The sequence below is a fragment of the Leucoraja erinacea genome, chromosome 24 (genome assembly GCF_028641065.1).
Source record: "Leucoraja erinacea ecotype New England chromosome 24, Leri_hhj_1, whole genome shotgun sequence".
NCBI lineage: Eukaryota > Metazoa > Chordata > Chondrichthyes > Rajiformes > Rajidae > Leucoraja > Leucoraja erinaceus.
Genome location: NC_073400.1, coordinates 3,180,322 through 3,324,500, shown reverse-complemented (window position 1 = coordinate 3,324,500; position 144,179 = coordinate 3,180,322). Strand labels below are relative to the sequence as shown.

General features: G+C 45.0%; 3 protein-coding genes across 5 annotated transcripts; 1 reads left to right on the top strand and 2 right to left on the bottom strand.

Moving 5' to 3' along the window:
* Nucleotides 1-14,190: 14,190 nt before the first annotated feature.
* amigo1 (adhesion molecule with Ig-like domain 1) lies at nt 14,191-17,175 on the top strand. The gene has a single exon (XM_055654387.1). The coding sequence runs from the start codon at nt 14,698-14,700 to the stop codon at nt 16,216-16,218; it is 1,521 nt and encodes a 506-aa protein (XP_055510362.1). The 5' UTR covers nt 14,191-14,697; the 3' UTR covers nt 16,219-17,175.
* Nucleotides 17,176-61,462: 44,287 nt separating this feature from the next.
* On the bottom strand, nt 61,463-71,350 carry LOC129708574 (probable transmembrane reductase CYB561D1). 3 transcript variants are annotated; one of them, XM_055654384.1, is made up of 3 exons: nt 71,101-71,350; nt 69,043-69,080; nt 61,463-63,134 (listed from the first exon to the last, which is right to left on the bottom strand). In XM_055654384.1, exons 1-3 carry the CDS (start codon nt 71,246-71,248, stop codon nt 62,631-62,633), a joined length of 690 nt encoding a protein of 229 aa, XP_055510359.1. In that variant the 5' UTR covers nt 71,249-71,350; the 3' UTR covers nt 61,463-62,630. The 3 variants fall into 3 exon arrangements, with proteins under 3 accessions (XP_055510359.1, XP_055510361.1, XP_055510360.1); XM_055654386.1 differs by having other exon boundaries at nt 71,084-71,222; XM_055654385.1 differs by having other exon boundaries at nt 71,097-71,207.
* A 1,073-nt stretch (nt 71,351-72,423) lies between these two features.
* Nucleotides 72,424-139,525, bottom strand: LOC129709032 (ataxin-7-like protein 1). The gene is made up of 11 exons (XM_055655146.1): nt 138,907-139,525; nt 126,297-126,365; nt 126,059-126,163; nt 113,062-113,275; nt 110,791-111,098; nt 103,016-103,101; nt 99,785-100,020; nt 94,996-95,191; nt 92,019-92,140; nt 89,887-90,727; nt 72,424-80,138 (listed from the first exon to the last, which is right to left on the bottom strand). Exons 1-11 carry the CDS (start codon nt 139,004-139,006, stop codon nt 80,121-80,123), a joined length of 2,295 nt encoding a protein of 764 aa, XP_055511121.1. The 5' UTR covers nt 139,007-139,525; the 3' UTR covers nt 72,424-80,120.
* Nucleotides 139,526-144,179: the final 4,654 nt, after the last annotated feature.

Genomic DNA, 144,179 nt, shown 5'->3' with positions numbered 1-144,179 from the left:
CCCGGAACGAGCCTTCATACGGCCTCTGGAGCGGCGTACGGTGGGCGTCACTGCGCAGGAAAACGTAGGGCAGTCCCAGAGGGACGATGGCACATGCGGGCGGAAGGTCCCATGGTGGGACGTTGGCAGGGGCGCGAGCCTGACAACTCGCTCGTGAAGGCGCTGTAGGGTGGATGTGGGCGGTTCCTGCTGCCCTGGCGCCGACGGCACAACTCCCCGGGCACCGTGAGTGGCGACCCGTAAACGAGCTCCGCAGAGGATGAGGCCAAGCCCTCCTTAGGAGCAGTCCGGATGCCCAGCAAGACCCACGGCAGTGCGTCCATCCAGTCTGGGCAGGAGAGTCGCGCCTTCAGCGCTGCCTTGCGCAGCCGGTGGAACCTCTCCACCAGGCCGTTTGCCTGCGGGTGATAGGCCGTGGTGTGGTGCAGCCACACACCCAACAAGGGAGTCATGGCCAACCACAGCTCGGAGGTGAACTGTGGCCCCCGGTCCGAGGAGATGTTCAACGGCTCCCTAAAGCGAGCAATCCAGTGCGCGGACAACGCACGACTGCATGTAGCCTTTGGAGTACCGGCCAGTGGTATGGCCTCTGGCCACCGCATGAAACGGTCCACCATCGTGAGGAGGTGGGTGATGCCCCGGGACACAGGAGAGGCCCCACAATGTCCATGTGGAGGTGGTCAAACCACCGGCATGGTAGACCGAACTCCTGGAGGGGCGCCCGGACATGGCGCTGGATTTTTGCCATCTGGCACGGAATGCAGATGCGGGCCCAGCGGCCAACCTGCTTGCGCAGACCGTGCCACATGAACCGAGCAACCACAAGTGCCGTTGTCACCTAGATAGATGGGTGAGCCAGCTCACATCGAAAAGCCTCCGGCGCCAAGCGGCGGGGACGATGGGGCGCGGCTGACCGGACGACTCATTGCACAGGATCGTTACTCCTCCAGGGCCGAGTGGGACATCCTCAAGGCGAAGGCCGGAGATAGCAGTCCAGTAGGCGGGCAACTCACCGTCCGTGAGCTGAGCCTCCGCCAGAGCTGAATAGTCAATTCCGGGCGCCATCTCGAAAACGACGGCGGGGCGGGTCTACGCGTCGGCCACCAGGTTCTCTTTCCCCTCGATGTAGCAGATGGAGATGGTGTATTCCGAGATGTACGCCAACTGCCGCTGCTGACGTGCGAGCCAGGGGTTGGAAACCTTTGCCAGGGCAAATGTGAGCGGCTTGTGGTCTGTGTAAGCAGTGAATGGGCGGCCCTACAGGAAATAACAGAAGGCTGCATGTTCAAATCACGTCGGGGTCACCAATGTAGTGCGACGATAATCCCGAAAAGAAGGCGAGGAGCCAGGTGTTTTGGGAGGTATTTTTAATCGCTGTCCTTCTCCTGACCAGACGAGTCTGCAAGAGAAAGATGGCACCTAACCCCCTGCCCTTTATCCCTCTAACTAAGGGCCGTCTCCAGACTCATCCATTCCCGTGCCAAGGGGTTTGATAGTGGTGATGGACCGACCCTTGGGAGCCTCCACAGTTCCCTTTTTCATGGGCCTTTGCCTTCACTTTAATATCCCCATAAAATACTCTCTCTATCGAGCCTAATTGTGTTTACTAATAGTCAGCACCTCAGCAGTGTGAGATGAAAGGTGATAGACTAAGATGTGCAGATGGTTGATTGTCCACACATTCACTTTGCAATTGGACTTAACATTGAATCCAGTTGTGTCTTGCTGAATAGAAGAGTTAAAATGCCCTTCACGTCCAATCTTCATCTTTACTACATTCGGCTTAGTTTAGTTTAGTTTAGTTTAGTTTAGAGGTACAGTGCGGGAACAGGCCCTTCGGCCCACCGAGTCCGCACCGACCAGCAATCCCCACACACCTACACTATCCTACACACACCAGGAAGAATATACAATTTCACCAAGCCAAATAACCTACAAACCTGTACATCTTTGGAGTGTGGGAGGAAACCGAAGATATTGGAGAAAACCCACGCAGGTGACGGGGAGAACAGACAAACTGCTTACAGGCAACACCCGTAGTCAGGGTTATACCTGGGTCTAAGGCAGTAGATCCACCACTACACCATGGTGCCACCCTCAGTTGAATGGATTAAATATATGTATGGAAAATAACACTGTGAGACTAGTTCATCTTTGTGATAATATAAGATACTGGCCTTTCTCCAAAATATATGGAGTCAGAACCAAATGCAAGCTTTGAGTACATAGGGTTAGAGCAGTGGTTCCCAACCTTTTTTTGGCCATGCATAATTCTTATCATTTAAAAAGTGAACTCCGTTTCAGCTGAAGAAGCTTAAAACGTCAGTTTCTTTGTTGAACAAAATTAAGGCGCATGTTGCAATTAAAAGCGCTTGAACAATTGGTTTAAACAAGCTTCAAAAGAACATGGCATCCATGAAAATGAAAAATGAAATCATTTGAATGGAAGCTTTTTCTGTAATACTTTGATCGTTTTAATTACTGTACAATACGCACTATGTTTCGCCTTCAAACGTGCCTCAAGACGACCTGGTTTCATTGATTCATTGGTCAAGCATTGTTGGCATAAGAGACAGAAAGGTGACCGTTCATCATGGACAGCGGGTATGAAACCAAGTTTTAAATATTCCTCTGAATACTAACGAACTTTCTTCTTGCTTGAACTACTCATTTTAGCACGAGCAGACAAAGAAATAATTCTCAGAAAATGGATTGCTTTCCCTTGAGAGAAAACGGAGGAAATAGATATTATAAGGGTAACTTAGCAAAAGCTCTTTGAATCGCATTTCTAAATCCAATTCAATAAATAAGGTTCTCCCATGACCTCCCGCGCTTTGTGCGACGTGCATGAAGAGCGATGGCGCGGTGATTATGTAATACGGGTGCACAACCTTTTATCCGGTGTTCCGGAAACCGAAAAACTCCGAAAAACCGGCCATTTTTTCCAGGATGTCGTCTACACACCAAAGCTCGCGTTTGGCGCCAAACTTGACCCGAAACGACCCACGGTCAACCCAGGTCTGTACTACTGTAGCGGCTGCCTCCTCCCCGGAGACCGGGGAGACACTTAAACATCTGTAAATCATTGCTTAAATGTTAGTCAGTTAGTTTGGAGGGCTTTTATGTGAAGGGGGGGGTTGAAGGGGTAAACTTTAATTCTTAGTCCCCTACCTGGTCGGAGAGACGGGGAGCGGTCAATGCCTTACCGGGTCGCCGTGCAGTAAGCTCCGCAGCGCTGTGGCCGGTGGGGCTGTGGGCGGCGCCGGTTGTAGCTCCGACCCCGGCAACTCTACACCTGGCTGCGAGGCGCTCCAAATCCAGCGCCGACCGCGGCCGGACGCCCCCCACCCCAGCTCCGCAAACGTTGGGAGTCGGCGGCGTCGCAGCGCTGGGATACCAGCGGGAAGCGGGCAATGCCTTACCGGGTCGCTGTGCTGTAAGCTCCAGGGCGCGGAGGCCGCCTTCTCCCAACATTCGCGGAGCTGGGGCTGCGGGCGTCCGACCGCGGGCGGCGCTGGATTTGGAGCGCCTTGCAGCCAGGGGTAGAGTTGCCGGGGTCGGAGCTCCAACCGGCGCCGCCCGCGGCCGGACGGAGCCCCCAGCTCCGCGATGTTGGGAGTCGCCGACCAGGTAGGGGACTAAGAATTAAAGTTTCCCCCTTCACCCCACCACCACCACCACCACATAAAATCCCTCCAAACTAACAGACTAACATTTATGCAATGATTTACAATGATTCCCCGGTCTCCGGGGAGGAGGCAGTCGCTCCAGACTTTTCAAGCCGCCCGCGCTACCTACCTAATCTACGCTAAAAATCTTCCATTCGAAAATCCGAAAATGTCCGAAATCCGACAAGTGTCTGGTCCCAAGGCTTTTGGATAAAAGGTTGTGCACCTGTAACTACACAATAAAGACCTTTTTTACCCCCAAAAAATTATTTACTCAAAATAACATCTGAAACATAAACTACATATATTTACCTGATGGAAAATCCCAAAAAATAAAAATAAAAAATTTGGACCCAGACCTCCTCAGTCGCGCTCAATTGCCCCCCTTAAAAATCAAATTGCCCCCCTGTGGGGCGTACGCCCCACGTTGGGAACCACTGGGTTAGAGAGTAGACATAATATAGGTACTTCTTTAAGCATCTTGTAGTTATAATGCATTCAGTATATATGAGTGCTGAAAATGCTGTCAACAATGCCATGCATCTAAATGTGGCCACATTCATCATTTATTGGGGCAAAGAGGTTCTGAATTTAAATGGTTGAGTGGAAGTTTACAATGTTTAATATGTTGTACGATATTACCTTGTGCATCAGCAGCACAACAGAATATTTTCTTGCAATTCAATTTTAAGTGGAAATAAGTGATGAACAGTTTTTTTATGCTAAAATAAGTGAAGAGATTTAAACATAGATACTGCGTGATAAATGGGTTCGGTAATTCCAGCAATTCGCCGGTTACAGGTAATCGTCCTGCGGGGATGTGAAGGGAGGAGGGTGGACAAGGGTACTGCTGATGCTCCATCCAGCACACTCTCCTGAATGAAGCACCTGCCAGAGCTACAGGGCAATTGAATTAACCCAGTCCTTTATCATGGGATGACTAAAATAGGCCTGGATATGTAGCTGTGACTACAGAGGATAGAGTCAGGAGGCGCTGTAGATGAATTCCGACTCTCTTTCAGAGTGACTGTGGTCTACTGTGGATTGCTAGTTCCCCCATGTTAATCTGTTCCTCCTGCTTTCACCATTAGCGCAGTGGGTGAGTTAGCATACAGCGAAGGCACAGCTGAGGCACCTATTAATACTCTTGACAACAGCGGCCAGCCAAGCCTGCACTGAAAACAAAATGAGCAGGTTCTCAAGCATGTGGCTGAGAAACCGAAAGGAATGGCAAAGCTGAGATATGATCGGGCAACCGCACGACTGTAGCTCATTACAGAGTAATTGTGGTGTTGGAGCAGGGGGAATCACTGAACACGTCAACGTCTGCAGCAGAGTGCATTTCCACAGGAACAAAAGGCTCAGTGAAACTCAACATAGATAATTGCTAAGTTCACTGACTATTTCACGGGGCTCGGGTACTTTACATAGTTAGGCGGCTATCATACATTATATGGATAATGTTTAGTTTGTGGTTCAGAGCATCAACAATTTACATATCCAAACACATGAATAAAGAGCAGGAGATGAATTCATTAAAACAGTGGACATCTCAAGGAACTTTGTAATACAGGAGCGTATTAGGATAGTTTCCCAACCTGGCTTTCCAGTTTGCCCTTTGCAAATTTTCGAAAATCTAGTAGAACTGTTAAAAGATCCGCAAACTGAATATTTTACTCTTTTCACAAATGCCATCTGATATGAGTTTTGCCACGTTTTCTGTTTTCATCCTAATATCATATTTTTGCTTCAGTGTCCAATGAGCCCACATTAAAAAAAAAATATTCCACACTTTATTTCCTTTTTTACATGCACTTTTATCCTTTCCGAGGGGTGGGAGATTGCAACCTTCACGTGGTCCACTTTGTTTCGACTAATGTAATCAACCCGACGTACACAAACAAGATCAAATAGAACAAGTTGACCTACAACTTTAGGCTGTGCACGCCATACGCAAGGAGAAGAAGATCCTTTCTGATCTATTAAATAATTGTACACTGCAGTGACAAAACTGACATTAACCCTGAACTGACCTGTCCTGCCCTCTATCTCAGAATGCCGACACAGATTCTGTGTGGGCAAACTAAATAAGTCAGAAAGATGGCTAACAAAAAGAAAAAATATCATTTTTTAAATATAGTCTTTGATCGAACATTATAGTTTTAATTTTGTAACAGGATAAGAAAAATTGCCTGAAAATTGCAGATGTTGAAAGCAGGGACCTGGTGGGTGGATATAGTTGTCTCGGGGTGTGAATCCTTACTCAACAAATCGGAGAGATCATCTGCCAATGTGCAGGCACTGGGCTGTGGAAATCCTTTGTAATGTTTCTGCTGTTGCAAGCTGCTCTCATTTACTTGAGTTATGGGATCCACTGAGGCAACAGCACGACTCATCAATAACCAGGAGATGCCTGAGAGAACAGAAGCAAATGCACAATGTGTTAGTGTACACAATGTGTGCGCATGAGAGTTCCTTGTAATATATGTGTGGCCTGTCAGTACACTGTGCACAGGGGCGTGCCATTTATAACCTCCCTCTTGCATGTTTACCCATGTATAACAGACTCCTACAATGTCATCCTGTGTGCATCTGATTCTATTTTGGAGGCACGAGAAACGGCTGGTGATTTTTGCTGCAGATTCCATTTGTTCTTTTGCTTCACAGTGGCGGCACGATGGTAGAATTGCTGCCTTCCAGCACCAGAGACCTGGGTTCAATCCTGACTACGGGCGCTGTCTCTATGGAGTTTGCGTGTTCGCCTTGTGACCACGTGGGTTTTCTCCGTGTGCTTCGGTTTCCTCCCACACTCCAAAGATGCTAAAGAATGATAGTGGGAGTGAGAAGGCTAGCTCCCTCTAGCTCCCTGCTTCTCTTCTGGATGGAGGTGGGGGTGAGGGGGAGAGGGAAATGGTACAACAGCTGGGAATTTGAGCAAGAGGAGGTCAGAGTGAAGACTCTTAGATCAGTCTGAAAAGCACCTCGAACCAAGGACCAACCATCACCACATGTTTCACGGGCTAACGCAAGCTAATGCTGAATCTATGGATGGCCACTGGCGGCACGGTGGCGCAGCGGTACAATTGCTGCCTCACAGCGCTTGAAGCCTCGGAGACCCAGGTTCGATCCCAAATACGGGTGCTGTTTGTATGGAGTTTGCACGTTCTCCCCGTGGCCTGCGTGGGTTTTCTCCAAGATCTTCGGTTTCCTCCCACACTCCAAGGATGGGCAGGTTTGCAGGTTAACTGGCTTGGTATAAATGTAAATTGTCCCTGGTATGTGTAGGATGGTGTTAACGTGCAGGGATCGCTGGTCGGCGCGGACCCGGTGGGCCGAAGGGCCTGTTTCCATGCTGTCTCTCTAAACTAAACTAAAACCTCACAAAACTGAAGAACGCTGCATCAAAATGTAAGTTCAGAGATAGACATGAGTGAATGACAGGGTGCTTGGACCAATTCATATGGGGCACAATCCATAAAGAGGTTCAGATGTCTCTCATAGGAAGGGATGAGAAATTGACCCTCCAAGATGCCATCGACATAGCACGAGGCCATGAAACTACAAGCAAGCTAATGTCTCTAATACCCGCTTGCCCTGTTCTCCGCCTGCATAACTGGCTGGTGAAGGAACTGTGTGTGTGTTTGCTCCACTCTGACTGTTGCCGTTCCAGTCGCTGGTTTTTCAGCGACTTGCTACAACTTGACAGTCACCGGCAGTCGCCTGAAAAACCGCCTAGGTGGGACAGTCCCATTGCTAGCAAACTCTTAAAGTAGGTGCCAGCTCTTGACCCTTTATCTCTACAGGTTATCAATTGACACGTTGACCAAAAGAGTCTAAACCAAGGTTTAGTACAACATAATTCTTTATGACACTCAAGTCACATAGATATGCATTCAAACCACCGACTTTGAGTAAGTTTACACTTAATTTCCAGTTTATGACTTGTTACATTAAATCACAAGACTCATGGCTTGGACTCAGATACTATCAGTAGGAATTAATTCACCACTTGCTCTGCCGGAAGTGGGGTAGTCGTCTCTGAGCTTCTAAATCAGGGCCTACTCTCATGCAGTGTTTGTTCCGATGTCCTGGACTGCCCTTCTTTAATATGATCCTGTGATCTTCTAAAGGAAGTCTTTGTTCTAACCCAAGGCTTTCATGACTCATCAATCATTTCAAATTGTTACTCATCCAAGAGATGTATAAACAAAACACATCATCTTATCTTAGCGAGTTAGAAGGTGAGAGAGTCGTAATGATGCTACCTATCCATTTATATTTTCTCACCATAGTCCCTTTGTGTAATGGCTGTTCCCACACAAATTATCTTTTCAAGGCCACACTTCATAACCATGAAGTTATGTTCAGCTCTGCTCGCACCAGATGTCAATCCCTTTTCCTTTTTTACTGTGCTTCTTTGTTTTCATTATCCCAGCATTTCTCTCTGTGTCTGTCTGTCTAGCTATCAGCATCCTCCCTGAAGATCGACACAAATTGCTGAAGTAATTCAGCAAGACAGGCAGCTCTGGAGAGAAGGAATGGGTGACATTTCAGATCGAGACCCTTCTTCAGACATCCAGAAATGCTGTCTGTCCCACTTGAGTTACTCCAGCTTTTTGTGTCTATCTTCAGTTTAAACCAGCATCTGCAGTTCCTTCCTACAAATCTTCAAATAATAGTAAAGGGCCTGTCCCACGAGCATGCGACTGCATGCGGCAAGCGCGACCTAACGTGGTCGCTTGAGCCTATGGCCTCGCAGGGCCGGTCCCACTTTGATCGCCGGAGCCGTATGGAGTTGTGCGGAGCTGGTCCCGACATCGCACGGGGCTCCGAAAAACTGACCGTGTTCAAAAATTCCGTGCAGCAACGGCCTGCCGGCCCGCAGCCGCATTGAGGCCGTACGCACCGCCTCGACGTGCATACACAGCGTCTTGACGGCGTACGCAGCGTCTTGACGCCTTACGTCACGCGCGAACTTCCCGCGGACTTCGCTCGAACTTCACGTCACTCACTCGACCTCCGCGTGGCCCCCGCTTCTGGTTTGGTCGTGCTCGCCGCATGCAGTCGCATGCTGGCGGGACCGGCCCTGTACGGGAATCACTCGACCTCCGCGCGACCCCCGCGCAGCCCCCGCTTCCGGTTTGGTCGCGCTTGCCGCATTCAGCCGCATGCTCATGGAACAGGCCCTTAAGGAATTGTTCGATTCACGTTTACCCCCCATTGAGGACATTCCACTACTATGCTGAAAAATATATTCTGCACTCTGTATCTTCTCCCTTGTATTTCAGTTTGAACTGATTGTTCCGTTTAGTTTATTGTTACATGTATTAAGGTACAGTGAAAAGCTCTTGTTGTGTGCTATTTAGTCAGCGGAAAGATAATACATGATTATAATCGATCCATTTACCGTGTATGATGAGGGAATAACGTCTATTGCAAGATAAAGCCAGTAAAGTCCGATCAATGATAGTCCAAAAGTACCAATGAGGTCGATAGTAGTTCAGGTCTGCTCTCTAGTTGTAGTAGGGTGATTCAGTTGTATCTTTGTACGGTATGATCTGTTTGGATAGCATACAAAACTAATTATTTCACTGTACCAAAGACAATAATAAACTTAAATCTAATTATCATATGCATTTACTTGTATTTGCACCATTAAATAATCAATATATAAGCTTTTCACAGATTGAAGAACAGTTACTTAATTACCTAGACTGGGTATGGACAGCTAAGAGTGAGGACCAGTTCCTTTCCAATTTGCAGTTTGGCTATTCACATTTCCTGAAATTATAATTTGAGAACATCTTACAGCGAAGTCTCAAAGAGTACGAAGTCTCAAACTGACATGGTAGGATTTTACCTCTCATATCCTGGATTATTCTTCCAGACTTCCGGAATATGTGATACATTACCACTTGAACACCCACATGAGTGAACAATATCAATTATTCAGAATTACAATTGAACCAATCTACTCTTTTAGACCACACAGGAACTGAGGAGTCTGTGTGCACATGTATCAGGGCTGAGATGAACAGGGGAGAAAATTAGATCTAGTTTAAACGTTGGAGTTCTCAGTAATAATAAGTTAGATGAAGAATGGAATGAGTCTTAATTTCAGAAGGATGGAGATGCAAGGAAGATGTGATGTGTGTGACTCCTACATTAGAGGTCCCTCTATAATGAGCCCAGGAAGATTAGATATAGAATAAGCTTCACTCTAATCTCCCCGATCACTCCACAGGCAGCAGGGGCAATACAAGCTAGGTACAGAATAGATCGCCTTCTTCCAGCAAACTCTCCCAGAGCAGGTATGGAATACATTCTATACTACAAAACCTCAGTTGATTTTCCCAATTTGCTTTAAACTCAGCTTTGACATCCTAACAAAGTGAAATACCTAAATTAAATTAAACCGTTTTCCTCAATTTTCACTGCAACGGTCAGATTTGGCAGTCGGAAGGAGAAACAGGGTTAACGTTTCAGGTCTAAACTTCAATGAGAGCATCTTGGTGTCACTGAGGTGGAAAGAAGTGGTGGTCAAGGTAGATAGATGTGGGATGAAGCTTCCTCTAGGGTCAAACATTTTGGTTCAGACTCAAACAGATGGCAAGGGTAGGGTTGTTGGTAGCTAAGCACTGCAGATTGGGCCGGGAGATATTCTACCCAAGTCAGGATGATGTTATCATATAATTTTGTGTGGCTGAGTTCTGCAATGGAGTCAGAATTGCCAGCACAGTAAAACACCAGACATCTGAGCAGTCCTTCTCTCCAGAGATGCTGTCTGACCCGTTGAGTAACTCCAGCTTTTTATGTCTATCTTCAGATCTGTCCAGCCTTTGCTGTGGAGTTTGCATGTTCTTCGATGACTGCAAAGGTTTTCTCTGGGCGGTCTGGTTTCCTATAGAATATTGTATTCACCATGTTATAGGAAAGATATTGTCAAGCTTGAAAGTGTTCAGAAAAGATTTACGATGGCGTTGCCAGGACTAGAAGGTGTGAGGTAAAGGGAGAGATTGAGTAGGTTGGGTCTTTATTCCATGGAGTGCAGGAGGATGAGGGGGAGATCTTATAGAGGTGTACAAAATCATGAGAGGAATAGATCAGGTCTTTTGCCCACGGTTGAGGGCCAGAGGACATAGGTTCAATGTGAAGGGGAAAAGATTCAATTGGAATCCAAGGGGTAACTTTTTCACACAAAGGGTAGTGGGGTGTGTGGAACGAGCTGCCAGAGAAGGTAGTTGAGGCAGGGACTATCCCATCATTTAAGAAACAGTTAGGCAGGTACATGGATACGACAGGTTTGGAGGGATATGGACCAAGCTCTGGCAAGTGGGACTAGTGTACCTGGGACATTGTTGGCCGGTGGGGGAAGTTTGGGCAAAGGGCCTGTTTCTACACTGTATCACTCTATGACTCTCACATCCAAAAGATATGCAGATTGTTAACTAATTGGCCACTGTCAGATCCCGTAGTGTAAGGACTTAGGGGGCCCGATGAGAATATGGGTAGAATAAAAAATGGGATGAAGGTATGATTAATATTATTTTATGAACGAATAAATACTTTATTCCCACATGTGACAAGTCACAGTGGAATTCTTTGCTTGCATACCCAAGGTATGTAAATAGTCACCACTTAAAGGGCACCAACAAAGTTACAAAGTATCCCACACCTGCTCCTCCTTTGTTCTCCCCCCACACATCCCCCCTCCCCCTCCCCCAGCGATCCGTCCATGCCGGGTCCTCCTTTGTTCCTTCCCCCGGCAGCGGCGTCCTCACTTCCACGTGTCCGTCCTCCTCCGTCAGTCGGCGCCATCATCGACCGCCGCACCACCCTCTCCACTATTGCCGCCGGGTCCTCTCCTGACACCTCCGTGGCGCCGACCCCGGCCCCAGCCTCAAGCTCGCTTTCTCGCTTTCGCTTAGTGCGTCAAAACTGGATATTTCTGCTATATCATCCATCTGTGATAATTGACTCTATTAGTACAGCCCAACTTCATGGGCATGATTGAAAGCCCTGTATTTCACCACATTTTACTCTCCTTTTCCTGTTATCAGTTGCCATTATTCTATCGATCGTTCCTTGTCCCCATAGAAATCCTGGCTAACCCTGGCTTCACCACAGACATCCCCTCTGTCCTTTCTATCCTTACACCATCTCTCATTGTAAGAATTATTTGTTTTTCTCTCTCAAATTCTAACTTTTCTCAAATACTAACTGTTTTTATTACCTTGAATTCAACCTGCTGAATGTTTCCAGAGATTCCTGTTTTAATTTCAGATTTCCATTATCTATGTCCAGTTATTGTATTTTATTGCAATAGCATCCATAATACCACTAAATAAGAAGAATCCCCTGGTGCAAATAAATCAGGCACAATTTTCATGTCTGTCGTCAAATGAATGAGTAGGAAGGAACTGCAGATGCTGGTTTACACCGAAGATAGACACCAAAAGCTGGAATAACTCAGCGGGTCAGGCAGCATCTCTGGAGAAAAGATACCGGTGATGTTTCGGGTCGAGACCCTTCTTCAGTGAGTGCCAGGGGAAAGGGAAATGAGAGATTATAGATATAGCGGCGGTGGAAAGCATCTTGTTCGGGAACATTACCATCTGGTTTGGGAATTGCTCTGCCAAGTACAAGAAGGCTCTGCAGAGAGTAGTGCGATCGGCCGAACGCACTATGGGAACTTCACTCACCCCCCCTGCAGGAACTATACAACAGGAGGTGCAACTCCAGAGCAAATGAAATCATGGGAGACCCCTTCCACCCCTGCAACGGACTGTTCCAGCTGCTACGGTCAGGCAAACGCCTCCGTTGCCATGCAGTGAGAACGGAGAGGTTGAGAAGGAGTTTCTTCCCAGAGGCAATTCGGACTGTAAACGCCTATCTCACCAGGGACTAACTCTACTGAACGTTTTTCCTTCCATTATTTATTATGTAAAAGAATATGTGTGTTATGATTGTGTTTATAATTTGTTTGGTTGTTTTGTTGTTTGTCTTTTGCACAAAAGTCCGCGAGCATTGCCACTTTCATTTCACTGCACATCTCGTATGTGTATGTGACAAATAAACTTGATTTGACTTGACTTGACTAGAACAACTGAATGAAAGATATGCAACAAGGTAACGATGATCAAGGGAACGGGCCATTGTTGGCTGTGGGCGAGGTGATAACGAGTTATACAGACTTCTTCTTCTTCTGTCGTATGTCTTTTAGACCTGCAGCTCCGTTGAGGCGAGCCAGGCCAACGTCTCATCGTCCAGGTCAATCAGACCTCAAGAGTTCTGACAATAAAACGTGACAGTGAAACTAGTACAACAACCAGGGTGGGTGAGGGATGGAGAGAGCGGAGATACAGGGGTGACTTGAAGTTAGAGAAATCAATATTCATACCGCTGGGTTGTAAGCTGCCCAAGTGAAATATAAGGTGGTGTTCCTCTTTGCGTTTGGCCCTCACTCTGACAATGGAGGAGGCCCAGGACAGAAAGGTCAGTGTGGGAATGGGAGGGAAATTAAAATGTTTGGCATCTCTCATTCATTTGTTCTATATCTCCCTATATCACTGTTTATATCTCTCGTTCCCTTTTCCCCTGACACTTAGTCTGAAAAAGGGTCTCGACCCGAAACGTCATCTATTTATTTTTTCCAGAGATGATGTCTGTCTGAGCCGCTGAGTTGCTCCAGCTTTTTGTGTCGAATGAATGTTGTTGGCTTTGATGTGCAGGAAGGAACTGCAGATGCAGGTTTACACCGAGATAAATGCTGGAGTAACTCAGCGGGACAGGCAGCATCTCTAGGAGAGAAGGAATGGGTGACGTTTCGGGTCGAGACCCTTCTTCAGATGTGCGCTTTGAATCCAGTTCGAAGTTTACAAATTAAAATCCCCTGTCAGATTTTGAAACTGCAATCTGCAAGGATTATTAAACACTGGTATTCATTAAATAGGCGGGGAAATCAAATAATTTAGGGGGAAAAAAATAATATTTGGGGAAGGGTTGGCCCAAGAAATAAGTTTTTGATTGAAATCTGCGACTGTTGGTTTGACGGACACGGCAAAGATGGTGAATGTTACTGCAGTCAGTTTGCAAACATTGCTATCGCTGAATGGGTTAAGTGTAGGCTGGATTCATTGGGTGGTTGGTGCCAATGGGATAACGGAGCTGCCACTTTGCCTGACCGGCGTTCCCCTCCTCCAATTGCAGCAGAACAAAGCGGGGAGAAATAAACAATCCTGTCACTTGTGGTGGAGCCGAGTGCGTAGACAGCTGAACCAGGCGGCCGTGAGAGGGGGAGCACCGCATTTGCAACACTATCTATCTATCTATCTATCTATCGGCCGGCTGTATAACCCCTGCCTGCCTGTCTGCAGCGCTGCGCCTCGGCTTGCGGGTAAGGGTTTGGCGGATCCCGCTAGCTCTCGCTCTCTCGCCGCTGCCAGCCATCCCCATCAAGTCTGCTCTTTGCTCGTTGCAAGCAAATCCGTCCTCGCACCCCCCCCCGCACAATTACCCCCCCCCCCCCCCCCTGCCGTCTTCGCTTGGTTTAAAACAAGACGGCGATCACACTGCGGGATGTTGCTGCTGCCGGAGCCGCAATGTTGAATGTTGGTTCGCGTTTGAAGAGGACATCCTCGATGGGAAGGTGATTTACCCGGCGCCGCGATACCATCACTGGTCTTCAGTTGCTTCGGGACAAGCTGTCGGAATATATATTTATATACATATATATTGTCGCCAGTAAGTAAAAACTTTCTGTGCATCTACCCGGAAACCGAGCAGTAATGAGTTAAACATCGGGGCATGGTTGCAATCCCGAGAGGGACTTTTATTGGTAAATGCAGATTCCTCTCTGTGGCACGATGCCAGTTCCCACTTGCTCTCTGCACTATGTTCAATTATTCACCGCTTCAGATGCGAGTTCCTTGTGTCAGAAATGCCTCTCTCCAGCCAACGACTCTCCCACTTCTGCTGTGAATCCTGAGCTCCTCTGGCACACTCGCTGACCAGTTTGCAGAGTCTAGCCATGTGGTTAAGCTGCCTCCTGGAGTTGCACCTGACCAGCGGATACAACCGCATATTTTCCTGCCTCAGTGTTTTGATTCTCCTGACTCTGTGTGGCCGCCATCCTGTCAACGTGTCTGCTCTCAATTGTCACTCCGAGTGCATCTGTGCCAGTAACATCGTCAGCTGCTCTAAAAGGGAACTGGTCAACGTCCCTCACTCTCTCCCCAAATACACAGCTGTCCTAGACCTCAGTTACAACAGCCTGACCCGCCTGAGAGCTGGATGGACCACAGTACACCTTGACAGGCTCCATACTCTGCTCCTCAGCCACAATGGCCTGACATTCACATCTGAGGAAGCTTTCACCGAGGTACCGTGTCTGAAATACCTTGACCTGTCCTCCAACAAGCTGAAGACTCTCGAAGAATTTCACTTCCAGGGACTGGTAAAGCTGAAGGTCCTCCTGCTCTACAATAATCAGATATCTCAGATCGACAGGACTGCCTTTGAAGGCCTGGACAGCCTTCAGAAGTTGTACCTGAGTCAGAATCTGATCACTCGATTTCCACAGGAGTTAGTGGAGGAGAATACCAGGCCACCAGGTCTTGTACTGTTAGATGTGTCCAGTAATAGGATAAAGTCTCTTCCTGTCCACGAGTTCAAAGTGCTACCTGCATCGGTCAAAAACGGACTGTACCTGCACAATAATCCCTTGATCTGTGATTGTAGTTTGTACGAGATGGTCATCCAGTGGCATTCCCGCAGTTTCAATTCTGCTGTGGATTTCAGAAATGAATATAAGTGCATCCTTCCACTGAACCACAAGGTGTCGATCAGGCTCTTCGACCTGCAAGAGGAGTACATGAACTGCAGCACTATTATTGACTCGGTGCTGCTTGCCTACTTGGAGGGGACGCTGACGATTCTTTGCGACACCAGACTGATGGACATGGTAAAAGTGTGGGTGACACCGGACAACGAGACCATACAGGTCGGCCACAACAACCAAAGCATCAAGATGTTTCCCAATGGCAATCTGCAGCTTAGCAATCTGCAGCCGGAAAACTCCGGGACTTACACTTGCCTGGCCAGCGGTACCCAGTTCAACGAGACCATACACGTGCAGCTGAAGGTACGCAACATCACGTCCAGTTTGGGGCAGGATTCGCTGAACACAGCGTACACCACGTTGGTTGGATGCATTGCCAGCGTAGTGTTGGTCCTCATCTACCTGTACCTCACCCCGTGTCGTTGCAGGTGCGGGAGAAACGCTGACAAGCAGCGGGACCAGCAGGAGGAAAGCATCCATTCATCCATGCTGAGCGCTAGTTCCATCCACGACATCTCTGTGGATAAAGCCACCATGGACCGACGCGTGGCGTTCAGCGAGCCGCCCAAGGATGGGCAGGGGCAGAATGGGAAACACAAGCCAAACGCCGTGGAAGAATTTGAGGACAGGAGACTCCTAGCGGTGCCCAGAAAGAAATCTGACTGCGGCTCTGTGGGCTCTGTGTCTTCCGACTCTCCCATTGTCGTCTGAGGCAATGGATGAGAGCCATGGTCCGCGCAGCATGCACGGGCTGCAGGGTGAGTGGTGCTGATGTGTAGCATCCTAACCCCAGACTTCATCAGCAATCAACGGGCCACCCATGCAACTCTCGATTCAGCGAAAACAATCTGCAGTAACAACGCCAAGCCTCAACAGGAGAAAGCAGACTGAAGGAACACAATGGTATCTTAAGTGTCCAAGATATTCTCTATTTCTTTTTAGACTCCTGGTGACTAACCATGTATAGGCTTTGCTGCTTCCTAAGCTGTGGTCGAGCCCAACCAACCTGCTCCAGCAGAGACTGGATTGTCTGAATCGAGCGGCTGACATGACTAACCCAGCTGAGCCAGGAGGGCACTTCCACAGGTGATGCATGGAATTCTAAAGAAATGTTGGTGAAAACGGTCAGAATAACAAAAAAAAAACCCATGTATTTGGCCCAATGTGTGGAGCATAAGGGAAAGAATGAAATGCAAACCTAGAAATCTCGTCTGGTATAGTGGTGGAGGAGTGTGCATCAGTAAATGCAAACTGACAACAAGGGTGGAGTGTCCCAAACCAATGGCCAGTTAATACACCAGAGAATCACCATTCACTCTTGCCAGAGGCAGTTCATAATGTGTAGGAAGGAACTGCAGAGGCTGGTTTACCCTGACGCAAGATTGATGAAGGTACACCTAGACGCAAAGTGCTGGAGTAACTCAGCAGGACTGGAGAGTCTCTGGAGAGAAGGAATGGGTGATGTGATGGGTTTGCAGCATGCACCTGGGAACAAGCTTATCCTGGGCTCATTGTACCAATGATTGCCCTAAAGCAATGGATGGCAGGCCTGACGTGTCACACTGTGCGTTCAACATTCTCCCCCATCTGGTTAATCCTAAACTGATGCAGCAATGAATATTGGACAGAATTGAATTCAAAATGATACACCTCAAAACGCTTTCAAAATGTACTGAGAAAGAAAGAGGAAAAAAAACCCACTCACGTTGATAAAGTTCAGCTCCGTGATCTATGGTATTATTAGTGTCTCAGCTCATCTGCGAATTTTGGATTGCCAGTATGAATCGTGATACTTGGTTTACCACCCTTTGGACTAGAGTGGAATAACAAGTCAGTCTTGTCTTGACATTTTCTTCTGAACTAGTCGGACTTGTGTTCTATCGTGACTAGCCTGATGAAACTATTTAAAATATTGTATGGCAACATTAACCAGCACCTACGGAACTGCTGCATAGTGAAAAATAGCAGAGCAGAGAAAATAATACAATGGACTAATTTAATGCATGCCTGACAGTCAACAAAACCCAGTGATTAAGAGATAGGGACTAGCTAATAATTAAAAAGAGAAAGAACTCTTGCATATATATTGTATAGGAAGGAACTGTGGATGCTGGTTGAAACTAAAGATATACACAAAAAGCTGGAGTAACTCAGAAGAAGGGTTTCAACCTGAAATATCACCCATTCCTTCGCTCCAGAGATGCTGCTGAGCCCGCTGAGTTACTCCAGCTTTTTGTGTCTATCTTCTGCATACATATTGCACCTTTCATGACCTCAGGATGCCCCCAAAGCACTTCGCAACCAATGAAGTACTTTTTTAGAAGTATTGTCACTGTGGTAAATCAGAAAGCAAATGGATTGGTGCAATAACAGGTTAATCGCAAATAATCCTTGTCTCAGTGTTATGTGGTACGTTTTACACTGTGTTACTCCAACTGTCCAACACAAACACTGCAGTACATGAATAATTACACACCTCTCTGCAGCATGCAGTGAAGCAGTGTCACCCTTAACATATCTCTAGTACACTTAACATCTCACTGGTTTGTCACCAATTCCCATACACTGGGTCGTAGAGTATAAGAATTACACAAACAAACGTCTATATAAGTAAAATCTAATTAGTCTGAGGTTAAAAACAAGCACTGCATGTAGGCTTGTGAAAGGGGTGGACTGCATGGATCTGCTTGAAGATGCCAATATTTATTTCAAAAATAATGATCTGTTTTGTGTTGTCTGTAATCACAGGTAGTCTGTTTCAGGGCAACAATACAAGCAAGGAACGTAAACAGTCACATGTTGCTTGTATCTTGTAATTTGTACCCAGTTTTCTGTTAAGTGCCTTGATACTTTTTCATGTCCTTGCTATTTCATAAAATGCAGTAAGATAAAGAATGTGATGGGTTTTTGATAAGAGATGGCAAAACAAGTAGAAAGAAGGAAAATAAGTGATAGTTTAAGATGATAACAGGTTAAGATAAGTAGGGTTAGTCTGTGTGAGTTTGGAGTGGTGGGAGGTTGCGACGCAATTTATCATCTTAATTTACTTGACACACCAAAGCTACAGGGTTGGAAATGTTGCTCTTCCTTTAAAACACATCTTGAAAGTTTTCTGTCCATTGAAATTCAGTGCAAGTCATCAACTTCATAACCAGATGATGTTGATTATAACTGTGGGTGCTTGAGTATCCTGGGAAGGGTTAAAAATATAAAATATAATATAATTGAGAAGATTAGTTTGCTCGTGTGTCAGATGACGTAGAGCTCGCTGTCGGCTTCCGTCGTCGTCCAACATGTTGACAGAATTGGTCGCTCGACACGTCACACAGAGTGCATCGTGTCGTCGCTTCCGGGGATCGCCACAAGGAGGATTCTGTCATGATCCCCATTAAGAAGATAAAAGTACATGTATAATGTTGAAGATATGATTATCGTAAAAGTGTAAAGAGAAGAAAACATTCTCAGGCTGCTGTTATCTCCCAAGATCTCCCTGTGATAGTTTAGATTAGAGACACAGCATGGAAACAGGCCCTTAGGCCCACTGGGGCCATGCTAACCATCGATCACACTAGTTCTAATCCCACTTTTGCATCTACTCACTATATACTATGGACAATTAATCTTCAACCTCACACGTCTTTAAGCTGTGGGTGGAAACTGGAGCTTGCTGAGGAAAGCTATGCAGTCACAGAGAGAACGTGCAAACTCCACACTGGCAGCACCTGAGGTTGGGGTCGATCCTGGGTATCTGGGGCTCAGTGAGGCAGCACCCACTGTCTTTGATCTTTGATGTTAAACCAGAAAATGCTGGAAATGCTCAGCAGATCAAGCAGATTTTGTGAAAAGAGAAACAAAGTGAATGTTCTGTTTCTATTTCAGATTTCTAGAATTGGCAGCGTTTTATTCCAATTCAGGGTCATCTTTGAATTGGATTCTGCATATACTCTCATGCAAAATTAACTCTTAGTTATATTTTTGTAAAGCATGCAGTGCTGGATATGCTGCTAGCTACATTATAAGAAAGGAAAAATACAGTTATAATGTAGCCCCAGATTGTAAAAATCATGATCCTAGATTTAGCAATGTGATAATGGCAAGGTGATTTTTGTTTGGGGGATGGTTGGCTGTGAGATTATTATTAGCCAGGCTGCAAGGGAGACCTCGCCTGCTATTCTTGGAATTTATGCCATGGGGACTTTACCGCCACCTGAAAGAACAGAGAGGGCCTTGGATTAATGTCTTCTGAAAGACAACACCAGCCCTAGTAAAGCACTGGGAAGATCAGACCGGATAATGTGCTTGAGTTGGAGGAGAAGTCTTTTCTGGCTGCAGTATAATTGCAGATTTCAAAGTACTTTTGTCCTTGCACGCTGTTGAAAGGTCTGCACTTACCCTGAACACAGAAATTAATGTAGGGCCGGCAATGTAGCTGCGATCCATCCGTTCCAATTTGCTCCAAACTGACTCCGCCGTGTGCCTGTTTGTGAACTCAATGATTGTTTTTAACGGTGAATGTTGTTATTCAATGTATCAGGCAAAGGAAATATTATTTGTCTTGCTGGCTTTTGTCAAGTGTCTTGTAAGCAGAGTGGAGGAGACTGTCCTCTGCAGCTGCGATCTATGTCCTCCTCATTGTCACATTCGAACAATGTATTGTGATTTTAGTAATAATAATTTATTATATTGTGTCTCTTCAAACTCATCTAACTGTGTGCACAGAGTCTAGAGGATAATTTCCACCAGCTCGCATCCTGCCCTCCAACATTAAACAGCGCTAGTGTTTTATTCTCAGTCTCTCTTGGTAATAGAAGCCTTTGGTTGACAATGGACATGACCCAGTATTTCCATGGCTGAAATACGTTTGACCAATTTCAGGGTTTAGTAGGATTCCTTGCTGATTATTTCTTGATCTTGCGTTCAGGAGGACTGATCTGGTCATAACGCACCAACTGCCCGCACTCCCACCTACCTAGTCGGGTCATTACCCTGGGCAGGAGATTACAATGATGTGCTCTCATTGTAATCCCCTGACCGCGGATATGATCCATCAGATAAAGGACATTGCCAAATCCAGCACAAATTATACTCTTCGAACCATTAATGTTGTTGTCAAGACTTTTGGTTTGCTACTTTCAGCAGTTTTAATTTGTACATTGATGTATTGTTAATTTGTGAATTTCCTATGAATAATTTCACCGACAGATTTGTGTGTAGAGCTGAATTAAAGACACATGGACCATAAAGAAAACTTAACTGAAGTGCTCTTGGTCTGTAAACACCATCTGACACTGCATGAGTAAGTTTAAAGCAGACCTGTCTTGGAAGCTAAGAGATCGACGCTCGTAGCTTTTGTTTTAGTTCTTAAGTGTTGCTGGAATCTCCTTCTGGCTAAAATAACTCAAGTCTTCAGCGACCAGCTGAGGCCACCAAGAGCTGAAAGTCAATGTCTGCCACAGGCTGAAGAAATCTACATGAAATTTACAGCAGAAAAATGGCCACGACCCTTTTGGCTCGTGACGTTATTGATGCACCACATGAGGCCAAAGGAAGAGATAAAGAGGGGTGAGAGGAGGCGATTGTGAAAAACAAACAAGCATAATGAAATTACACTATTTACCTCAACCACTCTCAGCAGTATTGAGTTCCTCATTCTAACCACTTTGAGAAAATAGATTTCTCCTGAATGCCCTACTGCTGCTGCTCGTGCATGTTTTAAGAGTCCCTTGGAGAAAATCTGCACTCCTCCACTTCCTTGTCTCATTATCACTCACATATCTATTTCCATTCAGCTTGTAATTAGAGGCACGGTAAAAGCACGGCCCATTATAAAGCTCACCAACTATGAATAAAACAATAAGTTTTCTTGTTCCCACTTTCTGCTGCTGTTGTTGTACATTATTAAATGAAAAAGCGGAACAATATCAAGGGAATACGCTGACTTGTTACACTATGCCCAGGGGGCTAAAATCAATATCAAGGCTGGAGTGCCTGACATTTGTCTGTTGCTTTCGGGACTTTACATGTTATTTAGCAGCCTAGTCTGAAATTAAATCTGGAAGGTGTTAGCTCTGATTGTGATATTTCATTTTGCAATTTACTTTTTATGAAAACCTTTCCTGAGGGCAATGAACCAGCAGTAAAACTGAGAACTGATTGCTGGAAATATTGATGTCTGAAAACATCTGTATTTTGGATGGCAAAGAAAGACAAAAGGGATTTCCATTTGATGGTGTTTACAATCAATGATGGAGAAACCCACGCTGAATTTACTTCCCGAAGCAGATTGTATGCGGAATGAGACTGTCCATACAAATAGCATGTAATCGTGGCCTTTTTACTTGCCTCTCAGTGGTACATCAGAAAGCTTTATATGAGCAAAGAATATGAAGGTGTTTATTCTCATTATAATCAGTGCATGTCATAGAGTCAGGATTGTACAAAGCAGCCACAGATCCTTTAGCTTGGGTAGTTTACACCCCAGGGGTATGAACATTGACCTCTCCAATTTCAGATAGTCCTTGCATTCTCCCTCCTTCCCCTCCCCCTTCCCAGCTCTCCCACAAGCCTACTATCTCCGCCTCTTCCTTTATTTTTCTCGCCCCCCCCGACATCAGTCTGAAGAAGGGTCTCGACCCAAAACGTCGCCTATTCTTTCTCTCCATAGATGCTGCTTCACCCTGTGAGTTTCTCCAGCATTTTTGTCTACCTTTAGCTCATCGATATTGTTTTGATAGGTACAAAGAGTGAAGCTTGGTAAACTAATGCAAATCTTCCGTCAGAAGCAATATTATTGATCTACGACAAAGCCCGTTACACAAGACCACGTCACACTCAAATCAAGGGTTGCCACTTTTCAATAACCTATTCTTCATGATTCATTGTGCGATGTTCTGCCTATAATTGATTTCCTTGCAGAATCTGCCATTTGTTCCTCAACATCGCCAGTCACTGCAGCACCTCACAAACCACTGAAAACTAAACATGCTCGTAATTACCCAATTGCATTTTATGATATCAGATGTTTTGTTATCTGACAAATGTTTAAAAAAATGAAAGAAAACCATCACGTTAAATTTTAATAACTCTATGATTTATTTCCCTGCCTTTAATCTTCAATTCCAGAAAGCTGCAAGGCAATGTTCCAAATTTGGCAACTCCAGTGTGCCCTATGTCAGGGAGATTCACACAAGACTTTGTTTTTCCAATCTGAAAACAAGACATTTCTCACAAAATACACCTATGATCCATTAATTTGCCCCTAGAAACCCAATAGTATCTAGTACTTCTGTGATGCCATTAGCTATTTAGGAAGTTACCTTATCCTTGCCAATCTAGTAGTAAATGCACCTATCCATGCCAGAATTGCTAAAGGTGATCACTGCACTGTCCTTGAGGCAAATTCCTGCCTTTTCAGCAAAGCTTTGCACATCAAATATGCTAAATGGGATTGTCATAAAGTCATGTGATAGGAGCAGAATTAGGCCATTCGGCCCATCAAGTTGCTCCTCCATTAATCTATCCCTCTTAACCCCATTCTCCTGCCCTCTCCCCCTCCCCCCCCCCCCCCCCCCCCCCCCCCCCCCCAACCACTATCACCCATACTAATCATTGTCTCAGAACGGATGTGAACATTCGAAATAGGGCCACCATGAGATATCGTGAACCTACAGCAGCAGAAATGTGCATCACAATCTGTAATCTCATGCACATCCTTCACTGTCTCGTTGTTATCAAGACAAGGGATCAACTTGGTTCAAAGTAGTGTATAGAAAGATTTGTTGGGATGAGCAACAGGGATAGCTAATGATGATGAGGTGCCATTTGAGTTGTTGGCATCAGTGGCCATTCATTCCAGGAAAGTCCAAGATGTTGCTGGAAACAACTTAACCCCACTCGGAGTAGTTTCTAATATACCTGATGTGCAAAACTCCTGAGTTTAAGTATTTGAAACTTCCTAGAGTAATCAAAACATGAACCATATCGTCAATCAATGCTCCCTCAATGTTTCCACAAGCTCAAAGTGACACCTGAATAAATGGCACATGTATAAATATGCCGAATAAACATCATCATTTAGATGAATATTAATGTGAAAGATCAGTTCAATTCCCCCTGGGAGTTTGCCTATTCAGAAATAATATATATATGAACAAATTGACAGGGTAGTCCGAAAGACTGCATATTTATGCCCAAGAAAACTGTTAAACACAATATCACCTTGCCTGCTGTTGTTGTTCCACTGTCATCACTGCTAGGGTATCTTTCCAGTCAACTTTGGCCAGCTCCTCTCTCATGGCTCCATGGTCCCCTTTGTTCAACTGTAACACTGACACCTCTGATTTACCCTTCTCCCTCTCAAATTGTAGATTAATACTTACCATATTATGGTCACTACCTCCTAATGGCTCCTTAACCTCAAGTTCCCTTATTGACAGACTATTGACCGACATCTACTACAAACTTACTGACTCCCAGAGCTATCTAGACTACACTTCTCCCAACCCTGCTTCCTGTAAAGACTCTATCCCCTACTCCCATTTTTGCATCTACACCCCATCTGCGCCCAGGATAGGATTTTCCATACTAGATCATCGGAGATGTCCTCATTCTTTAGGAAAACAGGGGTTCCCCTCTTCTATTATAGATAAGGCTCTCACTGGGGTCTCCTCGATATCCTGCAGCTCCGCTCTTGCTCCCCCTCCCCCCATTTTCAACAAGGGCAGAGTCCCCCTTGTCCTCATCTTCCACCCCATCAGCCGTCGCATACAGCATTTAATCCTCCAATTCTTTCGCCACCTCCAACGGGATCCCACTACTGGCCACATCTTCCCATCACCACCCCTTTTCTGTTTTCCGCAGAGACCATTCCTTCCTCAACTCCCTGGTCAACTCGTCCCATCCCACCCAACCCCCTCCCCGGGTACTTTCCCCTGCAAACGCAGGAGATGCAACTCCTTTTACGCTCGTTTTGAGAGGGGCAACACCACTCCAGGTCTGCCGACTATCGACAATACCGCCAGCTACCGAAGCTGAAGGGAGGATGTGCACACATTCTCGCTGTCCGAGCACGACGTGAGGAGGGCACTGACACAGCTGAACACGAGAAAAGCTGCAGGCCCCGATGGCATCTCGGGGCGAGTACTCAAGTCCTGTGCTACGCAGCTAGCTCCGGTGCTCACTACATTATTCAACCTCTCCCTGGACAAGTCCGTGGTCCCTGCCTGCTTCAAAAAATCCATCATTGTACCGGTACCAAAAAATGCCTCCCCAGCCTGCCTGAATGACTACCGTCCGGTGGCCCTTACCTCGGTAGTCATGAAATGCTTTGAGAGGCTGGTGAAGAATCATATCTGCGCCTTCCTCCCTCGGAACATGGACCCGTTGCAGTTCGCATACCGTCCGAACAGGTCCACGGACGATGCGGTCTCCCAGGTCTTGCACACCGCTCTCTCCCATCTGGACAGCCAGAAGGGGGGCTACGTGAGGATGCTGTTCATAGACTACAGTTCAGCCTTCAACACGATAGTCCCCACCAGACTGGCCGGGAAGCTACTGGAATTGGGGTTCAACACCTCCTTGTGTGCCTGGGTCCTGGACTTTCTCACCGCCAGGCCCCAGGTAGTCAAGATGGGAGGGAATACATCGAAGTCCCTCACCCTGAGCACAGGATCGCCCCAGGGTTGCGTCCTCAGCCCCCTATTGTACTCCCTGTACACACATGACTGTGTGGCTAGGTTCAGCTCCAACTCTATAATCAAGTTTGCTGATGACACTGTGGTGGTGGGCCTGATCTCAGGCAACGATGAGAAGGCCTACCGGGAGGAGGTGGCTGATCTAGCACTCTGGTGCCAGGATAACAGCCTCCTCTTGAACATCAAAAAAACGAAGGAGCTGATCATGGACTTTAGGAGGGCACATCATCCGAGGACTTACACTCCATTGAGGATAAATGGGGATCCTGTGGATAGGGTGAACTGTTTTAAATATCTGGGAGTCCACATCTCTGAGGATATGACATGGGCATCACACGCCTCAGCACTCCGTGAGTAAGGCAAGGCAGCGCCTTTACCACCTCAGGCAATTGAGGAAATTCAGAGTGTCACCGAGGATCCTCCAGTGCTTCTATGCAGCGGCGGTGGAAAGCATCTTGTCCGGGAACATTACCATCTGGTTTGGGAATTGCTCTGCCAAGGACAAGAAGGCTCTGCAGAGAGTAGTGCGTTCGGCCGAACGCACTATGGGAACTTCACTCACCCCCCTGCAGGAACTATACAACAGGAGGTGCAACTCCAGAGCAAACAAAATCATGAGAGACCCCTTCCACCCCTGCAACGGACTGTTCCAGCTGCTACGGTCAGGCAAACGCCTCCGTTGCCATGCGGTGAGAACGGAGAGGTTGAGAAGGAGTTTCTTCCCAGAGGCAATTCAGACTGTAAACGCCTATCTCACCAGGGACTAACTCTACAGAACGTTTTTCCTTCTATTATTTATTATGTAAAAGAATATGTGTGTTATGATTGTGTTTATAATTTGTTTGGTTGTTTTGTTTGTCTTTTGCACAAAAAATCCGCGAGCATTGCCACTTTCATTTCACTGCACATCTCGTATGTGTATGTGACAAATAAACTTGACTTGACTTGACTTGACCTGTCCCTTTACCTCCCCCCCCTTGACTCCATCCAAGGACCACGACAGTCTTTGCAGGTGAGGCAGAGGTTCACTTGCACCTCCTCCAACCTCATCTACTATAGCCGCTGTTCCAGGTGTCAACATCTGTACATTGGCGAGACCAAGCGCAGGCTCGGCAATCATTTCGCTGAACTCTCCTCCGCTCAGTCCGCCTTAACTTACCATATCTCCCGGTTGCTCAGCATTTTAACTCCCCCACCCGTTCCCAATCTGGCCTTTCTGTCCTGGGCCTCACTCTGACAATGGAGGAGGCCCAACGCAAATTGGAGGAACATTCATGACACACTCGTCAACCAGACTGGTTCCACCACGATGCAGCACAGAACGCCACAGGAGACCCTTCTTCCCTGGGGCTATCAAACTGTACAAATTGTCACCCTACTGTCGACTGATTCCCCTCCCCAATCTTTGAACATCCCCAATGCTTTCCACTCATCATTTTAATTTCATGTTTCATGTGTCTTGTGTTTTTATGACTGTTGGCAGATCAATTTCCCTCCTGGGATAAATTAAGTTCTATTGTATCATATCTTATCCATAGTCAAGATTGAACCCAGGTCTCTGGCGCTGTAAAGCAACAACTCCACCTCTACGCCACTGCGCCGCTCTTAAACATTTACGCAGTCCCCCACAAACACAAATGTTGCGGTTGAGTATCCTGCATTTGGGGACATTGCAGGCGTCAGCACACCCAAAGCACAATGGGATAGCGGAGTGCTGGGAGAACCTCCTTTTTGATCGGGATCTCTCCCACTGCCAGGTAAGGGTTGCACGCAGTGCTGGTTGCTTTATTGCAGGACAGATGTAGAGGGGCTTTGGAGGGGCGCGGAGGAGGGTTACCAAAATGTTGCCTGAATTAGAGGGTTTCAGCTACAGGGAGAGGTTGGATTAACTTGGATTATTTCCCCTGGAACGTCGGAGGTTGAGGAGAGACTCGATAGAAGTACGTAAAATTGTGAGAGGCATAGATAGGGTAAACAGTCAGAACCTTTTTCCCAGGATGGAAATGTTCAACTCTAGAGGGCAGAGCTATTAGGTGAGTAAGGGCAAGTTTAATGGAGATGTTCGGGGAAAGTATTTTACACAGAGTAGTGGGGGCATTGAATGCTTTAGCAGAAGTGGTGGTGAAGCAAATCCATGGTGTTTAAAATTTTCTATTTGTACATGGAAATGCAGGAATTGGAGGTATATACATAGATCATATACTGGTAGATGAGATCAGCTTTATGTTTATGTTCGGCATAAACATTGTGGGCCGAAGGGCCCGTTCCTATGCTGTACTGTTCCATTTGTTTCATTACAAAACCCTGGCTAAGAGAAGAATGGAACTGGCAATGTAATGTTCAATTGTACTAGTGCTACAGGCAAGATGGAGATGGGAATAAGAGAAGAGGGACTTACTTTACTGATTTAGGAGAACATCACGCCTGTGGTCCAGGTTGGCATTATTGAAGGATCATCCAGTGAGGTTCTAGGGGTGAGATGAGAAAGTAATGGTGTTGACCATCTTCTGATTGTACTATAACTTCCCCAAATACTTTTTGCGACCAGCAACCGCAGTTCTACTGGTTTTAAAATAATAAGGGATCAGTTCAGGGCTGGTCAACGAGTTACATTTAGAAATTGGGGAGCTTGCAAAAGTTGATTGGAGTAGGTTGTTTGCGGGCAATAGGACCCTGGATATTGGGACGCTTTGAATAGTCCTTGGAGGCATTCATCACATGCATGTTCCTGTTCAAGTGAAGGGCAAGGCAGGTAGAAGTAAAGACAACAAGACAGATGGAGGCTCTGGTGAGGAAAAAGAATGAGGCATGGGTCAGGTATAAGCAGCTGGGATCAAAAGTATTCCTGGAGATGTATTCAGATTGAGGAGCATACTTAAAGCCCTGTCCTACTGTACGAGTTCATTCCAAGAGCTCTCCCGAGTTTTAAAAAAAATCACTCATGGTAAGCACGGAGAATGAACGTAGCGGGTACATCGGAGCTCGGGGACGTCTCTTAGCGACTCGGAACGCTAACGGCAGGTACTCGGGAAGACTCGCTAACGGCAGGTAAGCACGGGAAGACTCGTGAAGATTTTTCAAAGTGATGAAAAATGTCCACAAGAGCCCCGAGTACCAGACGAGTGGCCATTACCGTAAATCTCCGAGTACGAGTCAGGGCAAACTCGGGAGAGCTCTTGGAATGAACTCATACCGTGGGACAGGGCTTTTAAGAAGGAAATCAGGTGTACATACAGGGAACATGAGATACTCTGGCAGATAAGCTTAAGGAGAACCTACAGAGGTTTTCTAAGTATCTTAATGGCAGCTAATGTTATGTCTCTATTTAAGAAGGGCAGCAAAGAACAAAACAGAAACCTTAGAACAGTAAACCCAATATATGTGGAAGGAAAGTTACTAGGGTGGATTTGGAGGCATAAGATATACATGCTTTTGGAAAGACATGGGTTGATTAGATCTTCAGCATGGTTTTGTGTGTGCGAGATTGTCTCATGAATTTGATTAAGTTCTTTGACGAAGCTAGCCAAGAAGGTAACCAAGAAAGTTAATGAGGTCAGGGCCATGGATGTAGTCTATATGGACTTCAGCAAAGCCCTTGAACGGCTCCACATGGTAGGTTGCTCTGGAATGTTCGGTTGTATGGGATCCAGGGAGAGCTAGCTACTTGAGTACAGATTTGGTTTCATGCCAGGAAGCTGAAGGTGATGCTGGAAGATCGTTTATTGAACTGGAGGCGTGTGAACATTGTGTGCTTCAGGGATCGGTGACCATTTGTTATTTGTACGAACAATTGGATCAGAATGTACACGGCATGATCAGTATGTTTGCAGATGACACTAAAACAGTTGGTTGTGCCAATAGTTGTTGTAAACAGTTAAGATGGTTATCAAGAGTTACAGCAGGAGCTTGATCAGCTGATCAGCTGAGCAAGTGGACTGAGGAATGGCCGATGGTGTTTCATTCGGATATGTGCTAGGTGTAGCATTTTGGAAGGTCATCCGTGACCAGGACCTTGGGGAGTGTAGATCAGTGAGATCAACAAGTACAAGTACCTGTACATAGTTCTCTGAAAGTGGCATGATAGTGGTGGATAGGTTGGTGATGAAGGCTTTTGGCAAGCTTACCTTCATCAGTCAGGGAAATGAGTACGGAAAGTGGATACAAGGAACTGACGATACTGGTTTACAAAAAAGTCACAAAGTGCTAGAGTAACTCAGGATGTCAGGCAGTATCTCGGGAGAAGATGGGCAGGTGACGATTCGGGTCTGGACCATTTTACAGACTGATTGAGCAACTCCAGCACTTTGCGTCTATCGTCGGTATATACCAGCATCTGCAGTTCCTTTCTACACATTAGGTGTAGAAGGATATGAGCCCAACACCGACAAGTGGGACTAGTGTAGATGGGACATGTCAGTCGGCATGGACAAGTTCCACGCTGTATAACTCTACAACTATGTGGTGGTAGGATCACGTTAGAGGTGACAGAAATGTCAGAGAAAGGTGTATTGGATGGGAAGGCTGGTGAAGTGAAAGATGAGGATCAGGGGACCTCTATCCTTGTTCCATCTGGGAGTGTGGAGAGAGAGAGCAGAACAACGGGACACAGAGGAGACATGGATGAGGGATTCATCTATGATATTCCCAGTCAATATTGGGAAAGTAAAAATCCCCCTATTACGACAACCTTATTTGACCTGCAGCTGTCTGCAATCTCCTGGCATATTTGTTCTTATTAATTCCCGTGGACTATTTGGGGATCTGTAGAACACCCCCAACAAGGTGATCATCCCTTTCTTGTTCCACAGCTCCACCCATATAACCTCACTAGACGGACCGTCCGTAATGTCACCTCTGACCACTGCCGTGACATCCTCCTTAACCAATAACGCAACCCTCCTCGTTTACCCTCACCCCTGTCTCTTCTGAAGCACCTGTACCCTGGAATATTGAGCTACCAATCCTGCGCTCTTAACCAGGTTTCTGTAATGACCATTTTAAACATTTGCCAGCCACTCTAACATCACTTCCCACTCCCATTCTGACCTTTCTGTTCTGGCCCTCCTCCATTGCGATTGTGAGGTCACGTGCAAACACCTCGTATTCCATTTGTGTAGATTACAACTCCACGGTATCAACATTGAATTCTCCAATTTTAGGTAACTACTAAACCTTCCCCCTCTACCATTTTTCCACTTAAGCCCTCCCTTCTCCCCCCTCCCCCCTCCCCCTTCCTCCTCTCTGCCCCCACCTGGACTCACTCCTGTTTCTCCGCTCCCATCTACATTCCTTCCTCTAGCTTCACAATTTGTAACTCTTCTACTATTTTGTCATACATTTTCTGTCTTTTCTACCCCAGCCCTTGTCCGACCATGTGCTTATCAAATAACCCTTCCATCTTTCTTCATCCCCCCATAATCAGTCTGAAGAAGGGCCCTGACCTGAAATATCATCTATCTATCTTCTCCAGAGATACTGCCTGATCTGTTGAGTGACACCAGCACTGTGTATTTTTGTTTTTTATTAACTGAATGTAAAAAGTGGGACATTGTGTTATAATTGTACAAGACGTTGGTGGGGCTGCACTTGAAATATTGTTGGTAGACAAAAATGCTGGAGAAACTCAGCGGGTGAGGCAGCATCAATGGAGCGAAGGAAGTAGGCAACGTTTCGGGTCGAAACCCTTCTTCAGACCATGAAATATTGTGTTCAGTTTTGCTCACCCTACTGTAGGAAAGGTGCCATTAGGCTAAAAATATATTTTTTTTTTAGAAACATTGCGCAGCGGTAGAGTTTCATTTGAGTGGATTTTAGGACGGCCCAGTGGTGCAGCGGTAGAGTTGCTGCCTTACAGCTCCAGAGACCCAGGTTCGATCCTGACTACAAATGCTGTCTGAAATTACAATTAAAACACAAAGTACTTGTGCTATAATTCCAGGATAAGCACTCAACTAAGAAAGCCATGCCCCAAGCCAAATTATTATCTACCTATATACTGTATACCAACTTACAATAAATAACTCCGTGTGCAAAAAACAGCTGCCTACATATTAATTAATTAGCTCTTAAAAAAGACGAATCCTGTAGATGCAAGTTTATTGTTGGCGATATCGTGGACATCTCCCTTCTATGGTGTTTCGTTGAGTTACGCCCACGACACCTCGGGAAGGCTCAAAAGTTGGTTCTGGCATCCCAGAACACCTGCATCCTGTCTTCCACTAATTCTAGCCCATCATTAAGCTTGTAACACTACAAATATCACCCTTGCATAAGACCAGGATACACTTACACAGACGACAATTACAAAGAAGTACACATACTACATGTCATGCGTTTCTTTTCTGCCCCCAACTGACTCTATTTCTTCTCCACCAAATCCATCGACTGCCTTGCTCTGCTGCCTCTGACATTCTGCTTTACAGCCTGACGCAAATTGTCCACAGATTCCCAGCTCTCTAAATAGTGACGTGGTCTATCTCGCTATGAAACCTCTACAACCCACCTCTGCTCTCCATCCTCTCTGCTCAACTCCTGCTGCCACCTCTACATAGCTAAATCTTTTCCTTTCATAAGCTTCATCCACTAAGTTCTCCCAAGACACCATCAGCTCCATAAAACACACTACCTGCTGACTAACTGACCATAACACTACATCAGGCCTCAAACTAGTTGTAATGATTTCCTGCGGAACAGCAAGCTTTTGCCTAAATCTACCCGCATCTCCTAATCATTGGCTCCCTATAACTGGCCTGACTCATACCTGTCTGACAATTCCCCTCCTCTACCTTTCTCTCCCTCACGGACAAAATGAATCACAACACTCCCAGTCCTGATCACTTGTACTCTCCTCTCTATTGCTGCACTTCAATACCTGGTTATGTCGCCAAGTGTACAGACCCTGACAAAGGCTAGTCCTACATGCTGACAAAATATGCCTCAACGTTGCCACCTCCGAACACAAGGGACACGCCGGGTCCCCTTCTACCCATTGTTTGAGGTCCTTAGCACACTTAAACTCCTCTGTTAGACTAGACAATGGTAAATGGAGAATACCTTTCCCATATAAAGCCACATTTCTAAGACACCGTGGAACTCCTAACCATTTCTAATATATTAAGATAATATATATAAGCATGCGGAAAACAGGGTCTGAAGGAACAGTTGCCATGGATTTGTGCCCGGAAGGTCATGTTTGACTAATCTTCTTGATTTTTTGAAGAGGTTACTAGGGAAATTGACGAGGGTAAAGCAGTGGATGTTGTCTATATGGACTTTAGTAAGGCCTTTGACAAGGTTCCTCATGGAAGGTTGGTTAAGAAGGTTCAACTGTTGGGTATAAATGCAGGAATAGCAAGATGGATTCAACAGTGGCTGAATGGGAGAAGCCAGAGGGTAATGGTGGATAGCTGTTTATCGGGTTGGAGGCAGGTGACTAGTGGGGTGCCTCAGGGATCTGTGTTGGGTCCTTTGTTGTTTGTCATGTACATCAATGATCTGGATGAAGGTATGGTAAATTGGATTAGTAAGTATGCAGATGATACCAAGATAGGGGGTGTTGTGGATAATGAAGAGGATTTCCAAAGTCTACAGAGTGATTTAGGCCATTTGGAAAAAATGGGCTGAAAGATGGCAGATGGAGTTTAATGCTGATAATTGTGAGTTGCTACACCTTGGCAGGACAAATCAAAATAGGACGTACATGGTAAATGGTAGGGAATTGAAGAATACAGTTGAACAGAGGGATCTGGGTATGACCGTACATAGTTCCTTGAAGGTGGAATCTCATATAGATAGGGTGGTAAAGAAAGCTTTTGGTATGCTAGCCTTTATAAATCAGAGCATTGAGTATAGAAGCTGGGATGTAATATTAAAATTGTACAAGGCATTGGTGAGACCAAATCTGGAGTATGGTGTACAATTTTGGTCGCCCAATTATAGGAAGGATGTCAACAAAATAGAGAGAGTACAGAGGAGATTTACTAGAATTTTGCCTGGGTTTCAACAACTAAGTTACAGAGAAAGGTTGAATAAGTTAGGTCTTTATTCTCTGGAGCGCAGAAGGTTAAGGGGGGACCTGATAGAGGTCTTTAAAATGATGAGAGGAATAGACAGAGTTGATGTGGACAAGCTTTTCCCTTTGAGAATAGGGAAGATTCAAACAAGAGGACATGACTTCAGAATTAAGGGACAGAAGTTTAGGGGTAATATGGGGGGGAACTTCTTTACGCAGAGAGTGGTGGCGGTGTGGAATTAGCTCCCAGTGGAAGTGGTGTCGGCAGGTTCATTGGTATCATTTAAAAATAAATTGGATAGGCATATGGATGAGAGGGAATGGAGGGTTATGGTATGAGTGCAGACAGGTGGGACTAAGGGGGAAAAAAAATTTGTTCGGCATGGACTTGTAGGGCCGAGATGGCCTGTTTCCGTGCTGTAATTGTTATATGGTTATATGGTTATATCAACCAACCAACCTCTCTACCCTTTCCACCTTAGAAATTGGCACCTCATATACTGTCGATGGCCTCATTAACCTAGGGAATATCCCAAACTGCAAACACCACAACTTCAACTTGCCTGGAAGTCCTGACTTCTCTATCCTTTCTATCCCATAGGAACATCCTTTCTAGTTGATGAACATGTCCAGTGTGATCCAACTTCCTGTTATACCACCTACCCAAACTTTTATTTGTTTTCTCCATTATAGATGGGATTTCTTCTTCATCGACTCAGAACCTTCTCCCTACTACCTTTCCTCTTATCAAATAAATACACTGTGACTTACCAGGCATAATCTTCAAACTTGCCCATTTAAGATGATCATTTATCCTCTCTAATAACCTTCTAATACAAGCTACCATTGTGGTTACCAAGATCATATCGTCCATATAGGCCCTGATTGGAGGGAGGCGCAGCCCATTCTGCCGTCTCTCCCCGCCAACGAACTGTATGGAGTTTGTACGTTCTCCCTGTGACAGCGAGGGTTTTCTCCGGGTGCTCCAGTTTCCTCCCACACTACAAAGATGTACAGGTTTGTTAGTTAATTGGCTTCTGTAAAGTGTAAATTGTCCTTTGTATGTAGGATCGAGACAGTGTACGGGGTGATCTCTGGTCGGCATGGACTTGGTGGGCCGAAGGGCCTGTTTCCATGCAGGATCTCTGAAGTAAAGACTGAAGAAGATTTACAAGGATTTGCCAGGACTCGAGGGCTTAAGTTATAGGGCGAGATTGGGCAGGTTATGTCTTTATTCCTTGGAGCGCAGGTGGCTGAGGGGTAATCTTACAGAGGTGTATAAAAACATGAGTGGAATAGATTGGATGAATGTACAGGCTCTTTCCCAGGATAGGATAATCAAGAACCAGAGGACATAAGGTTCTATCTTCTACTGCCTGCTTTGAGTTCCACTTCCTCCCTCTATTTACACTTGGAACCAGATTACTATGGAGGTATCCTTACTCCCTGATAATTGCAACTCTGACCTCACCTTAGTGCACTTAAACTTCTCTATTAGGCTAGACAATGGTAAATGGAGAATATCTTTCCCATATAAAGCCGCATTACTAAGACACCATGGAACTCCTAAGAGGAAAGAATTGATAGGAAAATGAAGCTTGACTTTTTCACGCTGAAGGTGATGGGTATGAGAAATGAACTACCAGAGAAAGTCGTTCAGACAGCTACAATGAGGCATTTATAAGATATTTGGACAGGTACATGGATAGGAAAGATTTAGACAGATATGGGCCAAACATGGGCAAATGGAACTAGTCTAGATGGGGCATCTTGATTGGCATGATGTGTGAAACGTCCCAGCGTACTCAACCTCTGCCTGTAGCTCAGACCTTCTCGTCCTGGCAACTTCCTCGTAAACCTTCTCTTTACACTTTCCAGCTTGCAACATCTTTCCTATAACACAGTGCCCAGAACTGAACACAATAGTCTGAATGTGGCCTCACCAATGTCTTATCATCATCATCGGCGGTCACTCGAAACGAGTATGACTGTCCTCTCATGGAGGACGCCTGTGCGTGACTTTGTTTAACGTGGAGAGACTGGTGCACCGACAGCCAGCCATCGCACAGTCCTTGACAGATCTGGGGCAGAATCCAGTGGCATGGAGTCCAAGACGACCGGAGACCCTTTTCTGCTGCAGCCTTCATCTGCCTTCCCTGCCATTGTGACGCTCCACTAAGGTCAGCCATCGTCCTCCTCCGCCTGTTCCACCGTTGAGGTCTTGGTTGAATTGCTCTTTGTCAGAGACCTCCCCCTCGACCTTACCGCCATGGGTGGCCCTACCAGGAGCGTAGCTCCAGACGGCATCGCTCTCAGGATCTCAGGACCACAGAAGCTTCTCCACCACGACAAGGTGACAGACCACATTGTGTCTATATATATATGTGTATACAGTGGGACAGGCAGCATTTCTGGAGAGAAGGAACGAGGTGGGTGACGTTACGGGTCGAGACCCTTCCTCGTTTGTCCTCCCCCAATTCTGCCATTTAAAGGTGCCCTCCCCTAAATCCTCATTTACAGGTGCCCTCCCCTAATTCCCCCATTTTTTAAATTTTGTTGTACATGGTTCATGTTACAATGACAATAAAGAAACTATTCTATTACAGGTGCCCTCCCCTAAATCCCCCATTTACAGGTGCCCTCCCCTAATTCCCCCATTTTTTTAATTTTGTTGTACATGGTTCATGTCACAATGACAATAATGAAATTATTCTTTTACAGGTGCCCTCTCCTAACAGGTGCCCTCCATCCCCCATTTACAGGTGCCCTCCCCTAAATCCCCCATTTAAAGATGCCCTCTCCTGAGATGAGAGAGAGGGGGGGTGGGTCAGAGAGGGTCAGATATAGAGAGTCAGAGTGATGGAGAGTGTCAGAGGAAGAAGAGGGTTGTATAAAAATGTATACAACTGCAATATGTCCTCCCAACTTCTATACTTACTTTGGCTGATGAAGGCCAACGTGCCAAAAGCCTTTTTTGACCACCTTATCTACCTGCGACTCGACCTTCATGGAATTATGCTCTTGTACTAGATCCCTCTGCTCTACAACACTACCCAGAGACCTACCATTTACCATGCCCTTGTTCGACATCCCAGGTTGGGGGTGATGATTGCTTGATAAGGGCTACATTGAAACACTGCTCAAGTATGGACTTGGGGTATGAGTGGGGTTGTGTTCATCCTGGTGGAACCGCATCCCACCTCTCCATAATGGTCAAATAAATGCCTGCACTCGCCATACAGGCGAGGTCAGAGAATCTCACAGAGCTGGATCCCGTGGAAAAGGATAGCTGCCTCCTTTGAGATGATGATAAAGACTGGTGTTATGGATGATTTGGTGGGAGCACGGCATCCCTGCTGCAATACTGCAATACAGTGTCCGATACGAAACCTTACCAGAAAGTAATGCTCCTTCAACATGAAGCCACAAGAAACTTCTGTTGCTGGAATCTTAACCCAAACACACAAGTGCTGGAGGGCGTCGGACAGCATCTATGGAGAGACTGGACAGGTGACATTTTGGGTTGGGACCCATCATGGAAGAGGAATTACTTCCGAAGAAGAGTCTGAAGAAGAGTCTCGACCCACGAGATTGATCCCTGGGATGGCGGGACTGTCATATGAGGAAAGATTCAAAAGACTAGGCTTGTATTCACTGGAATTTAGAAGGATGATATATAGAATTCTTATAGAAACATGTAAATTATAAAAGGACTGGCCAAGCTAGATGCAGGAAAAATGTTCCCAATGTTGGGTTAGTCCAGAATCAGGGGCCACAGTCTTAGAATAAAGGGGAGGTCATTTAAGACTGAGGTGAGAAAAAACTTTTTCACCCAGAGAGTTGTGAATTTGTGGAATTCCCTGCCACAGAGGGCAGTGGAGGCCAAGTCACTGGATGGATTTAAGAGAGAGTTAGATAGAGATTTAGGGGCTAGTGGAGTCAAGGGATATGTGGAGAAGGCAGCCACGGGTTATTGATAGGGGATGATCAGCCAGGATCACAATGAATGGCGGTGCTGGCTCGAAGGGCAGAATGGCCTCCTCCTGCACCTATTTTCTATGTTTCTATGATGTTGGGCCGAAGGGCCTGTTTTCGTGTTGTATTACCCTACGATTCTGTGATCTTCCTTTCACGGTCATCAGTGACATTTATGACCTTACTTCAGTGAGAATATCAAAACAATACCATGGTTTTAATTAACCTGAAATTGAAGGCACATTGACGGCTTGATTTTCCAAAGTGTTTCCTCTACAGCTGAATGTGTCATGACATTTCTACATCTTTAATTAAAGATATTCGTGTTATATTAATACTGAGATATGACTGAGTTCATTGGTTTGAGATAAATTATTTACAGACAGAGAAAAGGAATATATCCATGGAGAAGCTAAAGATTCACGTGAGTATAAACTAGTAACCTCACATAAATGTGAGCAATATGAGCATATTAATACACTACTGATGTATCATGAACCTCACTAGTAACCGGCACGTTAGCCAAACATTCTTCTGCACTGAAGATAGGCACAAATAGCTGGAGTAACTCAGTGGGACAGGCAGCATCTCCGGAGAGATCGAATCGTTGACGTTTCGGGTTTGTAGGGTGAGAACGAGACTTGGATGGGGGAGGGATAGAGAGAGAGGGAATGCTGAGGCTGAAGTTAGAGAAACCACATTTCATACAACACTGGGCTGTAAGCTGCCCAAGCGAAATATGAGATGCCTCTGTACCATTGGCTTTACTGTATCATCCATTGGTTGAGATGTTAAACTGAGGGGCTCCCTGTCTTTTACGGGAAGACATAATCATTTTCAAGGCATATTTCAAAGAGCAGGGAATTATCTGTGTTGTTCTGGTCAATGAGTTAAACAGAAAACAAAAGAAAGGGGTTTTTGTGTGGTACACAAAAATGCTGGAGAAACTCAGCGGGTGCAGCAGCATCTATGGAGCAAAGGAAATAGGCAACATTTCGGGCCGAAACCCTTCTTCAGACTTTTTGGTTTGGAAGCTTGCTTTCCTTAAACAACCATAAAATTGTTTAGGGTCTTGCCACTGACTCTATACTCTCCCCTTATGTTCAACCTCCCTACATGCAACATCTCACACATGCTCGTGTGAAACTCTATCTGCCATTTCTCCGCCCATTTCCACAGCTGATGGATCTTCGTTATCACTGTATCTTCTGACAGCCTTCCTCACATTCTCCGATTCCTCTCACATTGGTGTTGTCAGCAAGCCTACTCACCGTCTATCTACATTTACATACAAGTCACCTATATACATACTGTATAGAGCCCTGCCGAACACCGCTCACTGACGTCCAGCCAGAATCTCTTCTTTCACCATCCATGCTATGAATAAGCCAGTTCTGAATCCAGAATTCAGAACTAGTATAAATGGTTGGTAGACAAAATGCTGGAGAAACTCAGCAGGTGAGGCAGCATCTATGGAGCGAAGGAATAGGTGACGTTTCGGGTCTCGACCCGAAACGTCACCTATTCCTTCGCTCCATAGATGCTGCCTCACCTGCTGAGTTTCTCCAGCATTTTTGTCTACCTTCGATTTTTCCAACCTGCAGTTCTTCCTTAAACACAGTATAAATGTGTATATAATGCATTTCGTTGTCTCTGTACTGTACACTGACAATGACAATTAAAATTGAATCTGAATCTGAATCTGAATCTAAATGGTTGGTCAATTGTTACCCTGGAAGGGCCTATATCCATGCTGTATCGCCAACCATCGATCATCTGGACACTAATTCCATGTTATCTCACTTTGTTTCGCATCTGAAAGACTAGGAGCAATCTACAGAAGCCAATGAAGCTACTAACTTGCATGTCTTTGGAGTACCTGGTGAAAACCCATGTGAAAGAGAACGTACAGACTGCACACCGACAGCACCCGTCGTCAGGATCGAACCCAGATCTCTGGTGGTGTGAAGCAGCAGCTTTACCGCTGTGCCACCACCGTCAGCTCCTTATTGTCATATGCACAAGTATGGTGAGGCACAGGTACAATTATATTCTTGCGTGCAGCAGCACCACAGACACATAGACTCTCTAAAACAAATTATACATAAATCATACGCAAACTGCACATAAATTCCACAAGAGTTTAAAGAAAAAGACTGCAAAAGTAGGACATTAATATTTTACTATTCCTGTTGCAATAGGTATCCAGGGGACCCAATGCAGAGGAAGGGTCTCAAGCTGAAACATTTGCTGTCCATTTCCCTCCATAGATGCTGCTGGGTTTTGCTATGTCAAGTCAAGTCAAGTCAAGTCAAGTTTATTTGTCACATACACATACTAGATGTGCAGTGAAATGAAAGTGGCAATGCTCGCGGACTTTTGTGCAAAAGACAAACAACAAAACAACCAAACAAATTATAAACACAATCATAACACACATATTCTTTTACATAATAAATAATAGAAGGAAAAACGTTCTGTAGAGTTAGTCCCTGGTGAGAAAGGCGTTTACAGTCCGAATTGCCTCTGGGAAGAAACTCCTTCTCAACCTCTCCGTTCTCACTGCATGGCAACGGAGGCGTTTGCCTGACCGTAGCGGCTGGAACAGTCCGTTGCAGGGGTGGAAGAGGTCTCTCATGATTTTGGTTTGCTCTGGAGTTGCACCTCCTATTGTATAGTTCCTGCAGGGGGGTGAGTGAAGTTCCCATAGTGCGTTCGGCCGAACGCACTACTCTCTGCAGAGCCTTCTTGTCCTTGGCAGAGCAATTCCCGAACCAGATGGTAATGTTCCCGGACAAGATGCTTTCCACCGCCCGCTGCGTAGAAGCACTGTAGGATCCTTGGAGACACTCTGAATTTCCTCAATTGCCTGAGGTGGTAAAGGCGCTGCCTTGCCTTACTCACCAGGGCTGAGGCGTGTGATGACCATGTCATATCCTCAGAGATGCGGACTCCCAGATATTTAAAACAGTTCACCCTACCCACAGGATCCCCATTTATACTCAATGGAGTGTACGTCCTCGGATGATGTGCCCTCCTAAAGTCCATGATCAGCTCCTTCGTTTTTTTGATGTTCAAAAAATTTTGTTTTGATGTTCGTCCAGCAGTTATTTTGCTCTATATTCCTGCATCTGTAGTCTTTTTTTATCTCCGTGGTGACTGTAAGTACTGACCTGGGGTTAAAGTTCTGAATCATTCTTGTGAGAACAGAGGAAGACTTAATTGATATTTTTAACCCATGTTTAACTTGTCATTGAAATGCCTGATGGGATATGTTAGAAGAAGCGTTTTACCCAATTGAATCTGTGCTGTAACATCCAGGGAAGCAAAGTAGACAATGCTTTACTGAAACTGTGCTACTGTGAGAGTTCCCCCTCCATCTCACCCTCTCCTCCATCAAAGAGAATGCTTTATAGGGAAGATAGGCACAACAAGCTGAAGTAACTCTGCAAGCCAGACAGCATCTCTGGAGAAAAGGAATAGATGATGTTTCGGGTCGAGACCCTTCTTCAGACCCAAAATGTTACCTATTCCTTTTTTCCTGAGATGCTGACTGACTCGCTGAGTTACTGCAGCTTTTTGTGTCTATCTTTGGTTTAAACCAGCATCTGCAGTTTCTTTCCACATATACTTTACAGGGAACTCCAGGAGTGTGTTGATATTTGAAGGGTCACCCAGGAGTGTCGGGATTTGCAAGGGTTCCTTGAACATTATGTTAATATTATATGGGCCTCTTGTAAATGCACAGAAATTCATTGAAGATGTGAAAAATGTGAAAAATATCCATCTTCTAGATGCGCTAGGACACATCCTCAGTGGTGTGACCTGGGGTCATCGGGTGTTTCAGGTCTGGCAACATCAGACACCCTCGCCCGGGCGAGCCAGCCGGGGTTGATCAGGTCCCAACTAGCGTCCCAGCAGCAACCGCCCACGGATCAGCCATCGTAATAACTACTCTGCAGGGGTTGGGAGATTCCAGTGCGTGGCGGGACTGGGCTCTATGAGGTGAATCTCATTCACGCAAACATATTATTTCGCAACATGAATCCTTGCGGGGTTTCCAAAGTACTTCAATATTTACTAGAGATCCTCTGAAAATATGTCATCGTTTATGCGGAGAGCTAGTTTGGGTAATGGGGAAGTGGGGGATGTGAGCAGGAGTGTTTAATAATTTACACTGCTTCCTGGAGGCAGAATATTATGAAATCCTTTAAATATTTAAACAAACTAATGTAATGGGACTGTTTGTTACCAATTTAGGTTAAGTAGAAAGCAAAAAAAAAAATTGTTCCATTGAAGTCGTCTCACACTGTATTTTATAACATTTTTCCATATAAATTAAAAATGTAAACAATGACCTTTTGTGGGATTTCTGAACACCACCGTGTCTGCTGTTCACTTCACATATACCGAGCTGTCTACCATTTGTGAAATATACTTGTTGAATTTTAAGGACCTGATGAAAAATTTATAGGTTGAGCATTTACTGAGCTAAAAATACGAAAAGGAGTTTTGAGTTTCAAATGAGGCCCAAGGGGGGGGGGGGGGGGGACCCGGTTGCAAGGGGGACCTAGTGTGCTTGGTTACTTCACGTTGCTACTTTTAATATGAAACATTATTTCATAAGAGCTACTTTTAGCATTGTGTGCCTAACCAGCACAAAGACAGCAAGGCCACAAGCAAGGAGGATATATTAGGGATGGAAGCAGATCAAAAGAGATTCGCCAGGCTACATCTCCTGGCGAGGGGCCTGTCCCACTGCACGAGGTAATTCAAGAGTTCTCCCGAGTTCTCCCCGGATTCGAGCTCGTGTAATGTACGTAGCAGGTACGCAGGGGCTCGTACGAGTAAAAAGTAACACTTTTTTTCATCACGAGTATTTTTTTACTCGTGGATATTTTTCACAGTGTTGAAAAAACGTCACGAGTTTACCGGATTTCCCAAGTACCTACCGTTACCCGTACGAGCCGCTACGGGACATCCACAAACTCCTACGTACCGGCTACGTACATTACACAAGCTCGAATCAGGGGAGAACTCAGGAGAACTCTTGAATTACCTCGTACAGTGGGACAGGCCCTTCATCCTTTCAACAGTGAAGTAACTAAAGAAGTTGGATCTGCATTCTTTGGAGTTTAGAATCGTGAGGGGTGACCCGAATGAAACAGGTAAGAGGTAAGGGATATAACAGGTAGATATTGAGATATTTACACCAGTAAGAAGGTCTTGAACATGGGAACATAGTTACAAGATGGTGGGTAATTAAAACTGAGGTACGTAGGAATTTCTACTCTTTCTTGGAGGCCAGATCGTTGATAGATATTTAAGAAGGAAGTTTGTAAATCTTTGAAAGATTAGGGAATTTAGGGCTATTGGGAACTCCGACAGAGGAATGTCACTTATCCATTTCCTCTGCACATGCTACTTGAACCCTGGGTTATTCCAGCAATTAGTGTTGTGTTGCACATTGGAGGAGTGGCTGTTTGGGGCCGATCAGCCATGATCAAATTGAATGGCAGGGCAAGGGATCTCCTTTTATCACAGAGTATTGTGGGGGGCGGAAATAATAGACAATAGGTGCAGGAGTAGGCCATTCGAGGCAGCACCACCATTCAATGTGATCATGGCTGATCATTGCATACGCATTGCGCAGGGTGGTGTTGGAGGCAGACATGATAGTGGTGTTTAAAGGGCTTTTTAGATAGGCACATGGAAATGCAGGAAATAAAGGAATATGGATCATGCACAGGCAGATGAGACGTTCAGCTAGGCATCATGCTTGGCACAAACATTGTGGGCCGAAGGATCTATTCAAGTGCAGTACTGCGTAGGTTCTCCCCGTGACCTGCGTGGGTTTTCAGCGAGATCTTCGTTTTTCTCCCAAACTCCAAAGACGTACAGGTTTGAAGGCTAATTTGCTTGGTGTTAATATAAATTGTCACTAGTGTGTGTCTGATAGTGTTAATGCGTGGGGATTGCTGGTTGGTGCAGACTTGGGGGGCAAAGGGGCCTGTTTCCTCTCTGTATCTCTAAAGCTAAAATAAAAAACGAAAACACTGTCCATTTAAAATGTCACAAATGGGATGGATATATTTCAGCTGGGCCAGAGTATTGTTAAACATGTTGGATTAAACCATAGGTTGCTGGAGTAACTCAGCAGGACAGGCAGCATCTCTGGAAAGAAGGAATGGGTGACGTTTCGGGTCGAGACCCTTCTTCAGAGCAAGTCTGGGTTAAAACATGATCGTAGAGATGGAGGAATAGAAACATAGAAACATAGAAATTAGGTGCAGGATTAGGCCATTCGGCCCTTCGAGCCTGCACCGCCATTCAATATGATCATGGCTGATCATCCAACTCAGTATCCTGTACCTGCCTTCTCTCCATACCCTCTGATCCCCTTGGCCACAAGGGCCACATTTAACTCCCTCTTAAATATAGCCAATGAACTGGCCTCAACTACCCTCTGTGGCAGAGAATCACAGAGGCGGGGGGGCAGCGACAGAGGATGTTGCTGAACTCTCGTCGGAGAGAGGAGGAGAACCTGGTCAAAGTTAGCATACCTCGAGGAGATTAATGATGAGGTCAAGAATGGAAGCTGAACAGGACGGCACTTCTCAAAGTTCTGGGAAGGCTAGCGACCAAAGAGTTAACAAACCTTCAACTAAACCTTTGATGAATGGAAGGATTTTAAAATGGGTTTATGTAATTTAAAGCAATATGTCTGCAACTCTGCACGTCCACAGAACAGTTTCATGCTCTTTACATCCGAGTGAATATTCCAGGGGCTGCTAACTTACCTTTGTGGTCATTCAAAATGCTGAGTCATAGTCTGAACTGTAACCATGGCAACAGCAACAAGTAAGTGAAAGCTAAGATGGTGGTGAGAATGGCAGCTCATAAACCTCAATACAAATAATTTACCGTATACATCAGGACTGTTAAAGGGCCTGTCCCACTTTCACGACCTAATTCACGACCTCTGCCGAGTTTGCCCTTGACTCATACTCGCAGCATGGTCGTCACGAGGTGGTAGTCATTGAAAAGGCTGCATGTCTCAGGATTATGTATTTGAGGACAGGTTTCTATTTATGTTGAACCCTTTAAGAACGATCTCCAAATTCTTCCACAAATAATGATCTACTTTGAGACGGGTTGCTGCCATGGACATTGCAATATTCCACAAATAGGTTGTACAGAGCATGCGAGATAACGGCAGATGGGATTAATATGGGAATACACGTCTTCAGAGAACATAGTACAGTACAGCTTGGGTCAGTTGGCTCACAATGTTTATGCCAAACATGATGCCAAATTAAACAAATCCCTTCTGCCTGCACGTCACCCATGTTCCTCCATTCCCCGTGTAGTCATGTGCCTGTCTAAAAGCATCCTAAATGCCACAACAGTGTCTGCTTCCCACTGTCCTGACAGTGCATTCCAAGCATGTACTAGTAAAATACTTGCCCCACATATCTTTAAACTTACCCCGTCTCAACCTAAAGTTATGCCCTTGAGTATTTGATATTTCCACCCTTGGAAAAAGATTCTTATTGTCTACTCTAACTATGCCTCATAGATAGGTTTCTATCAGGTCTCCTCTCAGCCTCTGATGGGCTCAAGAAATCAACCCAAGATTATGTAATCTCTCCTAATAGTTAATACCTGCTTATCCAGGCAGCATCCTGGCAAACCTCTTCTGCGACCTCTCTGAAGCCACCACCCACCCCTCCAGTTATGCAGAAACCAGAAATGCACACATTACTCCAAATGCAGCCTAATCAAAGTTTTATAAAGCTGCAACATACATTCCTGACGTTTCTACTGAATGCCCTGACTGAACAAGGCAAGCATACCAAATGCCTTCTCCACCACTTAATCTACTTTGATGGAGCTATGGGCATGGACCCCAGTATTCTTCCGTGCATCAATGTACAGAAGTGTGCCTATTCAAGAAGGGCTGCAGGGAAAAGCCTGGGAACTACAGGCCAGCGAGCCTAACATCTGTGGTTGGAAAGTTACTGGAGAGGATTCTGAAGGATAGGATATACATACATTTAGATGGACAAGGGCCTATTTGCCATAGTCAGCATGGATTTGTACGTGGGAGGTCGTGTTTCATAAATCTGATTGTTTTTTGAAGATGTGATCAAAAAGGTTGAAGAGGGCAGAGCTGCAGACGTATGGATTTCAGCAAAACATTTAACAAGGTTCCACATGGTAGGCTGCTCTGGAATGTTAGATTGCATGGGATCCAAGGAAAGAGTGCTGAATCAATAGGAAATTGGCTTCACGGAAGGAAGCAGAGGATGATGGTGGAAGGTTGCTTTTCACACTGGAGGCCTGTGACTAGTGGTGTGCCTCAGGGGTTCAGTGCTGGGCCCATTGCTGTTTGTCATCTGTATCAATGATTTGGATGAGAACGAACATGGCATGATTAGCAAGTTTGTAAATTACAAAGAAGTGAGTGGTATTGCAGACTGCGAAGATGGTTGTGACAATTTGCAGCAGGATCTTGATCACTTGGGTAGGTGGGCTGAGGGAAGGCTGATGGAATTTAATACAAAGGAATGAGAGGTGTTGCATTTTGGAGAGTATAACATGGACGTGACCTACACGGTGAATGGTCGGGCTCTGGGGAGTGTTGTAGAGCAGAGGGATCTAGGAGTGCAGGTACATGGTTCCTTGAAGGTGGTATCACAGGTGGATGGGGTGGTCAAAAATGCTTTCGGCACCTTAACCTTCATCAATCAGAATATTGAGTATAGAAGTTGGGAGGTCATGTTGCAGATGTTGGTGAGGTCAGATTTAGAGTAGTGTGTTCAGTATTGGGCACCACTTTATAGGAGAGATGTTGACAAGCTGGAAAGGGTGCAGAGAAGATTTACGGAGATGTTGCCAGGACTCGAGGGTCTGAGCTATAGGGAGATGTTGAACAGGCTAGGATTTTATTACCTTGGAGCGCAGGAGGATGAAGGGTGATCATATAGAAGTGTACTAATACATGAGAGGAATAGATTGGGTAAACGCAGAGTAGGGGAATCGAGAACAAGAGGACAGGTTTAAGGTTAGGGGGAAACATTTAATAGGATCCTGAGGGGTAACTTTTTATACAAAGAGTGGTGGGTGTATAGAACAAGATAGTTGAGGCAGGTATTAACGCATTTAGACAGGTACATGGTTAGGATAGGTTTTGAGGGATATGGGCCCCAAACTCAGACAGGTGGGACATGTACATGGAACATGTTGGTCGATGTGGGCAGGTTGGTCCAAAGGGCCTGTTTCCACGTTGTATGACAAAGCTGTTAAGGGTCTGAATTTGGTGCTGAAAAGGCTGGAGTAACTCAGTGGGCCAGGCAGCATTTCTGGAAAATATAAATAGGTGATGTTTTGTGTCGAGACACTTCTTCACACTGAGGGTCAAGGGAGAGGGAATCTGGAGTTATCAGAAGGTACAGAGGACAAAAGAATGAAGAGTATGAAAACAAATCAAGGCCAGCAAGGATGATCAAGGATAGGCAGAGTCCACCGGGTGGCGCTGTCAGCAATGGCAGCCTCGCCAGCAGTATCTGTCATCTTTCATCTGTTTTGTTATTTTTAGTGTGTTTAAAATGTGTGTTAATGTTCTCTGGTTTGTTTTATGTGAGGGGTGGGGGGTGGGGGAGGGCGTTGGGGGAAACTTTTTTCAATCTCTTATCTTGCAGGAGATGCGATTGTTTTCCGGATCGTATCTCCGGTCGCTCTGCGGCCTAACACCGTGGAGTCGGCGGCTTTGCTCGGGACTGACTTTGAGCCCCACCGCGGGGCCGTGGACTTGCCATTGGCGCCTACGATCCCTTGCCTGGGATCGATGCTCCAGCCGCGGCCTGCGGATTTCAACATCGAGGAGCTCGCAGTCCCGGGTAGAGACTGATGTCGGGAAGCTCCAAAGTCGCAAGAGGTTCGACCAGTCCTGACCTGGGGTCTGATCGCCCGGCGTGGGGGAGCTGAGATCCCCCCCCGAACATTTATTTGGGTGTCTTGTTGCTTTTTATTGGTGTGAATGTATGGCAAATCAAATTCATTGTATGTTGCCAAACATACTTGGCTAATAAAGTACTGTTGTAGCGGGGACTCCAGGAGTCCAGCCAAGAATGAGGCGTAAACGAGTTGCGTGAAGGAAAAAGATGTTTATTACTGTACTGTGCTGCCTCCAACTCCAACCCCGTGACCGGGCGTGACCCGACCTTAAATACCCCGGGTCGGACCACATGACCCTATGCCTCCCACTATGACACACTCAACTCCTCCTTCCTGAGCCGAGGGTTCGCTACCCGTGGCTAGCCACCAGGTACCCCCACACTATTATGGTTATGACAATGGTCCATTGTTGGCTGTGGAAGAGGTGATAACGAGAGGGTATGATCCAGAAGAACTAAGCAGGACGGCAATGAAACTAGTACGACGACTAGGGTGGGAGAAGGACCGAGTACCTCAGTCTACTGAGGCATTATAAGTTGAGCTCAAAAATAAGGAAGGAGCAATTATTCCAATGGGATTATATTATAGGGGCGGCCAATAGCCAGCGGGAGATGGAGGATCAGATATGCAGACAGATTACGGAAGGATGCAAGAACCACAGAGTTTTCCCCCTTAGTAGTGGGGGCCCTACAAGTCCATGCCGAACAAATAACCCCTGCCTGCACTCCATTCCATTCCCTTCTCACTTTAAATTTATTTTTAAATTATACCAATGCCCCTCCATATTGACTGGGACTTACTCAGGGCGTAAAGAGAAGTTCCCCCTCATAACCCAGGATTCTGAGATGGGCTTCCCTAGAATTGTCCTCATCAACTCCAAGAATCAAGTCCCCCCTTAACCTTTCCTCCAAAATAGTTTGTGGATAGTCCCATTCAAGGAAAGACCATATTTGGAAATGACCCCAGCCGGGTGACTAGTGTTGTGGTAGAAACAGAATTGGGAGATAGTGATCACATCGATAAGTTTTAACACTGTTATAATGGAAAGATAGACACAAAATGCTGGAGTAATTCAGCGGGACAGGCAGCATCTCTGGAGAGAAGAAATGGGTGACGTTTCGGCTCGAGACCCTTCTTTAGACAGATTTGTGTCTTGACCCGAAACGTCACCCATTCCTTCTCTCCAGAGATGCTGCCTGTCCCGTTGAGTTACTCCAGCATTTTGTGCCTATCTTCCTTCGGTTTAAACCAGCATCTGCAATTCCTTCGTACATATTGCTATAATGGGGCCAGGTCTGGACCTTGGTGAAGGTACTGACAGTAATTGAGGCAAAGCAGTTTATCGTGAAGGTGGATAGTTGTTATTGGGTCTACTGTTCATAGATGACATATGGGAGTCGTTTAAAGGCCAGCTGATCAAAGTGCAGGATCAGCACGCTCTAGTAAGGAGGAGGGATAAGGACGGCAAGGTAAGGGAACAGTAGATCACCAAGGAGGCTGTAAACTTGGTTAGGAGGAAAAAGAAAATGTATCTGCAAGAAGGTGGCATTAGATGGGGTTTATGAGGAATATAAGGTAAGTGGGAAAGAACTCAAGCGGGCGATTAAATGGGCCAAATGGGACAATGAAATGTCATTGGCAAGATGGATTAAGGAAAATCCCAAGGCTTTCCATGTGTTAAAAATAAAAGTTGACCAAGGAGAAGGTAGGATTACTGAAGGGGAAAGGAGGAAACCTGTCCTTAGAGTTGGAGGCTGGAGTGTTTCACTGTACCTCAACACTCAGTACAATAACCTATACCGAACTGAAACTAGGTGAGGTACTAAACAAGTACTTCGCGTCTGTATTCACCAAGGAGCAGGACGTGGAGGACCGTGAGATCAGTGTGGAGAATACTAATATGCTGGGGCAGATTGAGATTGTGGAGAAGGTGGTGCTGAGGCTCTTGAAGAACATTAAGGTGGATAAGTCTCCAGATTGGATCTATCCCGGGTACTTGATGGAGGCAAGAGAGAAGATGATGGTGGTCTTGACGAGGATCTTTGTTTCTTCTTTAGCCACAAGAGGACTGGCCAATGTTGTTCTTCTGTTTAAAAAAGGAAGTCGAGAGAATCCAGGGAACTATAGGCTGGCGAGCCTCACTTCATTGTCGGGCATGTATTGGTGAGAAGTCTTCAAGATTGGAATTGCTCCCAATTCATTTCACTTGCACTTTATGTGCAATGTGATGAATAAAACTGATCGTATTGATTGTATTGTATTGTATTTGGAAGAGAATGTGCTAATTAGGGACAGCCAGCATTACTTTGTACGTGGAAGGTCGTGTCTCGCTAACTTGATTACGTTTTTTTAATGAGTAGACAAAAGAGTTTGATGAAGGTAGGGTGGTGGATGTTGTGGACATGGATTTCAGTAAGGCTTTTGATAAGGTCCCTCGTGGTGGGCTGATCCAGAAGATTAGAGGATTCAAAATGACTTGGTCGTATGGATTCATTATTATATTGTGTTATTATTATACTATATTATTATATTATACTATGTTATATATAACAGACCCTATGTTATTCATAAAGGACAAAGGGTTGTGGTAGAAGGTAGATATTCTGGCTGGAGGTCTGTGACCAGTGGAGTTTCGCAGGGATCTGTGCTGGGACCTCTGCTGTTTGTGATTTATATATATAAATAACCTAGATGAAAACGTAGATGGGTTGGTGAGTAAGTTCGCTGACAACACCAATGTCGGAGGAGTTGCAGACAATGAGGACTGCTGTGGGAAGATACAGCGGGATATATATCAGCTGGAAAATGGTAGATGGAGTTTAGAGCGAGATGTTGCACTTCGGGAGGTTGAATGTAAGGGGAGAGAGCACAGTTAATGGCAAGACCCTTAACAGCATTGAGGTGCAGAGGAATCTTGGAGTCCAAGTTCATAGCTCACTGAAGGCAGCAGTACGAGTAGATAGGGTGGTAAAGAAAGTGTGTGGTGTGCATACAGGGGCAATATCAGAGTCAGGTTATCATGATGCAGATCTATAGGACATTATGCAACGTTTAAGGAGCATTACATGCAGTTCTGGTCACCCCATTGCAGGAATGATGTGGAGACTTTGGAGAGGATTCCCAGAATGCTACCTGGATTAGAGGATTTCAGCTTCAGGCAGAGGTGGGATGGACTTAGATTGTTTTCTCTGGAACGTCAGAGGTTGAGGGGAGTCTTGATACAAGTATATAAAATTATTAGAGGCAGAGAAAGAGCAGACAGTCAGAGTATTTTTTCGGCAGGGTGGAGGGCACAACTATAAGGTGAGAGGGGGAAATGTGTGGAGCAAGATTTTACAATGTCTTTTAATGACGCAATGTGGTGGGGGGCCTGGAGCACATTGCCAGAGGAGGTGGCGGAGACGATACGAAAGTGGGTCGGAAAAACTGCAGATGCTGGTTTACACCGAAGATAGACACAAAATGCTGGAGTAACTCAGTGGGACAGGCAGCATCTCTGGATGGAGGGAATTGGTGACGTTTTGGGTCGAGACCCTTCTTCAGACTTCATATAGTGATATTTAAGAGCAGTATTTAGAAGTGCAGGAAATAGAGGGATATGGATCATATGCAGGCAGATGAGATCATTTTAACTCGGCATCATGTTCAGCACAAACATTGTGGGCTGAAGGGCCTGTTCCTGTGCTTCTATGTTCCTATGAAAGCTTGCAAACAGTCACTGGAAAGTATAGTATGGCAGATGAATAAAGAGGCAGCTCAATAATTCACTACAGATAGTGTTGGAGAAAAGATGCAAATATCAGTTTGTAATAATAGTCGTTTAAATATATTCCTACATTGAAGATATGAAGTTAGCTTCTATTTTCGCAATGTCATTTAAAACCTCAACGCGAGTTCTAACTTGCATTTACTGTGATCATGCAGCAGTCATCGATATCACAACAGACACCCACAGAAAGCAATGAGAAAATAACCCAATAACCAATTAAATGTTTGTTTTGATATTGGTACAGGAAAAATATTGACCAGGATATCAGAATCCCATCAACTTCTTCAAACAGCATCGTAGGATCTTTTTGTGTAGGAAGGAACTGCAGATGCTGGTTTAAACCGAAGATAGACTCAAAACGCTGGAGTAACATCTCTGGAGAGAAGGAATGGGTGACGTTTCGGTGTCGAGACCCTTCTTCAGACTGTAGAAGGGTCTCAACCCAAAAGGTCCCATTCCTTTTCATAGGATCTTTTAATCTTTCAAGACTGTCTGTTTAATATCTCACTCAGCACTTGAAGGATGTAAGCTGGGTATTTGTCCATTTATGTCACATCGCAGCTTAAAACTTGCTCTTTACTTACTCCTTGCTCAATTTATACTAACTTAGCATTTGTCCAGGCGCAAAAACTTTTAGGATCAAGTTTTAAATCAGAGTTGTTTTAAAAGTACACTGGTGTCATGTCAATAAACACATTTTTATTGGAAAGATATAGTTCATATAATCATTCGATTCCCTTTATTGCAATATTTAGTGCAATCTAGTGTGACGAAACACATTTTGAATATGATTGAATTGATAATCAATATCTCGCAACAATCAATAAATTACATTAAAGACCTGAGTGTTTAAGAAGGAACTGCAGATGCTGGTAAATCGAAGGTACACAAAAATGCTGGAGAAACTCAGCGGGTGCAGCAGCATCTATGGAGCGAAGGAAATAGGCAACGTTTCGGGCCGAAACCCTTCCGGGTTTCGTCCCGAAACGTTGCCTATTTCCTTCAGGGTTTCGGGCCGAAACGTTGCCTATTTCCTTCGCTCCATAGATGCTGCTGCACCCGCTGAGTTTCTCCAGCATTTTTGTGTACCTTAAAGACCTGAGAGCTGAGGGTACCATCTTAACACAAGCAGAGAGTCCTGATCAACACTCAATTTAATACTTCAACAACATATTTACAACATCATTAGTGTTTGGACTGCTTGTTGTCTCCTAAACAGCAAACAGATTTGCTCATTTGAGAACATTTCAGTCCAGTTCACTGAGAAATACTATCGAAGATTTGAAACTATGTTTTGCCTTTTGTATATAAATCTCAAGTAGTGCATGGTTGTGATGAATAATCACATTACACAAAGTACTTTGGGGTTATCAGCTTGGACTAGGAAAATAAATCCAATCTGTGCATATGCAATTCTTGTCAATGGTAAATATATGTGACCATATCTTTCATTACATCCAACCTGATGCAAAATTTATTTTTATAAACTTTTATTTGTTTGGGTAAAGTCATGGGTATCTGTTTGCCATTTTTTAATCTAAACCAAGGAACACACCTTGCTCCAGCTTCCATGTCAGTCTGTGTTCCTGTGTGATATCTTTCATTACATCCAATCTGATGCAAAATTCTGTTTGTTATTTTTGTTCCCAATTAAGCGAGACCCTGATTATGTAGTTTGTACATTCTCCCTGTGACCGCGTGGGTTTTCTTTGGGTGCTCCGGTTTCCTCCCACACTCCAAAAACGGACAGGTTTGTAGGTTAATTGGCTTTGGTAAGATTTCAAATTGTCCCTAGTGTGGGTAGGATAGTGTTGGTGTGCAGGGGTCGCTGGTCACCATGGGCTCGGTGGGCTGAATGGCCTGTTACCAGGCTGTATCTCTAAACTAAAGTAAAGATTGTGAATTTCTGGAATTGAGAACTATATTTTATTTTATTTCTATTTATTTTTAATGCACACTGAATGGACACTGGTTGAGCAATGTTTTTTTGTTTCCTCTGGGTATGTGAATACTCAGGACATGACAATAAAGATATACAGTACAATATACAATTGCCAAACAAAGATAATTTCAGACCAAGGAGAGCTAAATCGCTTCATATTGACACCGTTTTATAAGGTACAGCACTAGCACGACAAGGAAGCATGGTGGGGGGTGGGAGGATTCTGCTCTTCTGAAATAAATGTTGGAACTAAACACAGCTAGTTGTGGTGCTCTGGAGTATCTCAGTCGATGGTCTTATCCTTGACACTAGTGCACATAAGCTAACCTGATGTCTGATATGCATCTTCAAATCCACACCCAGCTACCTTCATCTCAGAGCCTCGCGGGTCAGACGTGGAGCTTCGTGAGCCCCTGGGGCCCCCTGGGTCTGCGGAGCCCGCGGCTCAGGCCTGGGTCGGTGCCACAGAGGCTTCGGGAGAGGACCCGGCCGGCAATAGTGGAGAGGTCGGTGCGGCGGTCGATGATGGCGCTGACCGACGGACGAGGACGGACACGTGGAAGTGAGGACGCCGCTGCCGGGGGAAGGAACAAAGGAGGACCCGGCATGGGGGTGCAACCGTGAGGGGGGGGGAGGGGGGAGAACAAAATGGGACCTGCTGCGGGGATACTTTTAACTTTGTCAGCGTCCTTTATGTGGCGAATATTTACATACCTTGGGTGCACAAGCAAAGAATTTCACTGCGACTTGTCACGTGTGACAATAAAGTATCCATTCATCATTCATTCTGAACTATAGGCATATGGTTGTAGGTCACTCGCTGTGAAACTAGCTGGTAGACAAACAATCCCCACTTTGACAACACTGAACAAGAACGACATTTCATGTTCGATCAAGCACGAAAAACCTGCATGTGCAGGTGATGCCACTAATTCACAATGGCCATAACATATTTGGGAGGCCATGGTCAAGAAAGGTACTAACAAAAAAATGGTATATTAATTTAAACAATAAATATTGTTACTTGTTGCAGCAAGCCTGTTGTTCCCCTGTCCATCCTGAACACCTCGATCATGTCATTGTCTGCACATCCTACAAGCTCACTGCCAACCACAGACTATCAAATAAAAGGTTGGCATCATTTAAAATAAAGCAGCTCCTTGAGTTTGGGCACTGCAGTCAACACTTTATACATTCACACCCTCCGCCATTGTCATATCATCAGTGCAACATGGACCTTCTTCAAAAGGTTTCTCACCAACACCTCCCAAATCCACAAGGTGTGTGTGTGTGTGTGTGTGTGTGTGTGTGTGTGTGTGTGTGTGTGTGTGTGTGTGTGTGTGTGTGTGTGTGTGTGTGTGTGTGTGTGTGTGTGTGTGTGTGTGTGTGTGTGTGTGTGTGTGTGTGTGTGTGTGTGTGTGTGTGTGTGTGTGTGTGTGTGTGTGTGTGTGTGTATATACATATGGCTGGTGGAGTGTAGCCAACTGCAAGACACCCAGATACAAACCATAGCAATCACGCAGTGTTTATCTTAACACAACATTAACCTATTTATTAGCGAACACAGTTCTTACGCACAATATTCTGTCAAAAATGGTTCCAAAACATTAGTATTTCCATTCTTTCCACTTCCAAGACTGAGCGCTGAACAGCAATGACTACTTTGCAGGGACCACACCATTTAATCCTTGATCAATGGAAACAAAATGCATTAGCCAGATTGATCAACACTGAAAAAGTTAAAACACTAAAATGAATGTTCAACAAGAATGAAAGGAATCCCAAGTCTAAAAAAAAAGAAGAAATCTCACAGTTGCTGATTAATTTAGCTCAGAGGTCACGCTGTAATATGGTTTACATTTTTGAAGGGCACTGGGAAACGTGTCCTGCCCCATTTATAGCACACACTTTGAAATGTGCTGCCAAGTAGCAAAGGTTGCTCAGTGGGGAATGGCACATTCATTTTGCAATTTTAAGTAAAAGGTTGAATTGAAATGAATCTTGCTATCAATTTCATGAAATGTGTGACAACCAAAAGCAATTTCAAGCCCTTTACCTTTAAAGAAAATGTATACCTTAAGTATAGCAAGTGTCTGGGAGACTATATGTCTGGGTGGCACGGTGGCGCAGTGGTAGAGCTGCTGCCTTACAGCACTTGCAGCATCGGGACCCGGGTTCGATCCTGACTACGGGTGCTGTCTGTACAGAGTTTGTACGTACAGGTTTGTAGTAAATTGGTTTGGTAAATGTAAAAATACAATACAATACAATACAATTTATTTGTCACTTGAACCTCATAGAGGCTCAAGTGAAATGTTGTTTCTGCAGTCATACATACAAGAAAAAAAAGACCCAATACACAACACAATTTACACAGACATCCATCACAGCGCATCTCCACCTCGCTGTGATGGAAGGCAAAAAAAAAGTATCTCTCCCCTGCACTTCCCTCTCCCCCCGATGTCAGAGTCAAAGTCAGAGCCCCCGTTGGCGATAACAATTGTCCCGCGGCCATTAACGCCGCGCCGGGTGATGCAAGGCCGCGCTCCGGGTCTTGTTGTTGGAGCCCCGGGCGGGCGCTGGCAAAGTCCCGCAGCCGTTGAAGCCACGCCGGGCGATGATGTAAGGTCCCGCTCATCCTTGACCCCGGTACTCGGGCAGGAGAAGTCGCCGTTGCGGAAGCCCCGAAAAGCGGTCTCCCAGCAGGGGCTCCCGGTGTCACTGTCCAACAGACCTGCGGTTGGAGCCTCCGAATCTCCGAGGGTCGGGTCGCAGCAGCGCGCCACCACCGCTCCTCCCGCTCCGGACTCGGCCAGCTCCGTGATGGCGAGTAGGTCTGCAGCTCCGTGACTGGAGCCCCAGGATGTTCCTGCTGGAGGCCGCTCCACGGTGCAGCCCCAACGACAACGGAGACCCGACAGGGAAAGGTCGGGTTCTCCGTGCAGGGGAATTTTTTTTAAAGATTCCCCCCCCCCCCCCACACACACACACACACACACACACACACACACACACACACACACACACACACACACACCACCAGGACACACACACACACACACACACACACACACACACACACACACACACACACACCACACCCCATCAAAAAAATAAAAACTACATTAAAACGGGACAAAAAATAACAAAAAGACAAACGGACTGCAGAGGCCGCTGCGACGTGAGTCGCGCCGCCCCACCTGATCCCTAATATGTGTAATATAGTGATAATATGCGGGAAATCGTTGGTCGGCACGGCCTCGGTGGGCCGATGGGCCTGTTTCCACGCTGTCCCTCTAGATTAAACTAAAGTAAATCTGCGGGACAGGCAGCATCTCTGGAGAGAAGGAATGGGTGATGTTTCACGTCAAGACCCTTCCTCAGTCCCTGATATCAGTCTGAGGAAGGGTCTCGACCCGAGACGTCACCCATTTCTTCTCTCCAGAGATGCTGCCTGTCTCGCAGAGTTACTCCAGCATTTTGTGTCTACCTTCGATTTAAACCAGCATCTGCAGTTCTTCCCTAAACTAAATCTGCTACTTGCAGTGAAATGATATAGTTCCAACACAACACACAGTAGCAAATTTACCCAATTTACACAAGTAAGCTATTGTTATAAATTGAGAAATTCCTCACTTTTAAGGTCATAAGTGATAGGAGTAGAATTAAGCCATTCGGCCCATCAAGTCTACTCCGCCATTCAATCATGCCGGATCTACCTCTCCCTCCTAACCCCATTCTCCTGCCTTCTCCCCATAACCTCTGACACATGTACCAATTTTAAATATAAAATAATCTCGTAACAACTTCCTTAAACTATTGTTCTATTTGAACCCTCTTGCAAATCAAGTTAAATCAATAAAATTGTTATATTTGTCATTTTTAATAGAGTAGACTTTGTGATATGTCAGGTATAATTACTTCGAGTACCTGGCACCAATAAAATCTGTTACTCATGTTTTAATTACTTCTGGTAACCCTCTTGCAGCTACTCCCTTTCTGGGGAAGAAACTTGTAGGTTTCCACAACTTTGCAGGTGAAGTGTTTCCTGTTGTGGCCAAACTTCACCTATTAAAAAAGGTCATGTGATGGCTCTCTCATGCCTCAAGTGCATTCAGACAAAACAGTTTTGCGAGTCTTTATTTCACTCATGTTTTCACAATTGACAATGGCAGTTCCAGACTATTCGACCACAATTGACATTATGACAGGCCTTTCAGTCCTAGGCCTCCTCTGTTGTCAGAGTGAGGCTAAACGCAAATTGGAGGAACAGCATCTCATATTTCGTGTTCAAGAAGGAACTGCAGATGCTGGAAAATCGAAGGTACACAAAATTGCTGGAGAAACTCAGCGGGTGCAGCAGCATCTATGGAGCGAAGGAAATAGGCGACGTTTCGGGCCGAAACGTCGCCTATTTCCTTCGCTCCATAGATGCTGCTGCACCCGCTGAGTTTCTCCAGCAATTTTGTGTACCTAGCATCTCATATTTCATTTGGGCAGCTTACAGCCCAGTGATATGAATATTGATTTCTTTCACTTCAAGTAGCCCCGGCATTCCCTCTCTCTCTACCCCTCCCCCAACCCAGCTTCTCATTTTCACTCTACAAACACCTTACAATGGCCTGTTTCCTTTATCATCGTTCCTTTTTTGCTATATCTTTCATTCATTGTTCTTTATCTCTCCACATCACCATCTATATCTCTCGTTTCCCTTATTCCCCAACCAGTCTGAAGAAGGATCTCCACCCAAAACGTCACCCATTCCTTCTCTCCAGAGATGCTGCCTGTCCCACTGGGTTACTCCAGCTTTTTGTGTCTATCTTAGGCATTATGTTTAGTTTAGTTTAGATGCAGCATAGAACCAGACGCTTCAGCCCACAGTCCACACTGGCCAGCGATCCCCGCTCATTAACGTACAAACTCCGTACAGACAAGCAACCGAAGTCCGGATCGAACCCGACACTCTGGCGATATCTAGTTCTCCTGCTGCGCCACCTACTGTGCCTATATGAAAAACATGCACATTCGCAAAGACAATAAAGACAAGTTCTGACCTGATACTTGTGGATTCAAATTACCATTCTGGTCGAGAATAAGCTTGACTAGTTCATCACAGACCATGGATTAAACTGTTAGCTCACTAGCTTGTGCATTATAACAGTTTCTCGGACAGGTACCAACAGCTGGATGGGATAATGAAACTGAAAATTTTCATTTGAAAAAAAATTGGAATCTCAAAGGAAGATTAAATTGGAATAAATCATGCCGTGATTGACTCAATTTGGAAGAAATATTTTTTTTAATTTAGCAGGAATCCCAGCAGGGAAGGATTTTGAGATTCGGATTAGTATTTCAAATCATTCTCCTTTTCATATGTGTGTGAGTCCCTTGCCAAATCGAGCGATATAGCTCAAAGACTAATGACCCTTGACAAAGCAATGAGATCCACTATTTGGAGACGTGATGGCAGTATTGCGGGGGGTGCGGCTGGGGGAGAGTAGAGGGGGGGATCATTTAGACAAGGGAAGCATTTCACAATTCTTAATTTTTAATTAAATTGAACAAAGCACCAAGAACAAAATCCAACCTGACACATTCTTAGAGTAATTGATGGCGGATATTCTTAGAGTGTTAGATAGCGGAGTCAGGGGATATGGGGAGAAGGCAGGAACGGGGTACTGATTATGGATGATCAGCCATGATCACATTGAATGGCGGTGCTGGCTTGAAGGGCTGGATGACCTACTCCTGCACCTATTGTCTATTGTCTAATCCTGAGGCATTATTTGAGGAGCAATGGGCGATTTCCTCTATTCCTTTCCAACAAGAACCAAACAGACAAAACCTTATAGAAACATAGAAATTAGGTGCAGGAGTAGGCCATTCGGCCCTTCGAGCCTGCACCGCCATTCAATATGATCATGGCTGATCATCCAACTCAGTATCCCGTACCTGCCTTCTCTCCATACCCCCTGATCCCCTTAGCTACAAGGGCCACATCTAACTCCCTCTTAAATATAGCCAATGAACTGGCCTCGACTACCCTCTGTGGCAGAGAGTTCCAGAGATTCACCACTCTCTGTGTGAAAAAAATTATAGTCCAAATCTCATAGCTATCCTGCTGCAACCCAACTGATAAGAGTGTATATTTTCAAGAGTTTTCAATTAGCTCTTAGGGCTAAAGGAATCAAGGGATATGGGGGAAAAGCAGGAACGGGAGGTACACAAAATTGCTGGAGAAACTCAGCGGGTGCAGCAGCATCTATGGAGCGAAGGAAATAGGCAACGTTTCGGGCCGAAACATTGCCTATTTCTGCATCCGCTGAGTTTCTCCAGCAATTTTGTGTACCTTCGATTTTCCAGCATCTGCAGTTCCTTCTTGAGCAGGAACGGGATACTGATTTTAGATGATCAGCCATGATCGTGTTGAATGGTAGTGCTGGCTCTAAGGGCCGAATGGCCTACCTCTGCATCTATTTTTCTATGTTCTATGACTGCTGCATTTCATGAATAATGTACACAGGCTTTTCTTTTATGACTTTTTGCATGTTTTCAAGTAACAGGAGCTTTCTTAAATGATGGGACGACCATGCAGTAAAACATTGGATATTATAACTCAGCCTACAATTTGATATTGGTTCACAAATGGTATCACTGCAATTCATCACTATGTTCACATTTGCACCAGTCTGCTGATATTGGAAACAGAAATAAAGTGGCGAATGGCAGAAAAAATAAGTCCTGGTGCATCCAATACCAACGTTTCATTTTTCACGACCTTTTGGCTTAAAGTGCATTGATCGGTGTAGGAAAAAGATGGAAAGTGACTTTACTTTGGGCTCGGAGTAACAAACATACTCAAGTTGCTCAGTTTACATCGTAGAAACACAAATAGTTCTACGGAGGAGACTCACATCCGGATTTTCAACCCTGCAACCCTTCTACTTGGGGCCGAACTGTGTGAGGATAGTGGCAGAAGATTCAGATTCAGATTCAGATTCAAACTTTATTGTCCATTGTGCAGTGTACAGTACAGAGCCAACAAAATGCAGATAGCATCTCCCTAGAAGAGCGACATAGAATATGAGCAATAAATATGTTTACGTGCATACAGTCATAGTAGGGCAATTATTTTTTTTTCTTGGTGGAAGGAGCATCCTGTGGGGGGGGTGGGGGGGGGGGGGGGTGATTGGCAGTCACCGAGGTACAGTGTTGAGTTATGTGACAGCCGCAGGGAAGAAGTTGTTCCTGGACCTGCTGGTCCGGCAACGGAGAGAGACATGTAGCGCCTCCCAGATGGTAGGAGGGTAAACAGTCTGTGGTTGGGGTGAAAGCAGTCCTTGACGATGCTGAGCGCCCTTCGCAGACATCGCTTGCTTTGGACAGACTCAATGGAGGGGAGTGAGGAACCGGTGATGCGTTGGGCAATTTTCACCACCCTCCCCCTCGGAGACAGAGCAGTTGCCATACCATAATATGATACAGTTGGTAAGGATGCTCTCGACGGTGCAGCGGTAGAAGTTCACCAGAATCTGAGGAGACAGATGGACCTTCTTTAGAAAGTGATCTGAGTCCATCACTGTGTTCACCCAGAGTTCACGAAACAACATTAATTTGAACTACAGTATTGCAGCTGTTTAAGATGTTGAGGCCGCATTTAGAGTTTTGTGTTCAGTTCAGGGCACCATGTTATAGGAAAGATGTTGGCAAGCCGGAAAAGGTACAGAGAAGATTTACAAGGATGTTGACAGGACCAGAGGGTGTGAGCTGTAGGGAGAGGTTTAGTAGGCTGGGAATCTTTCCTTGGAGTGTAGGAGGGATGTTATTGTGGACATGTATAAAATCATGAGAGGAATAGATCTGGGAGATACAGACTCTCTTGTGAATCAAGGACTACAGGACATAGCTTTAAGGTGAAGGGGAAAAGATTTAATAAGAATCTGAGGGGGTAACATTTTCACACAGAGGGTGGTGGGTGTATGGAACAAGCTGCCAGAGGAGGTAGTTCAGGCTGGCTCTATCCCAACATTTAAGAAACAGTTAAGACAGGTACATGGATAGTGTGGGAAGGAATTGCAGTTGCTGGTTTAAACTGTAGACACAAATGCTGGAACAACTCAGCAGGACAGGCAGCATCTCTGGAGAGAAGGAGTGGGTGATGCTTTGGGTCGAGCCTTCTTCAGACTGATGAGTACATGGAAAGGCCATGTTTGGAGAGATATGGACCAAACGCGGGGAGGTGGACCTGGTGTAGCTGTCAATCAGCTCTCAAAAATATGATGGGCAGTTAGATGTTCTTAGATTTAATTCTACTGAAATAAAAAGCACGTGGGTGTAGCGGTAGAGCTACTGCCTTACAGCGCCAGAGAACGGGTTCTCTCCATATAGAGTTTGTGCATTCGCTCCAAGACCGCGTGGGTTTTCTCTGAGATCTTCAGTTTCCTCCAACACTCCAAAGACGTACAGATTTGTAGGTAAATTGTCTTGGTATAAACGTAAAATTGTCCCTAGTGTGTTACTGTGTGGGGATCACTGGTCAGTGCAGACTCGATGGGCTGAAGGGCCTGTTTCCGCACTGTGTCTCTAAACTAAACTAATTGAATAAGTTTGATGACCGTGCTGGGTTTTATTTAAAAAAGATTTAAAGATTCCAATAACTTTGAAAGTTAAATACAATGCAAACTGACCAACAAATTTTTTGGCACGATTATGTACAGAAAACCCAGAATGTCACGCAGAAAGATAATATATGCCTTATTAGCCAAGGATTCAAAAACCAGAACAAAAATTATGGCCGCTGCATTTAAATACATCACAAGAGGGAAAAGATGAACAATTTGTGTCACATAATACTCATAAAATACAACATCGGACAATTGGACACGGACCGTGATAACAATTAAAAACGTGAATTATTTTAGATACATTGTTTACATAATGCAACCTTGTGCCCGATATTGAATGGAATTTTACAGAAGTATTTCCATCGTCGCTGCTAAATTGATGCACAAATATAAAAAATAAATACCATTTGGAACGTACGCATTTTCAATTATTTTAAAATGATTCCACAGGCAGTCAACTGATTCCATGACCAGCTGGGATGTTATTTGGCAAATGATTTTCTCTCTGCCCTGTGCTCAACACTATAGGGCTGGAGGCCAAGTCTGCGGAGTTGGGTAAGAAGGAACGGCAGATGCTGGTTTAAGCCGAAGATAGGCACAAAATGCTAGAGTAACAGGCAGCATCTCTGGAGCGAAGGAATGGGTGACGTTTCGGGTCGAGACCCTTCTTCAGACTAGTTAAGGAAAAACCTTGTAAATCTTCAAATCTTGTAAGGCTTCATCTGTAAAGATAACTGGCATTTCTCATTGCCATGATTTACATGATGTTTCCATTGACATGATGTCTCATGTCTCTTGCTGTGTTCATTTACACATTCCAGAAGTACACATTAACATCTTGTTATTTGATAACAATATGCATCCATTAAGAACTTTAATTCCTATACAGCATATACTTCATGTCCCAAGGAGAGTCCACAGGCAACAAACAACACACAATGTGTCAAGAGAATACATTACTTTGTCAGCACAAAATAAAGTGGATAGGGTGGGGGAGAAGGAAATAGGAACACTAAAAGGTTTCTTACAGCTGGTTTAGTACAAAGATATTCCATTTGCCCAGCTCAATCAATCACTGCAATTTAATTTGACTTTGAAGCTCATCCTTGCTGGGTAGTTGAGAAATGTGCACTTTGAAGTTGATCCAATATTAAACTTCTATTTTCTTCTTGGACAGGTAACCACTATTGACTTGGTTCATGATAACAAGAGCTGGAATCAGCAGTGTGATTATACACAAGTACCACACAACTGTGTTAACCTGGGATGTGAACCAGTCAGAGCATAATCCCAGCATGACCGTGGCCATTGCCATCAGGTAAGCCAGTAGACCGCATGTGGCATGGTAAAGCCGCAGCCTAGCCACGGAGTAGGTATTGATCAACTGTGGAAACAGAAGGCAGAGGCCGCAAAGCAACTGACCGCCCACAGCAATGGCAGTGCCGATACCCAGGATGCTGTGCCAGGAGGTGAGGTGCGGAGACTCCGAGATGTTCTTGCTGGAAACAATGAAAACCAGGCCAATCGAGCCAAAGATCGTGGCAAGGACTTGCATGACCCAGTGTAGTCGCACCTTAGCTTGCACCGTGCAACAGAAAAATGGGGAGCTGTCCTTCGAGAACGTCAGAATGGCTTCAGTCATACAAAAGCAGACCTGAAAAGTAAATCAAATACAGATCTCATTAATGCAACTCATTGTGGTCAGTCAATACCAAATATTGTTTGATCTCATTAATGCAACTCATTGTGGCTTTTCCCACTGAGTGTCAATACTGAAGTTATTCTTTGAGCTTCCAGTGAAGTAGGGTCCCGACCCAAAATGGAATGGAGGGTTATGGTCTATCCGGGACTAGTTATGTTCGGCACGACTAGAAGGGTCGAGATGGCCTGTTTCCGTGCTGTAGTTGTTATATGGTTATATGTTATATGGTTATAAAATGTCATCTATCCGTGTTGTTCAGAGATGCTGCTGCTGAGTTACTCCAGCAATTGCAAACTTTGTGTCGTCTGCAAAGCAGCATCTGCAGTTCCTTGTTTCCCCTAGTCAGGTCTGACAATCATTGCAGTCTCCTAATTCTCACCTCTCCCATATTTCCAATCTCCTTCCATTCTGTATTGGTGTCTTCAGCCAAATCCTCAGCTATTGCAATATTCACCCTAAACCCCCCTCTCTGACAGCCATGCCTGGAGTTACAGATTTTCAAAGAGGTTATTGGAAAAATCTGCATTGTATGTTTCCTGAATACATTTCCACCTTTAAAGGGTTAAATAGAGATTCAGCTCAGTAAGACCCACACTGAAGAGTTGATTCTAACATCAGCTCACATGGAATAAAATAGATAGACACACAATGCTGGAGTAACTCAGCAGGTCAGGCAGCATCTCTGGCAAAAATGGATAGATGACATTTGGGGTTGGGACCCATCTTCAGACTGACTGTTGGGTGGGTGGAAACTGGAGGCAAAAAAAAGCCTACGACAAATCTGGGCTGGGAACAGGTGATCTCTAGCAGGGTGATCCCTTAACAGGCCAATTTAAATTAAATATTTTCTTAAATTAAATTTTAAACAATTTTAATTAAATTGCCGACATCTCCTGGCCTGTCCTCCATGGATGGTCCATGGCTTCTGGATCACTGTTCAGATGTACGGTACTTCAGTGAAGAAGATCTCACGTTATCCTGCACGATTAGATTCAGTGAATAGATCAAATAAAGGTTGTCACTGGTGATACCGATGATTACAGCTTGATTTCAAAGAACAGAGTTGGCCAGCTGGATATCCGACAAAGAATTATCCATCTATCAGTAGCACAAGGCAAGTGATCATGTTGGCATTAGGAGCTTGTACATCAAGCTTGCTGCTTCTTTTCCTACATTAGCACATCCTGCAGTGGCAGTATTTTATTCGAGGTCACCCGGTCTACCACCTGAGCATGTGAATGATTTTAGTTTATAGTTTATGGATACCCAACGAGTCCGCACCGACCAGCGATCCCTGCACATTAACACTATCCTACACTCACTAGGGACAATTTACTTACACCAAGCCAATTGACCGACAAACCTGTGCGTCTTTGGAGTGTGGGAGGAAACCGAAGATCTTGGAGAAAACCCACGCTGTCACAGGGAGAACGTACAAACTCCGTACAGACAGCACCCGTGGTCGGGATCGAACCGGGGTCCCCGGCGCTGCATTCGCTGTAAAGCAGCAACTCTACCGCTGTGTCACTGTGCCATCCCTGTGGTCCCAAGGCAGTTTTTTATCAACTAATTATTTGAGCATGATTATATCTGTCCATGAGACCATGTCTAACAGACTATATCTGTCCATGAGAACTCAGCACATACAGATATTAATAAGAACTCGCAGTTCAACTTTAAAATGGTCTGGACCATCCATGGAGGACAGGCCACTGGATGTCGGCCACAGATGACCTCATGCAGGGTGTTTCCTCAATAGGCCAACATTAAATTAAATTTAAATTGATTGAAATTAAATAAAATTGATTAAATTAAAGTATTATATTTAAATTGGTCTATTTGGGAACAGCCGTGCCTGAGATCATCCGACTTGTCCCAGTCATTTATTGCCTCCAGTTTTCACCCCACCCCCAGTCTGATCAGTCCCAACCCAAAATGCCTTCTATCCATTTTCGCCAGAGATGCCGCCTGACCTGCTGAGTTACTCCTGGGGATTGCTGAAGAAGGGTCTCGACCCAAAACATCACCTATTTCCTTCGCTCCATAGACGCTGCCTCACCCGCTGAGTTTCTCCACCATTTTTGTCTACCTTCGATTTCTCCAGCATCTGCAGTTCTTTCTTACACAACACTTTCTCATCTACTCCATATACACTAGGGGCAATTTATTGAGACCAATTAACCTACAAAAATGCATGTCTTTGGGATGTGGGAGGAAACGCACGTGTCAGAGGGAAACCATGCAAACTTCACACCATTGGCACCTGTGGTCAGTTTGAGCCACGATCTCTGGTGCTGTGAAGCCCGTTTTACAGTTAAAAACCACACCCTTTCACCAATTCATTTTTCCATTTCAAAAAGACATTTGATAAACCATACACCTGAATGCTACAATTCATTTGTACGTGTATTTGTACATTACAATCATGGCACTTCTGTACTTCTCGTTGATTGCATTTATCTATGGTACGATTTTAATGTATTGTATAAAACATTTTTCACTGTGTCTGAGTAAGGGACAATAAAGTATCATCATCAAATGACACTTTATTCCATTTCAACTTTGTTCTATTGTTCTTCGGTGGGAGCCAGGTTCATTTTATTTTCCACTCTATCCCAATGCTAGCACGCTGTATTCTGATTTTGTTTTTAACAGGCAGATCAACACTGTCCAAGAACAACAAAACCACCAAATCTCCATTAATATTGCCAAAAAAAAAAATAATTCACACAATCAGTGTGCAGACACAATAAATTAACTGTAGGTAGGACACAAAAAGCTGGAATTACTCAGCGGGTCAGGCAGCATCTTTGTAGACTAAAGATGCTGTCTGACCCGCTGAGTACCTCCAGCTTTTTGTATCTATCTTTAGTTTAAACCAGCATCTGCAGTTCCTTCCTACAGAAAATTATCTGTAGTTCTATTCCCATCCAAACAGTTAATTGACTCAATCGTGATTTTCTTTGGCAATTAATAGGCGACATACACAGTACCTAGTGTAGCAACTACTGATATCACTTTGTGCTTAACACCACTTGTTTTTTGTTTTATTATCATGTTGCACATACAATCAATAACATATATGAGTAAAAAAGTTAACAAAGTAAATCCTCTCAAAGTGCGCTGATCTTCTCAAGCAAATGCAGTCCACTTCAAGTATAAGCATAAAACATCATTGTATAGATGCAACCATGTGTTATGTTTATATTTGAAGTGGAAACTGCTGAGATGCATGTTGTAAATGTGCACAAATAAATTCAAGTTTCCCTCAAACTGTGGCAGCTGAGGATCACAAAGCAAAAAAATGCAAAACAAAAAGTATTAATGTTCAGGACAGCCTCTGGAGACTTTGCGCCCCACCGAGGTTCCCGGACGTTGCAGGTGGTTGCTGGAAGTTGCAGGTAGTGGAAGCAGGTAGGGAGACTGACTAAACCCTCCGGGAACCTCACGGACAGCTTGGGTAGGGCGCAAAGTCTACAGAGGTTTCCGTTCAGGTTTCCTAAGTGGGACGGGGCATTATGCCAGAGCCTTGGGTTCAATCCTGACTGTGGGTGCTGCCTGTACGGAGATTGTATGTTCCCCTGTGACCATATGGGATTTTAGGTTCATTGGCTTTGGATAGAATTGTGAATTGTGCCCAGTGTGTAGGATGCTGCGCGTGGGAACAGGTGATTGTTGGTCAGTGGAGACTCACCGGACTGGGCTAAAGGCCTTGTTTCCACACTGGATCTCTAAAGTCTAAAGACCCAATGCTATGAACATTGAATTCTCCAACTTTAGGTAACCTTACCCCCTTGCCTCTCCCTTTCTCCTTTCCGCCATCCCCTTCCTCTGGCTTCACATTCCATGCATCTTCTAACCTTAATATGCTTATTTCACACTTTTCGTCCTTTCATTTCTGGACTTCGTCGCTCACCTGTATCCAGCTATCACTTGTCAGACTTTGTCCTGCCCCCACCTCTCCTCCCCAGTATAATCAGTCGGAAGAAGGTCCCCACCAGAAATACTACCTTTTCATATTCTCCAGAAATACTGCTTGACCTGCTAAGTTACTCCAGCATTTTGTGTCTTTTATTTGTAAACCAGTATCTGCAGTTCCGTGTGTCCGCCTATCACTTCCCCAACTACACACCACTATAATCAGCCTGAAGGATTCAGACCCAAAACGTCACCTACCCTTATCCTGCAGAGATGCTGCCTGACTCACGGAGTTACTAGGAGGGCAGCACTTTATGTCTATATTTATAAAAGGGGATGCATGTTTGCTGCAAGGTATGTATTCATTCTTTAAATGATGGCCATTGCACATTTTCTGTCAAAAATGTTAATGTATCCTTTCAATCTAACATAGCCAACACATGCTTCATAGCTTTGCAGTTGGCATGATTTCATTAAAAAAATTGATTTTGAACAATAATTCATTTTGAATTTTTATATAAAATCCTGCTATATTATAGAAAATTACAGAGACATAGGCGGTGAATTGGGAATAGTCTCAAAAATGGCACGGATTCAATAAGTTCAGCACTGCTCTCTAGTTGTGGTAGAATGGTTCAGTTGCCTGATAACAGCTGGTAAGAAACTGTCCCTGAATCTGGTGTGCATTTTCACACTTCTATACCTTTTGTCGAAGGGAGAGGGGAGAAGAGGGAGTGGCCAGGGTGCGACTCGTTTTTGATTAAGCTGCTGGCCTTGCTGAGGCAGCGTAAGTCAATGAAAGGGAGGTTGCTTTGTGTGATGTTCTGGGCTGCGTCCACAATTCTCTGCTATTTCTTGTAGTCTTGGATGGAGCCGTTCCCAAACCATGATGTGGTGCATCCCGATAAAATGCTTACTATGCCACATCTGTCAATGTGCTGGAGTCCTAAGATGTGCGTGTATCAACTTCAGATGCATACATTTGAGAAGAACAAACATTCAAATAGCAAGTGTGTAGGAAGGAAGTGCAGATGCTGGTTCAAACCAAAGGTAGGCACAAAATGCTGGAGTAATTCAGCGGGTCAGGCAGCATCTCTGGAGAGAAGGAATGGATGACGTTTTGGGTCGACACCCTTCTTCAGCAATCCCCAGGATTCTGTCACAGATAAATAGATCTGTGGCAGGTTTGCAGACTGAGGCTAGTTGGCTGTCAGTGGGATTGGTGCTTGGACCCCAACAATTCATGATCTATATCACCCTCCATACCAACATCCAGCCTCTCACTTGCGTTGGTCCTGCTTGGGATCCCACCCCCCTGCTAATCTCGTTTAAACCCACCCGTGTAGCCCCAGCAAACCTGTCTGCCAGGATATCGGTTCCCCTTCAGTTAAGAAGCAACCCATCCCTCATTGCTGAGAGGTAGAGGTGAGAGAGAAGCAAGATCGCACGTATGGCATTGCGTATATTTGGAATCTTTACATAGAAAATGATATAGTTGCCATAAAGTAAGTCCGGTGAGGTTCACTAGACACCTACCAAGGGCAGCAGATTTGCTTTGTGAGCAGGAGTTATGCAGATTATGCCTATAAACCCAAGCTTCGAAGAAATAAGTTTACAATGAATGCACACAAATCTTAAGACCGAAACACAACATTTTTATAGAGCACCAGATAAATGTTGGTATAGACAAGTTGAGAAGGGAAAGGGAAAGGCATACAAAGTTAAAACAAAAAGTTCTACCGACTTACAAAATTTAATGTTGTTCTATTAGGAACAGCTTGACAAAACATCCATAGAATGTTCAAAAGTTTTAAATTACAAACTAACAAAGTCAGAGTTCTGTCAATAGAAGTGGGAATTTCAGAAAATACAGATGATCATCTTGAATCAGAAGGAACTACTTAAGTCAAATCATTTGTTTATGTCAAGAATGTGCACTTACTGCCACAGACATGCAGGCTGGGTGCCAGGAGAAACGACCTGGAAAAGAACACATTTTCAGCGGATCAACATTTTGAGGAAATATCTTTCATGGTGCACCATAAAAGGCATTGCTTCGAGCACCCTGCATTATAGAGGCAATTGGCATTGCCATAGCCAGTGAGAAAAGATGCAGACCTTTCACTTCTGAACCCTAGCACCAAATACAGCCCAGGCTGACAGGTAATCTTTTTATATTACAGATCACAGATGTAGCCATGACCACTCACATGTAACTAGCTTATAGAATCATAGTGTCATACAGCATGAAAACGGGCCCTTTGGCCCAACTTGCCCACACTGATCAACATGCCCCATCTACACTTGTCCCGCCCCGCGTTTCCCTTTAAACCTATCCTTTCGAGACCCGAAACGTCACCTATTCCTTCACTCCATAGATGCTGCCTCACCTGCTGAGTTTCTCCAGCATTTTTGTCTAAAGGAAACAGCTTTATCATAATTTCTTTTTTGCATATCTTTCATTCATTTGTTCTACAGTACATCTCTCTACATCAACGTCTACATTCTCAGTCTGAAGAAGGGTCTCGACCCAAAATGTTGCCTATTCCTTTTCTCCAGTGATGCTGTCTGACCAGCTGAGTTACTCCAGCTTTATGTGTCTATCTCGAGCCAAACCACCTGTTCCTGTGCTGCATGACTCAATGTTTAAAGCAAACTAGCCACCTGTATCTATTACAAACCCACAGACTCTAACAGTAGACGTGGCAATATCTCCTCTCACCAAGTTAGTTTGGTGGAAGACTAATCTAAATCAGCCTGCTAAATGCTACCTTCACCACCCTGTCTACCTGTGTTGCCAGTTTTGGAGAGTTACAACAGGGCTGAACACGCACACAGTTCTCCAAAACTGGCAACACAGGTAGACAGGGTGGTGAAGGTAGTATTTAGCAGGCTGATTTAGATCAGTCTTCCATCAAACTAACGGCGAGAGGAGGTAATTGCCACGTCTGCTGTTGGAGTCTGTGGGTTTGTAATAGATATAGGTGGCTAGTTTGCTTTAAACATTGAGTCATGACTGACCATGCCTGTCCCGCTGAGTTACTCCAGCATTGAAACTTACAAAATTCTTAAGGGGTTGGACAGTCTAGATGCAGGAAGATTGTTCCCGATGTTGGGGAAGTCCAGAACAAGGGGTCACAGTTTAAGGATAAGGGGGAAATCTTTTAGGACCGAGATGAGAAAAACATTTTTCACACAGAGAGTGGTGAATCTCTGGAATTATCTGCCACAGAAGGTAGTTGAGGCCAGTTCACTGGCTATATTTAAGTGGGAGTTAGATGTGGCCCTTGGGGCTAAAGGGATCAGGGGGTATGGAGAGAAGGCAGGTACAGGATACTGAGTTGGATGATCAGTCATGATCATATTGAATGGCGGTGCAGGCTCGAAGGGCCGAATGACCTACTCCTGCACCTATTTTCCATGTTTCTATGTTACCACGAGGGAGAGCGCTTGAATGAACTCGCACCAATACTACATATGCTATTTTCTGCACCCCATATATTTTTTTTCCATTTCCCTACTATTCTTGTGTTGAGCTTGACTGGATTATCTGATTTGACTGCGTAGCATGCAAAACATAGCTTTTCACTGTACAATAATAATCCCTTTTTACACCACCCATTCCCACCTGAAACTGCAGATGCTGGCTTAAACTGAAGATAGACACCAAATGTTGGAGTAACTCAGAGGGACCGGCAGCATCTCTGGAGTTTAAGAGGGAACTGCAGATGCTGGAAAACCAAAGGTAGACAAAAGTGCTGGAGAAACTCAGCGGGTGCAGCAGCATCTATGGAGCGAAGGAAATAGGCAACGTTTCGTCCCGAAACGTTGCCTATTTCCTTCGCTCCATAGATGCTGCTGCACCCGCTGAGTTTCTCCAGCATCTCTGGAGTGACGTTTTGGGTCGAGACTCTTCTTCAGACTTATGGCTGGCTGCACTGTCCCTGCCCCTGTCCCTGCCCGCCTGACTTGGCCCCACTTACTGCAGCCACTCACTCACTGGTTCCCAGGCGGCTGAGCACTCCCACGTAGACGCTGATGGCCAGGGCGCTCAGGTGCGCTGTTGCTCCGGCTGCCTTCCGCAGGTACAGGTAGAGCCCACCGCAGCGCCGCCTGGCCGCCCCCTTGCCCGCTCCCGCCTGGTTCATGGGCTCTGACCAAAGATCCTATGGCTCTGACAGCCCCGCTCGCTGCAGGCTGCAACACACACTGGCCCCGGCTCCGGCTCCGGACACGCTATTTCCGCAATCCCCACCAACCCGGAACAAGGCGGGCTATTCACTGATTGATGGCCAACACCACAAATGGCGAGGAGCAGAGACGTTAAAAGCTGGGGTAGACAAAAATGCTGGAGAAACTCAGCGGGTGCTGCAGCATCTATGGAGCGAAGGAAATAGGCAACGTTTCAGGAACGTTCCAGTTCCAGGCGTACACTAGCCCTATCCCCCAACTCTTTCTCCGCTACATTGACGGCTGCATCGGGACCTCATTCTGCACCAGTGCAGATCTGATGGACTTTATTCACCACTGACTTCCACCCTTCCTCTTCAAATTTACATGGACTATCTCTGACACCTCTCCCCCCTTTCTCGATCTCTCTGTCTCCGTCACAGGAGAGACTATTGACTGATATCTCCCACAAACTAGACTCCCAGAATTATCTGGACTACACATATTCTCATCCTGCCTCTTGCAAAGATGCTATCCCCTACTCTCAATTCCTCCAAGATGACGTTTTCCATACATCTGAGATATCTTGTCTATGAGATACTCCCCTACTGTCATAGATGGGTTCCTCACGAGCAACTGCTCTGGGTCCTGCAGATCTTCCCTCACCCCCCCCCCCCCCCTCCTTCCATAAGCAACCAAAACACACTGTAAAAAAAGTTCCCCTGGTCCTCACCTTTCCCCCAACAAACAACACACCATCCTCCGACATTTCCTTCACCACCGTGATCCCACCCCCAATTACATCTTCCCATCCTAAGGATATACTGTTAAGCGGGTCAAGCAGCATCAATGGAAGACATGGGTAGGCAACATTCTGAGTCAGGATTCAGGATTGAAGGATTCCCACCCAAAATGTCACCTCGCCAGGTCTTCCAGATGAGCTGCGTGACCCACTGAGTTATACATTTTGTATGTATCTCAATGTAAACAAGCATCTGCAATTCCTTCTGATCCACTGAGTTGCTCCAGCTTTTGTGCCTGTCCTGCTCAGAGCTCTGACATGTATGCAAATATTCTATCCATCGCCATTCTCAAATTCATCTTTTTTACCAGTGTTAATATTAAAGGACACATCAAAAATTTGAATAAAACTTTTATTTAAAAAAAATATCCAAATAGCTCACCAAACAGATAAACAAAAAAAAAAACTTTATTCAAAACATCTGTTTGGGTAATATAAATTATACATTTGTTTATAAACCAAAACACACTGTAAAAAAATCCATAAATATTGGTCATACTGCAATCACTCAAAACGAACTCCCCAACACAAGTATAGGAGGCAACGTCAACTGGCCTCAAGCCAATGATGTATGGAATGTGACCTCAGCAGGTTGGTTGACTCCCAACAACTGAGGGATGGGTTAGGAGTGGATTGGAGCCTGGACAATGTGCTACGTTATTATAGGAACCCCGTGCACACCTATGATACGATCAGCCTGTATTTAGGCACCTGATTATTGTCACCCTTACTGCTACACCGAGCAGAGAATTGAGCTTAGTGATGATACCATCTGTGTTTGAACAACCTACTAAACATTCATTATCTCGGCTCACTCGTTGCGATTGGTCATCCATACTGTCCCCAACAAGAAGTCAAAACTCTCCCGAGGGCTGGGCGTGTCTCCACGCAAAAACAAAAGTGCAGGTGGAACTGTGGAGGGAGTGGACAGACGAGTTTTCATCAGACTGAGCGGAATGGGGAGAAAAATGGAAGAGAGAGGTGGGACGTTGGCAAAGTGGATAGAGGTTGTTTGGTAGATGGGTGGAGTCGTTTATAGGTGAAAAGGAGACAAATGGGTGGCAGATAAGGAAAGAAGTCAAAGTGGGAAAGGAATAAAATGAAAGCCAGAGAGGGGGATAAGGGTGGAAGGGGTCAACGGTGAAGAAAGGGGATGGAAAGGTTAATATTAGACTCTGGAAAGGGAGATGAGCATACAGAGGACAGGAAAGGAGCAGGGTGACGAGAGTGGTGGGAGATTGTGGGAGAAATGTGTGTATACCGTGGTGGAGGGGGAGGGAAAGAGAGGGGAGGATTGGGGAGAGTATTTGATACTATTGGGTTCATACCATTAGGTCGCAAGTGAAATACCCTGTTCTTCCAATTTGCATGTTGCCTCACACTGGCAACTGAGAACTTTAGTTGGGAAGGAATGAGTGAGCCAAGGAGTTATGGAGAAAGCTGTTTCTACAGAAAGGGGAACTGAGGCAGAAGGCTGTGACTGGTGGTGGGAGCTAATTGAAGGTGGCGGAAGTGATGTGGAGGTTGGTGGTGTGAAAGTCAAGGACCAGTGGAATTCTTTTCTCGTTCTGTCGGTGGGGCGGGGGGAAAGAGTGCAGAACTGTTGGATACAGCGGAGACCTGGTTGAGGGCGCAATCCATAACGGGAGGGGAGAGACAACAATTACTAAAGAAATAGGACGTCTTAGATGTCCTAGAGTGGAAAGGCTCATCTGGGGAGCAGAAGCAGCAGAGACAGAGACAGAGACAATTAGAGTCAGGGATGGCAAAAGGCAGGGTGGGAATAGGGTGGGTAATCTCTAAGCAAATCTTGATCAGCAAAAACATTGTTGAACCTATTTCTATTCACTGTGGCTGCAACACCAAATCGCTCAATAATTCTAACCACAAGAGTGCTCTTTAAAAACAATTCAGCCTACTTGAAAAAGTGAGCTTTGAGTCCACCCGTTCTGAAGAGCGTATCACGTGAATTAAAAAGTGCATCATATGAAAAAAGCACAGTGGAAAATCGTATGAAAAGGTTTTGTTTTTAAATTGCTACAGTCATGGCAACATACCAAACCTTTAGTTCCCATTTTATTAATTTTAATATTTTATTTCTGTCCTTTGCTGAGCGTACTGGTGGTTTCCTGATGCATTACCTTACAGAAAGTAGCAAATTAAACATCAAGGTTTCCCATGTCTTGCTAGTAATCACTATCCTAAATCAGCAACACAGACATTTTAAAAGGCTTCCCTAGTCAAGTTCAACAAATTTTAGTATTGATCTGTAACAGTTTCAGGGATATGACCATTGTTGAGCCCAATTGATAATTTCTTGACACCATCAAAGCACCCTTTCTCAACATACAATATAGGTATGAGGCATTGAAATGTAGGCCTTCAAAAAGCAAAACTGCAGGTGCTAGAAATCTGAAATAAAACAGAGTGCAGGAAACATTCAGCAGATCAGAAAGCATCTGTAGAGAGATAGAGTTAACATTTCAGGTCGATGACCTTTCATTGGAAATGTTATGAAGCCCAAATCTGCAACTATTCAAATGCTGCCTAACCTGCTGTGCATATTTCTCTGTTTCTGTTAACGGGATACTATTTTGTGAATTATAAAACTAGCAATCTCCAATAATAAACTTCAAGGACATGTATTAAATATTTTCTAGCAAAACAATACCAACACCAAAAATAATTATTTAAACAAAAAAAGGCAAATCTCATATTCAATGAAAGTATTGTCTATTGTCAATTCAGTTCCTTAAGTTACTGTTCTCTCATGTGAGCAAAATATGCAGTCCAAACACTCAGAGAGTAGGATAAATAAAAAAAAGAGGTTGACATTTTAGCAGGCCTTTTGGGAATTCAAAGTAATTTTGAGGTACTGCAAGCTTGGGGAGTGATATAAACTATATAAGATCTATAAAATTGTCTACATAATGTCTGAAGAGGGGTCTCGACCCGAAACGTCACCTATTCCTTTTCTCCAGAGATGCTGTCTGGCCTGTGGAGTTGCTCCAGCTTTCTGTAAAATTATCATTGTGTTCAACACAGTGGGCATGAGGACGTCTCTACTTCTGAGCAAGACCAAAGTGAGTAGCAATAAGTATGACAATCATTGATAAATCCAATAATTAATTAACACCACTACCAGAGTGGTGAAACTGTAGAAACAGGTACAAAACAATCCTTTTATATGAAGTAGCTGATGCAAAAACAATTAAGAGGAAGCAAGCCAACATATGGGGGTTAGATGAAGATTGTTGGGAGGACACCCTGTTTAAATACTAGCTTGGAATTGCCTGCCTAATTAGTCTTTTCTGTGTAATAAACTATTGAAGGAATACAATGGTTAAAAAGCCAAGATAAACAAACATTTGGAAGATTAAATAGTGATGGGATTTCTCCACTCGTCAGCAATTCATCAATGACAAGGCCTCAACGTTAAGACAAGAAGGACAAACATTGCTGTAAACCCTCTGATCCTTGCAAGCTCTTCATATCTTCCAAATGGTGCATTGGTCTATTTCAATTTATATCGTGTTCCTATCGTTAATGCATTTTAATTTTTTTTATAATTTATTTCAAATTACATCTCTGCCTTGATACTGGTAACATTTTATATGAGAGCATGAAAGTAGGGATGCTCCATGGATTAACACCATACCCACTCTGTCCCTATTACATGGACCCGTTATAGTCTTAATGACGTTATGACTGAGTTTCGGATATGTTAAGTGGGATCAAATTGGTCTATACAGAGCTTCAACCAAGTCTTTCCATTCCAGGCACCAATATAACTCCATACCCAAGGTAGACAAAAATGCTGGAGAAACTCAGCAGGTGCAGCAGCATCTATGGAGCGAAGGAATTATTTCCTACACTCCAGATATGTTGCTGCACCCGCTGAGTTTATCCAGCATTTTTGTCTGCCTTCGATTTTCCAGCATCTGCAGGTCCTTCTTAAATAACTGCATACCCAACCTCCTTATTAAAACATGGCATATAAAGGAAAAAAAACAGATTCGGATTATAATGGTTTGATCTGTACAATAAATTACATGGCTACTGACTTTGCAATGATTTGCATCTGACAGCACACTGGCCTTCACCTGCTGCCAAGGTATCTAATTACCTCAATGGGTATGCATCTGGCATTTGTAACATTAGGTCACTATATATATGTATTTATCTGTATATAGATATATATCTGACCATTTCAATCTGTAAAATATTATAGACAATATGTCGTTACTAGATCAAATACAAAAAATATTTGCATAATTCGGTACATAATCATTAAAAACTTTCCAGACATTTACACACCTTGGCATTTTGAGTTCCGTGCCTGATACGAGTGTTCAGTATTTCACATTATTGTGCGTTGTCTCAGTCATTCACTTGAACCAGCATAATGGAGGTCATTTTTGATACTCCACTGAACTTAATGCTCAATATAGACAGGACAAAGGTGATGAGGACCAGAGACGGGGCTATTTCTGCAAGTCCATTACAAATTCTTGATCATTACATTTTATTCCTTGTTCCTAGAGTCATTCCAGCCCAGAATGATGAGGGGAACTCTTGTTGATCTGCTAACTTTAAGGGCTATGCGGATAATAAGTCTGATATTGTATGACCAGCGCTACACACTATTAAACTGGTAATCCCAATAACAGTGTTAGAGGTAAAATGAAAACTATTGCACTGATACTGGAGGCAGAGTGGAAGAGACTCATCTGAGGGGCAAGCAGACAGGAGCTCATAAGGAAACATGACAACTCAATGCTATACCTCCAAGAAATAACATCGCGTAGTTCACATAAAATTATATCTAACTGAATTAAAAGTACAAAATAAAGTTATGGAGAAGAGGATGACTAGTATCAATGATGCTGATCAAATGTGATAGGGCTGAAATATGTACATAAAATAGCAATGATATTTTTTTTAAAACCCGCTTGTAACAGAAAATACGATGCAACCATGTTGTATGAATATTCAGTTCATCTTATCGTGGGCAAAGGAATGGTTTGGTTTGAGAATTAGACAGAATTTGACAGAACAGAAACAAAACAAGTAATGTTAAAATGGTTTGTAGTTAACCTCTGAGGTCACTTTTATGAACTTAGCCTAGTTTCCATCTCATAGATGTGGTAAGAAGCCAGGAGGGGGTCGGGTACTTTTTGGAGCTGCCGTTCCGGCGCCTCTGTTTATAATATCTGTACTCATCACAACCCTAACCCTAACCCTAACCTCTGTAAATACCTCCAGATAAATAAAAGTGTTCCATGCGTCACAATACTTTGGGATAGTGAATTCCAGAGATTCATCACCCGCTGCAAGAAGTTCCTATGCCAAGGATATTGCAAGTGAGATCAGCTTTATGTTAACAAGTTTGGAAATTTGTTTCCACTGGCCCACTGCTGTGGCACGCTATCCCTAACCCATACCCTAACCCTAACTAACCCCAAAACGGAGGCGCCGAAACGGCTAGGTCACAATGTTCACCCAGTAATTCAATGATCAACATATAGTCTGGCCTGTAGTGGTGGGTGGATGGTTGGAAGTATTATTTGGAGGGTTCAGCGTAAGTGATCTAAGGCAGCTGAATGAGACAGAACAGGCCTCTTAGAAGCCCCCACTACTCCTACCCATGAACCAATAATCCATCCCCATCCAGAGGGCAGAGGTTGCCTCTTGGACAGAATGAATAGTGTAGAAGGGGAGGTGAGGTCAGAGACATGTAAACAAAAGAGAAAGTTAAAACTTGTGCAGACTTTACATCTTCTGTCCGTCATGGCTTGGGTTTTTCCTGGGTGCTCTAATTTCCTCCAACATCCCAAAGACATACTAGTGGATTAGTAACTGTGAATTACCTCTCACTACAAGTTACAAATGAAAGAACGTTGATGTGCATGTGTGAAGGTGAGTAAATTGGTGAAGAAATGGGACTAAAGAGATGACACCCCTGAGAGCTAGTATGCACCTGGCATATCAAATGATCTCCTTCTGTGTTGGTGTCAATCTAAGATAAGGTATCGAGGGGTAGAGAAATGGAATTTGGAGAAGGGAGAAAAGCAGAGGGGAGGGATTGAAAACAAATAAAGTACCAGACTGTAATGGAAGATGTGGGATTAACTGTAAAGGTTAAACCATCACTGGGCAAAAGATGCTCAAATTCATTTAAACAGAAGGAATTAATGATATCCCTATTACCAATAAATCAAATTATTCTTCCTTTTCAGCATGCGCCCTTCCCAATCCCATGAAGGTTTCACACAGAGTAGCCAAGTTCACAAATATGACTGAATGAACAAATTTCAAAGGCACTGTGATGCAGTCGGTTTAGAGTCAGAGGGCAAAGATACATTCATCATTTGCCTCCAGGTCCGATGGAACTATTTTTCTTCCTATTCATATTTACGAATGGAACTGTTCAAACTTTTCTGATCAAATTTCAGTAGGTATGAAGTTTAATTTGTGGCAGTCAATATCCTCCTCTCTTAACCTTTCCCGCTCAAACTACTCCTGGTGGCTGTTAGTGCCAGTGCTAGTGTAGTATCTCCTAGAGTGAGAAGAGTAGTGTGCTCTACTGGTGGTGGATCTAACTACTCGAGGGGGAGGGAAAGGGAAGGTGAGGTATTCTTGCAGGCTCGTCCTAATTGTGCAAAACCGTTATGAGGGGAATGTTTAATTGGGGAATGTACCTGAAGGGCATCCAGCACCCACAGGCCATCATAAATAGCTCTGTGAGAAGATGAAGGCAGGGAATAACACACTTACAAATGCATGAATCAAACAGGGATACTTGCACCCCACTGACTGCAGGTCCTGGACTGAAGAAATGGCACAATGTCCTGTTAGCATTCTCCTATATGTCTAAAGCACAGGTTGAATGTTCCATGGCTAAGTTTGTGTGCATTTGTAATCAGGTCCCTATTAGAACAATGCAGAGCAGGGCCTCCATGGCAAGTGGCCAGTAAACAAAATACAGTAAACCCTCATTATAACGGAGCATGGGGGGAATGGGGGGGTGGGGGGAATAGTGTCATTATTGACGATTGTCTGCTATAAGTGAGGAAGGGATTACCGAGTTATAGTACCATTGTACAAGTAGTGGAAACAAAGTATGCAGATGCTGGTTAATACACAATAGGACACATAGTGCTGCAGTAAATCAGGAAGTCAGGCAACATATGTGAAGAACATGGATATGCGACGTTTTGGGTTGAGACCCTTCTTCAGACTCTGCCTGGAATGGGGCCCGAACTCCAGGTGTGTTGATGGCCCGGGCCTGCTGGCGGCCAGAGGGGAGGTGAGGATCGGCAGAGTCATGGTCGCGGCCTGTGGGCGGCTGGAATGCAGGTAAAGGGTTGGCGGTGGCAGGCGCGGTCTGGGAGCGGCCAAGGAAACTGTGTGGGCCGGCAGTGGCGGCCGTAGGTCCAGCCTGAAAGCTGCCGATAGGGTGGGGTGAGCCGTGTCGGTAGCCCAGCCTGGCGTTGAAGGTCGGTAGGTCAGGATGCGGCCATGGTGGTGGTGGTGGCGGCTGGGAGTGGGGTCGCCAGCTGGCCTAGAAACTGCCGTGGAGGCACTGTGAGCCGGGAGTACCGTCGGCAGTCTGGTCCGGTGCTGAAGGTGGGTAGGTCTGGCCTGGAAGAGGCTGGGTGACGGCGCGTGCCGGGGGTGTCCACCTGCCTGGCCTGGTGGTGAAGATCGGTAAGTTCATCCGCTATAACCAAAATCCATTATAAAGAGGTTTGTAATAACGAGGGTTCACTGTAGTCAGAAAAAGGTTCAAAGGGATAAACAAAACAGATGGATGACAAGAGTAGTAACTGAACTCCATACTGATGTGGTATGCAGTACATAGGGCAGGCTGCACGCCCAAAAGTAGTTTGTACTAAATGTGGCAGCTGCCGGGATATGCCCTCTTTCATTTGTGCCCAATAAGCATGTGATCCGACAGAGCTCTCGACACCCGCGATAGAGCTCTCGACCAGAGCTCTCGACACCAGAGAAAGGTTTCCAGGTCCTTGTCCCCACCAAGGTAATTTTCAAGGGCGCACCTTTGCCTGCAGGGAGACAGACAAAGAGAGAGGCAGAGAGAGTTTAACTTTCATCATATGTGATTCATCATCGAAACCCAAAGAAAAGACAAGAGTATACAGGTTCCTCTAACTCCTGCTGGTTATTGGAGATTAAGTATAATCTCTGTTATGTTACAAAACATATGCACAGCTACAAACATATGCACAGCATGATCCCATGAATATATGAAATTGTAACCATGTAATCATTTTAAGTGTAGTCACATAAACTAAAGACTCTGGAATCTTGAGCAAATGGAGGGAATGGACTGATGAAGTTTTAGGTCAGGACTCTACTTCAGATTCATTGGAATGTGGGGGGGGGGATAAAGCTGGAAGAGAGATCTGGGGGTAGTGGGGGACAAAGTCTGGCAAGTCATTGGTGGACATAGATGAGGGGGTGGTTGGCAGATGGGTGGAGTGTGATAAAGTCTAGAGGTGAAAAGGAGACAAGAGGCTGTCAAATAAGAACTGTAGATGTGAAATGCAACGCTGGAGGAGGGATATGGGCACGAAGAGACGGGAGGAGGGGGCGATAAAAGGAAATGGGGAACTCGAAGATGGGAGGAGAATGTGGGAAGAAGGAGAAAGGAGCAGGGAGACTGGGGATTGGGAGATGGTGGGAGGAATGTTAGCGTGTCAGGGTGAGAGAGGCACCTGAAAGAGGCGGGGAGAGTGGGTGGGTTGGTTAGGAGGGCATTACTTGAAATGAGAGAATTCAATATTCATACCGTTGGGCTGCAAACTACGGAGAGCGGAATAGGAGGTGTTGTTCCTCCAGTTTGTGTGTGGCCTCACTCTGGCAATGGAGGAGGCCAAAGCCTGATATGTTGTTATGGGAATGGGAAGGATAGTCTAAATGGTTAGCGAGCGGGATATCCACCAGGGCTTGTCGAACAGTGAAACGTTCACCTAGTCCACGCTTGGTAAAGGAGGCCACATCGGGAGCACTGAATACAGTAAACGAGGTTTGAAGAGGTAGGTGCATGTGAACCTCTGCCTCACCTGGAGGGGCTGCTGGGGTTCCTGGGTGGGAATGAGAGAGGAGGTGTAGGGATAGATGTTACATCTTTTGGGTGCAGTGGAAAGTACCAGGAGGGTACGGGTTAGATATGATGTGATGCGTGCACCAAGACGATGCCGAGAGTGGTCCCTACAGAAAGTGGAAAGGGTGGTGACGAGAAGATGCGACGAGTGAAAGTTGGCAGAAATGTTGGAGAATTACGGAATTACGGTGAAAGGTGAGCATCAGGGGAACTCTATCCGTATTCTGTCTGGGGAGAGGGGTGAGTGAGAGCAAACTGAGGGACACAGAAGATTCATTCACAGCAGCAGGGTAGAAACCATGTTTACTGAAGAAAGAGGACACCTCGGATGTCCTAGAGTGGAAAGCCTCATTCTTGGGAGCAGATGCGGCAGAGATGGAGAAATTAAGTGTAAGGGAAGGCACTCTTGCAAGAGGCTGGATGAGAGAAGGTGTAATCATGGTAGGATCTTGGTAGGGAGGAGGGGGAATGAGGGGGGGGGGGGGGGGGGGGGGGGGAAGGAAAAAAAACTGGAAAAGGGGAGATACATGGGAAGTAATAGATTGAGTGTTTAAGAAGGAACTGCAGATGCTGGAATATCGAAGGTAGACAAAAATGCTGTAGAAACTCAGCGGGTGCAGCAGTATCTATGGAGCAAAGGTTGGAGGAGGTGCAGGTGAACCTCTGCCTCACCTGGAAAGACAGTTTGGATGGATCCCTTGGATGGAGTCGGGGGGGGGGGGGGGGGGGGGTAAAGGGACAGGTGTTGCATCTCCTGCGTTTGCAGAGGAAAGTACCTGGGGAGGGGGTGGTTTGGGTGGGAAGGGACGAGTTGACCAGGGAGTTTCGGAGGGAACGGTCTCTGCAGAAAGCAGAAAGGGGTGGAGATGGGAAGATGTGGCCGGTAGTGGGATCCCGTTGGTCTAAATTGATAATATATATTGTAAATAACTGGGATCCCAGCACTGAGCCTTGCGGCTACCCCGCAAACGTACAAACTACGTACAGACAGCACCCATGGTCAGGATTGAACTCGGAGCACTGGCGTTCTATGGCGGCAACTCTACCATTGGTTGAGTTAGTATGGGATAAGGAGTTAAAATTATTAGGAATCGGGAGACTTGACTGTATACTTGTGATCAAAAAGAAAAAGGAAGCATATGTAAGGTTTAAGAAGATAAATCAGACAGTGCCTTTGAGAAATATAAAGCAAGTAGAAAATAACTCGGGTGGGCGATTGGAAAGGCCCAAAGGGGCCGTGAAAGACATTGGTGAGTCGGATTAAAGAAAATCCCAAGCTTTTTAAAATGAACATTAAAAACAACATGCGAAGATAGAGCCATTCAAGGGTAAAGGAGGGAATTTGTGCTTGGAGTCAGAGGATAAAGGCAAGATATGGAGTACATTGCATCTGTATTCACAAAGGACATTTGTGGAAAATACTAACATGCAGGAGCTGTTTGATATCAAGGAGCAGGTGGAGCTGGGGTTTTTGAAGAGTATTAACATGAATACATTTCTGGAGCCTGGTGGGATCTATCCTAGGTTATTAAGAGAAGCAAGAGAGGGGATTGCTGGGGTCATAACAAAAATCTTCTCAATTCTTCATCAACCCACACAATATGGTTTTTCGGGTAAGGAAATTCACAAATGACTACACAAAGATGTGCGATTTGGAGTAAAATCCACACACGGAATTCAGGTGGGAAAAAAAAATCAAGGATTTTTTTTCCCACTCATGACGTGCCAGGAGTGCACAAGGATGAAGTTTATAAGGATGTTGCTGACTCGAGGGCTTGGGCTATAGGGAGAGTTGGGGCAGGCTAGGACTTTATTTCCTCGGGTAGAGGAGGTAGATGGGTGATCTTATCGAGGGGAATAAAATCATCATGGGAATAAATATGTTGAGCACACGGTCTTTTTCCCAAAGCAAGGGAAACAAGTACCATTGGGAAACAAGGACCATCTTAAGATGAGAGGGAAAAGAATGAACAGGAACCCGAGAGGCAACTTTTCCACGCAGAGGATGGTGGGTATATGAAACAAGCTACCAGAGGGGCGGAGGTCACGAGGAGTAGTGTATGGGTGGTGGGTGGTCAGGTAGCCTAATTAAAAGAGGAGGACGGCAGATGGTTGGACAAAGGCCAGAGATAAAAGACAAAAGGGGGGAGATAAGGATAGAAGTGTGAGTTCTGAAGCTAGTGGAAGGAATATAGGTGGAAGGGGAGGGTTTTATTACCCCTTTTTCTCCTCTGCTCCAGCCATTACCAATTTCTCTTATGCTGGCTCCACAGTAGTGAGAGAAAAATATTTACATACACCTTATGAACAGGGAGGGAGCAAACCCAACACTGAGTTTAGTACAGTATTTACAACCAATAGCTGTCATCCAAGGCTTAAAATGAACAGATTCCTGGAAGAAAATATGACCTCTGAGCTCAGGGCATTTCGTACATTGATCAATTCAGCTAAGCAATGCTTGAATTATATCTCATTTCAATCCACCAAATGTCTCTAATAATCTTAGCCTTTAAGTGTGAATCACAATTTGCAGGAAAACTGTTCCCAGATTTCCACATCCTTTGTGAAATTGCTCCTTGTCATCACTCTGCCCTCATTATAAGGTTGTGTGGGAAGGAACTGCAGATGCTGGTTTAAACCGAAGATAAACACAAAAGGCTGGAGTAACTCGGCGGGACAGGCAGCATCTCTGGAGAGAGGGAATGGGTGGCGTTTCGGGTCGAGACCTTTCTTCTCACGATAAGGCTGTTCCACATTTATCCACCAGAGGAAGTAGTTTCTCTTTATCTTCATCCTATCGGATTCTTTAATCATTTTAAGACAACTCGCATTCATTATTTAGGTCATTTAGCCTCCAGAATCATTTAGGCCCCTAGATCCTCTTCTGAGTACTGCCCAGGATCGAATGTAGTCTCTACCCAATGAGATCTAAATGGAGCTTGATACAAATGTAGCATTGCATACAACACATGGATTATAGTTCCCTGATGTTGTCAAATCAGGATTTGAACCTTTTTCACCTGTTCACTGGTTTTTAGTGACTACTGTACTCAAAACCTTAGAATTTCACTGCTCCGGCACCTTCTCACCATTTAGAAAAACCGACCAACCTTCCTTTGGGTAAACCAAGCACTAAACCAACCATTGCCAACACAATAGTCAAAGTTCCTACTCTAGTTTTCACTGAAAGTGGCTCCAAGCTGCGTGGTCAAATTCCTCTATAGCTCCATCTCAGGGCATCTACTACACACAGTGCCTCAGGAAGGCCGTCAGCATTCACAAAGACTCCTCACACCCTTGTAATAGTCTGTTCGAACTTCTACCTTCCGGCAGACGTTACAAGGCCTTCTACGCCCGCACCTCCAGACTCAGGAACAGCTTCATCCCCAGAGCTATCGCTGCTCTCAACCAGCCAGGCCGAGTGCCCCCACCCCCATGAACTGTCTCTCTCGGATGGTCACGTCGCACATCGACCCGGCACAGATCTATTTGCACTTTATACTGTTTTACTGTTCTTTTTTTATAAATTATGTTTCTCTGAGTATCCAAATTTTAGTTGTTCAAGTTATAGCATCAGAACATATAGCTGCATACCAAATCTCATTGCACCTATGTGCAATGATAATAAAAGATATTATCATTATTATTATCTACTTTTCCAGATGTGATAGGCCAAATTACAAACAAATATGAGACGAAGCACAGGAAGGAGATAGAGAACTTAGTAACATGTTGTTAGGACAATAACATAGAAACATAGAACATAGAAATTAGGTGCAGGAGTAGGCCATTCGGCCCTTCGAGCCTGCACCGCCATTTAATATGATCATGGCTGATCATCCAACTCAGTATCCCGTACCTGCCTTCTCTCCATACCCTCTGATCCCCTTGGCCACAAGGCCCACATCTAACTCCCTCTTAAATATAGCCAATGAACTGGCCTCAACTACCCTCTGTGGCAGAGAGTTCCAGAGATTCACCACTCTCTGTGTGAAAAAAGTTCTCCTCATCTCGGTTTTAAAGGATTTCCCCCTTATCCTTAAGCTGTGACCCCTTGTCCTGGACTTCCCCAACATCGGGAACAATCTTCCTGCATCTAGCCTGTCCAACCCCTTAAGAATTTTGTAAGTTTCTATAAGATCCCCTCTCAATCTCCTAAATTCTAGAGATTATAAACCAAGTCTATCCAGTCTTTCTTCATAAGACAGTCCTGACATCCCAGGAATCAGTCTGGTGAACCTTCTCTGCACTCCCTCTATGGCAATAATGTCCTTCCTCAGATTTGGAGACCAAAACTGCACGCAATACTCCAGGTGTGGTCTCACCAAGACCCTGTACAACTGCAGTAGAACCTCCCTGCTCCTATACTCAAATCCTCTTGCTATGAAAGCCAACATACCATTCGCATTCTTTACTGCCTGCTGCACCTGCATGCCTACTGGGTGTACCATGACACCCAGGTCTCGCTGCATCTCCCCCTTTCCCAATCGGCCACCATTTAGATAATAATCTGCTTTCCCGTTTTTGCCACCAAAATGGATAACCTCACATTTATCCACATTATACTGCATCTGCCAAACATTTGCCCACTCACCCAGCCTATCCAAGTCACCTTGCAGTCTCCTAGCATCCTCCTCACACCTAACACTGCCCCCCAGCTTAGTGTCATCCGCAAACTTGGAGATATTGCCTTCAATTCCCTCATCCAGATCATTAATATATATTGTAAATAGCTGGGGTCCCAGTACTGAGTCTTGCGGTACCCCACTAGTCACTGCCTGCCATTGTGAAAAGGACCCGTTTACTCCTACTCTTTGCTTCCTGTTTGCCAGCCAGTTCTCTATCCACATCAATACTGAACCCCCAATGCCATGTGCTTTAAGTTTGTATACTAATCTCTTATGTGGGACCTTGTCGAATGCCTTCTGGAAGTCCAGATACACCACATCCACTGGTTCTCCCCTATCCACGCTGCTAGTTACATCCTCGAAAAATTCTATAAGATTCGTGAGACATGATTTACCTTTCGTAAATCCATGCTGACTTTGTCCAATGATTTCACCACTTTCCAAATGTGCTGCTATCCCATCTTTAATAACTGACTCTAGCTGTTTCCCCACTACCGATGTTAGGCTAACTGGTCTGTAATTCCCCGTTTTCTCTCTCCCTCCCTTCTTAAAAAGTGGGGTTACGTTTGCTACCCGCCAATCCTCTGGAACTACTCCAGAATCTAAAGAGTTTTGAAAGATTATTACTAATGCATCCACTATTTCTGGAGCTACTTCCTTAAGTACTCTGGGATGCAGCCTATCTGGCCCTGGGGATTTATCGGCCTTTAATCCATTCAATTTACCCAACACCACTTCCCGACAAACCTGGATTTCACTCAATTCCTCCACCTCCTTTGACCCGCGGGCCCCTGCTATTTCCGGCAGATCATTTATGTCTTCCTTATTGAAGACGGAACCAAAGTAGTTATTCAATTGGTCCGCCATATCCTGGTTTCCCATGATCAACTCACCTGTTTCGGACTGCAAGGGACCTACATTTGTTTTTAACTAATCTCTTTCTTTTCACACATATCTATAAAAACTTTTGCAGTCAGTTTTTTATGTTCCCTGCCAGTTTTCTTTCATAATCATTTTCCCTTTCCTAATTAAGCCCTTCGTCCTCCTCTGGGTCTCTGAATTTCTCCCAGTCCTCCGGTATGCTGCTTTTTCTGGCTAGTTTGTACGCATCATCCTTTGCTTTGATACTATCCCTGATTTCCCTTGTTATCCATGGATGCACTACCTTCCCTGATTTATTCTTTTGCCAAACTGGGATGAACAATTTTTGTAGTTCATCCATGCAGTCTTTAAATGCCTTCCATTGCATATCCACCGTCAACCCTTTTAGAATTAATTGCCAGTCAATCTTGGCCAATTCACGTCTCATACCCTCAAAGTTACCTTTCTTTAAGTTCAAAACCATTGCTTCTGAATTAACAATGTCACTCTCCATCCTAATGAAGAACTCAACCATATTATGGTCACTCTTGCCCAAGGGGCCACGCACAACAAGACTACTAACTAACCCTTCCTCATTACTCAATACCCAGTCTAAAATAGCCAGCTCTCTCGTTGGTTCCTCTACATGTTGATTTAGATAACTATCCCGCATACATTCCAAGAAATCCTCTTCCTCAGCACCCCTGCCAATTTGATTCACCCAATCTATATGTAGATTGAAGTCACCCATTATAACTGCTTTGCCTTTGTCGCAAGCATTTCTAATTTCCTGTTTGATACCATCTCCAACTTCACTACTACTGTTAGGTGGCCTGTACACAACACCCACCAGCGTTTTCTGCCCCTTATTGTTTCGCAGCTCTACCCATACCGATTCCACATCCTCCAAACTAATGTCCTTCCTTTCCATTGCGTTAATCTCCTCTCTAACCAGCAACACTACCCCACCTCGTTTTCCTTTCTCTCTATCCTTCCTGAATATTGAATATCCCTGGATGTTCAGCTCCCAGCCTTGGTCACCCTGGAGCCATGTCTCCGTGATCCCAACTATATCATAATCATTAATGGCTAACAGAACATCCCCTCAATATCTAGCTGTGGACTTCAGGAAGTATGATGCCTCAATCAGTATCAATGGTGCCTGTGGAAATAGTTAAGAAATTCATGTTCCTTGCAGTTAACATTACCAACAATCTGGTGTGGAGCAACCACTTTGAAGCAACAGCCTAGAAGGCACACCAATGCCTCAAAAAAAGGAGTGAAAAGGATATGCAATAAAGTTAGTTGTTTGATGGGTGAAAACAAACCCAGGTTCCTTCCCCTGCAACCACAGGAGATGCAACACCTGTCCCTATACCTCCTCCCTCGACTCTGTCCCGGAACCCTGACAGTCATTTCAGGCAAGGCAGAGGTTCACTTGTACCTTCTCTAATCTCATCTACTGTATCCGTTGTTTAAGATGTGGATTCTTATACATCGGCGAGACCAGCGATCGTTTCGCTGAACACCTTTGCTCAGTCTGCCTGAACCTACCTGATCTCCCGGTTGCTAAACACTTTAATTCTCCTTCCCATTCCCACACAGTCCTTTCTGTCCTTGGTCTCTTCCATTGTCAGAGTGAGGCTAAACGCAAATTGGAGGAACAGCATCTTATATTTCGCTGAGCAGCTTACAGCCCAATGGTATGGGTATTGAGTTCTCTAACTTAAAGTAATCCCAGCATTCCCTCTCTCTATCCCTCCCCACATCAGCTTCTCGTTTTTACCCAACAACAGCTAACAATGGCCTGTTTCCTTTATCATCGTTACTTATTTGCATATCTTTCGTTCATTGTTCGTTATCTCTACATCATCATCATCTAGTTCTCTCATTTACCCGTTTCCCTAATTAGTCTGAAGGGTCTCGACCCGAAACGTCCCCCATTCCTTCTATCCAGAGATGCTGCCTGTCCCTCTGAGTTACTCCAGCTTTCTGTTACCAATCTTTGGTTTAAACCAGCATTTGCAGTTACATCCTATCAATGCCTCTATTTCCTCAGGACTCTTATAAACTTCGGCAGATGCAGCATAGAAAGCATTACTGTTGGATCGTATCACAGCTTGGTTTGATGATAAGAACATCAGTGATAGGAGCAGAATTAGGCCATTCAAACAATCAAGTCTACTCTGCCATTGAATCATGGCTGATCTATCTTCTCCCTACTAACCAGTCTCCTGCCTTCTCCCCATAACCTCCGACACCTGTACTAATCAAGAATCTATCTATCTCTGCCTTAGATATATCCACTGACGGCTTCCGCAGTCTTCTTGGGAACAATTTGGAACCAGTTCTGCACAATACCGTAAGAGATTGCAATGAGTTATGGATGCAGCCCAGTTTATCACACCGACCAGATCAGGAACAGCTTTTCCCCCACTGTTATCAGGCTTCTGAATGAACCTAGACAAAATGCTGGAGAAACACAACGGGTGCGGCAACATCTATGGAGCGAAGGAAATGGGCAACGTTTCCTATTTCCTTCTCTCCATAGATGCTGCCACACCCGCTGAGTTTCTCCAGCATTTTTGTCTACCTTCTATTTTCCAGCATCTGCAGTTTCTTCTTGAACATTCTGAATGAACCTTCCATAAGCAAGGGACTGTCCAATTCACCTCTACCCTTTGCACACGTTGAAGTTTGTCTCTGCAACTGGTACTGTATAATGATGAGAACTATATTCTGCACTCTGTATCTTTCCCTTTGCTCTACCTATTGTACTTAAGTTTGGCTTGATTGTATTATTGTATAGTATATATAATCTCTTTTGATAAGATGCAAAACAAAGCTTTTCACTGTACCACAGTACACGTGACAATAATAATCGGAGTATCACACCTTCTGACAAAGGACATGAGAATACCGCTGAGCCAAAAAATTAACTTTTAAATGTATGCTTGAACCTTGGAAATACCACCGTTGAACCTGAATGTGGATTGAGGAGGGATGGGTTGATCTGTACAGCATTAAAGAGGAATTCTGAATACTTCTGCTCCTGAGCCTATGGAATGGAGACAGTTGTATCACTCGAAACAGCAGCTTGCCTGAAGAGCTGGCCTTTAAGTTCAAATTCTCTCCAATTTGATCCTAATTCTTGGGTCCAACTTCTCCACTGATTGCAGCGGGCCAGTTATTCCTTACCTTTTGTGTGTGGGAGTTGAGGGGCGGTCGAGATGGCGCCAAGCTCTCCTCCCTTTTCCTGTGCGCGCAGTTGACTTCGGGGGACTTGGTTAATTTGGTGGGTTTTAAGCACGAGGCCGCGTTCTTCCGTTTCCTGCCCTCAGCCCGTAGGGGTGAGTTGGCGATCAGTGGTGGGGTCGAGGGGCAGTGAATTCCAAGCTTACGTCCCTCACAGAGGCGAGCATCCCTTTTGGGGTCAAAGAGCTCCACTGTCCAGCTGGGACCTTTGATGGACTTCCCTGAATGCCCCACGGTTCCCGCCTGTCCCAGTGCTTTGGGGCTGTGAGCAGCCACTCCATTGTTAGCGTTGTGTGAAGAGGTATTCATGTTAGCGGGCCGGGGGACTATTCCACCAGGCGGAGGGTTGCTGATCCTGCCCAGACTTAGCACACAGTTCCTTTTGAGTGGGGGGTCCAGAGTAGGTTGCAACTGGGAGGCAGAGAATGCTGGCTTCTTCCTCTTGCTTTGTGATGTGTCAGTGAGTGGGTGAGAGCCTTGGTGGAATCCGGACACGCTCCCAGCCTTGGCCCAGGACGTTCTGCCCGAAGCACGCAAAGGGTTTGAGGCGGGGGGTAACAAAGGGGGCGAGCGGCACCGGATGGCAGGCAGTTCCGTGGAGGTCCGCGCTGCGGCGGAGGCAGCAGTCGAGGGTGTTGGCTTTAGATCCGTGTCCGCGAGCGAGGGCGAGGAGGAGTTGGCTGCCACAGGCAGGGAGGACAACGATGGCAGGGAGGACAACGATTGCAGCGAGGAGGCGGGTGGTGGCGGTGCCGTCTGGGCATCCATGGCTGGAGGGATTTTCCTGCATTAAGAAGACAACCCAAAATGAATCAATTATCCCTCACCTTATAAGCGATCAGTTGCAATGTGTTGTGTTGGGTGTGGGGTGTGGGGTGGGGGGGGGTGGGGGGTGTGGGGGGGGGTGTGGGGTGTTCGGTGTGGGGTGTGGGGGGGTGGGGTGGGGTGTGGGGGCAGGCAGGGAAGAGAAAGTAAATGGTGCACAACTGCAAGGGGAACTACATTATAGAGTAATACAGCGTGGAAACAGGCTCTTCGGCCCAACCCGGCCAACATGTCCCAGCTACACAAGTCCCACCTACCTGCCTTTGGCCTATTACTGGAAGAGGGTTGTCCCGCTGCAAGGCATTGGAGAGGAGGGAGTGAACTGCACCTACACTGCTATGAGGGGCTGCACTACAGCATGGGAAGGCGAGGAGGGGAAGCTGCATAGGGTTTTTACAATTAACATTAACATTGATAGATTATTTTCAGATAGCCTATTGAAAACTATGATATCTCAGCAGACAGGTTGGATCAAGATCAGCCATAATCAAGCAAAACCCGAGCGGCCAAGTGGCCTCTTCAGATTTGGTCTTGATTTCACAGCTTTCTCTATCAATGGTCAAAAAGCAGAAGACTGCAGATGCTGGAAATCTGAAAGAAAAAACAAAAAGTGCTGGGGATACTCAGGAGCTCAACAATTAAAAAGGGTGGCACGGTAGCGCAGCGATAGAGTTACTGCCTTACAGCGCTGGAGACCCGGGTTTGATCCCGACTACGGGTGCTGTCTGTACGGAGTTTTCACATTCTCCCCATGACCGCGTGGGTTTTCTCTGAGATCTTTGGTTTCCTCCCACACTCCAAAGATGGATGGGTTTGCAGGTTAATTAACTTGGTATACTGTAAATGTAAAATTCCTGGTGTGTGTGGGATAGTGTTAATGTGCGGGGATCGCTGGTCGGTGCGGACCCGGTGGGCCAAAAGGCCTGTTTTCCGCGCTGTATCTCTAAACTAAACTAAAACAAAGCTATTGTGGATATCCGAGGGAGAAAATTCACAGATCTTCATTTCACTAAATGCCAATTACTCCATTCTCCAATTGTTCCACTCATTCCTTGTGAACAGAGGTCTATAAATTATTCTCCTCTGACATTTTATGAGCTTTTAAAAAGAGATGGGATTGAGCTACAGATTATTCCCACAGTAGTTCATCTCTCAGATATTTTTGAGTCCGTTACATTGTACTCTACCTTTCTTAACACAAATGCTTCAATGAAAACATTAATGGGGCATGAAAAAGGCAACATACTGACCTCCACATCTGAGAGTTTAGGTGCCTTTCCACCATGGAATTAAGGGCCATTCGGAAACGATCCAATCTCCTGTTGAAGACGTAATAACCTCGGCTAATCATTCGGGATCCGAAAGTGCAAAACTGGAAAGAAGAAAGGTTAGATTGGGTGAAGGAGTTGATCAGTTCAACAATGGCCACTGTACACCAGTAGTTCATTATGTGGACCATATACGTTGAGAAAAGACCAACTCATGGTCAACAGCTAAATCTTGGCTACAATTTATAGAATTTATAAAGAACAATTGGATTCCGTCTTTGGGGGGGATGCTGTGAAATGCCACAAAAAAAGTAATAGTCATTTAGAATTCTTCTCTAAGGTTTGTTAAAAGAATTACACAAGAGATGAACATTTTTTTTAATCTGAAAGGGGAATAGAAATTATGGGATCTCTACAAGGAGATCAGATCAATGTTAGCCATGATCTGGCTGAAAAATGGAATAGGTTCTTGAGGGGCTCTGTGGCCGACTGCTATTCTGGTTTTTGTTTCAGAGTTTTTTTCCCCCCACTTGTAATCAAAAACTGCTGCTGATGCTGGAAACCTGACATAAAAATAGAAAATGCTGATGATACACAACAGGTCAAGCAGTCACTGCAGAGAGAGACACACACAGTCTTGCTTCAAGTTCATGCCCTTTCATTAGAGGTCTATTCCCTCCACGGATGCTGCCTAACCCCGCTGAGTTCCTCCAGCAATTTTACTGAAGATTCCACATCGGTAGTTTCTTGGGGGTTCACCTTCCATTTCAAATGGAGATGTAGAAAACACCAACATGCTTATTATTTTTTTCATTTCTAATCATCATGTACTTTGTTTCTCTTTTTCTCTCTCTCTCTCTCTCTCTCTGCGCCTGACCTATTGAGTATTGCCAACCATTTGTGTCTTTATTTAATTACTGACACCCTTTTGTGCAGCACATTCCAACTAATTACACAGTGCTGGGGGAGGTATCATTCAAGTTTTGTGTCTGGCGAAAATGGAATTTAGATTGGTCCCACTCCCCAGTTCTTGGTCCAGAGTCCAGCAGGTTATCTTTAGATCCAAAGTGATAGAACTGCCAGTAGTGTCGTTGAGTAAGAGAAGCAACAGGATGTGTTATTCTCCTTTTTCACAAATAAGCCTGTGTGTTCTGTGTCCTAATCTGAGGAAATACATTCTTGCCATAGAGGGAGTACAGAGAAGGTTCGCCAGACTGATTCCTGGGATGGCAGGACTTTCATATGAAGAAAGACTGGATAGACTCGGCTTGTACTCGCTAGAATTTAGATGATTGAGGGGGGATCTTATAGAAACTTACAAAATTCTTAAGGGGTTGGACAGGCTAGATGCAGGAAGATTATTCTCGATGTTGGGGAAGTCCAGAACACGGGGTCACAGTTTAAGGATACAGGGGAAATCTTTTAAGACCGAGATGAGAAAATCATTTTTTACACAGAGAGAGGTGAATCTTTGGAATTCTCTGCTACAGAAGGTAGTTGAGGCCAGTTCATTGGCTATATTTAAGAGGGAGTTAGATGTGGCGCTTGTGGCTAAAGGGATCAGGGGGTATGGAGAGAAGGCAGGTACAGGGTACTGAGTTGGATGATCAGCCATGATCATATTGAATGGCGGTGCAGGCTCAAAGGGCCGAATGGCCTACTCCTGCACCTTTTACCTATGTTTCTATGTTCTATTGGGACTGATGGATGAGGGATTTGAAGCTCAAATCTGGTCGATAACATCCTTCCAAAGCTTTGGGATGCAAGGCCAAAAGAACCACCTTACGCACTGATACCCACAGAATTCTCTGCTCTCCAGTAAAGCCACACAATGAAACTCAGTACGATGTGCAGCTTTAAGGAGGGAGCAGGAATGGGACAGAAATAATTCAACCCTCCTTGTTAAACTGCACTGAAGCCGCCACTTCAGCATCCTGCATTGATTTTCAGGCGGCCATTTCCACTGACCTTGCACAAATGCCATTTCATTCTCCCCCACATTCCCATCAATTCTGCCAGATTTTACAATTCACCTGCACACTCGGGCCAAATGTCAGTGGACTATTTAACCTAGCAACCTGCATGTCTTTGGGATATGGTAGGAAACTAGAGCCAGTGGAAACTCACGCAGTCTGGGAATGTGTAAACTCCACACAGACTGTGCCTAAGGCTGGGATCGAACCCAGGTCATTGGAGCTGGGAGGCTGCACCTCCACTTACTACATGACTTCGCCACCATAATTTGTCGTTGATGGTGGAAATGCAACATTGTCAGGAACGCTCTTGATCAGATGAAACTTTAAACTTTAAACCAAGTCTCCCTCCCAAGTCTGTCTGAAATATTCCAGTTAACAATTTTGAAGAGTGGGGGGAATTTTCCTGATATCCTGGACAAATTTGTACTAAAATCAACATCACTAAGCACATTATATGATTAATAATACATTCCCAGAAGAGGCAAATTGGCTCGAGGTCATGAAAACACTGGATAAATGTTCTATTTTACACCTTAAACAGGGAGAAATTGGCTTCTTTGTGGGAGGATTGGTAATCAGAAAACCTATATATATATATATATATAAAAGGTAACTATTAAAAGAAAAAGGGGGAAGATGAAAATAATTTATTTCACAGCGAGGTGTTATGCCCTGGAATGCATTGCTTTATGGAATGGCAGAAATAGATTCATCCACAATGCTCAAACTGGAAATATATGCAAGATTAAGGGGAAAGGGGAAAGGGCAAAGAAACAACAATGTCACACACATCACCCGCACGCAGTACTAGTAGCAAGGTTGCACGAAAGCAAATAAAAATGTTTTCCTAAATCACTACATAATGTAGTGAGATTAAAACATTTCTCAGCCCCATCTGCTCTGTAGAAGATTCAGTTTAAAACATCAATGCGTCTGGTAAGACAAGTATGAAATGAAGAGAGAGGAGCTGCAATAGAACGTACTGCCAGTGGCTTTGGATGCAATTGTGAATAGTGACAGTCTGGCTTCTCCAGTTCCTCAGGCATCTCTCCATCACTCTCTTCGCTCGACAGCCGGCTGTTTATCTCGAATCTGAAGAGAGGGTAGGGGAGCTCAGAGTGTGGAGCAGGATCAGCTGTGGACCTCTCACAATCAGACAATTCACTTTCCAAGGAAACCCTGTGAAAAGGAAGAAAGAGAATTCAGATGGCACCGAGATACCTCAGCCCCTTGAACAAAGTTCAAATTCACAGTCCCTTCAGCACATACTGATGTATTCCAGCTCAACAACAAACCTATCTGGAGCAGTTTCAGCTCGTGTCAGGCTCAGCGTGTAGCCTCCTCAATATTACCTCATGAAACAGTCCCGGAGAAGATGCACTGCCCTCCTTAAACCCCTCGCCAATGTCCTATGTTTATAACTGATGCATCTGAAGTTATTTTTACAGATTGTCATGCAGTAATCTTCAAACATCCCACCCACCTCCCTTGTTTCTTTATTGATTTTAATTTAGTTTGTTCATTTTCAGTAATCTCTCCCCACCACCCATCTAATGCCTCATGTTCTTGTCTGTATCCATGCTGCTATTAATCCAGCTTCCGCCACCACTTTAGTCATGCAATAAATCTTCTTAGCCCAGTTGTCATCAGTCGCCATTAACACAAGACAAATATATAGTGAGGCTCATCAAACAAAGCATAATCACTTTTACACTAAAGGAATGCTGCAGATTAAAAACACGCTTTATGTGAAAATGTATTTTTCCGGGCAAAACACGTTTCACACAATTTACTGTAGAAACACCATAAATCATGGCAGCAGTAGAATTATAAACTGTGCAAAGTGCTACCAGCAGATAGGGTGCATGTGTACCATCTGCTGTTAGAACTCTGCACTACAAGGACACTGCAGCTCATTATCAGGGTTCTGTTGTCCAGACCAGTTTATTTGTAATGGCATGTTTTTCAGAAACCTGCTACTAACCAGCTGCTAACCTTGACATGTGTTACAGATACAGCAGTTTTTTAAAATAGCAATAAGTCGATTCATAAATAGCAAGACTGAGCCTCATATTCAGTCCTGTAATCTGTGATTTCTAATCTGGGTCAGATGACTGGAGGAAAAGCTGATGAGAGATAAACACCGACATGGACCAGATAGGGTCATGGCGTCCTACAGCATGGAAACATGCCTTAATGCCCCATCAACACTAGTCCCACTTGCCTGCATTTGGCCAGTATCCCTTGAAACCTTTCCTATCCCTGTACCTGACCAAATGTCTTCAAAATGTTATTATGGCACCTGCCTCACTACCTCCTCGTTCCATATGCCCCTCACCCTCTGCGTGAACAAGGTGCCCTCTCAGGTTTCTATTACATCTTTCCCCTCCATTCTTACACCTATGTCCTCTGGTTCTTGAATCGCCTACACTAGATGAAAGACACTGTGCATTCACCCATCCTATTCCCCTCATGAGTCCCAGCCTGCTCAGGTCAGACCGTCGAGTCCTGCAACATCCTTGTTCCTTCTCTGCACCCTTTCCAACTTGGCAACATCTTTCCTATAACATGGTGCCCAGAACTGAACACAAAACTTTAAATACGTACTCACCAATGTTTTATATAACAGCAGCATGACCTCCCAACTTCTATATTCAATGCTTTGACTGTTGAAGGCCAATGTGCCAAAAGGTGTGCCATTTTTGACCACCCTACCTACCCGTGACACCACCTTCAAGGAACTATGTACCTGCACTCCAGGATCCCTCTGCTATACAACACTCCCCAGAGCCCAACCATTCATTATGTAGTAGACAAAAATGCTGGAGAAACTCAGTGGGTGCGGCAGCATCTATGGAGCGAAGGAAATAGGCAACGTTTCGGGCCGAAACCCTTCTTCAGGTTTCGGCCCGAAACGTTGCCTATTTCCATTGCTCCATAGATGCTGCCGCACCCGCTGAGTTTCTCCAGCATTTCTGTCTACCTTCGATTTTCCAGCAATCTGCAGTTCTCTCTTGAACATTCAACATGTAGGTCCTGCCCATGTTGCTTCCAAAATGCAACACCTCACATTTCTCTGTATCAACCGTTCTATCAACCATTTCTCAGCCCACCTGGACAACCGATCAGGCAACCTGCAGCAATGTTTCACAACCATCTTCACGATCGGCAACACCACCCACTTTCATATCATCTGCAAACTTGCTAACCTTGCCATGTATATTCTTATCCAAATAATTGGTATAGTTGAGAAACAGTATTGAGCCCAGCACCAAACCCTGAGGCACACCACTAATCACAGGCTTTCAGTCCGAGAAGCAACTTCCACTATCACCCTCTGCTTTCTTCCATGAAGCTAATTTTCTATTCATTCAAACCATTTCTGCTTGGATCCCATGTGATCTAACCTTTCGGAGCAGCTTATCATGTCGAACCTTGTCAATTACTTGGCTGGAATTCATATAAATATCATATAAATATCATCAACAGCTCTGCCTTCATCAACCTTTTTGGTCACATCCATCAGATTCGTGAGACACGACTGCCCACGTACCAAAACAAGCTGACTAACCCTAACGTCCATCTAAATACACGGTACACTGCCCTCCATAATGTTTGGGACAAAGACCCGTCATTTATTTATTTGCCTCTGTACTCCACAATTTGAGATTTGTAATAGAAAAAAATCACATGTGGTTAAAGTGCACATTGTCAGATTTTAATAAAGGCCATTTTTATACATTTTGGTTTCACCATGTAGAAATTACAGCAGTGAATACTACCCTGGAAGCCTTTTCTTACCTATATCGTTTGTGCCAACATGCACAACAACATCTGGCTGCTCCCCTTCCCCTTTGAAGATGTCATGCAGTCGCTCAGAGACGTCCTGAACCCTGGTACCAGGGAGGTAGCACACCATCCTGGCGTCCCGACTCCTGTCTACATCACTAACTATAGAGTCACCTACTACTACTACTACTACCTGCCGCCGTCCTTGCCTGCTGAGCCTCAGTGCAAAGGTTGATGTCACAGCCCTGCCAGCCACTGCTGCTCAATGATGATGTGTCGTCTGCCCCAACAGCACCCAAGAGGGTGAACCTGTTTTGAAGAGGTACAGTCACTGGGGTCACCTGCACTCCATGTTTAATTCCCTTCCTTGTGGTCACCCACCTTTTCCCTTCCTGGACCTTCGGTGTGACAACTTCACCATAGGTCCCGTCCAAGAAGCTCTCATTTTCCCAAATGGTCCTGTGGCCACCCAGCTGCTGCTCCAGTTCCTTAATGTGGTCTTTTAAGGAGCTGCACGTCGACACGTGTCCCACAGGTGTGGGCGGTCATCAGGGACACCAGCAGTTTCCCTGACTTCCCACTTCCTGCAGGAGGAGCACTGTAACATCTTACCTGCCGTTACTAAATATACATGCTGCTAAATATACAATGCCATGAGCAAACTGAATCTTATCCTCCTCGGTGATAGTCTCCTTGCCGAAGACTCTTGAATGAAAGACTTGCACTTGACCTCCACACAGCACATAAAACACTTGAACGAAAGATTCGCACTTCACCAACACACAACCTCTCTCCCAACACGACTGCTCCGCTAGACTTTGCCATGTATTTATTTGTTACTTAATTTACCAATTTGGATGCTGCACCCAGTCCAGTAGTTAACTTTAAATTGTTCTGCCTCTCTCTTAACAGCCGACTCCGCTAATTGGTCTATTTTCCAAGGCTCCCGCTCTTTTCAAACTGAAAAGACTTCAGCAAGTGGTACGATTTCTTGCTTTGTGGCATTTGGGGAGGGGGCAGAGGCTGTGAGCTCAGAAAATGACTTTCTATTTGAAGCATCTGAGATTGTACGGTTGAGGTGACTGTAGTCTCTAGAATATCTGCGATCTGCTTCAATATATCGGAGTGTTAACATATGTCTGCACACACATTGCAGTACTTGTATTACTGGATTGTGATCCTGAGCAATCCTGAGAGAGACCTTCTAAAGACAGGTCTCGACCCAAAACGCCATCCATTCCTTCTCTCCAGAGATGCTGCATGTACGGATGAGTTACTCCAGCTTTTTGTGTCTATCTTCAGTGTAAACCAGCATCTGCAGTTTCTTCCTACAAGCTATAACCTTTTCCCGATTCCAAGATTGCTGTGGTTAGTGTGAGAATGCCATTGTCATCCAACACCAGAAATGATACATGGGATCCAAATATTCAGTCATGTTCAATCACCACAAATGAACACATCAATATATTGCGCAGAAATGGATCTTTCAGCCCATAAGTTGAAAGCAACTGAAAGGCTTTACACCTGTCGCTGACCAAGAACATGCTGACTTACCATTTAACTCAGATATCCATCTTTTATCCAGAAACCTCACTCAACAGAAAAAAAATATCCAAGCACAATACTGAAAACACTAATTAAGCCCTTACATCCTATTATTTGGGAAAGTGTTCAAAATTTACACTAAACTTTGTTGCGAAAAGCATTTTTTAATTTGACATTTGATCAGGTTGGTTTTTGTTTTAGACAATAGACAATAGGTGCAGGAGTAGGCCTTTTGGCCCTTCGAGCCTGCACCGCCATTCAATGCGATCATCCACAATCAGTACCCCGTTTTAGGATGTGTCTCCTTGGTTTAGTCTCCCCCATTAGAGGAAGGAATGTCAACATCATTATCATTTACCGCTAGCCCCTTAAATAGCTATATCCCAAGAAAGCCAATGATGTGTGAGAATGGTTGGGTGCTGGAAATTTGGAGCATACCTGGAGCCAGAAGAGCAGACAGGCTTTGTGTTTCTCATGGGGACTCCTGGCATCACTGAACCCCAGCCTCCGGTGGTCATCTCCTGCACAGGAGAAAGTGGCACTGCCTCTTTTGCCTGCTGCTTTCTCTCTCGCCCACCTTCCTTGTTCTTCAAGCTTGCCCGATGTTCTGCCAGGAGCTCGTCGAATGCCAGTCGCCGCCCAATCACGTTCCTTCTCTGAGTCAGGGAGTGCGTCTAACACAGGGTGAAAGGTGACAGGTCAGCTGACAAGAGGAGTGGGGAGGGGAAGAACAACATGCATGTATATCGCAGAGGAAAACACGGCAATGTTCCTCACTATCTGTGAATATTTGACAGCAAGCTCCAAAGAAAGGTAGAGAACTTCAGAGGTTCTGGTCGGACATGGCAGAGCTCAGGGACTTTCCAGATACGGAAAGTACTGCCACTGGTGAAATCAGTGTACAAATATGGAGTGCGGAATTGAAATAATTAACTGACAGAGGAAATACTGAGTCCAGGTGTTAATTTTCAAACAAGTTGCTGCCTCACAGCGCCAGTGTTCAATCCTTCAGGTGCTGTCTGCACGTATTTTGAACGTTCTCCCTGCGTGAGTTTTTTCCGGATGCTCCGGTTTCTTCCCACATCCCAAAGATATGCAGGTTTGTGGGTTAATTGGATTGGTATAATTGCAAATTGTCCCTAGTGTGTGTAGGATGGCGTTAGTGCGCAGGGATCACTGGTGGGCCTAAGGGGCTATTTCCACACTGTATCTCTAAACTAAACTAATTTAAAAAAAGGATAAGGGTCTTACAAACCACTGAGATGTCAATATTGAGACCACTATAAATGAGCTGGAATGGTGGTCAGCACTGGCCCATCGAAGTGGCAGTGCGGGGACGACAACTTCACTGGACAGGAATTCCAGTGTGAGCATTGCATCAAAAGCTCGCACCGAAGGAACACTGCAGACAGGTAGGCAATCCCAACGGAGTGCTGCACTGACAGACAGGTCTCACCTACAGAGAGAGAACACTGCTCTGACACATTGGGAATTTTGGGAAGGTACTGCCACATCAGACAGGCAGCTCTAAGGAAAAATTGCATCAAACAAAAATACAGCTAATTCTCTAGTTTATAACAATGAAGCATATAAGCTTAATATGCTTGGCTGGTTTGCAGATTCAGAGCAGTTCTAATGCAGTAAACCCTCATTTTATTGGGCCTCTTTATAATGGATTTCGGTCATAGCGGACTACCTGCCTGCAACACCCCTGGCTAGCACCACCTTCCCGGCTGCTTACAGCCCCAGCTTCCAACGCCATCCCCGACTCGCTAGGTGCACTAGTGAACTCTTCTTCACCCACCGCACGGTCTGGTTCATGTGGCTGTTGTTGTGGCTCACGTTGTCACCCCTGGGGACAACAATTTCTTCAGGCTGCTGCCGCTGTCAAGATGCGCTCGGTCACCATGGGGCTCTCTCCCCTCTCACCAGCTCCCTGCTTTGTCCGCTCCATCGTTAGCCCCTCCACCGTCACCCCCTTCTCCCGTCTCTCTGTCCACTCGGCCTCTCCCCCACCTCCGCACACATCACCGCCGCTGCCTCCTCCTCCTCCTCCCCTGGAGTAGCTGACAAACTCCACCCCGGAAGATGCGACAGCAGGTGAGAGAGGAGGGAGCCCCGTGGTGACTGGGCGCGTCCTGTCATTGGCAGCGGCCTGATGAAAATGCTGTCTGCCAGGGGCTACGTGAGCTGCACCAACAGCCGGGTGATAGTTGGTGAAAAAGGGCTTGCGGGCGCAGACCAACGGCAGACCAGCGGCTGAAGAAGGGTCCAGACGTCACCTGTCCATGTTCTCCAGAGATGCTGCCTGACTTGCTGAGTTAAGGGCCTGTCCCACTTACGTGTCCTTGGCACGCAAATTACTCGACCTCGTGGTCGTGTTGAGCCGCGACGGTACCGCGAAGGTCGCGCGCGATTACATGCGTACGCACAGCCGTCTGGAGCGCGTGACGTCATTTGAAGATGGATACAAAGCAGGAGTAACTCAGCAGGACCGGCAGCATCTCTGGAGAGAAGCAATGGATGATGGTCCGTGTCGAGACTCTTCTTCAGTCTGAAAAGAAGGGTCTTGACCCGAAACATCGCCCATTGCTTCTCTCCAGAGATGCTGCCGGTCCCACTGAGTTACTCCTGCATTTTATGTCCATCGTCAATTTTCTAGGCCCCGCTATGGACCTAGAAGTGGGGGCGGATCCGGACCGCAACGGCCGTGAGCCCCAGGCCGAGTTCAGCGATCATTTGACTGCTTCTGCTGCTGGTGGAGTTGAGACGTTGCGTCGCGCCAGGGTCTTGGGCCTGTCCCACTTTGGCCGTCAAAAGATTTTGTTCGCAACAAAAATTTCGGAGCCCCGCGCGATGTCGCGCACAACTCCATACTCCTCCGCGCTTCTCAGTGGGACCGGCCCCGCGCGGGCCTATGATGCCCGTGAGCCTCAACGCGACCAGGAGGCCGTGTAATTTGCATGCCAAGGACACGTAAGTGGGACAGGCCCTTTACTACAGCACTTTGTGTCCTTTTGTGTATTAACCATTATCTGCCTTTCTTTGTGTCAACTACATACAATGATAATACCCTACACAGTTGTACCGAACAATCAGCAATAATATCAACCCCCGCCCTCACCACCACCCACCCCCCATGGTCTGTTATGATGAGGGTTTACTGTAATCAGTCAGGTTTTAATTGCTCCTAGATTGAAGGATGAAGGTCCTCCATTACTCCTGCCTGATGTGAGAGCAAAATAAGGGACACCCAGAGGCAGGAAAGGACCATCACATTTGTCCCACACGATAAGGGCTGGAACTTTGACAAACACTGCCTCCTTCCTTTGGCATCTCCTGAGGTAATAAAGCCCAAGGCCAATAAAGGGGGAAAAATACTTTAAAAAATTCCTCTTCAACCCCCCAGGGAACTGAAACCAGATCACACGCACAAAGAGTTAGCTACAAAGTCGAGAAAGCTTTCCTTTTGCTTCATTATTTACTTCACCAACTCCCCCCCCAAAAATGACTAGAACACTTACAACTATAATTGGTTTGTTTTATTTCTCATTACAAATCTATATGTCCAGGCGTTTTAAATGCTGCAAATGAGCTGCCCTGAGATTTGCTTGAGAAGAAAAAACAAGCGGCAAGGAAAGTTGGGGGCCGCAGGGGTGTAAGAGTTACCTTACAAGTTAATGAACGTGTGCAGTGCTTCTTGCTCTCTAGATCCATCACTCCGCCGCAGTGCTTATTGAGATCACTTTCTTTCTCTGTTGAGAGATTAGGTAAAGGTTATGCAATATGACAGATGCTTCTTGTTAAAGGCCTAAAGCCTCCTCACAACTTCATTTTGCCCTACAGGAACATTTAAATGCAGTTCTTTTGGAATAAAAAAGGATCAATCAAGTAAGTTTGAAACATTTTCCCACAGTATTTTATTTTTAAATGCAAAATTGATACTGCGGGGATCAAAAGTGTTTAATCAGTGGAGCAGGATGATTAAAAATCATGGATTGGCCAAGAGCTTCAATATATGCTGCGGAACTGAATTCCATAATGACAGCTTGCATTTACATTGTTATAGAGTCATACGGCATGGAATGACTCAAGCCCTTCAGCCCAACTTGCCTATGCTTACCAAGGTGCCCGATTTACACTAGTTCCACCTGCCCAAACCTTTCCTATCCATGTACCCATCCAAATATATATTAAATGTTATCATAGTACCTACCTCAACTACATCCTCTGGCAGCTCACTCTATATACCCACCACCCTGTACGTCACAGTAATGCAGTGCCAGGGTTGAGGTAGTCACTGCCTTATAGAGACCCAGGTTCAATCCTGACTATGGGTGCTGTCTGTATGGAGGGTGCATTCTCTCTGTGACCGCGGTTTTCTCCATGAGCTCAGGTTTTCTCCCACACCCCAAAGACATGCAGGTTTGTAGATTAATTGACTTCTGTAAATTGCTCCTAAGGTGCAGGATGCAAAACTGGGATAAATAGACTAGTGTGAACGGGTGATTATTGGTCGGTGTGGACTCAGTGGATCTGTTTCCACGGTGTATTTCTAAACTAAACCTTTGTGTGAAATAGTTGCCCCTCAGGTTTCTAGTAAATATTTCCCCTCTCACCTCAAACCTATGTCCTTTAGTATTTGATTTTCCCTACTCTGGTTAAAAGACTGTACATCTACACTATCTCTTCCCTTCATGAACATAGAAACATAGAAAATGGGTGCAGGAGTAGAGGCCATTCGGCCCTTTGAGCCTGCACCGCCATTCAATATTATCATGGTTGATCATCCAACTCAGTATCCTGTACCTGCCTTCTCTCCATACCCCCTGATCCCTTTAGCCACAAGGGCCACATCTAACTCCCTCTTAAATATAGACAATGAACTGGCCTCAACTACCTTCTGTGGCAGAGAATTCCAGAGATTCACAACTCTCTGTGTGAAAAATGTTTTCCTCATCTCGGTCCTAAAAGCTTTCCCCTTATCCTTAAACTGTGACCCCTTGTCCTGGACTTCCCCAACATCGGGAACAATCTTCCTGCATCTAGCCTGTCCAACCCCTTAAGAATTTTGTAAGTTTCTATAAGATCCCCCCTCAATCTTCTAAATTCTAGTGAGTACAAACCGAGTCTATCCAGTCTTTCTTCATATGAAAGTCCTGACATCCCAAGTCCTGATCCCAGGAATCAGTCTGGTGAACCTTTTCTGTACTCCCTCTATGGCAAAGAATGTCCTTCCTCAGATTAGGAGACCAAAACTGTACGCAATACTCCAGGTGTGGTCTCACCAAGACCCTGTACCACTGCAGTAGAACCTCCCTGCTCCTATACTTAAATCCTTTTGCTATGAATGCTAACATACCATTCGCCTTCTTCACTGCCTGCTGCACCTGCATGCCTACTTTTAATGACTGGTGTACCATGACACCCAGGTCTCGTTGCATGTCCCCCTTTCCTAATCGGCCACCATTCAGATAATAGTCTACTTTCCTGTTTTTGCCACCAAAGTGGATAACCTCACATTTATCCACATTTTACTGCACCTGCATTTGCCCACTCACCCAGCCTATCCAAGTCACCTTGCAGCCTCCTAGCATCCTCCACACAGCTAACACTGCCCCCCAGCTTCGTGTCATCCGCAAATTTGGAGATGTTGCATTCAATTCCCTCGTCCAAATCATTAATATATATCTTAAATAGCTGGGGTCCCAGCACTGAGCCTTGCGGTACCCCACTAGTCACTGCCTGCCATTGTGAAAAGGACCCGTTTACTCCTACTCTTTGCTTCCTGTCTGCCAGCCAGTTCTCTATCCACATCAATACTGAACCCCCAATGCCGTGTGCTTTAAGTTTGTATACTAATCTCTTATGCGGGACCTTGTCGAAAGCCTTCTGAAAGTCCAGCTATAACATATCCACTGGTTCTCCCTTATCCACTCTACTAGTTACATCCTCGAAAAATTCTATAAAATTCGTCAGACATGATTTACCTTTCATAAATCCATGCTAACTTTGTCCAATGATTTCACCACTTTCCAAATGTGCTGCTATCCCATCTTTAATAACTGATTCTAGCAGTTTCCCCACTACCGACGTTAGACTAACTGGTCTGTAATTCCCCATTTTCTCTCTCCCTCCCTTTTTAAAAAGTGGGGTTACATTAGCTAACCTCCAATCCTCAGGAACTACTCCAGTATCTAAAGAGTTTTGATAAATTATCACTAATGCATCCACTATTTCTGGGGCTACTTCCTTAAGTACTCTTAGATGCAGCCTATCTGGCCCTGGGGATTTATCGGCCTTTAATCCATTCAATTTACCTAACACCACTTCCCGACTAACCTGGATTTCACTCAGTTCCTCCATCTCATTTCTGCTATTTCCGGCAGATTGTTTATGTCTTCCTTAGTGAAGACAGAACCAAAGTAGTTATTCAATTGGTCTGCCATGTCCTTGTTCCCCATGATTAATTCACCTGTTTCTGACTGCAAGGGACCTACATTTGTTTTAACTAATCTTTTTCTCTTCACATATCTATAAAAGCTTTTGCAGTCAGTTTTTATGTTCCCTGCCAGTTTTCTTTCATAATCTATTTTCCCTTTCTTAATTAAGCCCTTTGTCCTCCTCTGCTGGACTCTGAATTTCTCCCAGTCCTCTGGTAGGCTGCTTTTTCTGGCTAATTTGTACGCTTCATCTTTTGTATTGATACTATCCCTGATTTCCCTTGTTATCCACAGATGCACTACCTTCCCTGATTTATTTTTTTGCCAAACTGGGATGAACAATTATTGTAGTTCATCCATGCAGTCTTTAAATGCCTTCCATTGCATATCCACCGTCAACCCATTAAGAATCAATTGCCAGTCTATCTTGGTCAATTCACGTCTCATACCCTCAAAGTTACCTTTCTTTAAGTTCAGGACCCTTGTTTCTGAATTAACAATGTCACTCTCCATCCTAATGAAGAACTCAACCATATTATGGTCACTCTTGCCCAAGGGGCCACGCACAACAAGACTGCTACCTAACCCTTCCTCATTACTCAATACCCAATCTAGAATAGCCTGCTCTCTCATTGGTTCCTCTACATGTTGGTTTAGAAAACTATCCCGCATACATTCCAAGACATCCTCTTCCTCAGCACCCTTGCCAATTTGATTCACCCAATCTATATGTAGATTGAAGTCACCCATTGTAACTGTTTTACCTTTGTTGCACGCATTTCTAATTTCCTGTTTGATGCCATCCCCAACTCCGCTACTACTGTTAGGTGGCCTGTACACAACTCCCACTAGCATTTTCTGCCCCTTAGTATTTCGCAGCTCTACCCATATCAATTCCACATCCTCCAAGCTAATGTCCTTCCTTTCTATTGCGTTAATCTGCTCTCTAACCAGCAACGCTACCCCACCTCCTTTCCCTTTCTGTCTATCCCTCCTGAATATTGAATATTGCCAACATACAACCTTATAAGATAAGATCACCTCCTTTCCTCCTGTACACCAAGGAATAGTCCTAGGCCTCTCCCTATAATTCAAGCCCTCAAGTCCTGGCATCTTCAATGCATTCTTTCCAACATGTTTCCTATTGCAGGGTGACCAAAACTGAAGACAATACTCCAAATGTGGCCTCACCAACGGTTCATACAACAGTAATATAACATCCCAACTTTGATATTTAATACTCTGACTGATGATGGCCTTTGACCACCCTGTCTGCCTGCGACACCACTTTCAAAGAACTATGTACCTGCAATCACAGATCCCTGTGCACGACAACACTTCCCACAGCCCTGCTTTTCAATGTTCTTTTAATCCAAAGACCCCTCATCAAAGTAATCAAATAAAACCTGGAGCATCAATAAATAAATACCTGGATTAAAGTGATAAATTTTAGAGCAATTTGTAAAGGAGGATTGAGAGCGATAGGAACTGCAGATCAATTCTTAGTCTGCTTCAACGCCTGCAAGGATGTATGTGCGACAAAGTGGAGTTCAGCTCTGTCCAGACAAAAGACTTCAACGCTTCACAGTGGGATAGGTCTGCAGGTACAGCCTTCTTGCCGGTACCAGGGCTATAAGGCCATTTGTCAAGTGTCAGTCAAGCAAGGTGGTTTTTCAATACTGTGTTTAGAGGAGGATACTTCTATAGATGCACCATAGAGAGCATGTTGCTGCTTTGCATCACAGCTTGGTTTGGGAACTGCTCTGTCCAAGACTGCAAGAAATTGCAGAGAAGAGTAGATGCAGCCCAGTCCATCACACAGACCAAACTTCACACCATTGACTCACCACAGCATTGAAAAGCAGCCAACGTAATCAAGGACTAGTGATTCCTTCTTCTCCCCTGCACCCTCCTACCCTGCCTCTTGCAAAGATGCTATCCCCTACTCTTTCCCCATCCCCACCGCATCCGTTCAAGATGAGGCTATCCATTCTAGGACATCCGAGATTCCCTCTTTCTTTAGTAAAAGCATTTCCTCCAACTGTCATAGATAGTTCCCTCACCCTCGTCTCCTGTATCTTGTAGTTCTGCTCTCTCTCCTCCTCCCCCCAGATCAAACAAGGTTAGATTCCCCTCATCCTTACCACGAACCACTCCAGCCTCTGCATCCAGCACATCATTCTCTGTCATTTCCTACAACTTCAACCTGATCCTACCACCAGTCATGTCTTCCCAGCGACCCTTTCCACCTTCCTCAGAGACCGCTGCATCCAGAACTCCTTGTTTCACTCACCCCTTCCCACCCAAATCACCCCCTCCCCAGGTACAGATCAACTACAGGAGATGGGACACTTGTCCATGTAGCTACGTAGGACACAAAATGCTGGAGTAACTCAGCGGGTCACATCGCATCACATCCATCCAGGGACCCCAGGTGAGACAGTGGTCCAAGAGCACCTCCTCGAATCTCATCAACTGCATTCAATTCAACTCCCCTCCCCTTCACATAATGACCTTTCTGACCTAGACCGCCTCCATTGCCAGAGTGAGGCGACACCCAAACTGGAGGACCAGCACTGCATATCCCGCTTGGGTGGGTTACGGCGCCCAAGATATGAGTGGTATGAACATTGGAATCTCCAACTTTAGGTAACTAGCCTACAAACAACCCCTCTTTCCCCCGCCCCATCTTCCTACCCCCCTCTTCCCTGTACCCCACATGGATTCACATCCATTTCTCCCCTTCCCCCTCCCCCAATCCCTTTTCCACATATACCCACAGACGGCCGTGGAGGCCAAGTCAATGGCTATTTTTAAGGCGGAGATTGACAGACTTTTTATTAGTAAGAATGTTATGGTTTATGGGGCAAAGGCTGGAGAATGGGGTTGAGAGGAAAGATAGATCAGCCATGATAGAATGGCAGAGTAGATTTGATGTGCTGAATGGCCTTATTCTGCTCCTGGAACTTATATACCTTCCACCGGATGCACAATTTGTACCTCCTAACCTTATCTCACGCTTTTTGCTTTTCATCTCTGGCCTCATCCAGCCCCCCCTCACTTGTATCCACCTATCACTTGCCAGGCTTTGTCCTGCCCCCACTTCTCTTTCAGCTTCCCTCTTGCCCACCACTATCCGAAACGTCACCAATTTACGTTCACCAGGGTGGCAGCCTGACCGCTGAGTCACTCCAGCATCTTTTGGATGATGATGAAGGGCACAGGTGAAAGCATGTCAAGCACAGCTATTGCAGCTTTCTCAGTTTCTTAGTTATCCGTTCCCTGCAACCTTTCTCCTACTATTTTTCTCCTGCTAGTTTTCATTGAGAAATTGCATTTTTCTTTGAGCACAGATAAAGATGGAGATGGTGTAATAATTCCTCCGTACCGATGGAGCAAACTCTCACAAGACAATTACAGCGCATTGTACAATCAAAAACCAGCCAGCATCATTGGTTAGGTACAGAAAATTCCATCTAATCAAACACTAGAACATGTGTAGACAGGCTCAACAAGCTTTATGAAACAATCCCATTGATTAAATCGAGCAGTCCTCACCCTATATTGTCACTTGAAATAGATAAAAATTAGATAAGAAATAAATACAGCTCCTTCTACACTGCCTCATCAATTTGTTCCGCATATAATCAGAATTTAATACATCTTGCAAGCATTTGCTACCCATATTATGTTGATTCCAGTAAAGCAGTCATATAGTACACTTGCCTTCATTGGTCGAGGCATTTCATATAAGCATCAGGAAGTCACAGTGCAGCTCTATAGAACGTTCGTTGTGCTGCATTTTGAGTGTTGCATGCAGTTTTGATCACTTCATTATAGGAAGTATGTGCAAACGTTGTATGTGCAAAGTATGTCCAAAATGGTGCAGAGGTGGTTTATCAGAATGATAACTAGGTTGGGAGGTATTAGCTACAAGAAGAGGTTGGATAGGCTTGGAAAATGTTCTCTAGAACAACGGAGGTTACGGAGAGACCTGATTGGAGTATAAAATTATGAGAGGCATAAATAGGAAGACAATCAGAACTTTTTTCGTAAGATGGAAAAATCAATGACTAGAGGTGATAACTTTCATGTGAGAGGGACAACGTTTAAAGGAGATGTGCGGGGCAAGTTTTTTTTACACACAGAGGGTGGTGAGTGCCTGGAAACACTGTGAGTGGTGGTTGATGGTGGAGTGCTGGCGATTGAGACAGATGCAAAAGTGGCATTTGAGACACTTGTGGATCGGCATACAGATATGCAGGGAACGGAGGGATTATGGTTTATACAGATTACAAATGACATGGGTAGGAAAAGAAATGAGGACATGCAAAATTAATCTAGGAAGTTACGCAAAAGGTTAAAAAGCAGGAGCTCCAGAGTAGTTATCTCCAGATTACTCCCAGTGCCATGTTGTGAAAAAGACAATAAGGACAGATGAATGGCTGAAGAGTTGGTGGGGGGGGGGTCAGAGATGCTGATTTTTGGACCATTGGACCAGTTGAGGCCAGTACTATAACAACATTTAAAAAGACATTCAGGAAGGTACATGGATAGGAATGATTTAGTGGGATATGTGCCAGGTGCTGGCAAGTTGGGCCGAAGAGCCTGATTCCATGTTGTATGACTCTAACATTGGCAAGTGGGCCTAGCATAGATGGGGAACCTTGGTTGGCATAGGCAAGTTGTGCCAAGGGGCCAGTTTCTGTGCACTATGACTATGTGCTGGCAGGTAAGACATTGAGGGCCGAAGGGCCTGACCCTGTGTTGTACTGTGGTATGTTCTATATATTAGGTGGGAGACCATTACACTGCCCAGCAAACTCGTCACTGAAATTTAATCTTAAAACCAGTGAACAAAATGCATTGTTGAAGTCAACTACAAATACCACCAATAGACCAATAGCCAACTTTCCATCTGCCTCCAGTTTCCTCCATGTCTACTCGCCAACAGTTGCCACTCATTAGATTGCTAGTTTTGGGACGGGCACTAATACTCACCAATTATCCTCCTGTGGACTTTATGGTTGTTTCTCCTGTTATTGTTTACTGGTTCTTCCAGCGCGGGCGACCTCTCACCTTTACCATTCTGAATCACCAGAGCTGGGAATGATTGATCAGCTGCTTCTGCTGCCCCCGTCTTTGGCATAGAATCAAGGACAGGGGCCATGCTGGGTTTCTCAGAGGGAGAGATGGGTTCAGGAGAGGAGGGCGAAACAGCAGGAGGCTTGGCAGTCAGTTTGATGCAGGAACTCTCTGTCTTTCCAAGAGATGGGATCTTTTCAAGGTTTACCATGGGAACAAACAAGCTGGAAGGAAGAGAAGAGAAAGTTGGTGAATAAATTCCAGCAATCCAGTTCAGTCCACTCTCGCTTTTGCCTAAATCTCCATGGCAATTCATAAGCTATTCGCCCAGATAGAAAAATTGTAGCAAATCCCAATCTTTGTGGTTGAAGAGTTCATCCACATGAAAGTAAAGCAAAGATTGGATCACTCATACACAATGGTACCAATTGTCAAATTAATGGATAGTTCTCACTGTTTCCATCATCTTTAAGAAAATAAGAACTGGACGTTGAATGTCTAGCCTCTCATCCCTGCTAAAATTACACTTCATCTTTTACATCAGCGTCACCTCCCAGTGCTAATCCCATATTCCCCTATTCCTTTTAACATCCAGAAAGCAACCAATCTGTGAGATTGCTTCTCACTCTTCAAAACTCTGTAGAATATACGCCCAGTTTGCTCTCACAAGGGCCCTATATAATTTCAGTAAGGTATGTTTACTCATGCTCAAAACATCTTCCAACAAAAGTCAATATATTGTCTACCTTCCAGTCTGGTAACTTTCAGTCCCCACCAGGGAGAGTCATTACTGAGCCCCAACTTAATACTTTCAGAGAAGAGAGTCACCAAACACTGCTACTTGCCATAATTATGAGGATCCCACAACACAAGGCTATCTGGTCTATCTATTATGCACATGCTGATCATACTGCTACCAATTTTCTAGCTTCACATACTTATCTTTTGAAAGTACATACTGAACCAGATTCCACTACGCTTACAAGCAGTTCTGTGGATACATTTACCTTCTGGCTCCATGTTCACCTCCCCTACTTTGCAGAAAATCGCCAGTCAATCTGGCAATCTGATTCTGAGTTTGCTGTTACCTGTCACCTTAATTTCCCATTGCAATTCTATTCTGATTTCTTACTTTTTAGCCTCTTTATTATTGTTCCTAAAAAGACCAGTATAATCTTCAGAAACGGCATCTTGGAGTGCACCATCAACTACAATAATTTCAGACACCCCCATTTCAGTTTGAAACAGAACTGACTCGTGCTGGAATTAGGGCATCAACTTATGTTCACTCAATGTTTGCCTTCATTGAAGCTGCTTGACCTGGTAGGCTTTTCCAGTGTTCGTTTTGTACCAGCAATTTATTTTTCTCTTATGTTCTAATTCAATTCCCTCTATTTACACCTCCTCCAGATAGATCAGTTAAAATTGCGACCATTTCTTCTACAGCATCTCTGTCCGCTGAAATTTCTTGGTTTCCAACTATGCACTTGTTTTGTTCCCTCCATCTTTCTCTGCGATTTAAAATATCGATGTATCTTGCTTTTACTAGATCAGGTGAAAAAGGTAATTAACCCGAAGAATTAACTTTAGTAATCTATCTACATCTGCTGTCTCTGCGAGCGCACACCGGGGGCTCCAACACCAAGACCCGGTGTGCGACCTCGCACCACCCGGCGTGGCTTCAATGGCCGCGGGACACTCGCCCTCGCCATCTGACACTCGCCCTCGCCAGCCGGGGGCTTTGACTTTGACTCTGACATCGGGGGGGGGGGGAGAGTGCAGTGGAGAGATAAGTTTTTTTGGCCTTCCATCACAGCTATGTGATGGATGTTTATGTAAAATTGTAATTATGTTGTGTCTGGGTCTATTTGTGTGTAATGTATGGCTGCAGAAACGGCATTTCGTTTGGACCTCTAGGGGTCCAAATGACAATTAAATTGACTCTTGACTCTCTCTCTTGCCTGAGCAGCTGAGAATTCCTAGCATTTACTTTTCTTATATCTTGCTGTGCAATCTGGCTCCTGTCATTGGAATCAGTTCCCCATCTGCTCTTTCAGTGTTACTACTTGGCAGTAAATCTGATTTTAATCTTTATTGCTCAGTAGAATATCCCAGCTTTTTATTTACGGTTATCCATCAACATTTTTCTCCCCATTGGCTAAAGGTCAAAAAGAAAATTAAAATTACCACAAATTTTCTTTTGGTCCCTTTGAAGGCACATCTAACTGTAGCACCTTGTTACTAGGGCTGTGCAGCTTCTCTTTGGAGGATCTGGTGCCATGGTTGGAGGTAACTGCAGTTTGAACACTGTTGCATCGTGATTTCTGCAGGATGGAGTTTGTGGACGTCAAGGCGGGAGGTTTCCGAGCTGACAATTTGTTCAGAGATCCGTGTCTTCTCTCTGCAAGAAATCCAATGTATTTAGATTCTCAAATCAGAGACTTCACATTAAACACTGAACATGGAGTTAAAATCACACCAAGGACAAATTTAGAAATGATACTATCCCTAGTTTCAGTGGGCAGCTCTTGCCTGAGTCAGAAGGCCAGGAGGTTCAGACTCATTTCAGGATACATATAATGCTGATATTCCGACAGGAGTGCTAAACTGTCAGAGTTGCAATTTTCACAAAGTCTGTTAGGCTGGTAGAAATGGTCCCATAGAAATCTGAACAAAAGCCAGAAATTCAGACATTTCTTAATTACCGCAGTAACTACACTTCAAAAAGGGCGGCACAGTGCTGCAGCAGTAGAGTTGCTGCCTTGCAGCCCCAGAGACCCGGGTTCGATCCTAACTCCCTGGGGTGCCGTCTGTACGGAGTTTGCACGTTCTCCCCGTGACCTATGTGGGTTTTCTCTGGGTGCTCCGGTTCCCTCCCACACTCCAAAGACATTACAGGTTTGTTGGTTAATTGACTTAGATAAAAAGCGTAAATTGTCCCCAGTAGTGTAAGATAGCGTGTAGGATCGGGGATCGCTGGACGGCACGGACTCTGTGGGTCGAAGGACATGTTTCCGTGCCGTATCTCTAATCTAAACTAAAATATATTCTTCTGTCAGTAAAATCTTTGGTATACCCCTAGTTGTGAAATACATGCCGACCAAAATATTTATGAAAATGATAAGTTAAAGCAGAGGTGAATATAAAAAGATGGGAATGGCATAAAAATCCAACCTGTTCATTAATGTACTTTGAGAAGGATTCCCCCCTATTTACATTGCTTGAGTTTTCATGTGATTAAAGTCCCTCATCATCTCCATACTTCAAAAACTCTGATCTTGGATGTGTATTTATTTGTGTGGTGTTCGGGTGCGTTTCACATCTCCTCAAAAACACAATGCGCTAACGGTGAAAGTTTTACATATTCCAATAGAGATTTACGCCATGATGTCAAAAGTCGCCTTATCTGAAAATTTCATGTATTATTTCTCGAGTGAAAATGTTCAAAAATTTCAAATGTTAGAAAATAAACAAGATGGTCTCGCTGGATGTCACAATGGATCTGACTGCCTGCCTCTGCTCGCGCTGCGAGTAACGTCACCCCTGTTCTGTCTGCTGTATTTCTTAGCTTCTTAACTTTCACTTCTTTAAATTTGTCACTAAGTGTTTTTAAACTGCTGCGCAGATCGTGTTGCGCGTTCCGCTGGGCTCCTTGAAGTTCTAGAACATGGCGGCGGCAGTCGTTATCGCCACGGGGCAGCGCGATGGGAAGTTGGCCACGGCAGCCATTACTCCCTCTGAGAGAGGCCGTCTATGGAGACCTGCGATTCCTCCGTTGATCGCAGGGACTCGGGGAATCGTGAAGCCTTTTCCTCGCTGGTGATCCTGATCCCACCTGGCGATCTTTGGCCGTCACGGGGACAACCTCCTCTCCGTCTCCCCCGCCTGATCGTCTGTCACGCGGGTGGGTGGGCTTTCCCTCACGGAAGCCACGATCGGCCGGCCCTCCCCTGCTTTTGACCGTCCTCAGATCGCTCCGGGCCTCGCTCGGGTCCACGCCGGCTGCAGCCTCACTCGGGACCAGCGACTGGTGGGGAGGCTGCTGTTCTCCCCCCTCCCTCTGTGTCCCCTCCCTTTCTGTGTCCCCTCCTCCCTCTCTGCCCCCCCTCCCTCTCTAGGGAGTGGTGAATCTTGGGACCTATGGGTGAGTGGTGGAGTATTGCGTTCGGGAACCAGCCCTCCCCTGTGACGTCACGCCTCCCCCCACCCCTCAATCTCTACCCCCTCCCTCTCCCTCACTACCCCCCCCCCCCCCCCATCTCTAGCCACGCCTGCGCAGATGGGGGTTATGCTTGAAAAGGAGCAAATGAATAATATTAAATATATCAAGTGGGAGGTGATTGTGTATGTGTGGGGGGTGGTTAGTGTGTGTGTGTGTGTGTGTGTGTGTGTGTGTGTGTGTGTGTGTGTGTGTGTGTGTGTGTGTGTGTGTGTGTGTGTGTGTGTGTGTGTGTGTGTGTGTGTGTGTGTGTGTGTGTGTGTGTGTGACGCCGAAGGTCGCCACCCCCCCCCCCCCCCGCAACCGTGCGTTGAGGGGGCGGGACCCAAACAGTCCCACTTGGTCTAGTAGCTCCTCAATGTCCCCTAACTTGCCATTTATTTTAATAGCAACTTCAGCTCAGTCTGGAAGCTCACCTTAATGACTAAAAGGTGGATGAGCAAAGTAGCAAGGTACTAATGACCACTGCAACTGAATGGGCATCGCAAAATTGCCCTATCCAGTATTAACTTTCAATTATATAATATTTAATATATCCCTGGGGAGGTGATTGTGTATGTGTGGGGGGTGGTTAGTGTGTGTGTGTGTGTGTGTGTGTGTGTGTGTGTGTGTGTGTGGTGTGTGTGTGTGTGTGTGTGTGTGTGTGTGTGTGTGTGTGTGTGTGTGTGTGTGTGTGTGTGTGTGTGTGTGACGCCCCGAGGTCGCCACCCCCCCCCCCCCCCAACCGTGCGTTATTTTGGTCTAGTACAAAATTGCATTTCTCATTCATGAGTCCTAACCTCCAGGATAGCTCAAGGCGTTTGGTCAAAGTGATGATGGTACAGCACATTAGTGCGCCGAAAGAGTAAAACAATCATACAAGAATCAGTTCTCCTGAAAACCACAACCATGGAGGGGACTAATACAATAATTTACCACAAATTTGGCCAGCGCACCGACTACAATCACACACTACTTTAAATCCCAGTTTCGTTTCCATTTACAGGAGCCAATTAACTTACAAACCTGCATGTCAAAAAACCGGAGTACCTGTAGAAAGCTGTCATATTTGGATCATAAAACTCCATTCCCCGACAGGATCGAACCCATTCTTTGCGCTGTAACGGAACTCTATATGGAAGGGCAGGTCCATGACGTCAGGTTTCTATCTAATGTCGATATACCTTTCAATTTATGACCTATTAAGCCTACCTCCATAAAGCAAAGAAATGTATCATCTGGAACTAATATCATGGCAGGCAGGTTCGCTAGGGCTACACGGGTAGGTTTCAACTAGATTGGCAGAGGAGGGGGATTCTATGCAGGACTGAGGCAAGTCAGAGGCTGGAGTTCGGTATGGATGGTGATTAAAAAATGTTCAGTGGACAGAATTTATTTAGACCCTTTACTGAGTACTTTGCTGAGGCACCTTTGGAAGCGATTATAGCCTCGTCTTCTTTAGTATGACGCTACAAGCTTGGCACACCTGTCTTTGGATAATTTCTCCCATTCTTCTCTGCAGATCCTCTCAAGCTCTATCGGGTATCAAGCGATGCACAGCTATTTTCACGTCCCTCCAGATTGTTCGATCGGTTTCAAGTCCAGGCTCTGGCTGGGCCACTCAAGGACATTCATGATTTGTCACGAAGCCACTCCTGCGTTGTCTTGGCTGTGTGCTTAGAGTTGTTGTCCTGTTGGAAGGTGAACATCCGCCCCAGTCTGATGTCCAGAACGCTCTGGAGCAGGTTTTCATCAAGGATCTCGCTGTACTTTGCTCCGTTCATCTTTCCCTCGATGCTGACTAGTCTCCCAGTTCCTGCCGCTGAAACACATCCCCACAGCATGATGCTGCCACCACCATCCTTCACCGTAGGTATGGTATTGGCCAGGTGATGAGCGGTGTCTGGTTTCCTCCAGACGTGACGCTTGGCTTTCAGGTCAAAGAGTTCAATCTTGGTTTTATCAGACCAGAGTATCTTGTTTCTCATGCCTTTTGGCAAACTCCAAGCGGGCTGTCATGTGCATTTTACTGAGGAGTGGCTTCCGTCTGGCCACTCTACCATAAAGGCCTGATTGGTGGAGTGCTGCAGATATAGTTGTCCTTCCGGAAGGTTCTCCCATCTCCACAGAGGAACTCTGGAGCTCTGTCAGAGTGACCATCGGGTTCTTGGTCATCTCCCTGACAAAGGCCCTTCTTCCTGGGATGTCAGGACTTTCATATGAAGAAAGACTGGATAGACTCGGTTTGTACTCGCTAGAATTTAGAAGATTGAGGGGGGATCTTATAGAAACTTACAAAATTCTTAAGGGGTTGGACAGGATAGATGCAGGAAGATTGTTCCCGATGTTGGGGAAGTCCAGGACAAGGGGTTACAGTGAGGAAAACATTTACAGATGAGGAAAACATTTTTCACACAGAGAGTTGTGAATCTCTGGAATTCTCTGCCACAGAAGGTAGTTGAGGCCAGTTCATTGTCTATATTTAAGAGGGAGTTAGATGAGGCCCTTGTGGCTAAAGGGATCAGGGGCTATGGAGAGAAGGCAGGTACAGGATACTGAGTTGGATGATCAGCCATTGAAGCATAGAAATTAGGTGCAGGAGTAGGCCATTCGGCCCTTCGAGGCTGCACCGACCGCCATTCAATATGATCATGGCTGATCATCCAACTCAGTATCCAGTACCTGCCTTCTCTCCATACCCCCTGATCCCCTTAGCCACAAGGGCCACATCTAACTCCCTCTTAAATATAGCCAATGAACTGGCCTCAACTACCCTCTGTGGCAGAGAGTTCCAGAGATTCACCACTTCTCTGTGTGAAAAAAGTTCTTCTCATCTCGGTTTTAAAGGATTTCCCCCTTATCCTTAAGCTGTGACCCCTTGCCCTGGACTTCCCTAACATCGGGAACAATCTTCCTGCATCTAGCCTGTCCAACCCCTTAAGAATTTTGTAAGTTTCTATAAGATCCCCTCTCAATCTCCTAAATTCTAGAGAGTATAAACCAAGTCTATCCAGTCTTTCTTCATAAGACAGTCCTGACATCCCAGGAATCAGTTTGGTGAACCGTCTCTGCACTCCCTCTATGGCAATAATGTCCTTCCTCAGATTTGGAGACCAAAACTGTATGCAATACTCCAGGTGTGGTCTCACCAAGACCCTGTACAACTGCAGTAGAACCTCCCTGCTCCTATACTCAAATCCTTTTGCAATGAAAGCTAACATACCATTCGTTTTCTTTACTGCCTGCTGCACCTGCATGCCTACCTTCAATGACTGGTGTACCATGACACCCAGGTCTCGCTGCATCTCCCCCTTTCCCAATCGGCCACCATTTAGATAATAGATCATATTGATCATATTGAATGGCGGTGCAGGCTCGAAGCGCCGAATGGCCTACTCCTGCGCCTATTTTCTATGTTTCTATGTTTCCCTGATTGCTCAGTTTGACACAATCCTGTCTCGGAGGTCTACAGACAATTCCTTCGTCTTCATGGCTTGGTTTTTGCTCTGAAATGCACTGTCAACTGTGGGACCTTATATAGATAGATTTGTGCCTTTCCAAATCATGTCGAATCAATTTAATTGGTGGACTCCACTCAAGTTGTAGAAACATCTCAAGTATAATCAATGGAAACAGGATGAACCTAAGCTCAATTTTGAGTGTCTTAGCAAAGGGTCTGAATACTTATGTAAATGTGATATTTCAGTTATTTATTTTTAATTACTTTGCAAAAATTTCTGAACACATGTTTGCGCTTCTTCATTCTGGGGTATTGTGTGTAGATTGATGATTAAATAAATTAATTTAATCCAGTTTAAATTAAGGTTGTAACGTAAATGTGGAAAAAGTGAAGGAATCTGAATATTTTCTGAATGCACTGTATGAATCATAATTGAATACAGATGAGGTGCCGGAAGACTGTAGGGTGGTAAATAATATCCCTCTATTTAAGATGGGCTTCAGAGAAAAGCCTGGGAACTATAGGCCAGTGGGACTAACATCTGTGGTTGGAAATGTATTAGAGAGCATTCTGATGGATAATATATACATGCATTTAGACAGACTCAGGCCGATTTGGGAAAGTCAGCAAGGTTTTGCATGTGGGAGATTGTCTCACGAATCTATTTACGCTTTTGAAAATGAATTGAAACTGTAGATGTACATATGGATTTCAGCAAAACATTTGACAAGGTTCCGCATGGTAGGCTGCTCAGGAAGGTTAGATCGCATGGGATCCAAAGAGCTAACCATTGGTTAGAAAATTGGCAAATGAGACACAAAATGCTGGAATAACTCAGCAGGACAGGCAGCATCTCTGGAGAGAAGGAATGGGTGACGTTTCGGGTCGAGACCATTCTTCAGACTGGCTACACGGCTACAAATTAGCTACATGGAAGGAAGCAGAGGGTGTGATGGTGGTGTTGTTTCTCAGACTGCAGGCCTGCCACTAGTGGTATTCATTAGTTCATGAGCCATAGGAACAGAAATAGGTCATTCGGCCCATCTAGTCTACCCCGTATCTATCTGATCTATCTTTCCCTCTCAGCCTCATTCTCCTACCTTCTCCCCATAACCATTAACATCCTTACTATTTACGAACCTGTCAATCTCCGCCTTAAAAATACCCAATGAGTTTGCTTCCTCCAGTCGTCTGTGGCAATGAATTCCACAGACTCACCACCCTCTGACTAAAGAAATTCCTCCTCAACTTCTCTCTCTAGGAGCGTCCTCTTATTATGAGGCTATGGCTCTCCCCTAGTGGTAGACTCTACCAATAATGGAAACATCCTCTCTATCCAGGCCCCCCCTTCATCCTTCTAAACTCCAGCGAGCAGAGGCCCAGAGTCGTCAAACGCTTTTCATGCGTTAACCCAATCATCCCCTGGGATCATTCTCGTAAACCTCCTCTGGACTCTGTCCAGAGCCAGCACATCTTTCCTCAGATATGGGGCCCAAAACTTCTTACAATACTTCAAATGTAGTCTGCCTAGTGCCTTATACAGCCTCACCATTACATCCCTGATTTTATATGCTAGTCCTCTTGAAATAAATGCAAACATTGCGTTTGCCTTCCTTACTACTGATTCGACTTGCAAATTGACTTTTTGGGAATCCTGTACCAGCACTCCAAAGTCACTTTGCACCTCCTCTTTCAACATTCTCTGACCATTTAGAAATTTATTCCTAATATCAAAATGCATGACTGCACACATTGCTACACTGTGCTACTTCTTTGCTCACTCCCCCAAACTATCCACGTCCTTCTGTAGAGGTGCTGCTTTCTCTACAACACCTGCCCCTCCACCTATTTTTATAATCTGCAAACTTGGCAACAAAGCCTTCAATTCCCTCATCCAAATCATTAATATACTACGTGAAGAGTAGCAGCCCCTGCACTGATCTCTATGGAACATCACTCGTCACTGACAGCCAACCTGAAAAAGCCCCCTTTATTCCTACTCAGTGCATTCTGTCATTCAGCCAGTCTTCATCCCTGCTAGAATCTCCAGCATCCATGGGCTCTCATCTTCTTAAGCAACCTCATGTGCAGCACCTCATCAAAAGCCTTCTAATAATCCTGGAAAACAACATCCACTGACTCTACTTTTTCTACTTTATCATTTACTCTCTCAAAGAATTCCAACCATTTTGTCAAGCAAGATCGCCCCTTCACAAAACCATGCTGACTTCAGGCTAATTTGTCATTTGATTCTATGGAACCTCATCCTTTATAATGGAATCTTACCAACCACTAAAGTCAGGCTAACCAACCTATAGTTTCTCTTCTTTTGCTTCGCTCCCTACTTGAAGGGCAGAGTAATATTTGCAATTTTCCAATCCTCTCGGACCACTCCTGACTCTAGTGATTATTGAAAGATCACCACTAATGCTTCCACAATCTTCAAAGCTACCTCTTTCAGAACCATGTGGTGGAGTCCATCTGGTCCAGGTAAGATATCCACCTTTAGACCTTTCAGCTAACCAAGCACCTTCTCCTTAGTAATAACAACTCCTGACCCCTGACTTTCTTGAATTTCAGGCAAGTTCCACTGTGAAGACTGATGCAAAAATCTTATTCATCTGCCATTTCTTTACTCCCCATTATCACTTCTCCGGCATCATTTTCCAGTGGTCCAATGTTCACTCACGCCTCTCTTATTCTCTTTATATATCTGAAGAAACTTTTGCTATCCTCTTTTATATTACTGACTAACTTGCCTTCATATTTCATCTTTTCTCCCCTTATTGCATTTTTAGTTACCTTCGATTGCTTTTTAAAAGCTTCCCAATCCTCTAGCTTCCCACTAATCTTTGCAATATTATATGCCTTCTCTTTCAGTTTTATGCTGTCTTTGACTTCTCTTGTCAGCAACAGTCGCTTCATTCTCCCCCTAGAATCTTTCTTCGTCTATTTGGGTGAAAAGATACTACGTCTTCCAAATTATTGCCAGAAACGCCTGTCATTGCTGCTCCACTGTCATTCCTGCCATGATCCCTTTCCAGTCAACTTTAGCCAGCTCCTCGCTGCATTCGCCTCTGTAGTTACCTTTACTCAACAGTAATACTGACACATTTGCTGTACCTCATTTCTGGGCCCAATGCTGTTCATCATCTACATCAATAATTTGCAAGGCATGAGTAGTAAGTTTGCAGTTTACACTAAAGTGTATGACAGATAGCAAAGATGGTTGTCAAAAATTACAATGACCTTGATCATTTGATGAATGGTTGATGGAGCTTAATGCAGATAAGTGCAAAGTGTCACATTTTGGAATGACTAACCAGGGCAATCTACACAGTGACTGGCAGGGCTCTGGGCAATGCTGCAGAGCGTAGGGAGCTAGGAGTGCAGATATATAGTTCCTTCAAAATTGCGTTATAGTTAAGTAGGGTGGTAAAGAAGGCTGCCCCAGATTGTCTTTTGTCAGTGAGAGTATTGAGTATAGAAGTTGAGGACAGAGGTTTTGGTCACCCTGTTATAGGAGACATGTTATTAATCTGGAAAGAGTGCAGATAAGGTTTACGAGGATGTTACCAAGACTCGACGGCCTGAGCTATAGTGAGAGGTTGAGCTAGCTAAGACTTTACTCCTTGGAGCATAGGAGGTTGAGGGATGATCTTATGGAGGCGTAGAAGATCATGAGAGGAAAAAAATGGGTAAATGAACAGTCTTTTAATCATTGTAGGGGAATCAAGAACCAGATAGGTTTAAGGTGAAAGGGGAAAAGATTTGATAGGAACCTGAGGGGCAGCTTTCTTTTTTACACAAAAGGTGGTAGGTATATGGAACAAGCTGCCAGAGGAGGTCGTTGAGGCAGGCACTATCAAGGTACATGGTACATGGTACATGGATAGGATAGATTTGGAAGGATATGGGCAAAACACAAGAGGGTGGGACTACTGTAGATGGAGAACATTGGTTAGCGTGGGCAAGTTGGGCTAAAGGGTCTGTTTCCACTTTTGACTTTAAATGGTATCAAACAAAATTTAACTCTGCAACATATTCGATCACAAGCCTGGCCAAATATAGATTTCAAGGAACATAATAAGCAGGAGAGGCAGGAAAACAAGAGTATTTGGGAAACAACTGCAGTGCTAAGGGCTACGATGAAATGATTAAAATCTGGGATCAATCAAGAGGCAGAATTGGAGAATGCAGAGAATTCAAAAGGTTGAATGGATGTTCTAGGTTATAGATGTTGGGAAGGACTTGAACATCAGGAAGGGTTGTTACCAAACCTAGATCCATTGGGCGGTACAGAGCTAGATAGATATAGATATGCCATTTATTGTCACTATACATGTACAGTGAAACTGAAAGCTGCTCGTACTCAGTGCATACATACAATTTAGCACAAAAAACAAGAAACAGAAAAAAAAAAAAAACAGAAGGGAGATGGGGGGGGGGGGGGGGGGGGGGGGGGGGACATATATACATATATCATATATACATATATACAGATGGAAGTCCGTGTTGGGCGGTGTAGTCAGTGCATGTGTGAATTTGAATTTATGGTAGATATAATTCTCGGAAAGCAACTATTCCTGAGTCTGTTTGTCCTGGATTTGATGCACCTATAGCGCCTTCCAGAGGGCAGCAGGTCAAACAGTCCAAACGCAGGATGGGAGCTGTCTTTGATGATCTTCTTTGCCCTGCTAAGGCAGCGGGAGGTGTAGATGTCCATCAGGGAGGGGAGAGGGCAGCCAATGATCCTCTGCGCTGTCCTGGTTACCCTCTGAAGCCTCTCCCTGTCTGCCATGGTGCAGCTGCCATACCATGCTGTAATGCAGTATGTCAGCAGGCTCTCGATGGACGAGCGGTAGAAGGTCAGCAGCAGGTTAGAGTCCAGGTTGTGCTTCCTGAGGACCCTCAGGAAGTGCAGCCGCTGCTGAGCCTTCTTGATGACCGCTGTCGTGTTGTCCGTCCAGGAGATGTCAGCAGCGATATGGACACAGAGAAACCGGAAGGTGTTGACCCTCTCCACACACTCGCCATTGATGTGTAGGGGGGCTAAGTCGGTGCTGTGCCTCCTGAAGTCGACAATGAGCTCTTTTGTTTTCCTGGTGTTCAGAGCCAGATTGTTTTCTGAGCACCAGGTTGTCAACTTCAGGACTTCCTCTCTGTAGGCTGCCTCGTCTCCCTTCGAAATAAGTCCGACCACAGTAGTGTCGTCAGCAAATTTGACGATGCGGTTGTTGTTGTGGGCCGGACTAGTCGTAGGTGTAGAGACAGTATAAGAGGGGGCTTAGCACACAGCCCTGTGGGGAACCGGTACTCAACCTGCGAGTGGAGGAGAGGTGGGGGCCGAGTCTCACAGTCTGGGGCCGGTTGGTGAGGAAATCCTTTATCCAGGCACATGTGACAGTGGGGAGGCCGAGAGTGACCAGTTTACCTATGAGAATGTCCGGAATGATTGTATTAAAGGCTGAACTAAAATCCACAAAGAGCATCCGGACGTAGCTCTGCCCCTGCTCCAGATGGCTCAGCACAGAGTGGAGAGCTATTGGCTACAGCCGCATAGTGCCAGAGACCCGGGCTCGATCCTGACCTCGGGTGCTGTTTGTGTGAAGTTTGCACGTTCTCACTGCGATTGTGTGCTCCAGATTTCTCTACATCCCAAAGACATGTGGGTTTGTAGGTTAATTGGCCGCTGTAGATTGCCTCTAGTGTGTAGGAAGTGGATGAGAAAGTGAGATGATTGATGATTGGCGTGGACCCAGTGGGGCAAAGGGCCCATTTCCATGCTGTAATTCTAAAGACTAAACAATGTAGCACAGAATTGTGAATGAAATGCATATACTCCAATTTACTGTCCAGGAGAACAAATTGTTGAGGGCGGCATTAACAAAATGGGAATGAGCGTTTCAGCAAAATTGATTGAGGTAGAGTGATTTTACACAGGGATAAGCAACTTGTATTGGTGATGAGTAGTTCACAACTGCAGTAAACTGCATACCTAAAGTTGGCTAAATCGGGTCATTAGCCTAATATACACAAGGGACAAGACTTACATCCAGCACCCAAGATGTTTCAACACAAATCAGAAGAATGCTTTAACTTTATACTGCCTATATATTATTTCTGGGGACAAATAAAATGTCGGACTGGTTTTGATTAACTGGAATACAGAAAAGATGACTAAAAACTACTTTGAATAACTAAAGATGCCAAAGCTAAGTATTGTCACGCTCATGCTAAAAGCTGAAGCCCAATACGGGGCATCACTGGGTTCCAAACATAGAAAATAGCTGCAAGAGTAGGTTATTTGTCCCTTCGAGCCAGCACCGTCATTCAATATGATCATGGCTGATCATTCAAAATCCTGCTTTTTCCCCATATCCCTTGATTCAATTAGCCCTAAATGCAAAATCTAACTCTCTCTTGAAAACATCCAGTGAATTGGCCTCCACTGCCTTCTGTGGCAGAGAATTCCACAGATTCACAACTCTCTGGGTGGAAAAGTTTTTCCTCACCTCAGTCCCCTATTCTTAAACTGACCCCTGGTTCTGGTCTCCCCCAATATGGGGAACATTTTTCCTGCATCTAGCCTGTCTAATCCCTTAAGAATTTTATATGTTTCTAGAAGATCCCCTATCATCTTTCTAAGTTACAGTGAATAGACAATAGATGCAGGAGTATGCCATTCGGCCCTTCGAGCCAGCACCGCCATTCAATGTGATCATGGCTGATCATCCAAAATCAGTACCCTGTTCCTGCCTTCTCCCCATATCCCCTGACTACGCTATCCTTAAGCCAAGTCAACCCATTCTTTCCTCATATGCAAGTCTCACCATCCTGGGAATTAACCTGGTGAACCTACGCTGCATTCCCTCAATGGCAAGAATGTCATTCCTCAAATTAGGAGACCATGTGACTTATGTATACCCATACATATGAACAAGCTCCCATTATATTATTAAATTCAAAAGTCCATCACACATACAAACATTTGTTGTTATGAAGAGCAGAACTCGTTCCCACTCTTTCTCCATACTTAATCATTGTTCTTTCTTATTAGTCTTCCAAGCTATTACTATATGACAATATAGTGGAGAAACTGAGTGATCTTTGTACATTTCTCAACTTTTATTTTCCAGTCTAAATCGACTTTCAGATATCTGTAAAAACAGAAACCGTCAGTTATCCAGGGACAGCATGTTGGGATTACTTACAGAATTAGGATCAATGAACTTGGGGCAGCAATAGACCTTGCTAAAGTTCTTAACTGAGCTGCTGCACAACAATAATAGGAAGGAAACAAAAACATTAACATTGGAAGAGTCTCTTCATTGCTCCTGTGGCCATTCACCCTAGGTCCAAGATTTGGCCAATTTAAATATTCCCAGCCCTAAATTTAGTGAAGGTGAAACCGAGCTGAGGTACTTTAATAAAGTGTGCCTCTGGGCAATAAGATTCAAGAATCGTCATGCTTTCTTGTACCTTCTGAAAAAGATCTAACAATGCTCAGTTGCAAAATCACTTACCACAGTGCATCTGAAATGCCTGAGGTTTAACTACTTGTCCACACTGGTTACACACCACAAGGAAGAACTCATCATGGGCTGGACAGTGACCAAAGATTGGCATGTCTGAAACAGAGGTCAAAATAGCTAGTACACATAAATAAAGCTGGGAGTGGGTAAATATTTTTACGATCATTCCTGTAACTTTGCTACCTATCAGTCCCCACCCCTACTTTTAAATCTCCTCCACCAATATTACCTTCTCTGATGAGTCGCATTGTTTCAATCTTCTTCCTCACATCCTTGCCACAATCCTCCGATTCTGTGCCTGAAAATAAACATTGAAACAGTCACAGTGCTTACAGCAAGCAAAAAAATAAATAAAATAAGCTTCAACTGTACAGAAATGAAAGGAAATAATTAGGCCAAAATACTAACTCATTTTGGTTGTTTTCTCTCCATCCCCATTTCAAGAATTAAGGGCCTGTCCCACTTAGGCTATGTTTAGACGACTGCCGGCGACTATCATAGTCTTGGTCCTCCAAAATATTCCAAATGGAATTTAAACTGGAGGTGGTGAAGGGCGTAGCAGGTCGCCGTAAAACCGATGACTGGACCCCCCCCCCCCCCCCCCCCCCCCTCCCCTTGACATAAAATTTGAAATATAATCATTATTTTAACAACAAAATAAAACTGTAGTCATCACCGGCGGCAACCTATGTCAACTGACAACAACCTACGTTAACCTGGCGACAACCCTATGTAAGGAGAAGTCAAGCTACGTTCATTGGCATGAAACCCACTGTTGCCGACTGTCTCTGAAAAGTTTTCAACATGTTGAAAATCCAGCGGCGACCAGAAAGACGCTACGACTCTGGGCGACTGAGGAGACGACTCACGACCATAGACACCCCGGCGACCATGTGGTGACAGCCAAGTCGCCTAAAAATAGCCTAAGTGGGATTGATCCTTTAAGCTCCCAGAGTTGGAGAACCCGAGAGGGTGAAACTGCTCAACCTGCCCATGTAGTTCTCAGGTAAATGATCTCTTTCAGCTCTTACCTCCTGCCTTTTCCCCAAAGCCCAGCAATAGTTTTTCATATTTAAATAAATGCTTAATTTCCTCCCTTTTCAATATAACTGTTTGATCTACATCCATTGCTCTTTAATACAGTGTGTTCCAGGACACAGACCTTATACCCAAGGTCTAAGTGATTTATAACTTCATTGGTTTTATACTCGATAAAACACAGGTCTTGTTACTGCAATAATAGCCTTCTCAATTAGTCATGCACCCACTAATCTCACTGTTCCTGCAACTTTAAAAAATGTATAATAGTTTCATTGAATAGTTTCAATTTCATGTCCATCCTTCCATCACTTTCTACATCCCCTGGGTTTTAATTTTGCTAACAAGTTAATTATGTGGCCTGTGTAATCTAAGTTGACAGAGAAGCAGTGGACTAGTGGGGAAATGCTGGAATTGAACTTTTCACCACAGTGAGGAACATATTTGTGTCTTGAACCCATGACCTAGTGACATATCAGAAAGGCTAATATTACGACTGAACCACACGCACTGAACAGAAAGTGTCAACATTACTGCATTTAATGGCAATGGAATCTTATGAGATTCTTTGAATTGGTGGCAAATTCTTTGATTTATTCATTGCTGCCTCAGGAGTTTCCTTGATTTTTTATATACCTATTCATTTGTCAATAAATATTGGCAAGACCATCATTGGGCACCAGATGGCGAGATTTATGAGCATGTTGCCAGGACTTGGGCCATAAAGAGAGATTGGGCAAGTTAGGCCTTTATTCCTTGGAGTGCAGGAGGTAATGGGACAATTTTCTTAAGGTGTATAAAATCATAAAGAGAATAGATAGGGTGAATGCCCAGGGTAGGGGAAGGAAGAGCTCCTCACAATGGCGCAGCAGTCTCTTTGCTGCCTCCCAGCACCATAAACCCGGGTTCAATCCTGACTACGGGTGTTGTCTGTATAGTTTGTACGTTCTCCCCCTGACCACGTGTGTTTTCTCTGAGATCTTTGGTTTCCTACCACATTCCACAGACATACAGGTATGTAGGTTAATTGGCTTGGTGTATGAGTAAATTGTCCCTAGTATGTGTAGGATAGTATTAATGTGTGGGGATCGCAAGTCGGCGTGGACTCAGTGGGCCGAAAGGCCTATTTCGGCACTGTATTTCTAAAACTAAATGCAAATAGCTTGGATGGTGCAACATGGTCGGCATGGCGAATGAGGCCAAAGGGCCTGTTTCTGTGCTCTTTGACTCTATGACTTTGCGTTCAGCATTTAACTCTCGTCCGTAATTAGTTCTGAATGCATGGTTTGCTTGGCCACTTCATGGAACATTTAAAATGCAACCGTATTGTCATAGATCCAGAGTCACAAGTAGGCAAAATCAGGCAAGGATTGCACATTTCCACCCATGAAGAATATTAGTGATCTAGATGGATATTCACAACAAACTAATGGTTTTACAATCACAGTTGTTGGAATCTGGAGCAAAAATAAATGTTGGAGCAACTCAGCAGGTCAGGCAGCATTTGACCACAAGGAGATTTTCGACAAAGAACATAGAAAATAGATGCAGGAGGAGGCCATTCGGCCCTTCGAGCCAGCACCGCTGATCATGGCTGATCGTCCCCAATCCGTGCCTGCCTTCTCTCCATATCCCTTGATTCCACCAGCCCCGAGAGCTCTATCTAAATCTCTCTCAAATCCATCCAGTGATTTGGCCTCCACTGCCCTCTGTGGCAGACATTTTGGGTTGAGCATCTTAATTAGGACTGAGTGTAGAGGAGAGATATCCAGAATAAAGAGGTAAGGGCAGGGGTGGGGCAGGAGTTGGTGATAGGTAGAACCAGGTGAGAAGTGGAAGGGGGTTTGATGGGAAAGGGGGAGAAGAGACAGAGATTAGAAGGTAATAAATGGAGACACGAAAAAAGGTGCAGATTCTGGAACCTGATAAGTGAGAAGAGTGAGAAGTGCAACCAGATATGGGCGGGACGGTGTGTAGACGGAACAAGATAGGAATGGATAAAGAAACTGGGCAACTGCAGCGTTCCAATTTCCCATTTTTGGAAATAAGGAGTAGTGATAGAACTTGGATGGATCGGATGAGAGAGAAAGGAACACACCTCACTCTCATCCCTTTTTTACTGGCTATTTCCCCTCTACACCCAGTCAGGAGATGCAGGATCTCAAAATGAAACATCGACCACCTCCACCCCATGTTCATAGATGCAGCCTAACTTGCTGTGTTCCTCCAACACTTCTTTTTTTGCTCCTGTAGTTTTGTAGTCATTATCAGCAAGATCATTTTTTTTTTTAATTCCAAATTACCAACTAAATTTAAATTCCGCAGCTCCAGTCATGCAGTTTGAATTCAGGTCTCTGGCTTTTGGTCCATATCCCTAGTCCAGTAATTTAGTTTAGTGATACAGCGTGGAAACAGGCCCTTCAGCCCACCAAGTCCATGCTGACCAGCAATCACCTTGTATACTAGCCTATCCTTCACACTAGGGCCAATTTACAATCTTCACCAGTCAATTTACATACCCACATGTATATCTTTATAATGTGGGATGAAACTAGAGCACCCGGAAAAAACCCACGCGGTCACGGGGCAAACGTACAAACTTCCTACAGACAACACCTGTAGTCAGGATCGAACCCGGGTCTCTGGTGCTATAAGGCAGCAATTCTACCGCTGTGCCACCGTGCTGCCCATATACCCATTAGTCCTGTAATAAGATTAACATTCCCATCATCTGCATAAAAACAAAAATCGGTCCTTGAGGGTATACGTACAAAGAAAATATACTTCTCAAATTGCAATAATTTAAAAGGAAATAATATTTGTTTAAAACCCTCCATAATAGTTGACGATCAGCATTACATTGAACTGAATTCCAAATACTTCACTGAAGTGGCTAGCTTTATTCGTTGCACTTTCCCGTCTTATTTTTAATAGGAAGGTTACGCAAATAATCTGACAGTTCATTAAGTGCTCATCTGGGATGAGTCACTATCTAAAGGATAATTTGTTCTTTTCCTTGGAATACAGCTGCAGAAATTCTTTCCCCTCCTCCACGCTTTGTCATCCAGGGTGTAAATTATCACCAGTGTTCAGCTCCACAGACAAATTTTGCTCTCTCCCAGTCTTCTCCAAACCCATCTCCAAAAACATCAACATACAATGCCTGGATAGGACTAAGCTGGACACGCATGCAGAGTTTGTTTATTTTGAACAAGTTTTTCATGTCTCGGCATTACCAGTTCTTCATTTCTCAATACCTTGACTTAAAAACAAACTAACAATCTTGGAAACTCAAAATGACTGGAGCTTCCACATATGTTTGAGGGGAAAAAGGTTCAAGATGCCTGCTCAATTTTCTGAAAAAAAAGTGCTTTAAAATGCCTTAATTTTAAAATAATGTCCAAACTACCTATTAGGAAAGTCACATCTCTGCATTCATCCACCCAACCCATGGGCGACACAGGGTGCAGTGGTAGAGTTGCTGCCTTACAGCGCTTGCAGCACCGGACACCCGGGTATGATCCCGACTACGGGTGCTGTCTGTACGGAGTTTGTACGTTCACCCCGTGACCGCGTGGGTTTTCTCCGAGATCTTCAGTTTCCTCCCACACTCCAAAGACGTACAGGTTTGCAGGTTAATTGGCTTGGAACGAGTGTAAATATGAGTGTGTGTAGGATATGCCTAATGTAAAAGGATCGCTGGTCGGTGGGGACCCGGTGGGCCCAATGGTCTGTTTCCGCACAGTCTCTCTAAACTAAACTAAATTGTAACATTCTAAATACATTCATATGTAAGTCTTTAACCTAAACAGAGGGGAATATAAACCTATTTTATGCAACCTTTTGTCAAAAGTGAACCCTTTTAGTCGAGGCAACAACCTCATACGGTATTCAAGAACCGTATTCAAGAATCTGTGTAACTGAAATACTACAATCCTCCCTTTTTACTGCAGCCTCTCCAGATCCTAAAAATGAAATCACTATTTCTAGTGTATTAATCTACAAGTCAGCAGGTTGACAGTTTTTGACAACTATGCCCAAGACCGTAGGAAATTGTAAAGAGTTGTAGATGTACAGACACAGACCAGACTTCCAACCATAGGATAGACACACAATTTCTTATGGATAGGCAGGAAATGGTCTCTTCCAATACAGATTAGGAGCAGGTAGGTAAGAGTTGGGCTTGGCATCAAGTTCAGCTCAGACATTGAGAGCAGAAGGGTCTGCTCCTGTGGTGTAATGTTCTATGTTCACCGACTCAATCTACATGTCACGTTGCCTCAGTAAAGCAGCCAACATATCACAGACTTGTCCAACCCTGGTCATTCCTACTTCTGCATGCTCCCATCTAGCAGAAGGAACAGAAGCTTGAAAGCACCACCAAACTTGGGAGCAACGTTGTCCTCTCTTTTATCGAGCTTCTGAACGGTCTTTCCATAAGTCTCATTCACCTCTACCCCATTGTGGACATTGGACTTTCTGCACTATGTATCCTCCCCATTGCTCTATCTATTGTACTTGTTTGATTTAGTTATGGAGACATACAACATGGAAACAAGCCCTTCAGCCTAACTTGTCTATGCCGACAAAGATGCCTTGCGTTGTTTAGTTTAGTTTAATTTAAAGATATAGCGTGAAAATAGGCTCTTCTGCCCACCAAGTCCACGCTGGCCAGCCATCAATGGTGCACTAGTTCTATCCTACACACCAGGGTCAATTTACAGAAGCCAATAAATCTACAAACCTGCACATCTTTGGAATGTGTGAGGAAACCAGAGCACCTGGAGAAAACCCATATGGACACAGGGAGAACGTAAAAGTTCTGTTCACATGGCACCCGCAGTCAGGATCGAACACATGGCAGCAGCTATATTGCTGCTCCACTATGCCACCTTTGGTCGATATTTATGATTGCATTTATGTATAGTATATCTGATCTGTTCGGATAGCAAGCAAAACAAAGCTTTTCACAGGTAATCTGCTTTGGAAGGTTGGATTGCATGGGATCCAAGGAGAAATAGCTGAATGGGTAGTCTATTGTCATCTATATCAATGCTTTGGATGGGAATATACGCGGCAAGATTAGCAAGATTGCAGATGTGAATGGTCGGGCTCTGGGTAGTGTTGTAGAGCAGAGGGATCTAAGAGTACAAATGCATGGTACATTGAAGGTGGAGACACAGGTAGATCGGGTGGTCAAAACGCTTGTGGCACATTGGCCTTCATCAGTTAAGAGTATTCAGTATAGAGGTTGGGAGGTCAGTTTAGAGATACAGTGCGGAAACAGGCCCTTTGGCCCACCAAATCCACGCCGACCAGCAGTCCCCGCACACTAACACTGTCCTACACAAACTAAGGACAATTTACATTTATACCAAGCCAATTAACCTTCAATCCTGTAATGAAGACCAGTGGGCCAAAAGCCTTTTTGACCACCCTATCTATCTGTGGTACCACTTTTAACAAACGCCATACCTGCACTCCTAGACCCCTCTGCAACACTCCCCAGAGCCCTACCATTCTTAGTGTAGGTCCTACCCACGTTAGTCTTCTCAAAATGCAACACTCACATTTCTCTGTATTAAATTCCATCCATCATTCCTCAGCCCACCAGCCCAACCAATCAAGATCGTGCTGCAATTTTTGACAACCATCTTCACTATCTATATCACCCACTTTAGTGTCATCCACAAACTTGCTAATCATGCCATGTATGCTCTCATCCAAATCATTAATACAGATGACAAACAGCAATGGACCCCGCATTAAACCCCGAGGCATATCACTACTCAGAGGTCTCCAGTGTGAAAAGCTACTTTCCACCATCATATAAAATGTTATATCTGTGCTGTGAGTAATGTATGCTATGTGTGGAAAAGTACATAATGAATGGGTGATGTTTCGGGTCGAGACCCTTCTTCACACCAAGAGTCGGGGAGAGAAAGACACAGAAATAAGGAAAGGTTAATGTGTGAAAATGAGACATTGTTATCTCGAAGGTGACAATGAGACATACAGAGGAGAAGTTTAATCAGAGGGACAGTCAGATACGTCGGAGAACGAGGGAGGGAGAGAGAGAGGGAGAGAGAGGAAAAGCACGGGTTACTTGAAGTTGGAGGTCAATATTCATACCACTGGGATGTAAGCTTCCCAAGCGAAATATGAGGTCCTGTTTCTCCAATTTGCGCTGGACCTCACTCTGACAGTGGAGGAGGCCCAGGACAGAAAGGACAGTATGGGAGTGGGAGTTCAAATAGTCACCAATCGGAAAATCAGGTAGGTGTAGGCGGTCTGAGTGGAGGTGTTCAGCAAAACAATTGTAAGCCTGCCCTTGGTTCACGCCGATATATAGGAGTCCACATTTGTAACAACAGATACAGTCAATGAGGTTGGAGGAGGTGCAAGTGAACCTCTGCCTCACCTGAAAAGACTGTTGTGATGCTTGGATGGAGTCAAGGAAGGAGGTATAGGGACAGGTGTTGCATCTCCTGTGGATGCAGGGGAAAGTACCTGGGGAGGGAGTGGTTTGGGTGGGAAGGGACGTGAGAAAAAGGACGTGGAGATGGGAAGATGTGGTGGGATCCGGTTGGAGGTGGCGAAAATGTTGGAGGATAATGTTCTGTATTAGACGGCTGATGTGTTGAAAGGTGAGGACTAGGGGAACTCTGTCCTTGTTGCGATTGAGTTGGAGGAGGAACAAGAGCGAAGCTGCGGGATTTCGAGGAGACCTTCTATGATGGAAGATGGGAAGCCTCGTTTCCCCAAAGATTGAGGAAATCTCAGATGTCCTGGTATGGAACACCTCATCTTGGGCGCAGATGCGGCGTAGACGGTGCAATTCAGAGTAGGGATAGTCTTTGCAGGAGGCAGGGTGGGAAGAAGCTTAGTCTAGATAGCTGTGGGAGTCTGTTGGTTTATAATAGATGTCAGTCGATAGTCTATCTCCTGTGATTGGAGACGGTGAGGGGTCAAGGAAGAGCGTTCACCTTGCGGCTCTGTTTCCACCAATCTTTCCACCACCACGCCCAAGAAGCGACCAAACAGACACCAATGTATGCAGATGCTGGGAAGTGTGTTCAGCTCTGGCTGAACAACTTCTAATCGTGTGTGTGGACTCAATGAGAAGAAGGAGACGGTGAAATCAAGAAACAGTAGGAAGATGTCGGAGATGGTCCAAGTGAATTTCACACAAATGCACTCAAATTCACTTGGACCATCACTGGAGAGAAGGAATGTGTAACGTTAGAAAGATCTTGCCCCAAAACGTCATTGATTCCTTCTCTCCAGAGAAGGTGCCTGTCCCGCTGAGTTACTCCAGCATTCAGTGTCTATCTTTGGTGTAAACCAGCATCTGCTGTTCCTTCCTACACGAAGAAGTAAATACCTTTATTGTATCCTATGTTAAGAATGACAGGCTGATACAGTATTGCTCCATAACATTTTTACAGTTTGTCTAGTTTAGATCCGTTTCCACAGTATCCACATCCCTGTGAAGCACAGTGGGACGGACAAGTCCTCAACAAGGGCAGACCTGTGCTCAACATCACAGTACCCCAAATCTGCACAGGATCATTAAACCTAGATTACCAGGAACAGGCAGATTAAAAGGCTGGAATTTATATCATGCACTTAAAAAGTGAAGTGTCTTAATCATGATCAAACAAACTTGGAAACAAAACCACCTATGACAAGCATTAGATATTAGGTCAATGTTTAGTCAACGAAGTGGTGTTTGAGGAGCATCTTAAGGAAAAAGTGATAAAGAGACGGACAGTATGTTACCATTCGGGGTAGTTAGAAGAGCAATGGAACTTTCATTTTTTGAGGAAATAAATATCAAAGTTAATTTAGGTGAGACAAACCTCTTCACCAGTCTGTGCACTTGGCTCACCACTTTTTTGGAACCATGCACCTGTACTCTCAGATACCTTTGTTCTGTAACACTCCCAAGGCTCTGTCATTTACTGTGTAAGTCTTGCCCAGGTTTAACATATCTAAGTGCAACATCTGTCACAGGCAATGTACAATCTGCCACAGGCAATGACGGTCCAATTCTATACAGCCATCGTAGAGTCTGTCCTCACCTTCTCCATCATGGTCTGGTTTGGGACAAAGACCCATCATTTATTTATTTGCCTCTGTACTCCACGTTGAAATTTGTAATAGAAAAAAAAATCAACATGCGGTTAAAGTGCACATTGTCAGATTTTAATAAAGGCCATTTTTATACATTTTGGTTTCGCCATGTAGAAATTACAGCAGTGTTTATACAGTCCCCCCCATTTCAGGGCACCGCAATAATAAAAACTGACAATGTGCACTTTAACCACATGTGATTTTTTTCTATTACAAATCTCAACTTGTGGTGTACAGAGGCAAATAAATAAATGATGGGTCTTTGGCCCAAACATTATGGAGGGCACTGTAGATCTTCTTCCCCACTGTTAATACAACCAATTCTGCTGTCATCTGCAAATGTTAATTATATCATCATCCAAATCAAGAATGTAAATAACGAACTGCAGCAGACCTCGCACTGACTGCCTGTGGCACAGCATTAGTCCCCATCCACCCATCAGAGAAACAACCTTCCACAACTACCCTTTGACTCCTTCCTCCAAGCCACTTTTGAATCTAATTGGCTTTCTCATAGTGGATTCTACGTGATCTAACCTTCCAGATTAGTCTACCATCTCAAAGACCTTGTTCAGTCCATGCGGACAGCATCCACTGCCTTGCCCTCATCAATCCCCCTTGGTGACTATCCCATGCTGATTATCCCTAATCAGTTCCTGCCGATCCAAATGCTGATAGATCCTGTCCCTAAGAATCCCCTCCAACAACCTATCCACCATTGACATCAGGATCATCGGCCTGTAGTTCCCTGGCTTGCCCTTCTTAAATAACAGTACAACATTAGCCGCAACCCTCCAGTCATCTGGAACTTGTGGCAACTATCACTGACTAAAGATGGCTCAATTATTTCTGCAAGGGCCTCTGCAAATTCCTCTCCAACCTCCCCCAAGATCCAAGGATGTACTTGGTCAGGCCCTGGGGATTTATCACCCTTTATGCGCTTTAACCATCAATACCTCCTCTTTAGACACAAAATGCTAGAGTAGCTCAGCGGAACAGGCAGCGCCTCTGGATAGAAGGAATGGGTGACCTCAAAGAAACAGCACCTCATATTTCACTTCGGCAACTTACACCGCAGTGGTATGAATATTGACTTTTCCAACTTCAAGTAACCCTTTCTTTCCCCCTCTCTCTCTCTCCATCCCTCCCCTTGCCTAGTACTCTTACCAGTCTGACTGTCCCCTTGATTAAATTTTATGTATGTTTTGTTGTCACCTTCTCCTAGCTAACAATGATCTATTCTACATTTCCCTTGATCAACATCCCCTTTGATGTCTCGTTTTCACACCTTACAGTCCTTGTCTCTGTCTGAAGAAGGGTGTCGACCCGAAATGTCACCTATTCCTTCTATCCAGAGATGTTGCCTGTCCCGCTGAGTTACTCCAGCATTTTGTGTCTATCTTCGGTGTAAATCAGCATCTGCTGTTCCTTCCTACAAAATTTAAAGGAGATGTTCAGAGCATGTTTTTAAAAAAAGCGAGAGTAATGGATGTCTGGAATGCTCTGCCATGGTGGTGGTGGAGGCAGGCAATAAATATAGTGACATTTAAGACGCTTCAGATAGACACATGGATATGCAGGGAATGGAGGGATATGGATCACGTGCAGAGATAAGTTCAAAACAAACTGTGAATTTTAAAAAGCTAGCATGTTTAGCAGACATTCATTATATTCCTGTAGGTAGGAAAATAGCAATGAACAAGCATAATCTCTTATAAGAATTTTTTAATGTATTACTTTATGTGATGCCATTTGGTAACATGTGTGACATTTTGGTTCACTTTCCAAAGAATGGCCCTTTAGCATCATTTTCGGCACAGAAATTGTCGGCTGAAGAGCCTGGTCCTGTGTTGTACTGAAGATAGACACAAAGTTTTGGAGTAATTCAGCGGGTCAGGAGGGAAAGGATGGGTGACGTTTCAGGTGGCAACCCTTCTTCATTTTTTCAGACCCCATGTATACTGTACCCTGTTCTATGTGCTGCCTAATTGTACACAGCACTCCAGTGGCTAACCAAAGCTCCAGATCAAACAACATCTATGTTTTTGTACTCCAGTCCTCCACATGTACTAGCCAGACTTCCATTCAGCTTTTTTGTGCCTTTCTGCACCTCTCCGTGACTTTTGTGTGCAAACGCCCAAGTCTCTTTGGACCTCCACTGATCCAAGCATTTCACTAATTCAAACATTTTCGGATTACATTCTTGCAATATGGATAGACACATATTAGCTGACTGAAACATAGATCAGCGTTTCTCAACCGGGGTTCCCTGGAACGCTAGTGTTCCACGAGAGGTCGCTGGGGTTCCAAGAGAAATAATGATAAATAGGCTAATCAAATGTAAATGCATTTTTGAGTCATTTTTGTGTTAAAATTCATATTCTAGATGTATGGCATATTCTTGGAAAATTCTTGGGTACGTCTATACGGCATATATTTAGCAACGTCTATATAGCGCCAGTGTGAAACGGCCTTTAGCAGTCAGTGGACAGGAGCTGTACGTGACGGATTTGTGTATCAAATGACTCACTCGAGTTCAGACGCATGTACAGTCTCCATCAGTCCTGTCTGTGCTTCCTGACGTGCAGGTATACCCACGTTATTTAGTCATTTTATACCCATAATTTAGGGGTGTTATATGAATTAAAAAAAATTAAGTGTGTTTATTTTTGTTAGTTTATGAAAAGTTTATGGATGTTTTTGTTAGTTCATGAAAGGTTTATGTGTTTTCTCTCTCTCTCCTCCAAGATTAGTTCTTGTTTGCCTTTATTTGCTTCAGTTTTGTACAAGCAGTTTGATTTGTTATTGTTTTTTTTCCATTGTCAATAAACTTGAGAAAAACGTAAGTTATTTTTTGCTTAAACCAATTATCAGGAAAATATATAATGTTTGCCTTATGAACTTGAAGTTGATGAAAAACAAAGAAAGAGATTAATAAAGATATATAATGATTTTTTATGTAGGGGTTCCCCGAGACATAAAAATGATTTCAAGAGTGACGCAAAGATAAAAAGGTTGTGAAACGCTGATTTAAAGACACAAGAGACTGCAGATGCTAGAATCGTAATCATTCAGCAGGCCAGACAGCTCTGTGGAGGGTAATGGGGCAGATTCTTCTTCAGACAGAAACATAATTGGTAGTTTTGCCTATTAACTCAACTACTGTGAAAGATAAATTGCTCTCATGTTTGTCAAATCAACAAACCTGGACTTTTTTTTATCTTCACCTGGAAATCCTGGTTTAATAACATCTTCAACCATACAACATTCCCTCCAAGTTTGAGCTTGGGATTTCATGGAGTGACACTTATTTCTTTAACTTTCAGACTGAGAGGCAGGAGAGTGTTAACCACTGTGGCATAAGCGGTGTATGTTAGTTACTGAAGTGGTGAGATCACCTCACTGTTGGGGAGGGCGGGCGCTAGGACCCGGCGGCAGCTCGGCGAGCAGCGCACAGCGGGAGGGAGGACCCGGCGGCAGCTCGGCGAGCAGCGCACAGCGGGAGGGAGGGAGGGCGGGCGCTAGGACCCGGCGGCCGCTGTGTGAGTGCGGGACGAGGCCGGTCGCGGGCTGGCCGTTTAAACCCATTGCAGGCGCTGGCCATGGCGCCGTGAGGGGCCCCGCGGCCCGGCAAGGAGCTCCCCCCTGCTACCGAGCCCACTCACCGTCCGCCAGCCGCAGCGCCTCGGCCCGCTCGATCCAGCTGCTCCAGGACTGGCCCACGAACGCCTCGGGACTCGGCAGCCTGCGCTCCGAGGCCGCCATCACCGCACACTGCGCGCTCCCGAGCCGCCATCACCGCGCGCGCTCCCGCCACGCCGCGACGTCACCGCCCGCGCTCCCGCCACGTCGCCTCGTGCGCGACGTCGGCGCGTGTGGAGGGGAGGGGGCGGGGCTAATCACGGCCTGCAAAATCCGCTTGCCACCGCCAGGGGGCTTTGGGAACCACCATGTCCATGTAGCAGCTCCAAATACAACAGTGACGCTCAGTCCATGAAGATGCTTGGGCAATGACAACCCAGCAGTATGAGAGCTTTGATCTTTGTGAGACATTCTGCTTCTGCATGTCATAAGGTCATGATCAGAATTAGGCCATTCAGCCCATCAAGTCTACTCCGCCATTCAATCATGGATGATCTATCTCCCTCATAACCCCATTCTCCTGCCTTCTCCCCACAACCCCTGACACATGAATTTGTGTTTCCCACATAACATCTGAAGAAGGGTCTTGACCCTAAATGTCACCCATCCCTTACTCCAACTTTCTCAGTCTAACATTTTAATTATGTAGGACCAAGCTGACCTCCCGGTGGCTCAGCACTTCAACTCCCCCTCCCACTCCGTCTCCGACCTCTCTGTCCTGGGTCTCCTCCATGGCCACAGCGAGCAGCACCGGAAATTGGAGGAACAGCACCTCATATTCCGTTTGGGGAGTCTGCACCCCGGGGGCCTAACTCGAATTCTCCCATATTTTGTTAGTCCTTGCTGTCTCCTCCCCTTCCTCAGCCCCCCCCTGCTGTTTCCTCCCATCCCCTAAAGCCTTCTGGCTACTCCTCCTTTTCCCTTTCTTGTCCCCACCCACCCCCGCCCCCGATCAGTCTGAAGAAGGGTTTCGGCCCGAAACGTTGCCTATTTCCTTCACTCCATAGATGCTGCTGCACCCGCTGAGTTTCTCCAGCTTTTTTGTGTAACTTCGATTCTCCAGCATCTGCAGTTCCCTCTTAAACATTTTAATTATGTACATTGGCTGGTAATGCTGTGGTCTGTCTGAAGCCATAACTTGAGCTGCATAATCAGGACTACTTTGTGATTTTCTTGTGAGTTGTTCTCCCGTTATGTATTAATGATTAATGTTTGATGTATCATTCTTAACTGTCACTGTATGTCATGTTGTCACACCAAGGCAAATTCCTTGTATGTAAATACTTGGCCAATAAACTTATTCATTCATTCATTCTATGTTTACATATTCTGTTATGCTGCAGCGAGCAAGAATTTTTTTGTTCTCTCTGGAACATATGACAATAAAACACTCCTGACTCTTGAAGGATGAGACGGGGTCAGGATTGCTGTGATAAGTCTCTGTTGATGCGAGCTGTCAAAATCCAACGGAGAATGGGCGAGGCCTGAATTGTGGCCATTAGATTACAGTTTAGTTTAGAGATACAGCGTGGAAACAGGCCCTTCGGCCCACCGAGTCAGCACTGACCAGCGATCCCCACACATTAACACCACCCAACACACACTGGGGACAATTTTACATTTATACCAAGCCAATTAATCTACAAACCTGTATGTCTTTGGAGTGTGGGAGGAAACCAAAGATTTCAGTTAGATTTCTCCAAGTAACCATTACTTTACCTCTCTCTCTGTCCCTCCCCATCTTAGTTCTCCAAATAGTTTCACTGTCTTCCTGATTAAAATTTACAGATTGTATGCCTCGTTGTCACCTTCCCTTCAGCTAACAATGCACATTTTCCTTGACCATATTCCCTTTTGATCTGTGTTTTCACACCTTTACCTTTCATATCTCCATGACTCCCTCTCCCCTGGCTCAGCAAGAAGAAAGGTCTCGACCCAAAAAGTCACCCATTCCTCTCTCCAGAGATGCTGCCTGCCCTGCTGAGTTACTGCAGCTTTTTGTGTCAATCTTCAGTTTAAACCAGCATCTGCAGTTCCTTCCTACTACAATACAATACAATACCTTTTATTTGTCATTTGAACCTCACATGAGGTTCAAACGAAATTTGGTTTCTGCAGCCATACAAGAAAAGAACCAAGACACACACAAATTGGTTATTAGTTTTAATAGGTTTGGTGATACCAACACAATTCACACAAACATCCATCGCAGTGAGTCTCCTCCTCACTGTGATGGAAGGCAAAGTCTTATCTCTCCCCTGCTCTCCATTCCGCTCCACGGCGCTAGGCCCCAATGGCAAAGGAGACCCGACAGGTAAAAGGTCGTGTCTCCATGCAGGGAAGAGATTTAAACGTTTCCCCCACCCCCCCACACATACACATTTAAAAACCCGCTACAAACTAAACCCTCAACGGGACAAAAAAAAATACACACAGACTGCAGAGGCCGCTGTGATGTTGGTCGCGCCGCCCATAATCCTGCATAATCACATGCCAAGCTCTGACCTGCATCCAGCTTTTCCCAGCTTTCTTTCCCTGCCATAATCAGTCTGAAGGGTCTTGACCCAAAACATCACCTACCCATTAGCTCCACAGATGCTGGATCCAGTTCCTGATTCCCTTCGCAAAGCTCATTTTGGAGAGCATGTCCATCATGCATAGGAAGGAACTGCAGAAGCTGGTTATACATCGAAGATAGACACAAAAACCTGGAGTAACTCAGATGGACAGACAGTATCTCTGGAGATAAGGAATGGTTGAAATTTCGGATCAAGACCCTTCTTCGGGCTGAGTCAGGGGAGAGGGAGACGAGAGATACAGAAGACTAAGGTGTGAAAACTACAGATCACAGCAGACGATGTAAAGGAAATGTAGAACGGTTCATTGTTGGCCGAGGGGAAGGTCACAAGGAGTCATACAATTAGTAAAATTAATTAGGACAATAGTTGAACGAGGGTGGGGGAGGGATGGAGACAGGGAAAGCAAGGGTTACTTGAAGTTAGAAAAATTAGGTTGTAAGCTGGCCAAGCGAAATACGAGGTGCTGTTCCTCCAATTTGCGTTGGGTCTCACTCTGACAGTGGAGGAGGCTCGGGACAGGAAGGCCAGTGTGGGAATGGGAGGGGGAGTTAAAGTGTTTAGCAACCGGGAGATCACATAGGCCTAGGTGGACTGAGCCGAGGTGTTCCGCGAAATGATCGCCGAGCCAGTGCTTGATCCCGCAGAGATACAGGAGTCTACTCCTGGAACAGTGGAATCAGTAGATGAGGTTGGAGGAGGTGCAGGTGAACCTCTGCCTCACCTGAAAGGATTGTCAGGGTCCTTGGATGGAGTCGAGGGAGGAGGTATTGGGACAGGTGTTGCATTTCCTGCGGTTGCAGAGGGAAGTACCTGGGGAGGTGGTGGCTTGGGTTATAAGGGATGATTTAACCAGGAGTGGCGAAGATAATTGTACGTGTGCAATAACCTGTCTAAGACCTTTTCCTGGACCAAACTGACCAGGCAGGCGTCCATCCCTCTGTCCTGCATATATACTGTATCTGGCATAGATGCCAGGTTGCCCGAGATTTTCCTGCCAGGTACAGCACAGATTTGCTGGCTCAATTGTCCTAGAGCAGACTAGGCCCGGTTAGTGGTGGTCTTGGACAGGTTCTTATCATCCACATTTAGCAGTTAGATGGTTCTCCAATTCCCAATATCATCCTTCTCCCCCTACTGCTTGTAGATTAGGGCAAAGCTGTCAGCAAGAATCGTAGCATTGCACACTTAAGAGTTTTTCCAGAGATACAACAGGGAAACCGATCTTTTCGCTCACCAAGTCCATACCGACCAGTGATCCTCGTACATGAGCTCTATCCTGTACACTAGGGACAATTTTACAATTTCTAGTGAAACTAATTAACCTACAAACCTGTACGTCTTTGGAGTGTGCGGGGCAACCAGAGCACCCGGGGAAAACCCACGCGGTCACGAGGAGAACGTACAAACTCCGTACAGACGGCACTCATAGTCAGGAACGAACCCGGGTCTCTGGTGCTGTAAGGCAGTAACTCTACCGCTGCGCCACCATGCGGCTGTACCGGACCTACCCAGTCCCACACAGCCGAGTACAACGGAGCCTCCAACCCATCATTCTGGGGGTTTCATTTGAATTAAAGGAATGAAAGAAGGCGAGTCACCTCCTCCAGGGTCAGTTGTTGGTCCAGACTCTCCCACATGCTGTCCTCTAAGACCTCCATGATAGAGATATGAACTTATGTGTCAGGGAGTTAAAGCCAGGTTCAAGATTCTCCAACATGCACAGTCCCTCATTAACTCCATGATGTTCCCCGCGGCCAGCAATTTGACGTTTAACTTTCACGTCCCTCTGCCTGCCTCCTGTAGGTGGCTGGAGGCCAGAAGGAGGCAGTGGTCAGAGAAGAATGATGGTGGTGTGTCTAACCATGACGGCCTTCGACGTTCAGAGGAGGTCTATCTGAACTGAGCCGACCGGTCTTGACCAGCTGAATGGTGGCTGTGCTCTGCCTGTGGTGCAGCCCAAATCAATGGGTGGGAATCAGATATCTTCCACATTGGGTCTGGAGTCGGGTAGGTTTGCCCACTCTCCCCTGTCTAGTTAGTGTGCTGTGTAGAACTATTTGCCAAATTTATCAAGAAGGAACGAGAGCATAAGAGGGGTGACATTGCCAGCCAGAGGGGGCACTCAGATCAGGACTTCTGTGTACATGGGCGATGACGCTGTCGTTTGCTCAAACCCACGGTTGATCAACATCTGCGACCAGTTTGCGATGCCATCTGGAGCCAGAATCAACCACAGAAAGTGCAAGGCTATGCTCTTCGGTAACTGGCCCGACCAATTTTCTATCGCCATCCCCGACTTCTTGAAGGTGCCAGGGATCTGGTTCGGGGTGGCTAAGGCATGTGACAAGAATTGGCTGGACCGAATAGCCAAGGTAAAGCACAAACCAAATCTGTAGAAGCCACATTCCCTTTGGATAACTGGAAAAAAACTTCATCAGGGGCGAGATGCTCTCAGGGCTGCTGTATTGCAATCACCCATGCCGTCTTCAGTTCAACTGGGGTTCACAGATGGAGTGGTTCCAATAGGTAATGATGCAAAAGCATGTCGAAAGTCTCCCTCATCCTGATGGCCACCTACGTGTGTGGCTGCCACAGGCCTGTGCATAGAGCCAAGTGTCACTAACTGCCGAGGTTCTACCTGTCCCCGGTGTTGCGAAGGATGGGCCTGGCTCTGATGCCATGCAATGTGCCAGTCAGCTGGAACTGACCATAACACC

Bases quoted from the DNA above. Each gene is read 5' to 3' on its own strand.
- LOC129709032 (XM_055655146.1), bottom strand. From the start codon at position 139,006: ATGGCGGCCTCGGAGCGCAGGCTGCCGAGTCCCGAGGCGTTCGTGGGC. The intron at 126,164-126,296 runs GTAATATTGGTG...CCTCTGTTTCAG, and splicing joins AATGCGACTCATCAGAGAAG to ACATGCCAATCTTTGGTCAC. The intron at 92,141-94,995 runs GTACGTTCTATT...TCTTCTTTCCAG, and splicing joins TGCATCCAAAGCCACTGGCA to TTTTGCACTTTCGGATCCCG.
- amigo1 (XM_055654387.1), top strand. From the start codon at position 14,698: ATGTGGTTAAGCTGCCTCCTGGAGTTGCACCTGACCAGCGGATACAAC.
- LOC129708574 (XM_055654384.1), bottom strand. From the start codon at position 71,248: ATGAACCAGGCGGGAGCGGGCAAGGGGGCGGCCAGGCGGCGCTGCGGT. The intron at 69,081-71,100 runs GTGAGTGAGTGG...GTTCTTTTCCAG, and splicing joins GCTCAGCCGCCTGGGAACCA to GTCGTTTCTCCTGGCACCCA. The intron at 63,135-69,042 runs GTAAGTGCACAT...TTTACTTTTCAG, and splicing joins CAGCCTGCATGTCTGTGGCA to GTCTGCTTTTGTATGACTGA.